This window comes from Mesoplodon bidens (assembly GCF_964165515.1).
Source record: "Mesoplodon bidens genome assembly, chromosome: X".
Taxonomy (NCBI): domain Eukaryota; kingdom Metazoa; phylum Chordata; class Mammalia; order Artiodactyla; family Ziphiidae; genus Mesoplodon; species Mesoplodon bidens.
The window spans coordinates 44,760,661-44,904,839 of NC_138163.1; the positions used below are offsets into that span (position 1 = coordinate 44,760,661).

The 144,179-nt window shown below is 41.7% G+C and overlaps 1 protein-coding gene across 8 annotated transcripts; it reads left to right on the forward strand.

The window, feature by feature from the left end:
- Nucleotides 1-1,013: 1,013 nt before the first annotated feature.
- On the forward strand, nt 1,014-117,266 carry CHRDL1 (chordin like 1; the record flags this gene model as incomplete). Of its 8 annotated transcripts, none has more annotated exons than XM_081221296.1 (13): nt 1,014-1,387; nt 4,563-4,711; nt 26,881-26,993; nt 29,609-29,702; nt 67,568-67,713; nt 69,153-69,246; nt 92,420-92,487; nt 96,864-96,953; nt 98,789-98,957; nt 102,352-102,546; nt 109,133-109,300; nt 111,831-111,920; nt 114,986-117,266. In XM_081221296.1, exons 1-13 carry the CDS (start codon nt 1,236-1,238, stop codon nt 115,114-115,116), a joined length of 1,659 nt encoding a protein of 552 aa, XP_081077422.1. In that variant the 5' UTR covers nt 1,014-1,235. The 8 variants fall into 8 exon arrangements, with proteins under 8 accessions (XP_081077422.1, XP_081077420.1, XP_081077421.1 ...); XM_081221294.1 differs by having other exon boundaries at nt 1,015-1,387; nt 102,352-102,561; XM_081221295.1 differs by having other exon boundaries at nt 1,016-1,387; nt 67,571-67,713; nt 102,352-102,561.
- Between the last annotated feature and the right edge of the window lie 26,913 nt (nt 117,267-144,179).

The following is a 144,179-nucleotide window of genomic DNA, read 5'->3' on the forward strand; positions in this document are numbered from 1 at the left end:
TCAATTTCTTCTTCTGTGACAGGAAGCGGTTGAGCTGAATGGTCCAGAAGGTCCCCACCAACTCTAACACTTGAGGCCACATAGAGATCATTCAGTTTGTTGTGAGAGTTTAAAAAGTAATGAAGATGTATATGAAAGCACTCTGTAAGCCATAACGTGGCATGTAGATGTTAGGAGTATCCATATTATGCAGTTCCATGTCGAAAAAAGCCCTGCAGCTCTCTCTAAATTTAGGGGCTTAAATATAAATGGGTACTGTCTCTCAAGGCAACGCTTTCAGGCCCTTAGAGGATTCTGGTAATTCTTTGTAACTATACTTCATCTAATAAACACAAATTTGGACTAGTCTGTCCCAGGCTCACCAAGGTATCAGCAGCACTATTGTGATTTCAAGGATGGGTTCTTGACCCAACTCAAAATCCTAAGGACTCTTAGAACAGTGATGGCTGTGGTGAGCCACTCTAAGTTTTCTTCAAGACACCTAACAGTTAGTGGAGGCCCTTTCTGTGGGGCTTAGGAGCCCTCTGTGGGCGAAAGCAGATTTCTAAGTCGTCCCCTGTCCCTCCACACACACACCCATCTCCATCCTGCCTTTAAGGGCACCAACGCTTGGTCACTTCATTAAACGCGACGTGGATTTGGGAGATGCCCGGAAATGATAAGCAGCCTGCTAGGGCACAATTTTCGAGGCCAACTCATCCTGCGTCCCGCGCACCGGCTCAGGACCAGGCCAGGTGCACGCAGAGAGGCTGTCGTGCGGGAGGGGAGGGGGTTGCGGGCTTCCAGCGGGGAAGTCAGAGGGTAGCCGGGGTCTTCAGGCCGCGCGCGAGCGGCGGGGAGCTCCTAGGTGCATCCAGCGCAGAGGGGGTGGAGGGGTGGGAGGAGATGTGCGGTCCCTTTAAGACCCCAACGCACGCTTAGCCAGAGGAGGGGGGTGCCGTGTGGGCGCTGCGTGATGGGAAAGTCGCCGGCTGAGCCTCACACTTTCTCCCGATTCCTTAACTTTCGGGTCGGGGGAGCGGGGAGAGAGCGGCGGTGCCGGGGCGGAGAAGGGGTGCGGGCTTGCAGCGGCTGCTTGCTCGCGGAATTCCCGCCCGCGCCGAGCGGCCGGCCTCTCGGGCCAAGTGGGGAGCGGGCGGCGGGCGGGCAGGTGGCCCCGGGCCGCTGCGCCCGCGCCTTGGCTCTGCCCCCGGGAGCCGAGCGAGCCGCTGTTCCCTCGTGGTGTGAGGGCGGTGATGTTTTTCCTCCCACCCACTTTTGAGTCCCCCCTCCCCCCTCGCGCGCACTCCAGCTCTCGCCACAACCTGCGAGTCCCCGTCCTCGGAGGAGCGCCCCGGGGAACTCGGAGCGCTTGCACGCGTGGAAGACGGAGGAGGCCGGTGGCCAGGTCAGTGAGCGGTGTCCGGCGCCCGTTTCCCCTCCCTTCCTTTCCAGCCTTTGCACAGGTGGGCCGTCTTCCCCCAGGGCGCCCAGAACTTCCCCGACCGGCCACCCTAACCCGCTCTCCGCCACAGCTGCCCGAGGCCCGGCTGGAGGTGGAGCCCAGGGCGCCAGACCAAGGCAGGTCGGAGGGCCTCGGATTCGAACTCACCACTCGCCACTCTCGCTCGGCCTGCATAGTTCCAGGCTCTGGAGCTGCGGGGAGGCCACTTGGGTAGCTACCTAACGGGTTTCTACGGTCCCCTTAGTGATCGCATGTGTCCCGAGACTTTTGCTGGCTTGCTGAGGTGCCCTGGACCCGTAGGTAGTTCATACGTGCTTAAGTTAACCAAACAGGGCAGACTGGGTGAGAGGCTCCTCTATGCTCCCTCTGGATATCTGCCTCCATTTTCCGGCCCGGCCCACTGGCGTCTAGGTTGGGGACGCTAGGCTCGGGGAGCAACGCAGTGTTGCCAGAACTTAGGGCCTGGAAAGCCTGCCTTCTGGTCCCTGCTGGCCCTGCCACTAACTTTATGAGAATGGGCAATTGAGTTCTCTGGGCTCCAGGATGCCCATTTTGAAGGTGGAGTTGTTGTGGGGAATAAAATGAAATGATAGATAGCAAGGTAAGTTTTGCAAGCCAAATGGCGGGGCATTGTTCTTCAGTCATAGGAGCGATGAAGGCATCTCGACTCAGACCAGAGACACCCTGGCCTGAAGCTGCCATTTTTCAGTGACAACCTACCACCAGTGAACAGAGCTTTTCTTGTTGGGTGGTAGACCGGGGAGAGGATTTTAGCTGATGGACATGGGCCTGAGAATCCAGTGTCTTCTTATTGTTTGTTGGAAAGAGAATTGCTACCCTGGAGGCTGCCCCACAGATGATAGTGAATGTGAGATTGCAAGGGCATTGAAGCCTCTCGGCAGGATTAAAGAAACACTGTGGGTCCTGAAGAGCTGGCCCGTGTGCTCATCCCTTAGCCTTCCTTTGGGAATGTCTCTGATTCTGTTCTACCCAGGAGACCTCTTCTGTGAACCGACAGACCCCTGACACTTGATGGCCCAGATTGCCTTGCAGTCCCAGCCTGGCAAGGAGCCCTTGGTCCCTTTGCTTGTTGCAAATGAACTTTGTGAATGCTTGTTTCACGAAGGCACCTTAATGGATACATTCCTTTAGGTTCTGACCTGTTTCTTGTTCTCTAGTAAAGCGCACTCACCCTCTCCCACTCTGCAGTGTTAGTCCCAGAATTTTGTTTTCTTTGTTGTTTTCTTCTTGGGGCCTGGATGCCCCCAAAATATGCCAATGGCTACATTTCTAAGTAACCTGTAAAAGAGCCAGTGCAAGTTCAACGGCACAACGGCCTGTGTGAAGCAGACAGAGAGTTAATACCGAAATAACTCCAGTTAACTGGGTCAAAGTGTAATTTGAAAAATTAAGGACAGTTTGGCTCTTTGCAAGTGTAAGAGTCGGCATGCTTGCTGAGCAATGCTTGCTGGTGTTTATTGCTGCAGCCCTAACAAATGTCTTGAACTGCCCCCCTCCCCCAAAAGAAAAAGTTAAAGCGATAAAGAGAAATTGAACGGAGACCTGGGGAGGGAACTCTTCCAGGTTTATAGCTCTGCACAGAATACAAAGGCAGGACTTCAGGATCTTGTAAATCAAAAGTGATTATTTATAAAGAGATTCGTTTTCTGATGTTCTACATCCCAGCCGGGGAGGCCAAACAGATGACAGGAACGCCAAAAGAGATTAATTGCTCTCTAGTCACCAACTTTTCTCTTTACTCATACCATTAGTTGAGACCCAAGAAAAGCAAAAAAATTCTAAGAGCCATTTTCTTGCCAGCTTGAATTATGAGGCAATGCTACTGTTCACCGAATCACCCAACCATTGTACAAGAAAAACAAGCTGGTTGGTTCTTGCATGGGGAGACCCGAAAACCGTGGTTTCAAAAATCCCCCCTGAGACCCATATGTGATTGTGATAAATTGGATTTCAGTGGTTAAAAAAAAGTCTTTCTCATTTGGAGGCTTGGGGGATAAGCTTATTAAAGTAGGCTCAGGAAGAACCTCACTGGGATGAGTAGCTGTGTTAAAGCGTTCGTGGAAATGATTTGCTTCAGTGGAACCTGGTAACTCTCAGAGGACAGAGGTAGACATTCCAATGATTGAAGCTGGGCCAAAAGCTCACAGAGGGGACCAAGACATGAGAACCCAGGTCTTTGGAAGGCTAGGAACATGTCCCAGGAGAATTTATCCTTGTTTAAGGAGCAGGGAGGACGTAGAGAGGCAGATCAGTTCTGCAAATCCTGGCTGATAGCATAACTCATTCTCTATGGACAGTTTTTCTTTGGTTACATACTCGTAATTTGAAACAATGCATTTTAAATTACCTGGCCAACTTCATAGCGTTTAAAGTAAGAGCTGTGGCATCCACATCATGGCCCAAAGACAATTCAGCTCTCCAGAATGATCATCTTGCATTCCATCCAGCTCCCTATACTCAATATTTAGGTTGGACCCTCTGAAAAGATCGTTGAGCTCAGTTCCCATCCAATGTTAACCCCAGATTGAAATGTGGTGTTTCTCGAATTATTTAAATATTTTCCAATCACCCATTGGAAGAGTTTTTCCTTATAGATCTCATAGGAGACACAGGAGAAGCATTGATCAATCGTGCCTCATCCCTGAAGGATTAATAATAACGGTAGTCTTGAAGCTAAGATCAGCTAACTTTCATTTCAGAAATTGTTTGGGTCACTGCCTATTATTTTTGTTTGCCAAAATGGCCATTTTGCAAACCCCAGTTTCCCTTTTCTCCCAAAGAAAATCTCTTGAGAAATCAACTTTAATTCCCTTAGAAATGAGGATTTCAAAATTTATTTTTACTTTCCTATGACTTGCCTGCAAGGATTTAGCCTCAGCGTTGGATAGGAATGTAGGTTCATCCACTTTAATTTCTCCCCACAGTCTTTGCAAGACAGGAGAGGCAAGTTCTCTTTTCTTAGCAGAAAAACAATGCTTGCACTTTTGTAAATTCTCCAGCACTTTTTCCCCAGCAAGTTAGGAGCCTAAGCATCAGAGAGCTCCATCAGTTCCAGAGGATCTGTTCTAAGTCTTTTTCTCTGCTTTCTTCCCAACAGCTTGAGTACCCAGGGCCCTGAAAGTTTCAAGTTGCCTTTTGCAGTGGCCAGAATGAGAAAAATGTGGAAGATGGGAGGCATGAGATACATCTTCTCCTTGTTGCTGTTCTTTCTTTTCCTAGAAGGAAGCAAAACAGAGCAAGTAAAACGTAAGTGTCTTGAGTTTTAAAAACAAGATACTTTCTTGTAATTTCTTTGAAAATGTGATTATAATCTGAAGTGATTGTGATTTAGCCCAAATGTGGCCATGCCATTATTCTAAGAGAAGAAAGTGAATGTTACTGGTTTATGCCTGAGTTGGTAAAAGAATGAGAGCTTTGAATCGGGCTAACTAAATTTGGGGCTGTTTTTCTGATTATCATATAGTTTTCATCTCATAGGACACATGACACATTAGCCTATTTTCCTTTTCCTGTTCTAAACTGTACAAATCTCATTCCATTTTACGTAATTCATGAAATATCTGACAGATGAGCTGGATTTTTTCCCAAATTTCAGACTCTTCAGCAAAGGTTTTCAGTTTATGAAAAAGAATAACGCCGAAAAGAAAAAGAAAAAAAAAGAAAAAAGTAAAGCAGGCTCTGCCTCTTCCCTTCTGCTGAAAAACGAAGAAGGAAAAAACCTTCACATGAATTGGGTTGAGATGAAAAATCCTTTGAGGAAATTGAGATTCCAGGGACCGTGAGCAAATTGGATGCCATTTATTGAAAGGAACGTCCCCGCAAAGCCAGGGAATATTTCTAGAAAGTCAGCGATCCGTGTGATGGGCTGACACATTGGAGAAAGCAGAGTGGCAGGAAAGGGGGGTAATTAACCCTCCTCGCAGCCACATTTGGGAGATTTATGAGTAACCGTTGACACCTCTGCTCTTGTTAGGAGCTTTCTGCTTGCCTTTGCCCACTGTGAGCCTCACCTTCTTTGGGCCACTTGCAGCCACCTCTGAGGTGGACCCTGGCCCTAAATTTGAAGGAAAAGCCATCGCTCTAGTTCCCCTTTTTGGCTGCATCAAAAGAAGCACAAAGTGGAACTGGTCCAAGAGGGGCATTCTCTGCTCCACTGAACTTATTCATGAGAAGGAACTGTGCAAATATGCTTGGTAGGAGCTGAAACAGCATCTGAAGCCCATCACTTAAACATTTATCTCCTTTATCAGCATAAGTTAAATATATCAGGCATGAGGCTTGCTGACAGGGAGAACAGTGCCAAACCTGCTCCATTGTTACCTGTGTTTCTGCCCCACTACGATTTTCATAGTAAAGTGAGTCTCCTTCCTGGGAGAAATAGTGCTTTTGATTAGGCTTTTAAACATGAGTAATCCGTGGTGATACCTAGTATGATCGAGGCACAGAAGGAAGTTTAGCAGGACACGGTATCAGTAAGGAAGCTTGGATCAGCCTCTTCTCTTGCAGTCCTCAACTAACCTCCTTCTCCTTCTACTTGAATATGTAATCGACCTCAGAACCCTCCTCTTCCAGAAGTCCTCCTTGATTTAAGTGGATATGATAGAAAAGCTGTCCATCCATTCTCAGCTAAACTCACAAGCAGCTGGGCTTAAAAATCCTTCCTCTCTTAGGAAGAAACTTCCCTTATGGACTTACTGGCAGCATGGGGAAGCTTGCAACTGTTAGAAGACCGTCTCTTCTGGGAAGCCTTCCATATTTGTGAAGAATTGAGGAATATTGTCCATGCAACTTAGAGCTTAACTGACAAACCAAAGAAGAATATGATTGAAAAACAATTGACAGACCCCCCAAACTATCACTCTCTGACATTTCCTACTGCTTATGAGTCTGTCCCAAGCCCCTTTGATATTCAGTTGGTGTCAAAATGATTATGTAACAGATTGCCTAGGGGACCAGTTCTGGTCTAGTGTTTCAGGCTTATAGTCAGATAATGAGGCTAAGGTCATGGTCATTCCCTGAATGAGCCACTCAGCATCATTCTTTGTGGCCACACCCAAGTTAACTGTCTCGAAGACACGTGCAAAGTTACCTCCACTAAAAGGAAACTCTCAAAGCATATGCCCTAGGTATGTTGCCTTGATACACACACACACACACACACACACACACTACATGCACAGAGATTTATATTACAGCTCTAAGAGAAGTTAGAAGCAGTGAGGAATGGTTACATAAATGATCCATGTAATGTACTATTATGCTACCATTCAAACACTGCTTATTGAAAATTTGATAGCTTGGGAAAATGCTTATGTTAACTTATTTTAAAATTTCTTAAATTACAAAATTAATAATACTCATTGTACAAAATGATATGAAAGTATCTGAACTTCATAAAGAACCTGTATCTCTCAACACCCATCCCACTCCCCAGGGATGACCATTACTAATAGTTTGCTGTGTGTTCTTCCAAACTCTTTTCTCTGTGTGTTATAAAAACATATATACATGTCTGTAGGGTTTTTTCTTTTACAAAAATTGGGTATTATATATATTTTTCTGTAACCTGCTTTTATTCAGCAGTGTGTCCAGGACATCCTTCCATGTCAGAACACTGCAGTGTAACAGTACCATATTCTTTCTAATGTCTACATAGTTCCCAATTATATGAGTGTGTCATGGTTTGTTTAACCAGTCTCTATTTGTAGATATTTAGGTTGTATCCAGTTTTTGCTATTACTATAAGTAAGGCATTAATGGATGCCTTAAGGCACTTAGGCAAGTATTTGTGAGTAACTGTTAGGTCAAAGTGTATGTTCAGTTTTAATCTTGGTAAGATCTGTCAAATTTCCTTCAAAAAAAGTTGTATCAATTTATGCTTCCACCATCTTTGTATGCATGTCCATTTCTAATTCCTTCACTGAAAGTATTATTAATCTTTGTATTTTAGGGGCCAGTTTAATAGGGGAAATAATATTTCAGTTTTGTTGTGATATTTTCCTATTACTGGAGTATCTTTTCAATTATTTTTAATTCAATTGTATTTCTTCACTGAATTGGCTTTCATTTGGGTGCGTGTCTTATTGATTTGCAAAAGCTTATTTATTAACATAACATCAAATGTTTTTATTAACTTTTGTATTTCACATATTATTTTCCCAGTCTGCCATTTGATTTAAACTTTGTATAAGTTGTATTTTCCCATACAGAAGTTTTAAATTTTCTTGTAGTCAGATCTGTCATTCATTTCCTTTATGGCTGCCCTGTGTGGCATGCGGGATCTTAGTTCCCTGACCAGGGATTGAGCCCGTGCCCCCTGCGGTGGAAGCGAGGAGCCCTAACCACTGGACCATGAGGGAATTCCCTCCTACTCCATATTCTTGTATTTTCTTCTACTGCTTCCATAATTTGGGGTTTTACCCATAATTCTCTGTTCTATCTGAAATTTATATTCATGCATGGTGTGCAATAGGGAACTAATTTTTTATCTCTGGGTGGTAGGTGCACGACTGTTACTTTTGTTCATTTTTGTACTTCTCTTTATTACAAAGTTTCCACAATTGGAAAATACTACTTTTACAACAGGTAAAAGTCCTTTAAAGTAAAAAGACATCTTGTTTCCCATATTTCTACCGTCGAGTTCTAGAGAAGGGTATAGGTATGGGGGTGGAAGGAGTAGAAAGAAGTTTTTTTTTAATTAAAAAAAAAACTAGAAAAACTTCAGGAAACATGTAAGTGTAATGTTAATAAAGCTTCCCATCTCTCTTTGTTCCCTGATACCATTTTACCCAAGGAAGCCAAGGTTTTTGATTTTTCACGGGCTGGTTCAAGTGTAAGTTTCTAGGTCAAGGCAGATGCTCTGTAGCCTGTTTGCTCTCCTGTTTTAGGCATCAGGGTGGAATGAGGGGCGATGCTGTTATGGTCAAAGATTGGTGTAGAATCTGAGGAGGTCTGGAGAAAATGCTTTAATTGCAGAAAGCTGTTTGCACAAGGAAAAGTAGAAATGGGTGCTACCACTTGCTAGTAGCTAATTAGCCAGAATTCCGGTGCTCTCACAGGAGGAAAGACAGGTTCAGGAACCCAGGAAATACTGACTGTGCATCACAGTGGATGAATGAGCCATTTATGGCTTATATAAAAGTTTGTTACTGTCCAGAAGCAGCAAGGTTTGAAGTCTTTAGCCGGGATAAGGTCTTTGTGTAACTCCATTATGCTCTGTTGTTAAAGTTGTAGTCAAAAGAGGCCAGGAAGCTCTTTTGAAGTTCAAAGAAGCATAACATTGAGTGCTTAATATTCATGCAAATATAGGACAAACAGGCTGAAGGGTTTGCCTCTTTTGGCAATTCTGACTTAGGTAATGAACTATTGGTCAAAGTGAGGTAGAAGAATTGAGTTGTTAAGAATATTCAATTATGTATTTCAAATGGACCAGCCTGTGCCAAGGCTGGCAGTCGTCCTGGGGAGAGAAATTGTTCGTGTATTTCATGGCGTCCATTCCTGCTTTATAAGGTGAGTTAGCTGGATCTTCCAAGGGACTAGATTCCCATTCATTTTTCTCCTCAGGAGAAAAGCTTCCAACATTTGTATTTGCTTGAAAATGGGCCTCTGAACTTCCCAGGAAGGACGAGTCCTCAGAAGAGTGAAGGGAAGGAAGAGGATACTTAGAATATTTGAGACATGGGGATCATGGCCTTATGGAGCCTACGCAGCCTCTTTATTGTGAAAACCAACCAGAAAGGCTTGAGTTTTCCACCTCTAGATTCTCACTTGGACGTTCGAGGTGATTTTTTGACAAGAGAAAGAAGCTAGCAGAAGAGTATTCCTGTTGACATCTTAGGGGTTTAAATAGATGGAAGTAGAATAAATAAAGAATACCTTAAAATTAGATAGCTTAATGCTTTTCAAAGTATGTTCATAATTATTTTTTATACTGGGGGGTGGGACCAGTGGGGTTGAGAATGGAAGCTCTGGAGTCCAAGTAGATACAAACCCCAGCTCCATGACTTTCTTACTTACCTTGGGAACGTTGCTTAATCTTTCCAGCTTTAGTGGTCTTATCAGTACAGTTGGGGAAATAATAGCGTATTGACCATCAACATGATCATTTGAAGAACTGATGAGACTGTTCACGTGGAGTGCTTTGTGACAGTGGCTGGCACACAGTCTTTAATAAGTGGTAGCGATTCAAGTAACTCTCTTGCAAGCCAAATGATATTATCCCCTTAATTTTCAGATGAGAAACTTGAAACCCAATGAGGTCAAGTGACTTTGTACAAGGCCAGACAGCAAGTCCAAGGCAGTGCCAGAATGAAAACCCAGGTTTCCAAATTCAGTGTTCTGTTCACCACACCAGTTTGTGTCTAGCAGTTCTCTGAGGAAGCCAGTGCATTCTCTTGAATAGAAGCCCAGTCCTTTGCACATGGCAGCCACTTAACACATGAGATGATCCGATTAAGTGAATAAAGAACTTTGTAACCAGAATTCCTAAGAGAGGCAGTATACTATTTGAGAGTTAAAAGACAGAGACTAGGACTAAAGTTATTCTGGAACCTAAATAAGCTAAGCCAAAGGAAATTTGTGAGGAAGGTTAAAAATATGTGCCTTTATGTCCACGCTTCTTAGATTTCCCTGACTTCTCAGTAGGATTGGAATGTCCTCATAGTCTAATGGCGAGTGGAGTGTGCTTTAAGTCGGGGGACCTGGTTTCTGGTCAGTTCTGTTGCTTGCTGTGTGGTATTGGTTGAGTCATTCATGCTCTCTCTGAACTAAAGATCCTCTACTCTGTAACTGAGAGGAATTCTTGCTTTCTGGACAGCAAACTAAAGGATGCCAGAATAGGGGTTGGGGAGGTGGGACAAGGGAAACCAAGGCTCTGGTTTTAGATACTTGGAGCACACCCAGACTTTTATTATTGACACAAGATTGTTGCAAAGAGTATTTTATTCATTTAAAATTTATAGCCTGCCCACTTCTAAAAAGATTAGATACAGGTTATATATGAAAGAATAGTTGCAAGATGACTTTTTAAAAGATGAAAAAAAATGGAGGCAATCTGAGGAAAGTAGAAAGGGTAGATGTTCTTAACACCTGCTTTGGTACATTATTCACATTCTAAATTGGCTTATGATTCCTGAAAAGATAAAAAGAGAAACTTCCCATTGGTGGGCAAGAGAAAATTATAGTTTCATCTATAGAGATTTATTTCCCACCTCCCAGTTACTCAAACAGTATTAATGATGGGATGTTTGCATGAAGCACATTCTGGGTGGTACAAAGACACCAACTGTAACCTTAATTTCATAGAAGAGAGAAGAATTGTGTTCGACATTTCTTTATTAACCCTCTGTAAAGGAAGAGGGCAAGTATTAAATTTTAACTCAGTAAAAGTCTTTCTGTAAGTGCTAAGGAAAAGTGGCCCAGATATTTTAACTTTGGATGATATAAGTTAATTGATGGCTAGAACATGTAAATTTTATACAAATGGTTGTTTAAATATGTCTACTAGACTGGATTGTCAATTATCAGATGCCCTAAGCAAAGTTTATATTAACATTATTTTTTCTATTTAAAAACAGATGCTCAGTTTTTAAAAAAAATATACCTGTGGCAACTCTTTATTTATTTATTTTTGGCTGTTGGGTCTTTGTTGCTGCACGTGGGCTTTCTCTGGTTGTGGAGAGCAGGGGCTGCTCCTCCTTGCGGGGCATGGCCTTCTCACTGCAGTGGCTTCTCTTGTTGCAGAGCACGGGCTCTAGGCGCGCAGGCTTCAGTAGCTGTGGTGCCTGGCCTTCAGTAGTTTTGGCTCGCGGGCTCTAGAGCTCAGGCTCAGTAGTTGTGGCGCACGGGCTTAGCTGCTCCGCGGCATGTGCGATCTTCCCGGACCAGGGCTCGAACCCGTGTTCCCTGCATTGGCAGGCAGATTCTTAACCATTGCGCCACCAGGGAAAGCCCATATGCTCATTTTTTAACATTCAGAAGTACATAAAAGTATTAGGAAAACAAAAGTCATTGGTAATCTCAACATTTACGTTAATCATGGTTAATTGGCATATAGGCTTCTGGTCTTGTTTTCTACGCTCAGCTGTTCATACATATTATTTTATAAAAATGAAGCACTATCTTGTAGTGAATTTGGTTTATTATGCCAATTAATGACTGATTCTCTAAAATTCACCTGTAGTGGAGATATAACTCATGTTGTCTAAAGCGAAAGCTGAATATTTTAAATGCCAGTTGCAGAACATGCAAAGTTGATCCTGTTGTGAAAAGTTCAAGAGCACAACTTGAATTCTTGACCAAGCAGAAAGTAAACCCCTTTTAGCAGAGACTTGTGCAGCTGAGGTGCTGATAGAAAAAACAATTTGTCTTTTTTTGAAGAAGAGCTTTGATTTTTGCCCAAAGTCCTATGCCAGATGACAAGTAAGAGATGATTTTAGCCAGAAGAATTATTCAGATCAGGTTTCACCAGCTGAACAGCCTTTCTGTAAAAGGATCTCCCATGGCCTCATAGTAAAGACTAATGAGAATACCATCAAGTCCCAGTTATCCATGTTAATGGGAGATAGAAGGGCATAATGAATTGAAATTTCATGGAAAATCTCCATTTTTCAACTTAGCCAATAATGTCGCCTTGTTCAACTGTCAGACCTCTTTGAAATATGGACCCTTTTCTTCTCATTGAGTCTGCCCACCTGCTAATAGAAAAGCTAGTAGAAAAGGCAGGTAGTGGGAAGGCCATGGTGTGCATAGGCCACTCAATATATATTAAGTTGAATTGATTTTGGACGAATGATCCAACAAATAGGAATAAGGTAATTAACCCCCAGATAAAGAGGAATAAGCTGTATACTCAAAGTGAAGAACTTGGCTTTTTCCTGGCGTTCCTTTTTCATTGGCTTCCACAGCCTGGAAATGAAGTCTTAAAGCCCTGAGGAAATCTGACTGAGACTTCAATTCTAGAAACCCAATTTCCAGAGAAATAGGACCCTTTTTTTCCTGTAGTAACTACTACATCCTGCCCTTCCTCCATTCTGCTTCAAGTTTGATGAATGACAGAAGGAAAGTACTTGGGCCTTTAATTTTTCCTTCACTATTATAGTAGTCTTTTTTAAAAAAAATAAATTCTTAAGGAATTTGTTTACTTGATTTGTTCTCTCATATAATGAACAGCCAAGATTCATCTCTCCCTTTCTACTGACTGTATGCGTTATAATGAAATAAATATTATTGTAATACTTACATGATGATGTGTCTACGGTAATAGCTCTTGTCAAAAACAGCTCATGGGAATATTTTCTTGCCTTTAGACTGGTGATGAAGTTATTGACCTTTTGACCTGGGTCCTGGGTGCTAGACAGTAATGGTTGGGCAAAACATTGATGGCAGAGTGGCACATCTCTGTTGTTTACTTTTTGTCGTCACCGTTTCTGTTAACAGGGGCCCCTAAAGTAGCAGGGATTGCCACTTTTAATTAGGGCCAGCTGAACCATTTGAAAAATAGCTATGATGATGCAGGTTGAAGGTCCATCTCAAATGTTAGTTGGAATTCCTTTGGGATCAAGTTCTACTCAACAGATACCATGAGTTAGTGGTAAGTCATGAATTCTCCAGCTGGTATCTCTCAGGTACTGGCAAGTGATAAGCTTACTTTTCTTGCCTATGTCTCCTTGAAGTTGGCGAGGCATCATTGTTTCCATAAAATCAGCTCACTTGTGCTTCTTGTCCAAGATGATATACTGGAACTTTAGGTGTGGTCAGTGATGCTGTGTAACTCATGAAATTCACTCCTGGGTGACGGCAAAAAGTTTTTAGAAGTTCAGACTTATAAGCATGTGCTGAAATGGACTTTATCGTAGTTTCTGAAAATTGATCATTGTTCGGTGTACTCATGGAGAGATCAGCTATAACTGTGCTAACCGCTCAATCGTGGACAGCCATGGTAAAAAATGTCTTAAAGATTATAGTGTTTACTTTTGCTATGTAATAGAAAAAAAATCAGTGTCAGTAATTACAGAAGCATTGTTTAATAGCACCAGTGACGTTACTGTTTAGCTCCTTGTCTCTGCCTTCAGTTCCTGAATTTGCTCCTTCCAGGAATAAGTGGATTTCTGTCTGGGGCATAATTGGCAAAACCCCATGTTTCTGAGGTAACAGGACCAAGGTACTTGATGAAGACCATTATATTTGCATTTATGGTCGGGTTTCTCTCTGAAGTTAGTGTTTGAGTAAGATATTTTCATCCTCAAGAGGCATAGTTTGTAAGACACTAGTATTGTAATATGAGATAAATGCCATGTGAGTATTATGAGGAAAGTGCTGATAGGTATAAAGAGAATGAAAAAGAACCTTTAGCTAGGGTACTCTTGTCTTCCCACCTAGATTTCATAGCCTTTGAGAGCATGGGCACTATTTCATACTTTATGATTTATCATTGAGATGGATACCAAAAAAAATGCAGAATGAAGTCTGCCAGCTGTACCATCTCATATAATCTATTTGAGCATGACTTGACTTCACTACAGACAACACCTTATTCTTTAAAACGTGAGCAAAGCTGTGTCTCAAAGGTATGGTGGAAGGGTATTTTGAGAAAAAGTTAGGCAAGAATGTGTGGAAGCCCATTATTTTTCAAGTTCTAAAAGTGGGTGACATGCACCTTACAACCGTGTAGCAGGACAGGCAAAATGCTATAGTGGTTCCAGTCCTTGGCTCTGAGGCCAGACTACTTAGGTTTGAATTCCAGCTCCATACATTGACTAGTCATGTCAACTTAGGCAAGTTACCAAACGTCCCTGTGCCTCAGATTCCGCATCTGTAAAATGGGGCTAATAATGCAATCTACCTTGTAGGGTTGTGGGGAGAATTTAGTGAATTTATGGATGTAAAACCCTTAGAACAGAGCCTGGCTCATAGGAAGTGTTCAACAAATTTTGTTGTTGTTTTTGTTATTACTATTATCATCATTCTCATCTGGCTCTATGTTTTTCAGGACCTGGTTCCTTGGCTCCTTTTTACATTTATCATCTACTTCCTTAGCCTTTGAGCCAAATTTGGAGCAGGAAAATTTAGATCACTCAGTTTCACACATTGTCTATCAATACTCTTTAGAGGCTGAATTTGGGACAAACAGAATCTATTGGCTGAAGCAAGTTATTTGAATTATTTGCGGTTCTCATGAATAGTGGTGAGCTCAGGTATACTGAAAGGATTCATTTAATAGTGTCCATGAAATAACCTGTCTTAAAGATATTTCAGAGAAATGATAGCAAATTGCTTAAAAGGTATATATAAAGAATACCCTCCTTGTGGCATCGCTGTATACTGTTCCTTTGGAAACAGACTTTCCTGCAAGTTAGAATCTTTAACAATTTGGATGTGAGTATTAAAAGTATGTGAATGCACTTGAAACCCATATTTTAATAGCATGTCTTATTTTAGTGCTTGCTTAATCTTTCAGGGGTCCTTATCTTTTATTATCCCATTTCTTTTTCGTCAAGAAAGGAATAAATCACACAGCCATGTAGATCACATCGCTGATAATGAAAGCTCATCCAACTTCATATTTTTAGTAGGTAGATCTGATGTCAGCTTCTGAGTGAGCTAATTATTTCTGACAGAATAATCCAGAATCAAATACATAATACACAAGCTTCCATCTTACTTTGCGACGCGGATTTAAATCGACAAAGTAATTTCTAGCTTACCTCCATCCAAGGTAAGTGGCTGAAGAACCATTCAAGTAAGACAATTTATGCTAGCCTAATAATGCCACTTAAGTAGGCTCCTTCATGGATTTGCTTCTAAGCATATACTTAGATTCTTTCTGAAATGTCTAGATAAGTTGTACATATGAAATACAAATAACTTAGGTGTTTGTCATTTAGATTATAAATTTATTATAGAGAAACAGTCATTCTCCTCTCACCAACATGTGGAAGTTTGCAAAAGGTGCCTCATTTAGATGTTTGCTTTGGGAAATTCTTGATTGTCTCTCCTCAGTTAAAGATGCAGGGATTGTTAAAATTTTTTCCTACTCTATTCTAGAACACCATGGAGCAGAAGTCTAATTTGTGTGTGTACCAAGAAAATTGTATCCCTAAGACTTGGCTGAAAAATATACAAGTTATGTCTGCAAAGTAATTTTGATTTTTCTGAGTTCTTTTAATTAATAAATGGTTTTGAGCACTTGCATTTAGTCCAGGAATATAGCTTAATGTAACAATATTAATAATAATAATGGTAATATCATAAAAGGGGAAATAAAAGTACTTACTAGAAATGAATATATATTCAACCTTCCTGGTAAAGAAAAAAAGAAATATTGTTTCCACTTCCCTCACCAAATTTGCAAAGTTTTAAGCAATTAAAATATCCTGTGTTGGACATTTTCACACAGTGCAATCAGAAAGTAAATTAGTGTACTTTCTCTGGAAGGCAGCTTGACAATGTAGATCAGGAGTTTAAAAGCACTGAAAACCTTTGACCCAATAAATCTACTTCTAAGGATTTATATTAAGAAAATAACCAGTATTGCATACACTGGTTTATATCCAAGAATATATATATTTTAAATTTATTTATATTTTGGCCACACTGCATGGCATGTGGGGTCTTAGTTCCCTGACCAGGGATCGAACCCAGGCCCCCTGCAGTGGAAGTGCAGAGCCTTAACCACTGGACTGCCAGGGAAGTCCTTATATACGAGGATATTTTTCATGGAATTTTTTTAAAAAGAAAGAGAAGGAAACAATTTGATACCCCCAAATAGGGGATGGGTTAAGAAATTATGGTTCAGCTGTGTTAGTGGAGAATCATGTTACTAGGCATGTGGTATGGGGGAAATATTTAATGGCACAAAAACGTTCATAACGTGTTAATTTTAGAATGTAGTTTACAAAATGTATTGGGTTGGCCAAATAGTTCGTTCGGGGTTTCCCATAATGGGAAAACTTTAATGCAAAAATGGAATGAACTTTTTGGCCAACCCAATATATTGTATATGCTGTTAATTTTATAATAAAAAACTTCATACACCTTTATGCACAGGAAAGAGACTAGAGACTAGAAAGAACTTCCAGTTTTTGGTCTGACATGTAAAGAGCTTCGAAGGTGTCACTCCTATAAGCGAAAAGCTTAAGGAAGTGAAAATCAACAACTCCTCTTAAATGAATCAGAAAATTGAGGTCACAGGGCAAACTGTCTTGTGTTTTTTACTCTGAAAACTGGAAAGACAGGCTAATACTGTTACCGCTGCTGGGTCCTGGTAGGAGCACTTAGCAGGTAATTGACTAATTGCTGGCAAAGGAGCATATTCTAGCTTGGTAGAGAAAAACACTTTCTTCATGAGTTTTACCTCCAGAATCCCCACCAGGTTCTCAGGATTGGTGAAAAATTCCTAACTGTTTCAGGGAGAGGAGGGAAAAGGTAACCATTTTGAAATAAGCCCAGAGCACTTTGTTCTCCATAACTAAGGCCTGGCCTCAAGGGAAGTGATTTTACCAGAGCCTAACGGATTTTTTTTTCTTTAATAAATTTATTTATTTATTTATTTTTATTTTTTTATACTGCATTGTGTCTTTGTTGCTGCACGGGGGCTTTCTCTAGTTGTGGCAAGCGGGGGCTACTCTTCGTTCCGGTGCATGGGCTTCTCCTTGCAGTGGCTTCTCTTGTTGCAGAGCACGGGCTCTAGGCACACGGGCTTCAGTAGTTGTGGCATGTGGGCTCAGTAGTTGTGTCTCGCGGGCTCTAGAGCACAGGCTCAGTAGTTGTGGTGCACAGGCTTAGTTGCTCCGTGGCATGTGGGATCTTCCCAGCCCAGGGCTCGAACCCGTGTCCCATGCATTGGCAGGTGGATTCTTAATCACTGTGCCACCAGCGAAGTCCCTGATTTGGGTTTTATCAGAACCTAACCAACCTGGAAGAAGGAATATATACCCATCTCCACTAACCGTCCTGCTCACCTACATTGATGGGGAGGAGCAAAGTTAATTAGCACTTTTGAAGGTCACAGCTCAGGGACATGGATCACTGAAAGACTGAGAGCTAATTAAATGATTATAGAACACTTCTCCTTCCCTCACAATTTACTACCACATCAATTGGAGTCCTGTATAATAACAGGAGATGGAAAGGACTGCAATACTTAGACACTATTTAAGAAGGAGAACTAGGGAAACCCAAAAACATTGGGGAGGGGATAAACAAAGACACTAGGCAAATTTTAGCCTCTGACATCATGGCTACAAAAAAACAGTAAAATTAGCCTAACTCCTAGCTAGGTTAACATAGAATCTCCCGCTAATGCTCTACTTACCTCAGTTACTTTTCCCCAGTACATCGTGTCCGACTTTCAACAAAAAATTATGAGGCATGCTAAAAGACAAAAAAAAAAATCAGTCTGAAGAGAAAAATCAAGCGTCAGAACCAGGCTCAGATATGGCAGATATTTTGAAATTATCAGACTTGGAATTTAAAATAAATAAGATTAAGGTACTAAGAACTCTAATGAAAGGAGTAGGCAAAAATGTAAGAGTACATGGGCAATGTAAAGAGAGAGATGAAAACTCTAAGAAACAATCAAAAAGAAATGTGAGAAATCAAAAACACTGTAACAGAAATGAAGAATACTTTTGATGAGTTCATCAGTACACTGGGCATGATTGAAGAAAGAATCAGTGAACTAAAGATATGCCAAGAGAAACTTCCCAAGCTGAAAAATAATCTAAAGTTTTCAACAGAATATTCAAGAACTGTGGGAAAATTACAAAAGGTGTAACGTGTATGTAACAGGAATACCAGAAGGAGAGGAGAAAGGAACAAAAGAAATATTTGAAGTAATAATGGCTGAGAATTTTCCAAAAGCAATGACAAACAGCAAAGCACAGATCCAGGGAGCTCAGAGAATATAAAGCAAGATAAATATGAGAAAACCTACACCTAAGCATATCATATTTAAACTACAGAAAATCAAAGACAAAGAGAACATCTTGAAAGATGCCAGAGAATTTATGTCATAGAGTGTTCTGCCTTTGTTTCCTTCTAAGAGTTTTATAGTGTTTGGCCTTACATTTACATCTTTCATCCATTTTGAGTTTATTTTTGTGTATGGTGTTAGGGAGTGTTCTAATTTCATTCTTTTACATGTAGTCGTCCAGTTTTCCCAGCACCACTTATTGAAGAGGCTGTCTTTTCTCCATTGTATATTCTTGCCTCCTTTATCAAAAGTAAGGGGACCATATGTGCGTGGGTTTATCTCTGGGCTTTCTATCCTGTTCCATTGGTCTATATATCTGTTTTTGTGCCAGTACCATACTGTCTTGATGACTGTAGCTTTGTAGTATAGTCTGAGGTCTGGGAGGCTGATTCCCCCAGCTCCATTTTTCTTTCTCAAGATTGCTTTGGCTATTCGGGGTCTTTTGTGTTTCCATACAAATTGTGAGACTTTTTGTTGTAGTTCTGTGAAAAATGCCATTGGTAGTTTGATAGGGATTGCATTGAATCTGTAGGTTGCTTTGGGTAGTAGAGTCATTTTCACAGTGTTGATTCTTCCAATCCAAGAACATGGTATATCTCTCCATCTGTTTGTATCATCTTTAATTTCTTTCATCAGTGTCTTATAGTTTTCCGCATACAGGTCTTTTGTCTCCTTAGGTAGGTTTATTTCTAGGTATTTTATTCTTTTTGTTGCAGTGGTAAATGGGAGTGTTTCCTTAATTTCTCTTTCAGATGTTTCTTCATTAGTGTATAGGAATGCAAGAGATTTCTGTACATTAATTTTGTATCCTGCTACTTTACCAAATTCATTGATTAGCTCTAGTAGTTTTCTGGTTGCATCTTTAGGATTCTCTACGTATAGTATCATGTCATTTGCAAACAGTGACAGCTTTACTTCTTCTTTTCCGATTTGGATTCCTTTTATTTCTTTTTCTTCCCTGATTGCTGTGGCTAAAACTTCTAAAACTGTAGAAAACTATAGACCCAACGCAGCCATAAATAAATAAATAGATAGATAGATAGATAAATAAATAAATAAAAATTGTTGAAAGAAAAAATCCACCAACCTAGAAATTGAAGGAAATTTTCACCAATCAACTTGCCTTGCAAGAAATGTTAAAAGAAATTCTTCAGGAAAAAAGAAAATAATATACGTTAGAAACTCAGATCTATATAAAGAAAGGAAGAGTGTTATAGAAGGAATAATTGAAGGTAAGAAAAAATCTTGTATTTTTCTTATTCTTAATTGATCTAACAATAAAGTTTGTTCAAAATAATAATAGCAACAGTGTACTGAGTGATTATAGTTGATGGAAAAGTGAAATGAATGACAAAGATTTTATAAAGGATGGGAGAGAGGAATTGGGAATACTCTACTATAAAGTACCTGCAGTAACGGTGAAGCAGTATAGTGTTATTTGAAAGTGGATTTAGATTAGTGTAAATGTGTACTGTAAACTCTAGGACTACTACTAAATTTAAAAAATAAGTATTATTGATATGCTAAGAGAAGAGAGAAAGTAGAATAATAGAAAATGCTCAAATAAAGCCAGAGAAAGCAGAAAAAGAGTGGAATACACACACACACACAAAGAAAAAGAATCAAGGGAAATGAATAAAAAATAATTACAAATATGGTCAGTTTTAATCCAACTGTATCAATAATCACTTTAAATGTGAATGGTCTATATACACCGATTAAAAGACAGACTATCAAAGTGGCTTATAAAAAAACAAGACCCAACTATATGTTGTCTACAAGAAACACACTTTAAATGTAAAGATATATATAGATTAAAAGTAAAGGGATGGAAAAAGATATAGCATGCTAACACATACTAATCAAAAGAAAGTGGGAGTAACTATATTACTTTCAGACAAAGTAGACTTCAGAGCAAGGAAAGTTATGTGTATACCTAACAGAGCATTAAAATATGTGAAGCAAAAACTGACAGAACTGCAAGAAGATACAGACAAATCCACTATTATAATTAGAGACGTTTACACCCCTCTATTAGTAATTAACAGGATCCAGCAGGCAGAAAATCAGTAATAGTATAGTTAAACTGAACCACACCATCAATCAACTGGATCTAATTGTCATCTACAGAGTATTTCATCCAACAACAGTAGAATACACATTCTTCTCAAGCTCACATGAAAGATTCACCAAAATAGACCACATTCATTGGTCATAAAACACACCTTAACAAATTTATAAGAATATAAGTTATACAAAGTATGCTCTCAGCACACACTGGAATTAAACTAAAAATCAATAACATGAAGATACCTGTAAAATATCAAAATATTTAGAGGTTAAACAATATACTTCCAAATAGCACATAGGTCAAAGAAGTCTCAAGTGAAGTTTCAACATATTTTGTATTATATGAAAATAAAAATATAATTCATAAAAATTCATGAGATATAGTGAAAGCAGTGCTTAGAGGGAAATTTATAGCATAGAATTAATATATTAGGGGAAAAAAAAGGACCTAGTGTCAATAATCTAAGCTTCCACCTTAGAAAACTAGAAAAAGAAGAGCAAATCAAACCCAAAGTAAGCAGAAGAAAAGAAATTTTAAAAAAATTAAAGCAGAAATCAATGAAAGTGAACCAGGAAAACAATAGAGAAAAATCAATGAAACCAAAAACTGGTTCTTTGAAAAGATCAAGAAAATAGATAAACCTCTAGTCAGGTTAACTAAGAAAAAGAGAGAGAAAGCACAAATTACTAATATCAGAAATGAAAGAAAGGCCATCACTACTACCAAAAGCATAATAAAAAATATTATGAACAACTCCATGCCATCATAGTGATAACTTAGGAAGAAACTTACCAATACCTGGGAAGATACAACCAACCAAAACTCACACAAGAAGAAATAGACAATCTGAATAGGCTTATATCTGTTAAAGAAATTAACAGTCTTCCAAAACAGAAAGCACCACGCCATGATGTACTGGTGAATTTTACCAAACATTTAAGGAAGAAATAATACCAGTACTACTCTACTATCAGTTTCAGAAGATAGAAGCAGAGAGAACATTTTCTGACTCATTCTATGAGACCAGTATTACCCTAATACCAAAACCAGACAAAGACATGATAAGAAAGGAAAACTGCAGAGTAATATCTCCCATGCCCAAATCCTCAACAAAATTTTAGCAAATTGAATCAAACAATGTAGGACAAATCCAGTCAAGTGGGATTTATTCCAGGTATGCAAGGCTGTTTCATCATTCAAAGATCAATTAATGTAATCCATCACATCAATAGGCTAATAAAGAAAAACTACAGGATGATATCAGAAGATGCAGAAAAGCCATTTGACAAAAGCCAACACTATACAGCAAACGAGAAATAGAGGGGGACTTCTTCAACTTCATAAAGACCATCTATACAAAAATCTACAGCTAATACCACACTTAATGGAGTGAAGCTGTATGTTTTGCCCCTAAGATCAAGAACAAGGCAATGGTGTCCTCTCTCACCATTCCTATTCATTGTTGTACTGGAAGTCCTAACTAATGCAATAAGGTGGGAAATGGAAATAAAGTGTATACATATTTGGAAGGAAGAAGTAAAACTACCTTTGCTAGCAGATGACATGATTATTTTAAAAATCCCAAAGAATCAGCCAAAACACCCTCCTAAAATTGACAAGCAATTATAGGAAGGTTTAAGGATATGAGGTTAATATATGAAAGTCAATTGTTTTCCTATATACTATCAATGAACAATTGGAATTCGTAATTGAAAACAATCATTTACATTAGCACCAAAAATGAAGTACTTAGATATAAATTTAGCAAAATGTGTATAAGATCTATATGAGGAAAACTACAAAACTCTCAGGAAAGAAATCAAATAACTGGAAAGAGATTCCATGTTCATGGGTAGAAAGACTCAGTATTGTTAAGATACCAGTACTTCATGACTTGATCTATAGATTCAATAAAATACCAATCAAAATCCTAGAAATTTACTTTGTGGAAATCAACAAAGTATCTCTGAAGTTTATATGGAAAGGCAAAAGACCCAAAATTGCCAACACAATATTGAAGAACATCAACAAAGTTAGAGAACTGAAACTACCCAACTTCAAGACTTGCTATGAAGCTTGAGTAATTAAGACAATGTGATGCCATAGAAAGAATAGACAAATGGATCAGTGGAGCATAGCCCAGAAATAGACCCACACAAATATAGTCAACTGATCTTCAACAAAAAGATCAAGGACAATTCATTGGAAAAAAGGATACTCTTTTCAACAAATGGTACTGGAACAACTAGACATCTGCATGCAAAAAATGACCATAAAAATAACTTACAAAGTGGATCAAAGAACTAAAATGCAAAACTATAAAACTTCCAGAAAGTAACATAGGAGAAAATCTAGGTGACCTTGGGTTTGTTAATGAGTTTTCAGATACAACAAAAGTATGCTCCATGAAAGAAAAAGTTGATAAACTGGACTTTATTACAAGTGAAAAATTCTGCTGTGCCAAAGACACTGTTAAGAGAGTGAAAAGACAAGCCACAGACTGAGGGAAAATACTTGCAAAATGCATATCTGATAGAGGGCTTGTACTGAAAATATACAAGTAACTCTTAAGACTCAACAATAAGAAAATGAACAATGCAATTAATAAATGGGCAAAAGAGCTAAACAGATACCTCACCAAAGAAGATACATACATGGCAAGCAAGTATATGAAAAGATGCTCAATTTCAAATGTCATTAGGGAATTGAAAATTCAAACAACAAATGAGATACCACTGCATACCTATTAGAATGTGGAGACAGCAGGAACTCTCATTCATTGCTTGTGGGAGTGCAAGATGGTACAGTCACTTTGGAAGACAGTTTGGCAGTTTCTTAAAAAGCTAGATGTAGCCTTACTCTAAAATCCAGCAACCACACTCCCAGGTATTATGCAAATGAGTTGAAAAGTTATGCCACACAGAAACCTGCACACAAGTGTTTTTAGCAGCTTTATTCACAATTTCCAAAAATTGGAAGCAACCGAGATGTCCTTCAACAGGTGAATTGAGAAACAAGCTGTACATCCATACAATGGAATATTATTCAATGATAAATGAGCTGTCAAGCCATGAAAAGACATAGAGGAATCTTAAATGCATATTGCTAAGTGAAAGAAGCCAGTCTAAAAAGACTGCATACCCTATGATTCCAACTATATGACATCTTGGAAAAGACAAAACTATAGAGACAGTAAAAAGTCAGTGGTTTTCGGGAGTTGTGGGAGTGGAGTGGGGGAAAGATGAATAGGCAGAGTAGGGGATATTTAGGGCAGTGAAACTATTCTGTATGATACTATAATGGTGGATATATGTCATTATACATTTGTCGTAACACATAGAACTATGCAAAGAGTGAGTTCTCATGTAAACTGTGTACTTTATTTAATATTGATATATCAGTATCGGTTCATTAATTGTAACAAATGTACCACACTAATGCAAGAGCTTAATGCCAGGAAAAAGTGGGGGTGAGGTGAAGTGGGGATATGTGGGAACTTTGTGTACTTTCTACTCAGTTTTTTGGTAAGCCTCTGTTGAAAATCAATAGACCCATAAGTGTGGGTCCTTGTCTGTTTTTTGACTCTCCATCCTATTCCATTGGCATATTTGTCTAACCTTTTTCCAACACCACACTATCTTGAAAACTTTAGTTTTATATTGCCTTGAAATCACATAGTGTGTGTCTTCCAACATCTTTCTTTTTCAAAATTGTTTTGGCTATGCTGCTTCTTTGCCTTTCTTTAGAAGATGTAGGACTATTCAGATTATCTGTCTTTCCTTGAGTAAGCTTTGGTAATTGTGTCTTTCAAATAATTCATCCATTTCATCTAAGATGTTAACTGGTGTAAAATTATTCATAATATTGCCCTTTTAATATCTATAGCATCTATATAAAGACCTCTCTTTTGTCCCTGTATTAGTAATTTGCATCTTCTCTCTTTTTATCTTTGTTAGTCTTACTAGAAGTTTATCAATTTTACTGATTGTCTTAGAGAACCAGGTTCTGGTTTCATTCATTTTTTTCTATTGATTTTGTTTTCAATTTCATTGACTTCTGTTTTTTTATTATTCATTCCTTCTATTTACTTTTGGTTTATTTTGTTCTGCGTTTTTCTAGTTTCTTAAGGCATTGATTTGAGATTGTTCCCCTTTTCTAATATAGGTACTTAGCGATATAAATTTCCCTCTAAGTACTTCTTTAGTTGAATCCCACTAATTTTGATATGCTGTGGTTTTATTTTCTTTTAAATTACTAGATACTTTAAATTATTATAATTATTAATAAATTATTAGATATGTTCTAATTTCCCTTTTGATTTTTTCCTTCAATCCACAGGCAATTTATGAATTACCGACATATTAAACGTGGTTTCTTCTTGTGCTGGAATTGTGTGAACGGAATGTTTCTTTTTTTTCTATATACTTTTACATTTTTATTTTTTCTTTTTCTGTGTTTTCCAATTTTCTACACTGAGCAGGCATTACCTTTCTAATTAGAAAATAATCAATTATTATAAAATAACACTCTACGTTTTGTAGCACTTTATAATTTACAAGGAGCTTTATCTAATTCTCCAACATTTGCTTGAGAAACATATAGTCCATATTTCATAGATGCTGAAAATTGAGATTGACAGAGTTAAGTGACTTGCTCGATGCCACAGAACTAGAGCTAGTTAGGATTCAGACCCAGATTTTCTGGCTCCCAGTTCATCGTCCTGAAGAAGTTGGAAATAAAGATTTGAAAAGTAAATTTGAACTTACCTTGTGGGAAGCTGGAAAGAATCACAGAGGGTCTTTGAAGCAATAAGTGACACTTGAGGCATTTATCTCAGTGTAGTTTTAATTTGAATCTCTGATTACTAATGAGGTTGAACATATTTTCCTGTTTATTGCCTGCTCTCATTTCTTCTCTAAATTGCTCTTCATGTGCTTAGATCATTTTTCTATTGGATTGGTTGGTCCTTTACTTATTGATTTGAATAATTGGAAAATATTCCAGATGCTAACACTGTATTTATATTAATAATTTATTTGTTGGAAATATCTTCTTCTTGTTTCTTGCTTATCTGTCTTTATTCTTTCAATTTTGATCAACAAGGCAGTATCTACTGGGGAGTGTGTGGGGAAATTAATGTGCTTGCAACAAGAGGTGTCTCAGTTTATTTTGACCTTGTATGATGGGAAGGAGGATGGGAAGCAGGAGACAGAAGAGGATGGGATTGGAAGACAAACCACATGATTTGGAAATTCATTTACTAGTCATTTGTTAGTTGCTTACAGTTATTGGCCACAGTGTGCTGGGCCACGTGATAGATGGAGAGTGAAGAATAAATGTTTTCTACATTCGAGGACCTTTTACCTTAATGGAGAAATGAGAGATGTAAAATAAGACAAGTAACACAATATGTGCTCAAGTAAATATGATACAAGATAAGCTGTGGCTATGAAAGATTATATTCCAGCAAAGGGGAAGGAAACATTACTTTTAGTTAATTGAGAATTGTTGAAGCAAGAAGTCTATACGTTGAATGAGAACAAGGACTGTGTGTGTTTCTGCTCAGCATTTTATCCCCAGCACTTAGCATAGTGCCTAACAAAGATCAAGTGCCCAAATATTTGCTTAATGATGGAATGATGTTAGCAGGTGTGAGCAAAGCCTTTTATAGGGACCTAACACAATGTGTTTAATTCATCACTCTACACCACCACCAGGCAGCTCTGAGAATGTTCTGATAGATCAGCATTTCAGACATTAGCTTCCATTTCCAAAGCAAGGGAGCACAACCTTTTCCAAAAAGACACAGGGCATGCTCCCTTATCTTACTATTATAATAGCAGTAGTCAAGATTTTGGCTTCACTGTCAGGCAAACCTGAGTTTGAGTCGCATGTCAGTTACTAACTAGTTATATGACTCTTGATTTCCTTCACCTATAAAATGAGACTAATAGGGCTTCCTTGGTGGCGCAAGTGGTTGAGAGTCTGCCGGCCGATGCAGGGGACACGGGTTCGTGCCCCAGTCCGGGAAGATCCCACATGCCACGGAGCAGCTAGGCCCGTGAGCCATAGCCGCTGCGCCTGCGCATCCAGAGCCTGTGCTCCGCAACGGGAGAGGCCAGAACGGTGAGAGGCCTGCGTACCACAAAAAAAAAAAAAAAAAAAAGAGACTAATAGTGCCTACCTTACTGGGTCATTGTAGAATCAAATAAGGAAAGCATGTAAAATACTGAGCCATCATAGGGGTTCTATAAATATTCCCTGTGCCTCTTCTCTTGATGTACACTAAAATGGATGGAACCTGTGATTGCCTTTGGATTTTGTGATTGGTCCATGTTTTCTAACCGGCATATTCTATCTCCCCCCTCACAGATTCAGAGACATATTGTGTGTTTCAAGACAAGAAGTACAGAGTGGGTGAGAGATGGCATCCTTACCTGGAACCTTATGGGTTGGTTTACTGCGTGAACTGCATCTGCTCTGAGGTACAATCTCCAATGGAATTTGATTTCCTACTTTGCTCCTCAGCATGCAGAGATGCTTTCAAGTGCCTAGATGGCCAGGGAGCATGAGTGATAAAAACGTAAAAGAAGTTAGGAAGCAGATTGTAAGGAAAAATACACATCTCCTATCTTTTTCTTCTGTTGCCTTTTGGCTTGATTTTCATGGGATCTCAATGAGTTATTTGCTATAGATGGATACTTAATGGTCTCTTAGCCAAATGATGTAGGACTTGGAAAAAGTGGAGTGGAGGAGAAAGCTCAATATAATGCCTGGATTGTGAGACAGTATCATTTTTGAATACCACTTTCAAGCCTGGCCTTTAGAGAAGAGATTAGGACAGATTATAAACTGGTTCATATGGAGAGTGTATTTTATGTTATTTCAGCCAATGACTGTAATTAGGATTGAGGTTGTGAAACCCTGGCCTGAACCTTGTGAGGATTAGAGTTCTCTTGGCTTGGCCTTGGCTCCAGTCCAGTCACTCAAAGAGTCATTTGGACAGCTTAAATGCCATGTTTGCAATAGCCAAAGCAGGTAGTCCCATCTTTCCATGGCCCTGACCCAGGACCACAGCTATGGTGCATCTTTCCAAACAAGCCTCTACCATCATATACTAGGCCAGGGTTTCTCAGCTTCAGCCCTGTTGACTCTTGGGGACAGATAATTTCTTGTTGTAGGGAGCTGTCCTGTGCATTGTAGGATATTTAGCAGCACCCCTGGCCTCTATCCACTATAAACCAGTAGCATCAACCCCAGTTGTGACAACCAAAAATGTCTCCAGACACAGCCAAAGTTACTTGTGGAGCAAAATGGCCCCTGGTAGAGAACCAATGCATTCAGCCAATTGGGAAAGGAGGCCTTGTAGTAGGCCTTGAGGATTGAGAATTCTGAACATATAGAAAGAATTTTCAAGACTAGCCTCTCACTTGAGACCTCATGGATGAAGTGCATCTCCTCGCTAGCGCCCAGGTAGAACAGGAGCACTCACTTGCAAGCCTGATTCTTTTGCCATTTGAATAGAAACTTGGGCTTTCAGAATTTTGAGCCTGTGGGAACCTAACCTTCAGGCAACATTAGGTGGTCTTAACAGGCCACAGGGCTCTAGAATCAAGAGAGACCAAGCTTCCAAGCCTGGCTCTGCCACTTCTGAGCTGTGTTATGTTCAGCAAGTTATCTAACCTCTCTGAGATTCCTTCAACTTCATCTCCTTTAAAATAGTATAATGGTATTACCTATTTCATAGGGTTATGGTATGGATTAAATTCACTAATCCATCTCAGTCACCTAAAACAGTGCTTGGTCACAGTCAATATTCGAGAAATGCTAACTGCATAACATCACTATCATTATGGTTATTATTTTTGTTAATCTATTAACTCTAGAACAGAAATCAGTATTAGGCATTAAGGCGGAATCAGCTGAGACCTCAGCCAGGTGCAGTGATTTCTGATATGCTTTGGTGATCTCGCTTCAAGAGGACACCACCTGGCTCTGAGGAGTGTGACATGTAAGGAGGCTGCGTGGTGTTTCCAAACGCAATGCTCCAAAAATTTATTCTAGAAAATACATGAGAAAAGACAAAGATTTGTGGTAAGGTGATTCAAATTTGGGTAAAAGAAGCCTGCCTCTTTAAATAGCTAGGGCAGTTATTAAATAGAGCATCTGGAGACTGCTTAACTGCCTGGTATGGCATGGTTGTGTCAGATTCTTGACCCAACGCATTGGAAATGGACAGCTAACCCTTGGGGGCTGAGGCTTTGCTATCTGCAGGGCAGTGAAAATGTTACTGTGATCCCAATGCCAATGGCTCAAGTGCTAGGCATCTTCTGTCTACATCCCCTTCATTACCCTCTTCCCCCACAAGAGCCTGATGGATACAAGTAACCCGTACTTCAAATGAATTATAGATGGAAAATGTTAATGCAAAATTGATTTCCAAAGCCTTCCTTTGTTCTAGCAATGGCTGAAAGCTGTCAGAGCTAGGGATCTTGTCACTGTAAATCAGGCAGGGACCCAGTCGCCCCCTCCCCCAGTCATACTAGCTAATCAGTTCAATTCCAAACTCTAGCTTGTTCTCAGCAAAATTCTGACTTGAAAAGGAAATGAGAAGAGGGAGCACTCAGTCTTCGGGACCAAGGCAGAGTTATGTGGAATCCAGGGTCCATGTGCTAGGGCTATCTCCTTGCCCAGGGGTGGGTAGCAGCTCAAGGGACCCATTGCTCATTAATCCCTTCCTTCCATGACATTGGGCAGGTGATTATGAAATCACACTAGGCTCTTGGAAAAGACGTGAAGAACTGGGGAATGGTAGAAACGTCACAGAGCCAAGTCAGAAGAAGCCTCCCAGTAATTGTGGGAGGCTTTGAAAACTGGGGCAGTCGTGATCCTTAGAAAAATATGCCAGTAAGCTATCAACCAACCCAGCGGAGGTGCTAGTGATGAGAAAAGGAAAGAAAATGCTGATTTCATTCAGTTTCTCGGGAATGTGTTATTCACTGTCTGGGTGAGTCCCTGCATGACTGTTTCCCAAACTGGCATGATCCCAGTGACCTTGAAAAACATTTATTTTGTTATTGTTGTTGCCTCTCTCTTTCAGAACGGGAATGTGCTTTGCAGCCGAGTCAGATGTCCAAGCCTTCATTGCCTCTCTCCCGTGCATATTCCTCATCTTTGCTGCCCTCGCTGCCCAGGTAAACCAGTTCGCCTCTTTCTTTCCTGGCTCTCCCTCTTCCACCAACCCACCCCTTTTCCCTAATTCCTCAGAAGGGGAAACTTCCAGACAGGAATAACAATAGGACACTTTCAGGTAGCGCGTGCACTGGCCTCTAAATACTGTTTATAGCCCAAGTGGGCTATTCAAGGCTGTAATAAGTTATTGGGTACCCAGTAACAGATTTTCATTAGGCTTTTAATCATTTGAAGGTGGATGTCAACTGGGGGAAGGGAATTGTGGCCCGGAGATTTTTCTTCCATAAGCAGCCTCTTCCTGCTGTGGGCAGCAGACACCAGGGGAGGTGTAGCATGGAGGCACGTGTCCTACACAATTAGTGCTGGAATTGCATTTGAGCATAGCTTCTAAATGATGAGGGGCTATTCAAAAAATCAAAGGAGCTGAACCAGTGGGGTTTATGACAGTATAAAGCTGCCTGCCTGCTCCAGACTGTACAGTTATTATGTATACATTGTTCAGAGCAAGGCTAAGGGGAAGGCAGGCAGAGACTTTTTCCCAAGGCTATTAGGACGTCTACCTTCATGGTTTGTGGCTAGGGTGTTTGAGGCAGGGGCTGTCTCAGTGACACTCTGTTCACGTCTGGGGCCTGGCTCCCACACCAGAGGCATGCAAGCACGGAATGATTCAGAGAATGCCCATGGGCCTGACAGCAGCCCTAGGTAAGTGATCATCTTGCCATATAGGTATTAGAAGCTTTGTAGTCCTGTGAGTTGATTCTGTTTCCCTTGAGGACAGAGTTGGGGTCCATGGGTGGACTTTGAGTGGGTTAGCAAACCTTTTAAAATTGTTTGCAGTTTTTGGTGTAACAATGTATGTGTGTAAATTCCTTTAGAGAAGATCCATAGCTTTATTGGTATTCCTAAAGGGGTGTTCATGACCCTAAAAACATGAAGAACCACTAGCCTCTGGCATAAATGGTGCTTTTTAAAAGTAGTGAGGAACTTCCCGAACTTACAAGAAAGAAACCAAAAGTGTCAGGGCAAAAATGCTAGAAATGAGGCTAGGAATGAGGTTCAGTGACAACTCGGTTAACTGAAATGTTACAGGAATGGAGATTTTGTTGAATAGAGAAGAAACCCCCAAGCCCTTTTTGTCAACACCTTTATAACTTATACTTTCTTACATTGGTAAATGCACTCTGATTCTTTGGGATTCTTTCCCAGATGGCAAAAGATCATGCCATGTCACAGGTTTATCATTCTGAGTATTGGTGACCATAGTATCTGCTTCAAGATATGAGAGACTGACTTGGCATATCATCAACCTACAAGTTGTTCTTTGAAATAAAATAAATCCCTCAGTGAAGTTTACCATTCTTGTGTGTGTTTATTTGCTTCTTCTATTTAAACTGGATTACAAGGGTGTAGTATGGGAGGATTCTTTCTTTTTTTTCATCTGGCAGGTTGCCTGTCAAATAGCCTTATAAAAGCTGCTTATCCCAGAAGTCTCTAGAAGTGGTCTAATGTCATAGGAATTGATCTAAATGGCTGTGCAGAAATTGTTCTTTCCTGGGAAGGAGGTTGGGGCAGGGCCCAGACACAGAGCATAGGGTGGAAGCGCACAGAGTGGAAGATGGCTGTCATCTACCCCAGCTGTGTAACAGGAAGCAATTACTGAGAAAAACGGAAAGTATAAGCTAGCAGTTCTTTTGAGAGAAAAAGAAAGTATTAAAAGAATTGAGGTCATACGTCCTAGAAAAGATAAAATGGAAAGAAATAAACACCATTATCTTTAAGACTTTAAAAGCCCATTTTATGGAGTATAGAAACCAGCTGTTCATTTCCTTTGCCTTCTTGTTCTTGCAGGTCACTTCCTTGTGAGTTCATTTTTCTTGTTAACTGTAACCTTTAACAGTTCTTTCTGTGGGTAGTGATACTGAAGTTCCCTAATCCTTATATGCAAAAATGTCTTTATTTTGCCCTCATGTTTTTAAAATATTTATTTATTTATTTAGGCTGTGCTGGGTCTTAGTTGCAGCACACGGGATCTTTAGTTGCAGCAGGCAGGATCTTTTTTTTTAGTTGTGGCATGCAGACTTCTTAGTTGTGGCATGTGAACTCGTAGTTATGGCATGCATATGGGATGTAGTTCCCCGATCAGGGATTGAACCTGGGCCCCCTGAATTGGGAGTGCAGAGTCTTAACCACTGGACCGCCAGGGAAGTCCCTTGCCCTCATTTTTGAATGATAATTTGGCTGGGTATAAAATTATAGGTGCATGTTTATTTTCCCTCAGCACTTTGAAGATATTAATAAATGGTTTCTTGACTTCCTTTGTTTGTGGATAAGAAGTCTGCTCTTTGATTATAGTTCTTTCATAGGTAATCTGTCTTCTTCTTCTTCTAGCTTTTAAGATATTCTGTTTTCTTTGATGCACACAATGAGGTGTTTTGATGTATGATTTGTTTTTATTTAGCCTGCTCAGCACATGATTTTTTTTTCAGCCAAAGGACTCAAATTTCTCTTCAATTTTAAGTCATTATTTTTGTGAAAATTACCTCTCCTTCTCTCTTTTTGTTCATTCTTAATCTTGTCTTTGGTATATGTCATTGCAGCTCATTTAATTTGCACTCTGAGTCTCTTAATGTCTCCTTTATTTTTCCCCCTAATGATATATTGGAATACTCCCTAGAATGATATATTACTTCAACTCTGTCCTCCAATTCATGAATTCTTTCTCCAGCTTTTTCATGCCTACTATATAGACTATCTGTTGGGTTTTATTTGTTGTTTTATTTTTAATAACTGTATTTTCCCCAATAACTGTGTTTTGAATTATTGCTATATAAAAATCTACAAATTGCCATTTTATAAAACCCCTGTTATTGTTTCTTAGGGTCTTATTCTCTTATTTATTTCTTTAAGGTATTTAAATATTTATTTAAAGTCCATTTCTGATTGTTCAAATATCCATTTTTTTTCAGCTGTGAATTCTCACTTTCATTGGGTTTCTTGTTAGCTTTTCTTAGTTCCAGATTTCCCCTTGTTTTCTAAAATTTTTGTTTAAAAACTCATCATCTGTGGGGTTTTTCTCTTGCATAAGTCCTTCCTTTCTTGTGGTAGCAGTTTCAGGCCTTATAGTTCACTTAGCACTAAACCAGGTCATAAGTTGGTGTCCCAACTTGGGCTTCCTCATATCTAGATGGTCTATTTCTATCTCTGTTTTCTTATGCAGGGCTAGTCCCTGATAATGATCTTGGATTGGGACCTCAGCTGCAGCTGCCCATCTTGGACAATCTGTCCATGTGAGGGAGCCATCTTGGGTGGGCAGAGCTATGTCAGCCCCTGTTTACATGTGAGGAGTGTGACTCTAGTCCCCAGCTTTACATAGGAAGCCATTTATAGGCCATAGTTCTTACTCAGCTGTCTGAATATAACTGTCTATATCTGGTCCCAGCTGCCAGTGGACCATATCACTTTGGCCCCCATTTATTGCTGTACTTTTGCCTGTGTTTTATTTCATAGAGAGTTTACTTTTGTTTCTGAGGATGATTTTGCAGTTTTGCAGTTTTATCTATTTATTTATTTATTTATGTTTACTTTTATATTTTGTCTCTCACTCTTCTTTGTTCAGAAAATAGCAGGGCGTTTTCTCATGTGCTCTCTATGCCATATGGAACTGGAATGCAAACCAGCTATTTTTTTTTTCTGTTGAAGATAAAACAAGAATAAACAGGTTTAAACCATAGCAGAGAAGAATGGAGTTTGATAAAAGAAAGAACTTTGGGACACAGTGGTTGTTCAATCCTAGAATAAATGACTAAGGAGAACTTTAGTCTCTTTACTGCATATTTCTGGAAATAAAAAGCTACCCACGCATTTGAGAGAGTTGGCACAGTTTTGCTTTGAGACAGGGCGATGGATGTGATGAATCCTCTGTATTCCTTCCACCCCAATGATTATTAGACGTGAGGAAACTCATGCCTTCGGGGTCACAGGAATGTTTGGTCAAAGGAAGGGGCTCTAGTTTTCTGTCTTAAGCCAATGGAAGGCACTGTGATGAAAACGTCTTCACTGAAAAATAGAATATTTAAAGCCAAGATGATGAACAAGTTCTATATCAAAAAGGGAAAACAAACAAGGAAGGCATATATGCAAGGTTTTACATACTATCCTACAGCAGTAGCAACTTCAGGGAGTGTTTACTGGGTAGTGATGGACTTTGTGGGAACGGTCTACCTGCCATGCCTAGAGCCCATCTTCCATTGGCGGGAACAGAGGAGACTTCACCCCCTATCTGTTTCTGTGTGTCCCAGGACTCTTGCTTTCTAAACTTCTTACCCCCTGAAATTTCCAAGGTTCTCACCTGCATTTGAGGTTGTCTACTGTAGCTCCTGCTGACCTGTGGAAATCAGAGTATGCAGACTGCTCTTCCAGAATTACGAGAGAAATTGATACCGATTCCCATGAAGAGCAAGTGAAAACTTTTTCTCCAGCACTTCCCCAGGCCTCCATGGCAGAGATCAAGTCTTGGTCACATACCACAGGGCTCTACTGGGTCCAGAGGCTGGTGCTACGTGGAAGGTAGAACATTCATAATGAAAAGGTCAAGACTGCACAGGAGTGATAAAGGTCATTAAATTCATCCCAGTCTCTAAGCAGGAGTCTCTGTTGTCCCTGATGAAATATTTGTAGGAATGGAATTCCATATCTTCTTTTTTGGGGGAGTTGAGTGGTAAAGGGGGAAGGGGGAGAGAAAGAATATGACTTGCTTCCTTCTGTTCTTTATGTATAATTTTTATCACCAAAAGACGACTTTTATAGTGACCAGGAGCCTAAATCACGATATTATCTAACAGTTTTCTTTCTTTTTTAAAAATTTATTTTCTTATTTTATTTATTTTTGGCTGTGTTGGGTCTTCGTTGCTGCACGCGGGCTTTCTCTAGCTGCGGTGAGCGGGGGGCTACTCTTCGTTGCAGTGCGTGGGCTTTTCATTGCAGTGGCTTCTCTTGTTGCGGAGCATGGGCTGTAGGCCATGGGCTTCAGTAGTTGTGCCTCGCGGGCTCAGTAGTTGTGGCACGTGGGCTTTAGAGCACAGGCTCAGTAGTTGTGGCACACGGGCTTAGTTGCTCCGTGGCACGTGGGATCTCCCTGGACCAGGGCTTGAACCTGTGTACCCTGCATCGGCAGGCAGATTCTTATCCACTGTGCCACCAGGGAAGCCCCACTAACAGTTTTCTGAAATGGCCATTCCATTAAGAATTTGCTATTCAGAATGAATAAACTTGGGTTCCATTAGAGGTATTCCAACATTCCCAGGTCATGAAAGAGCTGTTATAAATTTGCCAAAATATCTGATTTGATCTCTTACCAGAGACCTAATCCAGTGTTTCCTTTTCAGCTAGGTATGAAGAGGTTTAGTTCTATGATATGGTTTTAAGAGAGAGAGTGACAGTGTGGTTTTGCCAAGAGAGGCACTCCTCACCCCAGTCTTTCACATTCCAGGTTATTTCCAGGTAAGGAAATAACCTTTCCACAGATGCACTACAGTCTGTGTGCTCCCGTAAGGAGATGCTGGAAGCTCTATGCCATTTCTCTCTCAACAGGAGTTGGGTAGTGAGCTAGCTAGTGAATACAGTCATTTCTGCTATAATGCGATATGTGCTTTTCTGAAAATCCTCCCATTCTGCAAAACTGTACACTGAAAAATAACAAGCTTAAGGAAAAAAACAGGATTGGAGCAAACAACTCTAAACTTATGCAACTTTGTAACTAGAGTACTAATAAAACAACTGTACTAATAAAATACTAGCATGGTTTAAAAAGTCACCTTAGATTTCTAATAAAGAATGTTACAGTCAGTAGAGACTTCATCCTTTAAAATGGTGACTTTAGCTTGAAGGAAAGGGGTATAAGGAAAGGTTGAGGCCGCTGAGTTATAGAGACAAGAGAAAAATGCACAAGATCAGAAAGAATCACGTGATAAGCATTTAGAAGACCGAGCATATGGCCAAACTGAGCCAAGAGGGAGAATGTGAGGTGAACAGGAATAGGATAGAGTACTGTGTTCCTTCATGGTTCGCTGATTTCAGTTGTGTTAGTGTACTTCGCATTCAGTTGCTGTCACTTGATGGTACAAAATATGAATTTGCTAAGGAAAATTATGTATGAACCAATGCAATTTCTGTTTTATACCAACATCTTTCTCTTATCTACCACTCACATATGAACAAATTTGGATTACACAAATCTATACTATAGCAGAAACAGACTACATAAGATAGGAGGTAGCTATATGCCATTTGGCCTTGGACAGTTTAGAGTGAGGGCTGCATGGCACTCAGACACTCTGAATCTGTTTTTTGGTCTGTAATCGCTGGCCTGTCTGCACATTGTGTTCCAGTACATTTATATAAAAAGGGAGTCTAGTTTTAGGATTATGTCTGTCTCCATGTCTGTGACTTCCAGTGTTTTAGGAATCAGGTAGACAGGCCTTTTTTTCTCCCTCCAGTTGTTTGTTTTTCTAAGGGCAAAGTTAAAGGGGGAGATTTATCTATTTTTAGTTGTTGTAAAGTACACATAAAATTTATGATTTTAAAGTGTACAATTCAGTGGCATTAAGAACATTCATGGGCTTCCCTGATGGCGCAGTGGTTGAGAGTCCGCCTGCCGATGCAGGGGACATGGGTTCATGCCCCGGTCCGGGAAGATCCCACATGCCGCGGAGTGGCTGGGCCCGTGAGCCATGGCCGCTGAGCCTGCGTGTCTGGAGCCTGTGCTCTGCAACGGGAGAGGCCACAGCAGTGAGAGGCCCGCTACCGCAAAAAAAAAAAAAAAAAAAAAAAAAAGGACATTCACAATATTACTGCAATCATCACCACTAGCCTAGTTCCTGAAATTTTTTGACCACCCCAAAACAAAACCCTGTGCCCGTTAAATAGTCATTCCCCATTACCTGTCCTGCTCCAGCCCCCTGGCGACCACTAATTTGCTTTCTGTTTCTATGGATTTTACTATTCTGGACATTTCATATAAATGAAACCATAAAATATGTAGTCTTTTGCATCTGGCTTCTTTCACTTAGCATAATGTTTTTAAGATTTATCCATGTTGTAGCACGCATTAGTAATTTATTCCTTTTTATGATTGAATAATATTTCATTGTAGGGATATACCACATTTTGTTTATCCATCAGTTGATGGGCATTTGAGTTGTTTCCACCTTCTGGCTACTGTGAATAGTGCTATGAACATTCATGTACAAGTTTTTGTGGGACATATGTTTTAGGTTATTTTGGGTATATACCTAGGAGTGGAACTTCTGAGTCATATGGAAATTCTATGTTTAACTTACTGAGGAACCTCTCCCAAATTTTAAAGCTATCCCATCTTCTTTTGATTCATCTCTTTGAGTATCTGCTGCCATCCTCATGGTTGCTGCTGATTGCTGCTGTTGCCATCATCCATGTCTAATCGCCATTGTGCTCTGCTCGTTCCTTTTGCTCTTTTCTGAATTCTGTATTCACTTGCCTCCTGGGTTTGATTAAAAAAGATCAATTCCTTTTACATAATAACAGCTAATTAGCATATTATTTTCCCTTTTTTGTAAGGGAACTACAAAAGCCGTAGTATACAAGATGATTGATCAAGGGTCATTTCTTTGCCTGCAAAAGATTGGTATTTATTTATTTATTTATTTTTTTGGCTGTGCCACATGGTTTGAATGATCTTAGTTCCCTGACCAGGGATTGAACCCAGGCCCTTGGCAGTGAGAGCGCAGAGTCCTAACCACTGGACTGCCAGGGAATTCCCAAAAGATTGGTATATTTATAAAAACTCTTTCTGGGTCTAGAGCTATCCAAAAGCCTGAGGGTTCTGGAATGTTGGTCTCTGGATAGCAGAGGTTTTACTTTATTATTATTATTATCACCGTTAGCATTCTTGTACTGATTACTGAGAGGTGGCCACACAGATGTTCACTGTTGATGGGTAGATCCTCCATGTCTATACTGACTGCCGTCTTACCTCTTAGACCTCTTTCACTGTCTTCCATGGTTTATTTCCATTGTTTTCCTCATGCACTTGGTCTTTGAACGCTGCAGAGTATAAAGGGTTAAAACTTCTCCAGGAAAGTGGCATCCCACTTGCCTTCTGCCAGGTGAGGTGATTTTTAGCTCTGGTACACCCTGGGGATTTAGTTCCTTTTTGAAAAAGAATGTGATTTCCTGTTAGCATTCTAGAAGCCCTTATGCCATACAAGAACAAGACATTTAGGAAAACTATGGCTTTCTGTCATGGTAGAGCAGAACTCTTCTATTTCTTTCAATGGACGTTAATCAAAGCTGGCCCCATGTAAAGGTGAAGAAGGTGGCACATCACTGAGGGATACTGAAAAGCCCTATTTGTCCAAATAAATCTCCCACGTGCTTGCTATATTTAAGAAACCTCCACCACTACAATCATTCTTCTGGGTTAAGACATTGTTTCCCAAAGTTTGCTGCAAGGAACACAATTTTATGGGACAATTAATAGGGTTAACTAGAGAAAACATTTATATGGTCAAATAAACGAGGGTTTCTGGATTAGAGAAAGTTAGACAGGTTTATTTTAATGCAGGACTTCTCAAAGCCTTTAGTATGTTAATATGCACTCTGAATATATAAGTGAGTGTATGGGATGAAGTATTTTTCAAACTTATTCAGCCATGGGACCTGGTTTTTGTAGAGTACTTATTAGCAGGATTAGTGTTCTTTAGTATATGTTTTAGGAAGTCTTGGATTATGCCATTCAATTTCTAAAAGTTGTTTGTATTACAGCAATAAGCTATTGGTAAATACAGTATCTTAGTTTGGAGAAGTTCATTAGAGTAGCAAGCCGTTTTAGAACAAGACCCTAAATTAATATTGCTTAAACTTTAGTGTGCTTAAAGGGATTTAATAAAATGCAGACTCCCGGGCCCTACACTAAAAATTCTGATTCAGTTGGGCTATAGTGGGTATTCTGCATTTTAAACAAGCGCCTCAAGTAATTCTGTTGCACTTGGATGGGGGACGGGTCACTATGGTAACAGGGCCCAGGGGAGATCTTGAGGTGAGAGCATTGCCTGCATAGAGCAGTCCTGGGCAAGATCCTGGGCAAGGCCCTGTGCATCTGCAGAGAGCTGGGGGCAACTTGACAACATTGTTTCTCTGATAATGGGGAGCACAGCACCCCCAGAAACATACTTTGCCTATGTGACACTCCTCCAGGACCAACCCCGCGGTAACATGTACTCACTGTTCCCTCTGGCTGGTCTCCCTGCTTTCCCAGAGCTCCCACCCAGAGCCTTTCTCGTCTGCCATCGTCCACATTCAGAGCCCCTGGCTGTCAGGTCCAGAAAGAAGGACCCTCCGTGGGGAGCTCACCCCTCTACCCAACCCACTGTCCGTGACTTGTTGTTGGCGAGAAATGAATGGCATTTCTCGGAATTAGCCCAGGAATTTCTGTTGATAAACAAATGAAACTCTCAAAGGGAAAAGCAATCAACATAGTTTGAAATAAAATCAGTGTTTTCAGCTTAGTCTGTTTTCAACTTAGTTTGAAATAAGAGTCACATCTAGGGTATTTTAAGGAAAGGATTAGTAAAATGTCCTTTAGTGAGCTTTCTTCCTGGTTGTAGGGGTGACCCAGAAACCAGGGCCTGCTTTCTGAGTAAGCAGAGCAGGAGATGATTACCTTAGTTTCCCGTGACCTGTCCAGCCAGCATAGTGTCAGGCTCCCCTTCTCCCACCCCACCCTACTTCCCTGCCAGGTTGCCTGATACCTGAAATGCTATTAAAATCTTACAGCTTCATCTTTTGAATTCAGACTTTGATTATTGATGAATTCATCTATCTTTGGAGGTGATAACTCTTATTAATCATTTTTAATGTAACTAGCACACAGGATCTAGAAAGCAGAATCTGATGGTAGTGAATGGGGGGTGAGTGGGGGAAGATCCTGAGGCCACTAACCTGGGTACCTGGAAGAGTTATGCAGGGGCAGGGGCGGGGTGGGGGGTAGGGGTGAAGGAGGAGCCTCTCTGTAATATCAAGGATAAGTTCTGTATTCGTGGCAGAAGACACAGTGGTTTCTAGGATGAGTTGCTAACTCTCTCAAGTTTTTCACTTTGGGGTTCTTAACTTAAAACCAATATGTTTCAGAAGTAACCAAATATCCTTGCTATCTGTTGTCTAGAGCCAAAGGGTTTCACTTCAGGGTTTTGGATGCAAAATAACTATAGCCCAGAAGATTTACCAGATTATTTGCAGCCACTAAGATAAATAGCAGTCTTTATTAGACTGATTTTCCTCTGATTTTTGTATCTAGATTTTTTACACTGTCAGCTATTCCCTAAAAGTGATTTTAGAAACTGGCAGATTGGGGATGACAGTTATTAAAATCTGTTCCAAAACCTACCTCCTCACAGGACTCCATTTTTTTGGCCATAAATTAGTCTGTTTTAGAGATATCTTGATGTGTTGTCTTTTGTCTTTGCCACATACACGTTAAGACCCAGAGAGTGGGAAGTGGTCCAGCAATAGATATGTGACTGCTGAGACAGGGTTTTTTTTTTCTGTTTTTTTTTTAGGGCTGTACTCCCTGAATTGGAGAGAGTCTATGAAGTATATGTACTGTATCTTTAAAGAAAGGGATAAATCAAAGTTGTCTGCAGGAGGGGGAGGAAGAAGGTTGGCTGGATTTTTTTTTTAATTGGGGAGAAAAGGAAAGACCTCAAACTTGGGAGTAGAGGTTACTTTTAAAACAGAGAGATAAGGTGAGTGTCCCTGCAAGCTCCATTTTCTTTCCTTTAGCAAATTCATGCAGCTTTGAATTCTTCACATTCACAAGATCCTGCCTTCAGGGATCTAAGGCCAAACCAGAGTCCACGCTCACCACCCTACCTTTTATAGGCGGTATTCCTTTAGTATTTCAATAGGAGGGAAATGGGGGTTAGGGTTAGGGAACAAGACGGGCAGGGAAATGGGGCTTGCTTTTTTCCTCGCTTTCTCTCTCTATTTCCCTTCCTCCCTCTTCCCTCCCTCTCCCTTCCTTCTTTTTAAAAAATCTTTTTTTATTTTTAAAAAATTTTACGGTAACAAAGTATGTATAACAAAATTTCCCATTTTAATCACTTTCAACTGTACAGTTCTGTGGCATTAAATACACATACATTGTTGGACAGCCATCACCACCATCCATCTCAGGAATTTTTTCATCTTCCCAAACTGAAACTCCGTTCTTATAAGCCACTCCCCATTTCCCCCTCCCCTAGCTCCTGGCCACCACCATTCTACTTTGTGTCTCTGTGAATCTGACTCCTCTAGGAACCTCATATAAATGGAATCATACAGTATATTTCCTTTTGTGCCTGGCTCATTTCACTTAGCAGAATGTCTTCCAGGTTCATCCATGTTGTAGCATGTCTCTTTTTTAAATGGGGACAAGAATGGAAAAGAAATTTGAGAAGAGGCTGGTGGTAGAGATGAGAAAGCAAAGTCAGGAGATAACCAAGGGGTCTTAGAAGAATCTAGCAAATGTTGGTTTTCTGAGCATAGTTTTCATAGGATGAGGAAGACTGCAGAGACCGCATTGTCTTTGACAATGACAGGTCTGACAAGCAGTAACTGCCAGTAATGACTGTGAAATGCTGGGTTTTGAAAGACAGACATATTCATTATTAATGTTTCCCAGGGAACTTCAGAGAGCATCATGTATTAGGAGCTGATTACTGGCAGGTTTTGTTATCTTTTGGAGAAATCCATAGGGGTAGAACTGTATCCCTGTTTCCCTTTACCTGGAGAAGTACATCGCCGAAAGGGCCTCCTCTGAGATTGCTTTCTGAGGGCAGTCACGTCTGGAGCTATTCAGTATGGTTTTATTAGAAAGATTATTAAAGGACTAGAGTATCAAACCTATGAGGCAATGTTGAAAGAAAAGTGTGATTACTGAGCCTGGTGAAAGAAAGACTAAAGGGACTTCAACAAACTTCAGAAAGATAAATGGGTCTTAGAGGATGCTGATTAGCTTTCTCCTTCCATCTCCAAATGGGGAGTGTGGGCAAAAATGAGCTTCAGCATAAAAAGTTAGGTACAAGGAAGGATTTCCAGGCTTAAATAAGGGGAGCAGAAGTCTTTTGAAAGTCAGTAGATTATATCTCAAGCTTAACGCTGAGTAAGAGCAAGATGCACCGACATGCACAAATGCATGTAATGAGATTCAATTAACATGAGGTTCAAAACAGGCAAAACTAAACTATATTGTTGAGGGAGGTGCATAAATGTAATAAAACTATAATGAAAAGCAAGGAAGTGATTGTCCCAGAAGTCAGGATTGTGGTTACCTCCAGTGGGGAGCGATGGAGCCTTCTTGACCTGTGTGGTAGTTACAAGGGTGTTGGCTTTATAATCCTCAATTCAACTGTACATTTATGTTTTAGGTCTGTCAGTTGTATTTCCCAGCATAACATATTTTTAAATGGCACTACATTTTCATTTGTTTTGGTGATTATGATTGGAGGCAAAAGGTGACCAGAAGACCTTTAAATGTTACAATTGAGCAGAAGATTGTGTATGTGCATATGGCTGTTTGGGGACTACTATTTGTGTTTACTTGTCTATATTATTTTGGTCTTCTTGTTGTGTGGTTTGGTTTGGTCTGGGTTTTGTCTGCTTGTTTTTGCACAAAGCAAAGCAATACCAAAGTCTGGAGAAGGGTGTGCTCTCTGTCCTTCAGGTATGCCCTTGGAACTAGGAAGAAGGCATTTGGGGGCATTTGGGGCTTTGACTTCCAAGCTGCAGAGTGCACCAGTGTGTTGGCATCTGGATGAAGCCATCTGGCTTTAGGTCTATATCACTGACTAGAGGGCCCATTTAGCTTCCAGAATCAGGACCACATTTGGGATGGAGAGAGAGCTCCGGTTGTATGGGTATGACATTCCCTCCCCCCAGGTGAGGCTGTACTGTGCTATCAAGGTGGGGGAGGCAGGAAGGCACACAGCCAGTGAAGAGATGGGGTCTAACCCTGCTCTCCCCCTAATTCAGTGTGGGACTTTCACAGAGCCAGCTAGCGTCTTTGTGCCTGTTTTCTCAACTTGCAAAATAAGAGTGATAATTCCTACCTTCTCTGAAGGTTTTTATTGACAGTGAAAGCCAAGTGGATGTGTGAAATTGCTTTGAAAAGTATAAAGAGGTATATATATATATATATATATATATATATATATATATATATATATATATGCAAGGCAGTGTACCGCAGGGGAGAGAAAGAACTTAAATCCTGAGTCCCCAGATTACATCTCTAAGAGAGAATGCGGGCAAAGCCTGAAACTCGGTACTTGTTCCCGTAGAGCCCAATGACAGCAGCCACGTGCCCAGGCACTGACCATATGTCTCCAGCCTCAGGGAAAAGAATCTGAAAAAGAATATATATATATATATAAACTGAATCACTTTGCTGTACACCTGAAACTAGCACAACATTGTGAATTAACTATACTTCAATTTTTTAAAATAGTTATAAAATAAAGCTAAAAAAAATAAGCAAAAAAAAAAAAGAAAGCTGTGGGGTGTCTAAAGGAAAGAGGTGACAGGTTTAATGAGTGTCAGGCAGAAGGATAAAATAAATGGCATCACCTCTGCCTTTCTTTTCTATTTCTTTCTAATTAGATTTTCAGAGGTGCCCTGAGTGAGGGTGATGCCCAGTAATGCTGATGTTTTCAAAGTAGAGTGAGCCTTGCCAGAAACATGGGGGCAATGCTGAGAATGCACTCAGAGACAAGGTAACAATCTCTGGGCTGCCTTGAAAGCTTTACGGGTTTTTAATTTTTTTGGCTAGGTCTGACCCCTCCCCCTGCCCCCAGTCGTAAAAACATTGAGCAGGATTCTTTGTACTGCTGTGTGCTGATTAGGCTGCCATAATTCCTGTTAGCAGGCCAGGGCTGCTTCACTCCCCACTTTCTTACTAATTCACATCCTGGCTGGAGTCCATCATCCAGCACCTTGTGCAGGAGCACAGCATGACCGTACTGCAGGGGGCCTCTTAGACCACCGGGATCAGGGGTAGAAACCATTGCTGTAGTGCTGCTTCCCAACCAGGCAGGATCACCCTACCACCCTCGTGGCTTTGGAAATATTGAGGAACTGTTTTGGTCATCACAGTGGTTGTGGAATGTCCTTAGCATTTCGTGGGCAGGAACCAGGGATGCTAAATGTTTCACAGTGAGTAGGAACACAATGCAGTGAAGAAGTGAGTAGGAACAAGAAAATTCCAGTGGTGACCCTATTGAGAAACACTGGATAGCAGCCTCACCCAGAGAAGCCCAGGAAAGGGAGTCTCCTCCCAACCAGAGTTGATGGTGCACGTCTACTCATTCATTCATTCACTCATTCATTCATTCATTTCACTGAGTACAAGCTTGGGGCTGGGTCCCACGTATGGTGCTGAGGTTTCAGAGTCCCTGCCTCAAGGAGCTCATAGTCTAGTGGAGGAGACAGGCATAACGAAATCATTACAACATAACATGATGAGTACCCCAGTAGAGGTATGGATGAAGGCCCATCAGACAGAGACAGGAGAGAGAGACCCTGTACAAGAGCCGGGAGCCAGGCTCCTAAGAGAGGAGTCCACATTTGACATCCAAGCTGGGTTCTGAGAGATGAATGGGACTTTGCCAGTTGGAGAAGGAGGAAGGGGAGGGCATGCACAAAGGCATGTGTGGGGGGGCATGACTGGAGTGAGTATGGACTTTGCAGGAAGGAAGAGGCTGGAAAGGTCAGGTTGATGGAGGCCTAGTCTCAAAGGACCTCATATGTCCTAGAGTTTTTTTTTTTTAGAAGATGTTGGGGGTAGGAGTTTATTAATTAATTAATTAATTTTTGCTATGTTGGGTCTTCGTTTCTGTGCGAGGGCTTTCTCTAGTTGTGGCAAGCGGGGACCACTCTTCATCACGGTGCGCGGGCCTCTCACTATCGCGGTCTCTCTTGTTGCGGAGCATAGGCTCCAGACGCGCAGGCTCAGTAGTTGTGGCTCACGGGCCTAGTTGCTCCGCGGCATGTGGGATCCTCCCAGACCAGGGCTCAAACCCATGTCCCCTGCATTAGCAGGCAGATTCTCAACCACTGCGCCACCAGGGAAGCCCTGTCCTAGAGTTTGACATTACTCTGTACACCCAGCTCACTGCAGACATTGGGAGGAGGAGACATTTGTGTTTAGTACTCCCAGACATCTTTTTGCACCCCCATTCCTCTCTCTCAGTCCTCCACATGCTCCCCTCTCTCCCATCCACTCAGCTCTCCCATTGTCACTGTCACCTGGTGGGAAGGAGGCTGGGTTACCCCTTCCGGGGGGGCTTCGCTCTTTATCAACAGATAAGGTGAATGCTTAACTAAAAGAAATCACAACCGATAGAATTCTAGATGTCAGTGGAGAGACTTTGGGGTGGGGACTTTTAAGAACCGAGCACTGAGGAGACGGCAGAGAGGCTTCCTTCAGTGGACACGCACTCAGTACCAGTGTGCGCGTGTGTGAGGTGCGTGTCTGAGTGGGTGAGATCGTGTGTGTGCGCGCGCGCGCGCGCGCGCACGTGTAGGTAAGTAGTTCCTGCCTCAAGGGACTGTTGTGAGGATTAGATGAATTAGTACACGTAAGGCGCTTAGCACGGGGCCCAGCCCATAGTAAGCCCTCCATAAATGCAAGCTCTCATCATTATCTTAGAATACAGGGCCAGGGTTCAGTCTGGGGAAGTAGGAACACACTGGCCAGGATGGAGATGAGGCTTTTATGCTAAGACTTAGTGGCCGTGTTTGGCTAGTTTCAAATAGGTGCCTGCCTAGACCACATCCTAAGCCTAGAACAATAGATTTTTTCAGCATGTGGCTTATCAAAATGTAAATTTTGGCAAATGGAGCCATAATTTGGTGTCCATTTGGGTTTGTTTTCTCGGTCTCCAGTTGGGGCACAGGGCAGGTGGGAAGCTGTTGTTGTGCAGACGGGGCAGCCCTGCCTGGAGGCCTAGGTCAGCAGGTCTGTCCTCATGTGTGGGAACACAAAATAGAAGCAGCATAGCACTGAGGGCCAGAGCCAGGGAGATGCATTAGAAAGAAATCAGCTTGGGAGGGGCTGGATGAGGGAACAAAAGTCTTAGCTGAAGAAGGAATGAGCAAAAGGGGGGAAAAAAACTGGGAAGGACAGGATACATAAGATCATCCAGCTGCCCCCAAACTGAACTTGCAATGTTTTCTGTGTTCTTTTTGGAAGAGGGGGTGGCTTGTCCAGCATTCAGTGGAAACTTGTTGATTGACACCGAGTTGGGCACTAGTTCAGTGTGAGTGTGCCTTCAGCTATTTATTTGATTTTTTAAAATTGCACCCTTTGCAGTTAAGACTGTTTAGTTTCTCCTGGCACCCTGGGGCAGTGAGTTTAGATTGTTAGAATAGCAGCCATTAACACTCTCTGTGTTAGACACTGTCCTCCCTGCCCCCCTTCAGAGGAATTGGGCATGAGGTTGTTTGACACAAGTGAAATTCTCCTCTCCCCGCTGAGAGAAGCAAGCAGAGGGAGAGTCCTCCTCTGAGTCAGAGCACATTCGCCTAGCCCTCACCCCCAAAGCCTCCAAGCCTGCCTACCCTCCCCACCATCCCCCCCTCACACCGCCGTGACCCTCATGTACACACTGCACCACACTCACTCCCTCACACCCACACCCATCGCACAAGCTAGAGGAACCCTGGGGAGTCCTTGTGCCTCTCTCACTGTTCCTTTTGTTTTGCTTTGCTTTATTTGCTTTGTTTTGATTTGAAATCAGTCTTTGGGATTAAACTGGATAATTTTTTTCATGGTATTAGTGCTGTGGAGGGAGCATGTAAGGACTTTCTCTTCAGTGCTGGCCTTGCTCGCGTCTTCCAACTAATAAACACAATACTGACTTTCACTGATCAATCACACTGGCTCTGTCAGACTCTGCATACCATACCTCTTGGGCAAATAGCCCAGGGAGCTCTAAAAGATGCATGAATTGCTGGATTATCTAGATTCTTCATAGGTCTGTTTAATAGGGAAGTTTTCATGAGAGGACTGGGAGGCTCTGGCTTTCCCAAAGGCCCTGGAGAAAGATCAAAGGAGCAGTCAGTGGAGGAAGTGTGGAGTGGCTGAGCACCCTGACTGGGGCAATCATGGTGGCCAGAGCAGAGTCCCACTGTCTGGGATGGTCAGCGTTTCTCATAGCTAAACAGACGCAATGAGCCCAGGCCTAGGAGTCATGGTGGGGGGGAAGTTCTGTGTTCTCTGGACATCTTTGGGGCATGTTGTCTATACCAGTGCTGTTCAGTAAAACTTTTTGCAAGGATGGAAATATTCTACATCTGCACTGTCCAATATGGCAGCCACTGGCACATTTGGTTGTTGGACACTTGAAATGTGACTGGTATGACTCAGGAACTGCATTTTAAATTTTATTTAACGTTAGTGAGTTTAAATGTAAGTAGACACATGTGACCAGTGGCTTCTTCAGTAGATGGCATGACTCTAGACCATTTATTGCATACTTTTCTGCTGCATTAAATTTAAGGATGTACCTTCCATGTGTCTGTTCAGTGTCTTGCAACTAAACCTCTTGAGGGCAGGAATTATATTCTATGACCACAGAAAATTATGTCTTGAAGGGTTTTTTCGTCCAGCCCCCTCCCCTCACATTGGACAAATGGGGAGACTGAGAAAGACTCTATAACTTATCTGAAGCCACAGTGCTCATTATAATTAGGGGAGACTGGAACCCAGGTCTCCTTGCCTCCTGGACTGTGCTTCTGCGCCATCTCCCTTGCAGAGAAGTTTCAAAAGAACAAATAACCTCCTCCTTTCCACTCTCTTCACTGCTTGTAACTGAGATGAAAACTGAAACTGATAACTGAAAATAATCTGGAACCCAAGTATCTTTATCTCCTCATGTGCCAAGGCACACTGTAGGCTCTGGACAAATGTTTGGGGAATGAATTAATTCTCTAAGCCTTTCCTGATATGTATTATCTTTTATGTTATATTTTCCAAGAAAATCTGTTGTCTCAGTCAGTGTGTTTGAGCTAGCCAGAGCTCACGTTATCTCAGCCGAGGGAGGCGGGGCCTCTGCTCTGCGGATGGATGTGGCCATGGCTTATGCAGGTGTTCGGGTATAGACCAGAGAACCTTGCAAAGCTGCCTAGCAGGCTGATGAAAATGATGTAGCTCTTGCACTCCAGGCCCCATCTGCATTCTGAATTCTGTAGACTTCATGGTAACCAGGAACATCAGGCATGACTCCGTCCCTTCTCCACTTTTCCTCTGGCCAAACGCAATCACCTAAGAACTAAAGGTACCACAAGTAGGACTTGGGCCCCATATCTTACTGGTCACCTTAGAAATGGCGAGAAAACACCCCTCCAAGCTAACTTCAGAATCAACTGCTGAAAAGGAAGACAATTTAACTCATAGGTCCAAGCAAAGTATCTGCTCATCTCCCTTCTCCTCTCCCTGTTTCCCAGCCCAGGCCTTTACCCCCAACCCAGAGCCACCAACAGTAACTCAGCAATAGCTGAACTGAAGCAAAACCTGTTCACAGCCACCTAAAGCTGAGTTTCAGCTAAGCAGCTGGCTCCTCCAGGCAGCCCTGCCCAGAGCCAGGCCAAGGAAGGGAGCAAATGGCCTGCGTCCCATCTGCAGTGGAATGGCCAGCTCGTTTGCTGGTACCACCTAAAGAAGGAGTGATCCAGTGCTGAGACAGAAGGCTTCCAGGGACCCGCCCATCCCTAAAAATCTTAAGCCCAAGTATAGTCATTGGATGCCAAGGACACTGGAGAAAGTCTTTGGAGCATGTAGAACACCAAGCCAGTTGGAGTGCCTGCTAAGCCAGCCCAGAATTCCTAGCATTCCAGCCACACCATATACACCCCCACCCCCAGAGGGCAGCCAGTGGCCACAGCAGACGCTGCGTCCAGTGGGCTGAGACCCTCATCAACCCCTCCAAGAGCCTGCTCCCTCACTTAGGGCCGGCCTGCTTGCCCTGTGCTGAGTTCAGGGAGGTGGACAAACCGTACCGCCCAGTTTAGCCTAAGCATCTCACTTGCCATGGAATCTCTAGGCAGTGAATCATTTTGAGCCAGCACTTAAGCAACTTTCCACTGAGTCATCCTGAGGACTGTCAGGTTCACTAATCCTGACATATACTGTGTATATCCTTTGTTCTGATCCTGTCCCCACCCCAATGCTAGGGGAGAGGGGTTACTAAACAACAGAACTATAAAGATGTGCTTATTGGAAGTCATTTGTATCGGGGCTCCCTTTGCTTCTCTATCTCCAAAAAGGCCTGAAGCACTCATTAAAATCCTGCCAGTACCAACTCTTGATCTGTGTATGCTCACGGCTACATAGCTACCAAGAGTATGTACTCTTTACTCCGAGTGGCAATGCATGTTGGATTTCTTTTCCAGACACTCCATGGATCCGTTTTCATTTGACTTCTTCTAGACCAGGGGTCGGGAATTTTTTTTCTGCAAAGGGCCAGATAATAAATACTTTAGGCTTTGCAGACCATGCAGTCTCTGTTACAGCAACTCTTCCACTGTAGTGCGAAAGCAGCCACAAACAATATATAAGTGAATGGGTATGGTCCACTAAAACTTTATTTACAAGACAAATTGCAGGTCAGATTTGGCCCATGATCCCTGTTCTAGACACAATGGGCTAAGTCCAGTTAGTAGGGGAGACCTGGTTTTAGCTGCTTGAGGGCCTATGAGTATCACTTTGGGGAAGTGACTTCTGTTTTGTCCTCAGTTCTTTGGGGGAAGAGATATAAAAATCAGAGTATTTTTCATCTTTCCCAGTTTGAATATGAAAGTCCATTCTTGATCAAATGTTGGATACCCTATAACAATCAGAATAGGCTGAATTCTGATGCAGTCACAACCTACACATCTCAGTGGCTTGAACCAACAAAGGTTTATTCCTACTCACACTGCATGTCTGTCTCAGCTTAGCACATGTCATTCTCATCCGAAGACCCTGGCTGACAGAGCCTTGCCATCTGGAGATTAATTCCAGTGGCCTGGGGAGGGAACAGAGCAAGTTGTGCCCTGGATCTTAAGGGCTTCTGCTCAAAAGTGACACAGATTGCTTCTGCTCATGGATCATTGGCTGGAGCAAGCCACGTGGCCACACTTTGACTTCTAGGGCACAGGGAAGTACAGTGCTGCCGTGTGCCTGGCAGGAGGAGAGCTGGAATATTGATGACTAGCCCTAATGTCTACCACACACTCCAGGAACTCCTTCCCAGGTTTCTTCTTCATATCCTTCCTTGCCTAGCCCTTAGGTGATCTGGCCTAAGGTCTCTTTTGCCCAACCCTGCCTGGCTTCCCTCCACCCTGCTGGTCATTGGCACTGACACATGGGGAGATAGCTTAGGAACTAAAGCATTGGGACAGTAATCATTCCTTAAAAGGCTGTGGAGACCAGCCATGAGCATAAAGTCAGGACAGGTTCTTCAGGCCTTTGGATCCAAGGATTGATTGCCCTTGGGCAGCGGGTCTGAGAACAGTTGGGCCTCTCAGGCCTCTGGGTGTGATTTTACTTTGGTTTGCTTTTAGTGGGGATTTGAATCTGAGAGGAAGTTCTCGGCATATTGATTCTGGGCAGTTCCTGCCCTTCGTGCTATGGAGAGCGGTTGTCAAGATGGAAGAGGGAGGTGGAAAGTGAATTGTACGTAGTGATAGTAGGTGATATTAATGCAACATTCTGGGCTAACATGAAACTTATGGCTCCTGATTTTAGAGGAGGGAGTAAAGACAAAAGAATTAGGATAAGCTAATTGCCCTAACAATCCCCACATCTTAGTGGCTAAACACAATGCGGCAGTTGCTGTGGGGAGGGGGGCTCTGCTCCATGCAGTAGCACCTCCCCAACTCATGACAGTGAAAAATGTCCCCTGGGGGAAAATCACCCTCAGTTGAGAACCACTGCTGTAGTCCCAAAGTATTTGTGATTTTGCATAGATACCTTCACTTCCTTAGGATCCTGGTCTTTAATTATATGTATTTTGCCATTTCTTGTAGACATGGGTTTTGGAGACAAAGGTTATGGTTGGCAGGGAACACAGTTCTAAGATCGCTTGCATTTGTACCCCCATGGGCCATAGATTGAGGCAGCGTGGAACAAGCACCGTCCGCAAACATTCAGAAGTGGGAGTGAAAAGCCTTCTCAATACTCATTAACCTTTGAGAAGGCAACTCATTTCTAGGGCGTTATTGAAGGTTCTGAAGAAAATGAGCTCTAGGACCAGAAGCCCTAAAGCAGTGCCTCTCAAACTCTAATGTACACATGATCCCTGGGAATTTGCAGATGCTGATTAAGGCAGTCTGGGTGGGCGGGGGGGGGCGGTGTCTGAGATTCTGCATTTCTAACTAGCTCTCAGGTGACACTAATGCTGCTGGTCCCCATACCTCATCTCAGTAGAGGGTTGGTGGTCTGTGAGAAGAGGAGCTGGCCATCCAATGCCATTTTCAGGTTCTGTAGAGGGAATTGTTCTGTTCCAAGATGATTTCATTGGCCCAGTAACTAATAAGGTCACCTGCAGTTTGTTTTTTTTTTAAACTAGATCCTTACTCTATCTACAATTTCCCCTTTCTTCTTTGCCTTTAATATTTATTTATTTATTTTTGGCTGTGTTGGGTCTTTGTTTCTGTGCGAGGGCTCTCTCTAGTTGCGGCAAGCAGGGGCCACTCCTCATTGCGGTGCGCGGGCCTCTCACCGTCGCGGCCTCTCCCGTTGTGGAGCACAGGCTCCAGACGCACAGGCTCAGCAGTTGTGGCTCACGGGCCCAGCTGCTCCGCGGCGTGCGGGATCCTCCCAGACCAGGGCTCGAACCCGTGTCCCCTGCACTGGCAGGCAGACTCTCAACCCCTGCGCCACCAGGGAAGCCCCCTCACCTGCAGTTTTTAAACATCCCCTTTCTCTACCATTCTCAAGAAGACGCGACCCAAGGTTACAGTGCCACCCACCCACCCGCCAAAGCCAAAGTCCCTGCTGGGCAAAGAGGAACTTAGGTAAGGGTACACAATACAGAGAACAGAAAGGACATGCTAGGGAATCTAGATTCAAAAGGACTCCACTGCTGATTGCCATAAGGTGGTGACTGTCCCTCAGGAAACGGAGGCATGAATAGTAAAGCAATGTCAAGGATTCATGCAAATTTCCAGTTTGAAATTGGGATTCTTCTTCTGGCAGCCAGGTGCTCATACGATGGCCCCTCTCCTCACTGTAAAGTTATTAGTGGGGAAGGTGATCGTAGGGGTCAGGGATTAAAAAGTAAATAAGGTTTGTTACCATCTTTGCATTTACCAAGGCTAGAGAAGCAGTATGAGGCTGAATCATTGCTTTGGATCAATAATTCTCAAAAAGGGACCACCCGTTTGAGGCTAACATGAGGTGAGGTGGCTGCGTACTTCCTTTTGATCAGCCACCTTCTATTTGTTTTAGCCCTTCTATGTGCCTGAATGTGTGATCGAGAGAGAGTGGTTTCCTTTTCAGAGGCAACAGTGAGAAGAACTTAGGAAAAGCAATTAGAGTGACAAAAAAGATTTTGTGTGGGGGGCCATTTTATCCCAGCTGTAGTTTCAGACAGTGCAACCTAGATTTTGAGAGCAATGCCATGTAGCTCCAGGTCTTGGGCCCAAGACCTTGGCTCCACTTCTGGTTTGACCACTTCCTAACAGTCTCCTCATCTGTAAAGGGAGATAATAACAATCCCTACCTCATAGGGTGGCCGTAGAGAGAAAAGAGCTAATGAACGTGAACATACAGTATTAAGCACGAGTTGTTAATGATCAGTTGCTAATGTTATTGGTGCTATTACTGCAGCTATTGGAACTGTGGCTGTCAATTCTTTTCTGCCTCTAAATTGTCCACATATGCCTCACTCCCATCAATGACATTTCTCACTCTGTTCAGTGATTCCCAATCTAGGCTGGGCCAATGGGTGGAGCTTGAAATTACTCCCACCAGAGACCGTGGTCTGCTTGAGAATTGAGGTCCCTTTTTGAGAATTATTGATCCAAAGCAATGATTCAGCCTCATACTGCTTCTCTAGCCTTGGTAAATGCAAAGATGGTAACAAACCTTATTTACTTTTTAATCCCTGACCCCTACGATCACCTTCCCCACTAATAACTTTACAGTGAGGAGAGGGGCCATCGTATGAGCACCTGGCTGCCAGAAGAAGAATCCCAATTTCAAACTGGAAATTTGCATGAATCCTTGACATTGCTTTACTGTTCATGCCTCCGTTTCCTGAGGGACAGTCACCACCCTATGGCAATCAGCAGTGGAGTCCTTTTGAGTCTAGATTCCCTAACATGTCCTTTCTGTTCTCTGTATTGTGTACGCTTACCTAAGTTCCTCTTTGCCCAGCAGGGACTTTGGCTTTGGCTCTTAAAAGATTTCCTGGGAGGAGAAACATGCTCTTTTCTGTTTTCCTCTAGTAGTTCGGTGACATGGCAGATGTTCCAGCAGCCCTGAGGCTTCATCTGCCACCGCCTTCCCTGCAGCTTCTGCCAATGGCCTCCAGGGACCACTTTCTGAAGCCTGCTGCTAACACTTTTCCAAACACAACGAAAAGCGTGTTTGGGGATAAGTTTTCTCAATTAATCCTCAAGCACTGAATGCCTCTTTTCTTCCTTTAGTCTGTAATGTGATGGCAATAGGCTCTTTCACTAGCCTCCTGACAGGACCTGCCTCCAAGCTCACGGCCTCTCCTCCAGTCATCCCAGAACAGTCTTACAGAAATGTAAATCTCATCGAATAACTGCACTGCTCAGATCACTTCACCGGCTTCTGGCTTCTCGTCATATACAGGAACAACCCAAACTCCTAGGGCCAGACTGTATGTTTCAAGTTAATAGCACTCGACAGTATTTCACACGGGGCGTTTTCTCTTGGTTTGCAGTGCTCGCACATGAAAGAAAGAAAGAAAACAAAAGATGCAGGAGATGCTATGCAGCCCGGTAGGAGAAACATTCAGCTGGGTCTCAGCTGAAGGTTGAGTGACCGGAAGTGGGAGAGGGGTCCTGAATTCAGTACTTTATAGTGTCCACGAGATAGCAAATATCCAGATTCTCAAAATATCTAGTTATTGGATGTGGTATAGGACAGTGCTTCCCAAAGGGTGTTTCTGGGATGTTCATAGCTGTTAAACAGATGAGAAAAAAGAGGTCTGGTGGCTCAGGAAAGTCAGTTGGAGAAAATGCTGGGTTGTAGTTAAATGGGTTTCTTTACTGTGGGATTTCTGAGATCCTTTAACATGCCGAAAGGTATATTGTGAACAGAGACTATGGATCTTTTCCCAGCTTTATCTGAAGCACAGAATTTTGTTTTCACAGAGCGTCTTGTGGACGAGTTGTGCTCTGCAGAGTGGACTTGGGAAATGCTGGTGTAGGCAATACAAAGGAATGCTTGACCGCACTCCCCACTGTCTCGGCCAGATGCCTCACATTGTTTCTGTAAATGCTGCTTGAGGGTAGTGACTAACTTGTCCATTTCAAAGGGTCATTGACCTTCAAAAAAAAAAAAAAAGCCTGGTTTCCAAAGGATTAGAACTAACCAAGTAATAGTAGAACTCATTCTTTATTTAGGGAGAAGAGGAAGGCAGTGAGTGACACACATGCTACCACAAAACCTGTCATTAACAATTAGGCATCATACAGAAGAATTGATTTAACATTTTCATGTCAACTGCAAGTCCATTTATTACACCGATGGATAATTACAAATTAAAAAAATCAGGTAGTAGCAAAAGAATAAGAGAAACCTATCAGATCCACTGCAGAAGGGGTTCTTTTTGTTTGGCTACACACCCAAGTTCAGATGAACATACGAGATTTGGGAATTAGCCCCTGAAAACAAAGGGATTTGTGTTTTATCTTCTTCCTCAGTTGTTGGACTTGATTTTAGCAGGCTTCTCTTGCCCTCAGGTTTTGTGGCTCTGTGTAAAATTAGGAAACCTAAGTTTGAATCCTGGCTTTGACACTAAATAACGGTGTCCCTTTGGAAGCTCTAGGCCTCATTTCCATCTCTCAAGAGAGAAGGACATTTCTAGTTTCCTCTTGGAGATATACATGGGAAACCCTAGATGGCTTATGTAATGAGATTGGAATGGTCCATGAGCTGAATAGTGGAGCTGATGATAAAGCTGTTCAGTAAAGTGGAAGAAGACATTTTTTTTGCTTTATAACAAATTTAATCAGTTATACATATACATATGTTCCCATATCCCCTCCCTTTTGCGTCTCCCTCCCACCCTCCCTATCCCACCCCTCCAGGCGGTCACAAAGCACCGAGCTGATCTCCCTGTGCTATGCGGCTGCTTCCCACTAGCTATCTACCTTACGTTTGGTAGTGGATATATGTCCATGCCGCTCTTTCACTTTGTCACAGCTTACCCTTCCCCCTCCCCATATCCTCAAGTCCCTTCTCTAGTAGGTCTGTGTCTGTATTCCCGTCTTACCCCTATGTTCTTCATGACATTTTTTTTTCTTAAATTCCATACATATGTGTCAGCATAGAGTATTTGTCTTTCTCTTTCTGACTTACTTCACTCTGTATGACAGACTCTAGGTCCATCCACCTCATTACAAATAGCTCAATTTCATTTCTTTTTATGGCTGAGTAATATTCCATTGTATATATGTGCCACATCTAAGAAGACATTTTGACAGGAAAGAACATAGAGGTTCCCTATGAAGATTGGATTGTGGGAAGCTTTCCCCAGTAACAGCTCTGAGCCCACAGAAAGCTGAAAATAAGCGTGCCTAGCCCTAGAGCCCTAGAAACTGGACTGAGTTGCCTGCAGATATCCGGCACTGCTGAGGTGAAACCCACAGGCTCCTCGCTTTGTATTAAAGTAGTGGGGGCACCTCTTCTGGGTCATGAATGCTTTGAGAATCTAATGGAACCCACGGACCCTCCTCCCAGAAGAATGCATGTACCCTCATACACTCAAAATACACTTCGGAATCACTTTCGAGAATCCTATTTATTTCTCTCCAGCTCTCTAGGACTTAAATGAAAAAGGACCTCACTCCTGGAGGTGCACACTTATCGCTTAACAAAATTAATATTAGACCCTCAGTATTCGAGTACATGTCACTATTTGGGTGTTTGTCCCTTTGTTCCAGTGCTAGAGCCAGGAGGAGATAGGTCAAGACAGAAGCCCCACCTGCTATGTAGTTGGTGATCACTCGGCAAGCAGTCTACCTGTTAGCAGGTGCTAGGCTGTAGGGTACAGACAGGCAGACCATTGGAGTTGCTGCAAGGAATCAGAGTGTGTTTGACAGATAGTGAGGGCTGGGTAGGATGTGAATAAGCAGAGGGTAGTCTGTGGGAGTGGTTGGGTCTAGCATGAGTCAGGGCACAGCTGGCAAGGGACACAGTGGGGATGGGGACCGGCTGGTCTGAAGTAGAGTGTTCTTTAGCCGAGGGGATGCGTCTCTGAGATGTGCTTCATCACCCTGGCTGGGCCGTGCTGTGATGCTACTTCGTACCCAGAGCTTCAGCTCCGGGTGCTTGCCCACAGGCAGGTGACTGACACAGCCAGGCTAGAACTCCTACCTGAAAGGCTGAGGGGTCTTTTCTGAGTTGGCAGAACCCTCATGGGATGTTTAGGCTCTGGATGCCGGACCGCTGGAGCAGACTCAGTTATACATCTCTCTTTGCCTTCAGACGGACTGCACTTGGTAAGCTGGAGATAATCAGAATCAATTGTCCACGTTGCACGTAGCTTCTTTTCTCCCCAGGCCTTTCCAAGAAATAGAATCTGGTTTGTTCCTTCCACGTCCCTGTAAAGTAGAAGCAAGTGAAACGATTACCCCCTACATACACACACGCACTCACCATACTCACGAATGCAGAAAGTTCCTTAGGAACCGAGGCCCAGAGATGCAAAGGGACAGCGGTCCCATCACACAGCAAGTCAACGGCCCAACCCAGCCAAGAATACACGTGCTCCCTTTCTCCCCCAGATCGAGTGCCCGGCCTGCTGTCACCCCTTGCCTCACGGAGGGATGCTCACCTCTTGCACAAAGCCTCTCCTCAAGCCATCCTTCTCCTCATCTGCCTGACAAGGTGGCGTTTTCAGGCAGGGTCAGCTACTGACTGACAGCAGCTGAAATGTGAAAGGAAGTGGGATGAAAAACAGCCTGCAGAGGGGTTCCAGATGAGGAGGGGATGAGCTGGGATCACACCGGGGGTGTGAGCTTTCAGTGCCCTCTTCCCCTCTCTTCTGTCCAGCTGGACCGGCAGATGACTGTTTCCTCTCACTCGGCACCTTCTTGGTTGGGGAAGAGTGTTGTGTCTGTCTGTTGAGCTGCAGAGTGATCTGCTGAATCTGCTGCAGGAAGTTCCTGGCCTGGGACCCCACCAGGGGTTGGGCCGGGGGTCGGAGTAGGGAGGCCACTAGTCATGCTGAAGAGTCTCCTTGAAGATTCAAAACGGGAAGGTCCTCCCCTCATCGCCCCTCCTTTAGCTCAGCTGTCTGACAGACCTACCCCATCTCCCAGAGTGGGTACCCCATGGACAAGATGATGAATTGGGATCGACCCCCTCCACCCCTCTGTGGTTCTCCCTTTGTCATTTACCTTTCTATTCGTCACCTGCCTCCCTGTCACCAGGGTACACAACACCTTCAGTTTGTCCAGGCCTGCCCCACACTGATACTCAGCCTTTGTGCCTGCATGGTAGGATGTTTAGTCGTTCAGGATTTTCGGCAACAGCTTTATTTGAGATATAATTCGCATCCTATTTATCCTTTTAAATAGTACAGTTAAATTGGTTTTAGTGCATTTGCAAGATATTGCCATTACCACCACTATCTAATTCCAGAATATTTTCATTATCCCAAAAAGAAATCCCATACCTGCTAGGAGTCAACTCCCCATTTTCCCCTCCTCTCAGCTCCTGGCATGCGCTGAGTTACTTTCTGTCTCTATGGGATTTGCCTATTGCCTATATTTCATAAATATGGAATCATACAGTATGTGACCTTTTGTGACCTGGCTTATTTCACTAAGCATAATGTTTTCAAGTTTCATCCATTCTAACTGAATTATATTGCATTGTTTGATACACCACATTTTGTTTATCAATTCTTCCACTAATGGACACTGGGCGCTTTCTGCCTTTTGACTCTTGTGAATAATGCTGCTCTGAAGATTCGTGTACAAGGATCTGTTTGAGTCTCTGCTTTCAGATCTCTTGAGTATATACTAGAAGTGGGATTACTGCTCCATATGGTAACTCTAGGTTTAACTTCGGAGGAACTGCCAAGCCTTTTTGCACAGCAGCTGTACCATTTGACATTTTTACATTCCTACCAGCAGTGTACAAAGGTTCCATTTTCTCCACATCCTTGCCAACACTTATTATTATTTTCTTTTTTATTGTAACTGTCCTAGTGGGTGCAAAGTGGTGTCTCACTGTGATTTTTGTTCTCCTCCCTGCCCCCAAGATTTTGCTCTTTATTGGGGAACTGCTCCAACCTTCAGTATTCATTACTATGAACTTATTAAGCCTCTTGGAAAGGCAGGGCCCTACTCTAACTAATGCTTGAAGTTGGGGCCACGTCAGGCACTCTGGCAGAGCAGAGAAGAAGAGAGTTAGGGACAGAGTGAACTTGCCACCTTTGGAAGCTCTAGCATGGCACGAGCAGTCTGCTCTACCAATCATTTTCCCTTCCCCCAAAGCAACCTTTGAGTGCAGAAGTAGTTAGACAAGCCTTCCCTGAAGAGGTGAGACTGCAGCTGGGCCATGAAGGGTGGACAGAAGGAAAATGGATGAAGGGGAGAAAGGGAGAGGCATTCTAAACTGAAAACTATGAACCGCTTTCCAAAGAACAGCTCAGATACTGAACCCAAACAGAGATGAAACTCAAACCAATCAACAGTGACTTTTGTTTAGCAGCTCTGGAAAGCATGCAGCAGGAGAGGAGGCTGGAAATGATGGCCAAAATGCAGTGGGAAAGTTGGTTTCTTTGCCCTTCAAGACCACTCAATCACAAATACACTCGTGACCCTTCTGACTCATAAATTCACCTCTCTGGGACCCTCAGGAAATCCAAAGCAGCAGCTATAGGTTTGATAGATGGCTCTGGCCAGAACTCAGCTGCTTGGCTAAAGAAATCACTCCTGGTGGGCTCCCCCCTGAGACAGGGGGATAGGGCAAATGGAGTCAGCTGGAAGTTGAGCCATATAAGGATTCTTAGTGAACGTGATGGGCTCAGAAGTGACTCTCTAGTCACCACTCAGAATCTGGCAATATTTGAGAAGTTCTACAGGATAGTGAAAGACAGTTGTCTTAGTCAGTTTGGGCTGCTATAACAAAAATATCATAGACTAATGGCTTAAACAACAAACATTTATTTCTCACAGTCCTAGGGGCTGGAAAGTCAAAGATCAAGGTGCCAGCAGATCTGGTGTCTGGTGAGAGACCACTTCCTGGCTTGTGGATAGTCATCTTCATCCTGTGTCCTCATATGGCTGAGAGCAGAGATCATCTCCCCGTTGTCTCTTCTTATAAGGGCATTAATCCCATTCATGACAGCCCCAACTCCCAAAGACCCCCACCTCAAAGTACAATCACACTGGGGATTAGGGTTTCAACATATGAATTTGGTGAAGGGGACACAAACATTCAGCCTATAACAGGTACTGTAAGGACTAGGCAGCCCCAGCCTGCTTTCTGCCTTCCGCCTTCCAGAAACCCTATCATTTACAGCTAATAGTAACGTAACAATGACAGCATTCACTGAGCACTAATATGCGTCTGGTACTAGGCTGAGCACTTACGGGTCTCACCTCATTTGATCCTCACAACAACCTGTGAGGTAGGTACTATTATCAGCCCCATTTTATCGATGTGTGAACCGAGGCTCAAGAATGTTGAATGACTTGCTCCGCTAATAAGTGGGATCTAATGAATAGTGGAGGTGGAATTTGAACACAATTTGGACACCCTGAAATAAGGCCTTTCCTCCCACTGGGACAGCTCTCAGAGGCTGTATTTTTAGTCCGCGCCCCTGCATTGAGCCTTAAGTTCTGGAATGTTTCACACTCCTTGCCCTGTGCTCTGCAATCTCATTATAGATAAAGCATCAAAGGCCTAAGTTACAATTTAATTATCTAGAAATATAACCTATTTTCAAACATTGTCTTCCATTCTCACCGTGATATGAATTAGTCAATAAGATGAGTGCTAAGCCCCCCTAGCAAGGCCTCAATGTGATGGGACACAGAAGAGTTAAGGTTTTATGGAGGAGGAGAGTTTGGAGAAGATACGAAAATCATAGGTCTCTGCCTAAGGACAGCAGGTCTAGATAAGTCATCATTCTGAGCAACCCAGGGCAAAAAGGAGTGATAGTGCTTGGAGCGCTGACAGGGAGAAATCGAAATGGTAGGCATCATTGCTTTAGCTCATGGACCCATTTGAAGCAATACCTTTGATTTCAGTGAGCATCCCAAAGAAGAACTCACCTGGACCCACATGACCTCAGAGGGTGAGCAAGGTTCTTGGAGGGAAACTATAGATACACACTGTTTGGGATGCATTGATTCTGCAAGATGTGTCACACCCTTGATGTATGCTCTGACCTATCTTGACCAGGATGCAGTGCCCAGCTGTTCTTCCCTCCTTGGAGGAGCACAGGAGGTTTCCCATTAGCACCCTTCTTTGCCTGCTTTCTTCCTAGCTGGGCCAAGGCCCAGATGTCAGCTCAAATTTACAGACTTTATTTAAAACAGTTTGTTTCAGAGAGCAGTGTAATAGCCCCCCACTCTCCCCAAAGGGGCTAAATAGTGTCTGTAGGAGAGAACCATCTCATTGTAGTCACACTGGGAACACAAGAGTCCTAGCTAGGGTCTGTCCCACTAGTAGGAATAGAGCTGGCTACTATGACCAGCTCTGTAGGATTGATTTTCCATGGTTGGAAAGGACCCAAAATGGTCATCAAATTTAGCCCCTCACCTTGAGTTAGAGTTTTTTTTAAAACATACACTCTTCAAATTTAATTTTTCAGTGGAAAATACATTTGTATCATTCAAGAATATGAATGCATATGCGTGTATGTGTATATGATTATATATGTTTATGTTCATAAAGGTGTATGTAAAAGTATGCAGTAAGATGTCTAATTCACCCCTGTCCCACATCCATTCAATTCTTACCTTTCTCCTCAAAATGTGGTCCCCCCTTATAACTTTTAGTATTTTCCTATGTATCCTTCCAGATTTTCTTTATGAAAATATAAGCAAATATGAATACATACTCTTAAAAAATTATATTCTCTTTACATAAAAGGCAGTATATTATCCAAATCATTTTGCACTTTGTGATTTTTTTTCATTTAATAATCTATTTTTCTGTATTAGTGCCTAGAGAGCTTACGCATTCTTTTATACGACTACACACTATTTCATTGTATTAATGAGCCACCACATATTTAACCAGATGTCTATTGATGGACACAGAAGTTGTTTCCAATCTTTTGTCATCACGAACAATGGTGCAGTGAATAACTTTTAGATTTTTCACACACACGCAAGTATATCTGTAGCGTGAATTCTTAAAAGTAGGATTGCTGGGTCAAAAATACACATATATATATTTTTTATTTGCCACATCAACAACTTTATTTTCTCCCATAGAATTCAGGTATAAGCATGAAAAGTAGATTAGTTTTCAAAACCTTAGTTCTTCTTAAGGTTCATGTTAAATATCTTCTTTCCACCTAGCTTTGTGCTGGGTACTGTGGTATGAACAAAGGAACAGAGCCCATAAACTACAACCTCAAATAGTTTATAAGTGGTTTGGAGAAATAAAATATATCTACATATAACGAGCAGAGAGAATATTAAAGCCATGTTTATGACAGAATCCATGTCAAAAGAGTAACTATTTTACTTCCACTTTAGATGAAATGATAAGCTTTGGAAACATTTATTTAAAAGACGAGTGTATCCCTCACACTCTTCCTTGGACCTCCTTTTAATTTTTGTTATATACATGTACATTCAGAAAATACATATATTTTAAAATTGAATGATATTGCTAAATTGCCTCCGTAGTGTTTGTATCAGTTCTCCACAGCCTTGCTGAGAGAGTTTATTAATCAAACTTCTGGATTTTTGCAAATCTGATAAGAAAAATGGTTATCTTGGTGTAGTTTTTTTTTAATTGAGGTATAATTGGTATATTATATTCGTTTCAGGTGTACAACATAATGGTTCAATATCTGTTTATATTGCAAAATGATCAACTCAATAAGTCTAGTTAACATCTGTCCCCATATATAGTTACAATTTTTTTTCTTGTGATGAGGACTTTTAAGATTTATTCTCTTAGCAACTTTAAAATATGCAGTACAATATTATTAAGTATACTCACCATGATGTACGTTCCATTCCCAACACCCCCCCTACCCCCCTGCGTCTGGCAACAACCAATCTGTTCTCTATATCTACAAGCTTGTTTTTTTTTAAGATTCCGTGTATAAATGAGATCATATAGTATTTGTCTGTCTCTGTCTGACTTATTTCACTTAGCATGATGCCCTCAAGGTCCATCCATGTTGTCGCAAATGGCAAAATTTCATTCTTTTTTTATGGCTGAATAGTATTCGTGTGTGTGTGTGTGTATGTGTCTCTCTCTCTCTCTCTCTCTCTCTCTCTCTCTCTCTGTCTGTCTCAAGGGAATTAAAGGGAACATAACCTCTTCTTCCAAGCCCTTTACCTTCATCTCCATATTACCCTCTCCACCACCACCTCCAGAATGGACTGTGGCTGTGCTGGGACTACACCACTAGAATGAGAGAGAACCAGGCTGGAAACACTGGCATCAGGCTCAGCCATCAAGAATAAAATAGGAACCTGAGTAACAATAGCAATGGCAAAAGAAGGGAGGGCTCGGAGTCAAGGAGATTAGCAACCCTACTTGGGAGCTCTGGACAGGTTTGCATTTATCTCATAAACACTGGAAGCTGACTTACAAGTGGCCTTTCTGACTAGCCAAGAACTGGCCCACTAAGGAATTAGAAATTTGAGGGTAGGGAGAGTGGAGAAGAGAGCCACCAGCATGAGGATGTTGGATTCCAGAGGGTGGGAGGAGGGGTAGTACTAGGAGGGAGAGAATGGTGTATCAAAGGAAGTGGGAAAGGACCACAGACTTTTTGGTAAAGCTTGCCAGTTGCTCTGAAGGGGGAGAAAAAGCCTGTCACAAGGTTATTCACACTGAGATGTTACTGATCATGTGTATCCTCTCAGAGAAGTTTGGGGATTATAAAATCTGATTGCCAAAAGGCAATCCCTAATCCAAAAGAATGAACTTCTAACGATGGCATTTTAGGCATCCATGAGAGAAAAGGTGGTAAGAGACATTTAGGATAAGGGAGTGTTTTCTGAGCACCCCAGAAATTATAGTTCTGCTTACATATAAGATCATCCCTCATGGGGGAGAAGGAACAGTTCCTCTTGGCAACACAATTGTAGTCAGATGGCTGAGTGCTGGTCTGCTTACCCGACAGCGTCCTTCCTTCACTCCTCCTCGGAGTGCTGTGTGGGATTTGATGCGAAACGGGAAATGGCAGAGGCTAGAAGCCATGCAACCTGGTCACTTCTGTTGTAGCATTCTCCTGAGGGCTCCTGAAGCCAGCCTTGCTTCAGACTGAATTTCTGCCAGTTTTCGGCCAGGAACACAGAATGTGTTCCAAGGATTGTTGGTTAGAAGCCCAGCCACCTTGGAAAATCTGGGAAGGGAGCGCGTAGAGTCCGAGGTGGCTTTTCTTGCCTCTGGAGTTCCTTGCATGCTGTGTTAGCCCTCTAAAGATGCAAGGGGAGATTTGAGTTCCATATCCTATCCTTAGATAGAAAAGTCAAGGCCCAAAGAGGTAAAGTGACTTGTTCAAGGTTATGGGAGGTGGATACCCAAGCTGGGATTATGACTCAGTGATCCTGCCCCCCTCAGTTTTTAACAACTTTCTTTTCTTTAGTAAAATTTGTATATATTTAAGGTATACAACATGCTGATTTGATATACATACACAGATTGAAATGATTACTACAGTTAAGCTAATTAACATCATCTCCTTCTCGCCTGGTTACCATCTATTTTTGTGATGAGAGCACCTGAAATCTACTGTCTTAGCAAATTTCCAGTATACAATGCAGTATTATTAACTATAGCCATCATGCTATACTTTAGATCTCTAGACTTACTCATCCTACGTAACTGCAACCTTGTACCCTTTGACCAATATCTCCCCATTTCTCACACCTCCCTGCCCCTGGTAACCACCATTCTAATCTCTGCTTCTATATATTCAAATTTTTTAGATTTCACATTTAAGTGAGATTATGCAGGGTTTTTTTTCTTTCTGTAACTGGCTTACTTCACTTAGCATAATGTCCTTCAGGTTCAACCATGTTGTTGCAAATGGCAGGATCTCCTTTTTTTTTTTTTTTTTTTTTTTTTTTTTTTTGCGGTAGGCGGGCCTCTCACTGTTGTGGCCTCTCCCCTTGCAGAGCACAGGCTCCGGACGCACAGGCTCAGCGGCCATGGCTCACGGGCCCAGCCGCTCTGCGGCATGTGGGATCTTCCCAGACCGGGGCACGAACCCGTGTCCCCTGCATCGGCAGGCGGACTCTCAACCACTGCGCCACCAGGGAAGCCCAGGATCTCCTTTTAAGGGCTGAATTATATATATATATATATATATGTATATATATATATATATATATATATATATATATATACATATATATATATGTATATATGTGTGTGTGTATATATATATACATCTATCTCACAATTTTTTAATCCATTCGTCCATGAATATGGGGTACAGGATGGACACTTATGTTGTCTCCATGTCTTGGCTACTGTGAATAATGCTGCAATAAACATAGGATACAATAAACATGAGAATGCAGATATCTCTTCCAGGGACCGATTTCATTTCCTTTCTGCCCTCCAGTTTTGACACCCACTGTGTGAAAAGAACAGGAAACTTCAAGGCAGGAAAACTATATTTCTTAGTTGGCTCTTCTATTAATAGCTGTGTGACATGGACCAAACCTTTTGAGGTATCAGTAGCCTCATTTTCATAATTCTCCCCTCACCCCATTAGGGATCTTAGAAGAATGCAATAATAATAAATAGGAAGAAGTTAAGATAAATTTCTTGTGTAAAATTAGCATTAAGCATAACCATAATTGGTTTCCTTTTCTTTGATTCTGTTTTGTCTTCTTCTTTTTTGCTTTCTCTCCATCTCTTGTTGAGTACAATAATGCACTCCAATGAGATCCTGAGAACAATTTCATTGTTTTTTTTCAAACAGTTGTATTGAGGTACAATTTACCCACCATATAATGGACTCATTAGTTTTGAGTGATGGGAAGAAAGAATGGTCTCTTTTTTAAAAAAAATTTTATTGACGTGTAGTTGATTTACAATATTGTGTCATTTTCAGATATACAGCAAATTGATTCAGTTATATGTGTGTGTGTATATATATATATATATATATATGTTTATATTTCAGGTTATTTTCCATTATAGGTTATTACAAGATATTGAACATAGTTCCTTGTGTTATACCATAAATCCTTGTTGCTTATCTACTTTATGTATAATAGTTTGTATCTGTTAATCCCATATTCCTAATTTATCCCTGCCCCCCACCTTTCCCCTTTGATAACCATAAATTTGTTTTCTATGTCTGTTAGTCTGTTCCTGTTTTGTATATAGATTCATTTGTACAGTAATTTTTTTTTTAGATTCCACATATAAGTAATACTATATAATATTTGTCTTTCTCTGCCTGACTTATTTCACTTAGTATGTTAATCTCTAGGTCCATCCATCTTGCTGCAAATGGCAATATTTCATTCTTTTTATGGCTGAGTAATATTCCATTGTAAATATATACCACATATTTTTTAATTAATTAATTATTAATTAATTAATTTTTGGCTGTGTTGGGTCTTCGTTGCTGCACACCGGCTTTCTCTAAGTGCGGCGAGCGGGGGCTACTCTTCATTGTGGTTAGCGGACTTCTCATTGCAGTGGCTTCTCTTGTTGTGGAGCACGGGCACTAGGTGCATGGGCTTCAGTAGTTGTGGCACGTGGGCTCAGTAGTTGTGGCTCGTGGGCTCTAGAGTCCAGGCTCAGTAGTTGTGGCACATGGGCTTAGTAGCTCTGCGGCATGTGGGATCTTCACAGGCTAGGGCTCGAACCCATCAGGCGGATTCTTAACCACTGTGCCACCAGGGAAGTCCCTATACTACATCTTCTTGAACCAATTGTCTGTTGATGGGCACTTGGGTTGTTTCCATGTCTTGGCTATTGTAAATAGTGCTGCTATGAACATTGGGGTGCATGTGTCTTTTCAAATTAGAGTTTTCTCCAGATATCTGCCCAGGAGTGGGATTGCAGGATCATATGGTAACTCTATTTTTAATTTTTTAAGGAACCTCCATACTGTTTTCCCTAGTGGCTGCACCAATTTACATTCCCACCAACAATGTAGAAGAGTTACCAGGATGGTCTAACTTTTTAAGCCTCACTCTAATGAAACACACAACTCCGCTAATTTCTGTTCTTCCACTATCCCACAGCATGTACTTTCGAAGCTCTGCTTGTATCTATTGTTAATTTGTACACTGATGGTTAATTTAACCTGGGCACTTGTTCATTGATATTTAGTGTGTGTGTATGTGTGTGCACAGCATGTACTTTAAGGAAGCCCAATGAAAAGACTTCTCAAAACCATTCACTTAGAGTCAGCTCACCAAGTGCATTGACCTTTTTGCTATATGGCAAACCTGTGCCAGACTCCATGGAGAAAGACACGTGTAAGGTGGAGTCCCAAGTCTTCAAAAAGCAATATATACAAGTGTATATATGGGTTGGTAGGAAAAAATGGAATGTAGAGACAGAGGACCAGATATCAATTCCCTTTTTCATCACTCACTACCTTTGTGACTTCAGATAAGTCATTCAACATCAGAGACTTGTCACCCTCAAATGAAAAATGAAGATAAGAATCTGCCTTACTTGCTTCACAGTGTTCTTAGGAGGCTCCATTGTAATAACGTATGTGAAAGCTCTTTGTAAATTGTCGGCTAAGAGACTATAATTCACAAATAGGAGTTACAGTAATATTCAAGTGCCAAATGGTGTGTTTCAGACATCAGATGCTTTGAGAGGTGCAGATCGTGGGCTGGAGCTGTTAGGGACTGCTTCATGGAGGAAAGTGGACTTTTGCTGAGCCTTCAGAATCAGACAGGACTTCAATAGATGGAAAAGAGTGGCAAGGAGGGGGCAATGTTGGTGGAGAGACTAAAAAGAAGCAAAGACTCCAGAGGCTAGAACAAGCATACAAGCATATACCAAGTGTTATAAAACATGGGAGGGGGTAAAGTTACCAGGGTAGTTATAATAGGTGGTTCCTCATCAGAAAAGACTCCCTCCTTCCAGGCAAGTTAATACCTTATTCATCTAACACTGTTAGCTCCATCAAGGCAGCGGCCTTGTCCTTCTTCACTGATCTCTCTCTCGTGCCTGTCACAGTGCCTGGTACGTAGTAGGTGCTCAATAAATGCCCCAAAATTGAAGGAATGGATGGATAGTCACATGTCATTTGTTATTCCTGTCTGGCTGCTTTAATATTATCTAAGTCATCAGCCACTGAATTAGGGACTATTTTTAACTCCCTCTGTGTGGTACAGCCCCATCTGCTGTTGGGATTTGTGAAATTCTTTGCAATGATGCCAATACTTGGTGTGGTTTTTCTCCACCCTGTCCCAGAAGACTCCTTACCCCCAGTGAACAATAAGGTGACCAGCAAGTCGTGTGAGTACAACGGGACCACTTACCAACACGGTGAGCTGTTCATGGCTGAAGGGCTCTTTCAGAACCGGCAACCCAACCAATGCACACAGTGCAGCTGTTCGGTAAGACCCTGTATCTTAATGTCCCTGCTATCCCCTACCCAAATAAGAGCACTTCCATACTTGTACTTTTAGTTTAAGCCTACACTGTAGGGTGCTTGATTGGAAGATGAATTGTATCTAAATCATGAGCCTTCCTGACCTTAATCAACCCTGATCAACTCTGTTGAAGAGGTCAGACCCAGTCATATCCCGGTCTTAAAACTTTAGGACTACTTAAAAGGACAAAAATGAGCTGATAATCTTGATCTGTACTTCTTTTCACAATAATTACACCACCAGAGCCTTCATCTGAAGAACTCAGTTATTTGATAAGCCTTGGAAATGCCATGGGTGGAAAAGCCACTGGCACCACCTGGGGCCACTCAGTCCAATTCACAAGAAAATGGGGTGTCTCTTGGTTCCCATCTCTGAAATATTCCACTAACCAGTCAGTTCCTGGTGCCCTGCAATGAGAAAAGTCTCTCGACAAATGCTTGATCATGATGATTCCTGTGACATTATTTGTCAAAAGAATTGTATACTTCATGAATAAGGTATACTGATTACATCATCATCTACTTGTGCAGCCCAGAGAATGTAATAAATAGAACCAGAAAAATGGAGTAAAATAGGTGTTTGAGCTGAAGTATGAGGGGATGAAGTTAGATGTAGAAACAACTTTTCTGCCTATAAAGGGTATGAAACACTGGATTGACAAGGGAAGCTAAAGAATCTCTTTGCTTAGGGATTTTTAGTAAAAATCTAGCATCTCAGTAGTTCGAGAGAATTTGGTCGTAGCCATGCTTCCCTAATGACCTTTCAGGAACCCTCCTAGCTCCAGAACCGTATGCTTCTAAGAACTAAGATCAAGGTTCAAGGAATGATGTTTGGAACATAGAATTTTAGGGAATCAACATTATGCAAGGACAAACGTAACCAGCAAGTGCATTTGATCCTCTCCCTTGCCTTGTGCTGGACTGAGCTGTCCATTTAGATGATCTTTTATAGTTTTGTATCACCCCAAAGAGCTTGTCTACTTGTTTTGGAAGGGAGACTCTAGTGAGTGTTACAGAAGGCAGCTATTGTGCAAATCTGCATTCCCCCAAAGCCCCAACATCCAGCTGAAGCACGATATGGACCAGAATGGACAGAGGAGAGAGGGGGAAGACTGTATTTGGTGGTTTGGAGTCTCACGGCAGCCCTCACACTGACTACTTTGTTTCATCTTAGACCAGCATGCCTGATGAGAATCTCCATCTCTTCTGTGACTTAGTCTCTGGCATGGAGAAATAGTAAATAGAAAAAATATAACGCATCATAAAAGTTAGGAAGCGCATATAACTGACTATGGAAGAGCATGGGAGAAGGACGTTTGAGCCCCTACTCATCCCAGGTACTGAGCTAAAGCCTTTACATGTACTCCAGCTCCTTCTGACCTTAATTCTGTTTCTCTTTGGCAGGAGGGCAATGTGTACTGTGGTCTCAAGACTTGCCCCAAGTTAACCTGTGCATTCCCAGTCTCTGTTCCTGATTCCTGCTGCCGGGTGTGCAGAGGTAGGTATCCTGTTTCCCAAGACCCCAGGTGCCGCCATCCTGAGTAGCGAGATTTGGAAGAGGAAAATACCTGTCCAGTGTCCTAGGGAAAGGGAATTTTCTATGGTAGCCTTAGATTCTAAGGGTGCTTTTAATCACAAAAGGAAAAAATAAAAGCACTGCTTTTAAGGGTCACTCCCTGAAAGAAACTGCACTGGGCTGGAGTGCAGCCAGGGGAGAGGGGTGAGAGTCATCTAATGTGAAAGTGAGTATCTTTGTCTCTCCTTCCTTAATCCCTTCTAGTTTGGCCCCTACATTATTGTATTGTAAAACACATGGCATTTCCATACACAGCCTTAGAAGGAAGAATGGGCCTCCCAAAGCACTGATGTGACCATTTTGAAGATTAGGCAGGGCAGATGTAGGTGTATTTTTTAGATCCCACGGTAAAGTGGTGACAAACTTAATAAAAGCAAAATGGAAGGCATCATCTTCTCAAATTATATCCAAAATGGAATCACCATCTTCTCAAGCCAGTTTTTTCTTCTTTGGGTTTCATTTCTTTGATGACAGTACCAATTTTTTTTCTTTAGGTTTCCAAAATCAAACATAATCACCTTTAATTTCTCTTTTATTGCCTCTTCTCAAATTACCAAATCTATCAGCGGTCCTCTATATCCCCCCCTTTTCCTCCTAATTTTGTCTTCTTTCCTTCCATCCAATGTGCTTATTGAATGTCTACTATACGCTTGGCCCTGTGCTAGAAGCTGGATACATAATGGTAAATATAGTAGACATACAGGGCACTGCTAGACTATATGGCATCTTTATGTGAATTACAAAAAAGGATGCCCTTACTTAAGATACTTGACTGCCATTTGCCAGAAAATCCTTGTGAATGTACCTCCTTAGCTGAGGCACCCTTGTGCAGGACACAACCTGTACAACCGTATGTGGCATACATAGCAGCCAGGATATGTTCTTTGCTCTTATGGAACTCACATTTTACCTGAGAAGACAAATAATAAACAAACAAGCAAACAAATACCTAAATATAAACAGTGTGAGTACTGTGAAGGAAATAAAGGACCAAGATAGAAAATAAGAGGTGAAGGTTGAATTGTGGGAAAGGCCTCTCTGAGATGACATTTAAGCTCAGACTTGAAAGATGAAAAGGAGTCATCCATGCAAAGGTCCTGGGAGGAGAGCATTCCAGGCAGAAAGAAAAGAAAGTTCAAAGGACCAGGCAGGGAAGAGCTTATAGCATTCAAGGAGCCTAGGGACCAGTGTGGTAGGAGTATAGTGATTGTGGTCATAACTGGCATGTGATGAGACTGGAGGGGTGAACAGGAAGGAGTCAGACCATGCAGGACCTTCAAGGCCATGGGAAGGAGTTTGGATTTCCATTTTTAAGTGCATTGGGAACCCACTGGAAGGTTGTGCACAGGGCATGACATGATCTAGTTGATGTGTTAAAAGATCTCACTTGTTTTTGTGTCCAGACTAGATTGGAGGGAGGAAATAAGACAAGTGGAGAGACCAGGAGGATGGGTTTAGCAGTCTCTCTGGTATGAGAGAGTGGGATTCTGGTCTGGGGACACAGTGTAGAGTAGTGGTTCAGACTGGGGGCCTCTGGAACCAGGCTGCCTTGATTATAATCCCAGCCCTGCTACTTTCTAGCTGGGTGATCATGAGCCAGGATGTACTCACCTTTCTAACAATCTTTACAGTGACAATAATGTTAGCACCTACCTCCAAGTGGTTGGGAGGTTTAAATGAGATAATGCAGGAAAAGGACCTAGGACACTGTCTCGCATATAGTGAGAACTAATAAAGAAAATTGGAGAAATTTGAAATACAGTAGGCCCTCCATATCTGCAGGTGCTGCGTCCGCAGATTCAATCAACCATGGTTCCAACATATCAGAGAAAAAAATAAATCCAGAGAGTTCCAAAAAGCAGAACTTGAATTTGCCGTGTGCTGGCAACTATTTACATGGTGTTTATATTGTATTCCCAACTATGCATATAGCATTAACATTCTATTAGGTATTATAAGTAATCTAGAGATGATTTAAGTATGTGGGAGGATGCATGTAAGCTATATGAAAATACTATGCAACTTTATATAAGAGACTGAACATCCTCAAATTTTGGTATCCATGAAGGTCCTGGAATCAACTCCTTGCAGATACTGAGAGACGACTGTATATTTAGAGCATTGGCTCTCAGCTATGGGTGAATATTGGAATTATTTTGGTAAATTTATGTCCAGACTGGGCATGGGGGTGGTGGTGAGGGAGGTGATTCCAATGTGCAGCCAAGGTTGACAGCCACTGAGTTAGAGGGAAAAGATGATAGGATTTGCTGGTAGCAAATAGGTAATTGACTCCCATACATTGCTGCCAGCTTAATCTTTCAAAGAGATAGCCTTAAGCATGCTACACCCCTACTCAGAAGGCTTTATGCTGACACATATTGTGCTTACTCTATGCCAGTCACAATTCTGTGCACTTTACAGATATGAACTCATTTAATCCTGTGACAACCCTGTGTGGGGAGTATGATTGTTATCCGCATTTTTTATAGATGATGAAACTGAAGCAGAAAGAGGTTAAGATCCTTGTTCAAGGTCATATAGCCGGTGAGGCAAAGAGCTAAGATTTGAACCCTGGAAGTCTGGCTCCGGACTCCAAGCTCTTAACCACTCCACTCTGCCACTAAAATGAATGGTTCCCTGTTGCCAGCAGCATACTTGTCGACCCCCGACTCTGACAGTGAAGGCCTTTCATGCTCTAGCCTCAAGTTACCTTTATAGGCCCACATTCTTCCATTCTTGCACCTCAGGTTCTACCCACATTGTTCTTGTGTTCTCTTACCTTTGTGCCTTTACTCTCTCCTCTGCCCCTCAATATCTCTCAAACTTTAGTGTGCTTCAGAATCACCTGGAGAACTTGTTGAAATTCAGATCCCTGGAGCACAACTGCAGAGATTGTTTTGGTGGCCTTGGGAAGGGGCCCTGGGATGTGCATTTAAACAGGGCCCATTGTCCATTCTGATGCAGGTGGTCAATAGGTTTTCACTTTGAGAAACCATTCCTAAGACCACATAGATGACTGGGAGTGGCCTGAAATGATGGCTTTACATCTGAATTTAGTACACTTAAATTGAGCCTGTTAAAAGTCTGAAACCTGAGTAAGCCAGTAGAAGAGTAACCAATGTCAATCTCTGATTGGTCAGAGCATCTAATTCCAACCATATGGCAAGCCAGTTTGGGGTGAATGAACAGCAGCCATTTCATGATAAGGCTGGGAGGAAAAGGAGACAAAACGGCTTCCTAGGTTGTATCTAACATGTACAGTAGTAACCCTGAGAGGAGGGAATGTTGCCTTTCTCTGGAAAATCTTTTTCCTGCATCTCTGCCTGTGGAAATCCTGCCAGTTCTTGAAGACCTAGCTCAAATGCAGCCTCCTTGGATTCTAACACAGGTAGACCTCAGGTTACATTTGAATAAATACTAGCGGGAAGGCCTTTGTCTCTTCTCTGCATTCCCACCTTCATTCCAGTTTCTCCACCCCTAAATCCTGCTTCTCCTTCAGAGGCCAGTTCGAATGCCACCTCCTCCAGGAAGCTTTTTTTTTTTTAAATCCTGTCATTTAGGAGTCAACTCCCTCATCTCTCGGACTCTTCAGGGCCTCACCTGTGCTTCTCCAGTAGAGTTTATCACCCCGGCACATTTTGTCTTTTATTATGTGTGCCCATGTCTTATCATCGCTACTAATGTGTAAGCTCTGTAAGGCAGAAACTATTTTGGGCTCATCTTTTTCCCCCCACTGCACCGGGCACAGAGTAGGTGTTATTTGAATGAATGCACACTAGCTTGGAAATATTGCCAGAAAGTTAGTCATGGTTTGAATTAGATGCTACTCAAATAGGATATTATTTGTGTTTTTTCTTCCTCTGAATTACTGATTGACTATGGTATATGGTACTGGCTATACATTGGTTCATGGTCAGTAGGAAATTACCTGTTGTCATTCCCGATCCTCCACATTGTTTTTTCTTCCCTACCTCACTTTAGCACACTCTAATTAATATTTCTTTTAGAAAGAAATTACCTTATTCGTAGTACCCGTACATGCTCATCCTTTTTACTGTGCTGTTTGTACCAGCCCTCACAAGTCACTATGGAATTAGTTGCAGCCTGATTTGATTTATGCTTCACTAAGGCCCTGGATCTTTCCATACCTGTTTCTCACGGTGTGTGTACTGTCTCTCAGTACAGCTGTGACATTTCTGCCAGTAAAGCTGGGTATTTTGTTCCTCGCCTCCTTTCTCATCTTTGCCCCAACTTAATTTGAGTCTGCTCCAAAAGGAAGAGAGTCCATTTTTTAAATTGAAGTATAGTTGATTTACAATATTGTGTTAGTTTCGGGTGTACAGCAAAGTGATTCAGTTATATATTATATATATATATATATACTTTTCAGATGATTTTCCCTTATAGGTTATTATTAAAGATATTGAATATAGTTTCCTGTACTATATAGTAAATCCTTGTTGCTTATCTATTTTATGTTAGTAGTTTGTATCTGTTAATCTCATACTCCTAATTTATTCCTCCCCACCCCCTTTCCCCTCTGGTAACTGTAAGTTTGTTTTCTATGTCTGTGAGTCTGTTTCTGTTTTGTATATAGATTCATTTGTATTATTTTTTTAGATTCTGCAAGTAAGTGATACCATATAATATTTGTCTTTCTCTGTCTGACTTACTTCACTTATTATGATAATCTCTAGGTCCATCCATGTTGCTGCAAATGGCAATATTTCATTCTTTTTTATGGCTGGGTAATATTCCATTATATATACGTAATGGAATTGTATATATGTGAGTGTGTATATATATATATATGCCACATATTCTTAAACTAATCCTCTGTTGATGGGCACTTGGGTTGTTTCCATGTCTTGGCTGTTGGAGTGCACGTATCTTTTCGAATTAGAGTTTTTGTCTTTTCCAGATATATACCAAGGAGTGGGATTGCTAAATCATATGGTAGCTCTAATTTTAGATTTTTAAGGAACCTCCATACTCTTCTCCATAGTGGCTGCACCAATTTACATTCCCATCCACAGTACACGAGGGTTCCCTTTTCTTCACACCCAGGAGAGTTCATTCTTAGCAGAGGTGTACACGTAGTTACTAATATAACCAGCTAATCGCTACAATCCATTTGTTGGGCTAAGGTGATTTTGCTTGGGGAAAAATAATGTGAAATCTAAACTGAAGAACAATTCATAAAAGAAAGGAAACTGCAAAAAGACATATTATTGCATCCAATCGGCAATATAATGCAAAGGAGGTAGGCTCTGAAGCCAGAAGGACATAGATTTGACCTGGCAGAGCTACTGTCCACTAGTGATGTGACCTTGGGCAAGACACTGAACCATTCAGGACCTCGGTTCTCTCAAGTGTGAAGATGATATCTACAACCTATGGAAAGGTGGTAAAAATTAACTGAGATGACATAGAAGCTAAGAGAAAGTCCAATACAGAGTTATTGCTTAACAAGTGATCATATAAAATATAATAATGACTCTATTTATTACCCTGGGGTTAAGTAGAATTGTACCTTCTCTATCTCTGATAGTCTTGCCTTTTTATTTACTTAATCTCCATATACAGAACTATATTTCTAGTCCTTCTCATGGCAACACATCCTGGGACTAACCATCTTCTCAATGGTTCTCTTGTCACAATTTAAATTTCTTTTATTTTTGTTATGTCCTCAGAAGCAACGGGTAAAACTAGTTATTATTGATCATGTATTGCCCCTTCACATACTTGACAATTCATTAAGTTCTCTCTTTGCCTTTTCTTCTCCAGCCTAAATAAACCATTCTCTTTCATCTTTCCCTCTAAAGACTAAATCCTACACTTTCATAAAACTGATTCTTTTTTCTCTGTCTTTAATTTCTTTATATATTTCAGTTGTATATAATGTGATTGAATCTCCCTTGAAGTCCTTATTTCTGAAGCACCTAGTTATTTTTTTTCTGTTGAAATGATGTTTTTAACAAAGGTATACCTTGTGTAAGCATATTACTCATACAGCAGGCAACCCAGACACACTTCTCCCCTATGCGGGCTGCCCTAATTGCAGGCAAAATACTGCAGAAGAAATAACTTTTTTGAGTGCTGAACTTGCAAACCTTCATATAAAGGGCCCCATTGAAGCGGGCTCTCTGCACTGTCACCAAACACTAATGTGTGCCTTTCTTCCTGGGTCAGGCAGCAATCTTAGCCATGGATTGAATCTAAACCCTAGCCTCAGTTGTTTAGACATGTCTTTGAGGCTAGGACAGTCAGGAGAGTGTTGGCAGGGTGTGTGTCATTGCTGGCATTTCAGCAAACCTCATCTGGACTGGAAGCATAGTGCAAACAGCCACTGGAACCTTAAGGGAAACTTTATCAGAAGAAGAAAATCTCTTCAGAGACTGTACCATGGCCACATTCTGGGCAGGCAGGCCTCACTCCCAGCTTCCCTCCACCGTTGATCATTTCTGCTTCTTGTCTTCTTCCTGTCTTGCCAAAGCAAAGGGGAAGGCTGTGTTCTTGGACTCTAGGCAAGGGAGACATATTTTGGGTAAGCTATCTGCTGTATTGAGAGCCAAGCCTGTATTTGGTAGACAGTGTACATATGTGGCACTTACTCTGTGCCAAGCAGTGGTCTAAGCACTCATGTGTGTAACAGCTCATTTGCTCCTCACAACAAAGTAGGGACTATTATTTTCCTCATTTTACAGGTGAGGAAACTGAGGCAGAGAAGTTAATTGATTTGCCCAAGAATACATGGTAATAAGTGGCAGAGCTAGAATTTTAACATTGTTGGCCTGGCTCTGGAGTCCCAGGTTCTTATGCTGTTTGGTGGGAACCATCCAGAGGAGTGTGACAAGAGCCCCTCCTCCCGCAGGGGGATAAAGGGAAAGAGAGGACATGCGTGGCACACTGGTATAGGCAGATAATCCCAAGAGCGTAACCGCACTGCCCATCTTTCCCCATCAAGGCCTCAACCTCCCTATTCCCAACCACAGGGGAACACTCTCTCTAGGCTCAGAGAGGCCCGAGTGTAAATGTCTACCTTCTTTCATTCAGCAAACATTTGTCGAGCAACCATTGAGTACCTGGCACTGTGCTGGTACTGGAGATACAGTGGTAAACAAAACAGACTGGGACTGGAACCAGTCCTTGCAGAGTTTAGTGGGAAAGACAGACATTTATCAAATGTCAAGACAAGTAAATATAAAATCGCAACTGTGCCACATGCTGCAAAGGAAAGGTGTTACAAAAGCCAGTAATGGACAGGGATCGATCTACTCAGAGAGGTGAAGGAAGACTCTAAAGACCATCTCTCCGGCCTCAACTCACACCATATTCCTCTTTGCTCTCTGCATCGCAGGGTGTGGGAGGATTGACTCAAAAGTTGGGGGGATAACTGGTGGCAGTCCTATCCTCCCAGGATCCTTGACTTCTGATCCCACCATGAAACCAGCCACTCTATGTTGTAGGAGTATCTATACTGTCCTTCCTGCACTGCACCCGCTGCATATACTCAAGTTCATACTTCGCTTCTTAAGGAACTACTTGATCATGTTGGCCAGTGTCTACCATTTCTTACCATATTATCCAATCTCAGTTCTGCAGCTTGTTTTTAAAGGCCCTCTGTCAAACAATTGGACCCTTAACCCACTACCCATCCTCATTTCTCTGACACCAACACACACACCTTCTCCACTAGGCTGACACTTCTCTTTTTATAATATGCCATGTTCCTCCCCACCTTCAGCCCTGTTATGTGCCTCTCTTTTTTTCACATGCAATATTATATGTTTCAAGTGTACAACATAGCGATTCAACATTTATGTACCTTATGATCACCACAATAAGTTCAGTAACCATCTATCACCATACAAAGTTATTACAATATTATTGATTATATCCCCTATGTTGTATATTATATCTCCGTGACTTATTTATTTTATAACTGGAAGTTTGTACCCCTTCATCCCTTTCATCCATTTCACCCACACCCCACCCCCCCTCCACTCTGGTGACCACTAGTTTGTTCCCTGTATCTATGGGTCAGCTTCTGTTTTGTTTTGTTTTGTTTGTTTGTTTTGTGTTTTAGATTCCACATAGAAGAGATCATACGGCATTTGTCTTTCTCTGTCTAGCTTGTTTCACTTGGCATAATGCCCTCAAGGTCCATCTGTGTTGTCACAAATGGCAAGATTTAATTCTTTTTATGGCTGAATAATATTCCAGTGTGTGTGTGTGTGTGTATCATGTTTTCATTATCTCTTCACCTGTCGATGGACATTTGAGTTGTTTCCATATCTTAGCTATTGTAAATAATGCTGCAATGAACATAAGGGGGCATGCATCTTTTCTAATTAGTGTTTTCGTTTTCTTCTGATAAATACCCACAAGTGGAATTGCAGGATTGTATGGTAGTACTATTTTTAATTTTTTGAGGAACCTCTGTATGTTTTCCATAGTGGCTGCACCAATTTACGTTCCCACCAACAGTGCACAAGGGTTTCCTTTTCTCCACATCCTCACCGACACATACTGTTTCTTGTCTTCTTGATAATAGTCATTCTGACAGGTGTCAGGTAATATCTCGTTGTGGTTTGATTTGCATCTCCCTGATGATTAGTGATATTGAGCATCTTTTCCTGTGTCTGTTGGCCTTCTGTATGTCTTCCTTGGAAAAATGCCTGTTCAGGTCCCTTGCTCATTTCTTAATCAGATTATTTTTTTGATATTGAGATATGTGAGTTCTTTATATATTTTGGATATTAAGCCCATATCAGATATATCATTTGCAAATATCTTCTCCCATTCAGTAGGCTGCCTTTTCTTTTTGTTTATGGTTCTCTTCTCTATGCAAAAGCTTTTTAGTTTGGTGTAGTCCCATTTGTTTATTTTTGCTTTTGTTGCCCTTGCCTGATGAGACTGATCCAAAAAGTATTGCTAAGACTGATGTCAAAGAGCATACTGCCTATGGTTTCTTCTAAGAGTTTTATGGTATCAGGTCTTACATTTAAGTCTTTAATATATTTTGAGTTTACTTTTGTATATGGTGTAAGAAAGTGGTCCAGTTTCATTCTCATGCATGTAGCTGTCCAGTTTTCCCAACATCATTTATTGAAGAGACTGTCTTTCCCCACTGTATATTCTTGGCTCCTTTGTCATAAACTAATTGCCCATATAAGTGTGGGTTTATTTCTGCACTCTTTATTTTTTCCATTGATCTATGTGTCTGTTTTTGTGCCAGTACCATACTATTTTGATTACTTATAGCTTTGTAGTATAGTCTCAAGTCTGGGAGTGTGATGCCTCCAGCTTTGTTCTTTCTCAAGATTGCTTTGGTTATACTGGATCTTTCGTGGTTCCATACAAGTTTTAGGATTATTTTTTCTAGTTCTGTGAAAAATGCCATAGTTCTAAGAGTTTCTGGGTGGAGTCTTTAAGGTTTTCTATTTATAGTATCATGTCATCTGGAAATAGTGATGGTTTTACTTCTTCCCTTCCAATTTGGATGTTTTTAGTCTCCCTTCCTTGTCTTATTGCTGTGGTTAGGACTTCCATTACTATGTTGAATTAAAGTGGCAAGAGTGGGCATTTTGTATGTTGTTGAGGATTTTTGTATCTATGCTCTTCAGGGATATTGACCTGTAATTTTCTTTTTTTTTTGTAGTGTCTTTGTCTGGTTTTGGTGTCAGGTTAATGCTAGCCTCATAGAATGAATTTGGGAGTGTTCCTTCCTCTTCTGTTTTTTGGAATAGTTTGAGGAAGATAGGTATTAAGTCTTCTTTACATGTTTGGTAGAATTCATCTGTGAAACTGTCTGGTCCTGGACTTTTGTTTGTTGGGAGTTTTTTGATTACTGATTCAGTTTCACTGCTAGTGATTGGTCTGTTCAGATTTTCCGTTTCTTCCGGATTCAGTCTTGGGAGATTTGTGTCTCTAGGAATTTATCCATTTTTTCCAGGTTGTCCAATTTGCTGGACAAATTGGATCGTAGTAATCTCTTACAATCTTTTGTATTTCTGTGGTGTCAATTGTAACTTTGCCTCTTTCTTTCTTATTTTGTTTATTTGGGCCCTCTCTTTTTTTTCCTTGATGAGTCTGGCTGAAGATTTATTAATTTTGTTTATCTTTTCAAGGACCCAGCTCTTAGTTTCATTGGTCTTTTCTATTATTTTTTGAGTCTCTATTTCATTTATTTCCACTCTGATCTTTATTCATTCCTTCTACTAATTTTGGGCTTTGTTCCTCTTTTTCTGGTTCCTTTAGGTGTAAGGTTAGATTGTTTATTTGACATTTTTTCTTGTTTCTTGAGGTAGGCCTGTATCACTATAAAGTTCCCTATTAGAATTTCTTTTGAAGTGTCCCATAGATTTTGGAAAGTTGTGTTGTCAATTTCATTTGTCTCAAGGTATTTTTAAATTTCCTCTTTGATTTTCTTTGTTTAGTAGCATGTTGTCTAGACTCGACATGTTCGTGTTTTTTTCCACTTTTTTTTTGTCTAATTGATTTCTAGTTTCATACCACTTAGTCAGAAAAGATGCTTGGTATGATTTCAGTCTTCTTAAATTTATTGAGACTTGTTTTGTGACCTAGCATGTGATCACTCTTGGAGAATGTTCCATGTGCATTTGAAAATAACGTGTATTCTGCTGGTGTGGGATAAAATGTTCTGTATATGTCTATTAGGTGCATCTGGACTAAAGTGTTATTTAAGACTAGTGTTTCATTATTGATCTTCTGTCTGGATGATCTATCCACTGATGTAAGTTGGGTGTTAAAATCCTCTACTATTATTGTATTACTGTCAATTTCTCCCTTTTTTGTCTGTTAATATTTGTTTTACATGTTCAGATGCTCCTGTGTTGGGAGCATAAATATTGGTGGGTGTTATATCCTCTTGTTGGATTGACCCCTTTATCAATATGTAATGCCTTTTCTGTCTTTTCTTACAGTCTTGATTTTAAAGGCTATTTTATCTTACATGAGTATTGCTACCCCAGCTTTCTTTTTGTTTCCATTTGGATGGAATATCTTTTTTCCATTCTTTCATTTTCAACCTATGTGTTTTTAGGTTTGAAGTGAGTCGCTTATACGAAGCATATAGATGAGTTCTATTTTCTCATCCATTCAGCCACCCTATGTATTTTGATTGGAACATTTAAACCATTTACATTTAAAAGAATTATTGATAGGTATGTACTTAATTGCCATTTTGTTAATTGTTTTTTGGTTGTTTTTGTAGTTATCTCTGTTCCTTTCTTCTTTTAATCTCTTCCCTTTTGCTTTGATGATTTTCTTTAGCGTGGTGTTTGGGTTCCTTTTTCTTTATTTTTTGTGTATCTCTTGTAGGTTTTTGGTTTGTCATTACTTTGAGGTCTATATGTTGATCTAGATATATAGCAGATTGTTTTAAGCTGATAGGCACTTAAGTTTCAATGCATTCTAAAAGCAATACATTTTTACTATCCCCCCACCCCATGTTTTATGTTCTTGATGTCATATTTTACATCTTTTTACTTTGTGTATCCATTAACTACTTTTTTTAGTTATAGTTGACTTTTGTCTTTTAACCTTAATACTAGTTTTCTAAGTGGCTGATCCACTGTCTTTACTATATATTTGCTTTTACCAGTGAGATTTTTTTTCTTTTATGTATTTTCTTATTTCTAGTTGTGGCCTTTTCTTTTCCACTTAAAGAAGACTCTTTAACATTTCTTGTAAATCCAGTTTAGTGATGATGAACTCTTAGTTTTTGCTTGTCTGGGAAATGCTTTATCTCTCAATTCTGAATGATAACCTTGCCAGGAAGAGTATTCTTGGTGGTAAAGTTTTTCCTTTCAGCACTTTAAATATATCTTGCCACCCACTTCTGGGTTGCAAATTTTGCTAAAAATTCAGCTGATAACTTTCCCTTGTATGTGACTAGTTGTTTTTCTTTTGCTACCTTTAAAATTTTCTCTTTAACTTTTTCCATTTTAATTATGATATGTCTTGGTGTAGATCTCTTTGGATTCATCTTTTTTTGGGATTCTCTGTGATTCCTGGACCGGGATATCTGTTTCCTTCCCCATGTTAGGGAAGTTTTCAGCCATTATGTCTTCAAATAAGTTTTCTGCCCCTTTCTCACTCTCTTCTCCTTCTGGGACCCCTCTAATGTGAATTTTAGTACACTTAAAGCTGTAATAAAGGCCCCTTAAACTATCCTCATTTTTAAAAATTGTTTTTTCTTTTTCTGTCTTGCTAGGTTGATTACCACTGCTCTTTCTTCCAGGTCACTGATCCTTTTGTATCATCTAATTTACCCTTGATTTCCTCTAGCATATTTTTCATTTCAGTTATTGTATTTTTGAGCTCTGATTGTTTTTTTTTAATATTTTATAACTCTTTGTTGAAGTTCTCACTGTGTTCTTCCATTCTTTTCCCAAGTTCAGTGCACATCTTTATGATTATTACCTTGAACTCTTTATCAGGTAGATTGTTTATCTCTATTTTATTTAACTCTTTTTCTGAGTTTTTGTCTTGTTCTTTTGTTTGAAGCATATTCCTTTGTCTCCTTATTTTGCCTAATTATCTGTGTTTATTTCTATGTATTAGGTAGGGACTTTATGTCTCCTGATCTTGGAGAAATGGCCTTATGTAAAAGATGTCTTATGAGACCCAACAACATGGTTCTCTCTGGTCTCCAGAGCCAGATGATCCACGGGTGTCCCCTGTATGGGCTACATGCAGTTGTGGCAAGGCTAACTGCTACTGGTGCGCTGGTAGGCATGGTTGGCCCCTGACCTGGCTGGCTGTGCAATCTGGTGTTTAATGCTGAAGGTACACTGGTGGGTAGGGCAGGCCTCAGGCATGGCTGGTTGTGCAACCTGGCGGCTCATGACTGCTATGGGTGCACTGGTGGGTTGGGTGGTCCCCAGCACTAAGAGGCTAAAGGGAGGGTTCCAAAATGGTATCTGCCAGTGCCAGTATCAGCACGGTAGAATGAGCTTACAGTAAGGGCTGCCACCAGCATCTCTGTCTCCAGGGGAGTCCCAGTTGCCTCTTGCTTCTCTGGGAGGCTCTCCAAGATCAGCAAGTTGGTCTGACCCAGGTGCCTTTCAAATTGCTGCCTCTGTTCTGGTACTTGGAGTGAATGAATTTTTGCACACACCCTTTAAGAGCAGAGTCTCAGTTTCCTTCAGCCCTCCAGCTCTCCTAAATGTAAGCCCCACTGGTTTTCAAAACCAGATGTTTTGAGTGCTTGTCTTCCTGGTGTGGGAACCCTGGGCTGGGGAGTCCAATGTGGAGCCCTCACTCCTTGGGTAGGACATTTGTGTTTATATCCCTCCCACTTATGGGTCACCTTGCCAGGAGCATGGGTCCCAACTGGACAGCATCTCCACCCCCTTACCTGTCTCGTTGTGGTTCCTTCTTGATATCTTTAGTTGTGGAAAATCTTTTCTGCTAGTCTTCAGGTCACTCTCAGAGATGGTTGCTCTGTAAGTAGCTGTAATTTTGGTATGTCCATGGGAGGTGAGTTCAGGATCTTCTTATGCTGCCATCTTGATCCTATGTCCTATTATGTGCCTCTCTTGACTCTTAATCCCCACAAGCTTGGAATAGTTTCCCACCTCTCTTCTACCAATTAGGATCCTACCCATCTTTCAAGACCCCAGCTGACATTGCACCTCTTCTAAATAGCCTTACCTGATCACTCTAGTCCTCATTGGTCTCCTTGTTTGACCACTTTCAGGGCTTGGTCTGATTGTAGAATACAGCATTTAAAAATATTTCTTGTATTGTTCACTGTTTTATGGATCTTGGCTCCTCAACTGGGAAACTCTATAAGGAAAGGACCATCTTCTTCCTCTGTTTCCCCTAGCATAGTATTAAGTATATAGTTTGTGATGGATTTGTTAAAAGGAAAGAGAGCCACAGTTATGAAAAGCTTTTGACAAGCACTCCAAGTGCAGTCCTGGCTAGGGATAGAGGCAGGAGAAATAACTGACCTCACAATTTACTCATCCCAAGCCCATTTATCCAAAACATCTCCAGTGAGCCCAGCATGAAAATTGAATCTCTTTTTATGAAATTGAGATATTTTTGCTAACTCCTTCAAGGTGACTGAAACTGGAAGCAACTGTTTAAAAGCAATTTGTCAGTGTTCAAGACAACTGCCATTTTACGTAAGACTCTTGATGTCTCTTTCCAAAAAGCAGCAAAATTACACCTCAGACGCCATCTTGGCTGGAACCCAGAGATCTCAAGGGAAGTGGTATGTGAGATATTTTATTTTTTTAACATCACAAAAATCTACCAAATTTTTCAAAGTTTTCAAAATCACAGGAAACTAGAGAAAATAACACTCCAAATATAGATCCTCACATATCAGTCTAGAGCTCTTTTTGTTTTTGCCCACATTTTCTACAGAAACACTACCATCTCCTGGTCATAATGATAGGAAGGAAACATTGCTAATGAGAAACACTACTTTGTATGTGTCACCTAAACTTCAAAATGTATTGAAACACTCCAATCTTTTTATAGCTATAGAAAAGTCTGACTACCACTAGTAATTCCTTTTCAAAAGTGAATCATTCATGTTCATCTTAGGGACCATCTTAGGGATTTTCTATCCTTGTCTACCTCTCCTCTTCTTCTAAACCCCAACTGGAAGCTTTCTCCTTCTATAGAAACTTTCAGGTGGTTTTTGTTCTCTTTCCATCCCGTGTACTCAGAATTCACCTCCACGTGCTTGCTGACTATCACAGGACTCCCACCCCTCTGAGGTCATCATGTTCCTTCTTGGCATGTCTTTTATGTCTAGAATGTTTCTTCTTGGACAGAAAACCCCTCAGACGGTGGATGGGACAGCATTGACTTTCATACTGTGTTTAACAAATTAAGAGTGATGATTCTTAACTGGCCATCTGGGATATCCTGTCAAGGTCAATAATGCCCCATCCTGTTGCTGGGTTGGAGGGTTTTTCATGTGTATATGAGTCTGGCTCTACAATAAAAATAAGAAATTCCCAGTGAAGCATTTCAGAGCAATTATTTCTTCACGGGTGGTTAAAGCCACTCTTCTTTCAGCCTTGTCCTTCTAACTACTTCAAGGGATGCCATGACTGCCCAGAAACACACCGTTGGGTATGCCCATTACTCTTATTAGAATAGTTTTCATGAAATTAGACTTCAACATTTATGGAAATTAATCTGATTTCTTGACTGACAGTATAAACAGAGGAAAAAGAAACATGAGAAAGAAGAGTGATGTCAGGCAGAGGAATCATATTTGAATATTATCTACATTATAACTGTAAGAACTTACAAAGTCCAGGTCTCCATGGCGCAGACAAAGTGGAAAATTGATATAACTATCCAGTTGGTTTAAGCAAATTGCTGGAATAGCTACATCCACTTTTCCCTTAGCTTTGGCTATTAAAACCAGACCCATGTCTCCTTCTCCCACCAAGTAGTCCAGTCCTCTTTGGATGGGGCCAGGAAGCCAAAATGGAAAGAAGAAGGACCTTAAACTGACGGCTTTTCATTTCCAGGTTGACAAGACAGTAAACATTGGTGGATCACTGAGTTTCCCTTTTCCATCCTGCTTGCTATTTTCCATTTATGAATGTGGTAGCACAGGACTGTACTTTATTTGGGTACTTGGAGTTTTACCACTCCACTTTATGAGTATGTAAATTGCACTGCCTCCCAAAGAAGCAGATATCTGTCCTCTCAAGCATTACTTTAAGCCAAGAGAGAAAAAGAGGTTTAATTAAAACGCAAACTCCTTTTCTAAATAAAGATAAAAAGAAGGAGAGGACTAGCATAATGATGAGAATTCTAATCATTAATTTAGAAGGAATGAGCTGAAGGAATCTCTGCAGCCATTTTAATTTTGGGGGTATCTCCAGGACCCTGACTTTAGAAATGATATTATTCCTTTTCTAGGTGTGGGCATAAATTTTCTCTTTCTGCTAGGCTTCACTTGCTTGTTTAATACAGACGCTTTCCTTTGTTAAACGCATAGTACCCTTGTGAGGGTCCCTTAAGTTGGGTTTTCCCCTATGTAAGCTACTCTTGAGAAGAATGAAGAAGTGGAGGGAAAAGATGGGAAGAAGAGGGAGGGGGAATAATAGCTAACACTGACATAACAGTGTACCAGGAACTGTTCTAAGCTCTTTGCATATACTAATTCATTTTATCTTCACAACCCTATGGGATAGGTATTATTGTCTCCATTTTATCAACTGAGGCACAGAGAGGTTCATTCACTTGCCCAGAGTCACACAGGTGAGAAGGGGCAGAGCCAGGATTTGGACCCACGCAGTCTGGCTCCAGGCTGTTTTCTTTGCTGTTATTACTATGATGCCTCTCAGCTTGGGGATGTGAAGCAACCTCCGGCACTCTTAACGCTGAGGCTACCGGGAGGAGCAGACTTTGTGATGACTGTGCTCGCAGGGGCCAGATATGCTAACACTTCCAGCAGATTCATTGGGACCACTCTGGGACACAAAGACCCCATTTCTAACCATGAACTTGGATCTGTTTAACCACATCTCCATTGAAAGAGCAGAATGTAGGTCGTGGGCACTGTCTAAGTTTCTTTATTCCCTCTCCCATGATGCCTTCCTTCAAACATATGCACTCTCACAATGCACTTTTACAGAAACACATTTCTGATTTTTCTAGATACTTTAGTACTCTTCTTTGGATTTGGCTTGCCACTGTGGGCAGGAGTCCCCCCACCTCCCTTGTCTGTGTCTTAGTATTTCTCAAGCAGATATTTTGTTTAAAATGCTAAGAGCTTGTATTGGCAGCCTAGGCAATAAAGTGCTTTATTTGACAACAAGGTTTTTTCTAAAAAAAAATGACTGTCCACTTTATGAGACACTGGAGGGCATCTTCAATACTATATATCATTATTGGGAGCTCACATATCTACCAATGGCGAATCCTTATACCAGTGTTCTTTAAAGTTTCCCTCAAATTTCAGCATGCTTGCTCCCTCTCCACAGAATTTCTAGAAGTAGATATTTGATGAAAGCCTCCCCAGAGCCATCTGCTTCCATTCCCTCTTTCGCCTCCAGCTTGGGTATTGAGTACTGGCTGTAAAGTGGCCCACCAAGGAACCTGGCACGTAGTAGGTGGAGACTTCACCATCAGTTTCTTCCTCTCTGCCCTCTCCCACTTTTCCTCAAAAAACCTTAACCATTTGCCTTGATTCTGCTGATATCAACTTGTTCCTCTGAAAATACAGAGATCAGTTTCCCTTGTCACGGAGATCACTTCCCCCTGTCTTGGGGATTCATTTAAAATTTCTATCTGCCTTATGATTAGAGTAACCATATAATTTATCATCCAAACCGAGACACTTTTGAAAGTGAGAGAGGCAATCTTAATAATTATGCCTGTCAGAGAAACAGGCATAAAACTGGGCTGTCCCAGATAAATCAGGACCTATGGACACCCTATTTATGATGTTGTGTATGGTTCAGAACTGGCCACATGCTGGCGTAGTTTTGCTGTCTGAGGTTTATCTTCATGGTATCTCATAATCTCTGTACACTTAGTCCTTTTGAGAGTACAGGGTTTACTTCTGTGACCTGCTCCAGCCAACCAGAGATTAATGGGAGCAATGGGAGTTATAAACAGTCTGAATTTTAGCCTAGCTCTTGACCATTTTTCAAATACTTGTTCTCCATTTCTCCCATTACCAGAAAGCCAAGCCATTCCATCTCCATAGGGTACCACTCAGAGTATAATTGAGGTTTGAATAAACAACACATGTGGCTTTTAAGGTTAAATGAATATTGTTTGACATACAGTACACTAGAGTTGTTTTTCATTTTGGTTTTAAAAATTGGTTAAAATTACATCTTGTTGCTTCTCGGAATTCGCTAGAATCCATCTGTCTCCATTAGAATCATTGTTTTTCTTTTTTTTTCTTTTAATGACTTGGCTGAAAAAAGAGGCTTCCTCTCACTCAAGATAATTTGTCCAGTGAATCAGGAAAAAAAGCACAGAAACAGGTTTTTTTCTAGGGCTTTGGTGCCTACTTTTTTCTTTTATGTACTTTATGTATGTATATCTAAGTTATAATATCTAAGGTATAAGGTATAAGATTGTAAATGGACAAACCTATTTTCAGCTCTCCAGATAGACGCTGCCCCAGTCTAAAGAACCACTAATGTGAACATCTAAGAAGATAATTCAAGTTTAACTATGGTTCATGTATAAAATAACTAAAATGTTGAAACCTTTAGTGGCTACTTATAGAACGTGCAAGCTTAGAGAATGCCATTTTGAAGACTTTGAAAGCTCAAAGGCAATGCTACTTGAGAATACACACACACATACACACACGGAAGTAATGGCTCCAGTAGTTTCTGATGAAGTGAAATAGTTCAAATTTAGGTACACATAACTGTCTGCAAATGTTTAGGTGGTTATGACACATTCATCTGAACTTGTATTACAGGGTATTTAATAGTCTGTGCGGTAACTGACTTGCCTCGTTGCTTTGCTATCTTGCCTCTCTGCTTATTTAACAGGGACTGTATGATTCTATATTGCTTTAAGATTCTGTCTGGACTATTAAGTATTTAAAGATACTCTTTAAAAGCCATTTTAAGACTCTAGGGTCTAAATGCAATAAATTGAGCTTCTTAGAAGGTCATGCTGAATAAACATTTCATGTCAATACCAATCATTAAATCTACATTTAAAAAGGGCATTTGATGAGGAGAGCTATTCTCTCATTTTTCTTTTGTTATTTGTTCTCTTTCGACTACTTCGATTAGGCTTGAAACCACACACTATAGTGTTTACATTTTGTTTTGCCATTTTGCTGGCAAATCTTTTCTGGTTTCAAATCTTCTCTCTGGTCCCATATTTTCATTTGGGTCAGGACATAGCTTAGACCCACCACTGCCAGCTAAAACGGAGCAAGTAAATCCAAGTCCATACCCATTCAGTCACTGTCGAGGGCAGCGCCATTCCCCAGCTCTCCAGATTGCAAACCTAGAGTCATTTTATACTTTCTCCTTTGCCTTCCTCCTCCTTTATCAAATATTCCATCAGGGTCTTATCATTTTCTTGTTATCTGCAGTAGTGTGATTCACCCCCTTCTTCTCCATCTAGATTCTCATGGCCTATCACATGTTACTACAATAGCTTCCTGATTGGCCTCCCTGATTCCAATTACTCCCCAACCAGTCAGCACTCCCTTCCCGGGATAAGCTTCCACAAATATCATTTATACCATAGGCACCTCTACCTAAAAATTGGTAACGGGATCAAATATGAATTCTTCAGTCTCTTTTCGAAGTCCATACAGGAATTATTTACCACCCTGTTATCTCAACAACCCATCCCCCTCCCTTCCTCCCTCCCACCCTCCTTCCTTTCCTTTCTATCTCTCCACCAGCCCCCCCTTTCTCTTGTTTCACTTCTGAAGTTTCCACTCAAGCCACACCTTGCTTGCTGTGTCCACTATGTGACTTGCTATTTCCAAAGCTCTGGTCCTTTGCAAATGCCGTTCCCTCCAGTTGGCGATACCTTCTGCCCATATGACTGTTTATACCCTGCAGTATCTACTTCTAAAAACATGACTTAACAATTCTTTGGGGATGCTTTCCACGATTACATCTGACTGCTCACTCCACACATTCAATATCTCCTAAGCATGTATACTCCATTTGTGTTTCCAGTTGCTACTCTGTGTGTTTTTAGGCTCTTTTCTATATTGATTTCCTGTCACCTCCAGACAGGTTGTAAATGTCTTGAGGGCAAGGGTCCAGCCCTGATTTCTCTTCTCCTTCTGCCTTAGTATCAGGTTTTCCACCCAAGAAGTGTTCAATGTATGTTAACTGACGTTTGGGTGTTATTATTTTCTTTTAAAAAAATTTTATTGAAATATAGTTCATTTACAATGTTGTGTTAATTTCTGCTGTGCAGCAAAGCAATTCAGTTATATATATATGTGTGTATATATATATATACACATATATATTCTTTTTCATATTCCTTTCCATTATGGTTTATCACAGGATATTGAATATGGTTCCCTGTGCTATACAGTAGGACCTTGTTGTTTATCCATCCTGTGTATACTGTTTTGCATCTGCTAATCCCAAACTCCCAATCTTTCCCTCCCCCACCTCACCTCCCTCTTGGCAACCACAAGTCTGTTCTCTATGTCTGTGAGTCTGTTTCTATTTCGTGTTGTATTTTAGGTTCCACATATAAGTGATATCATATGGTATTTGTCTAGACTTCTCTTTCTGACTTACTTCACTTAGTATGATAATCTCTAGGTCCATCCATGTTGCTGCAAATTTCCTTCTTTTTTATGGCTGAGTAATATTCCATTGTATATATGTACCACATCTTCTTTATCCATTCATCTGTTGATGGACATTTAGTTTGTTTCCATATCTTGGCTATTGTAAATAGTCCTGCTGTGAACATTGGGGTGCATGTGTCTTTTTGAATTATAGTGATGTCTGGGTATATACCCAGAAGTGGGATTGCTGGATCATATGGCAACTCTATTTTTAGCTTTTTGAGGAACCTCCATACTGTTCTCCATAGTGGCTACACCAATTTACATTCCCCATCAACAGTGTAAAAGGGTTCCCTTTTCTCCACACCCTCTCCAACATTTAGGATTTGTGGACTTTTTAATGATGGCCATTATGACTTGGGCATTATTTTTTGACATAAACAAAGGTGAAACCATCTTCACTCTTACAAAGTTAGTCAGGGTTTCCAGATAGTCTGAGTGTAATCTTTGTCTACCATCTTTACTCAGACATGGAATAACCAGGAAGAGGCAAGTATGCTATTGGCTAAGTACTTAATTCTGTATTGTTTTACTGAAGTTCAACTCAGTACATATACTGAGCACCTGATGTGTACCCAGATCACTGACCCCCCACCCCAGAGTTTCTGACTTACTAGGTATGGGGTGGGGTCCAAAATTTTGAATTTCTAACAAGTCCCCAATTTATGCTGATGTTGCTGGTCTGGAGACCACACTTTGAGAACCAGTGATGTAGGTGACACAGAGGGAGGTCTAAGACATGGTCTTTGGTTTCAAGGGATTTACAGTCTCTTTAGGGAGACAAGGCAGGATCCTTGTATCATCAACATCTCATAGGAGAATTCTAGTGGGATAAAGCAGACAACAAATAAAATATATAAACTGTAAGATACTGTTGAGTCCTAAGATCAAAAAGCAAAGAGGGGGGATAAGAAGTATCAGAGGGGATTTGAAATTTTAGATAGGTGATAAGAGAAGGCCTCCCAATTCTATCACTTGATGAGTATTTATTGAGTGACTATTATGTGTCAGGCACCGTTATAGATCATGGTGATACAGCCATTAATAACACAAATTAATAAACCCTGCTCTTATAGAATAGACATACTTATTTGGGAGCCAGGAAATCTGAGATTTGGGTTGTAAGCTCTCATCAACTCGCTATGTGAGTAAATAGCTCCTTGCTCTCTCTGAGCCTTGGTTTCTCCACCTGTTACATGGAACAGTTGGACAAAATTATGCCTGAAGTCCTGTACATCTCTAAGGCTACAGAATGCTAAGTCCTTTAGGCAATCAGAAATATGTGAGAGAACTTGAGGAAGACTTTGTAGAGGAGGAAAACCTTCATGGTTTTTATAGTCATACAGGAGCTACGGAGTGTGGGAGCTGGGAAAGTAATTTCAGAAGAAAAATAACATGAGCAAAAACATGGAACCAAGAATGGGGGCCACAGTTTCAGTGAAGAGTAAAGAGGTCAAAGGGTTCCCATTGTAGAGTAGCTAAGATAGTTGGGTCAGAGGTAGGTGCTCAGTAAAGATGAGGTGGAGGCTGATAATAGAGAGTCTTAGATGGGGACCCACTGAGGTTTTTTTAAATCAGGAAATGATATGATTATATAATCAAAGTGATGTTTTAGGAAGATGAATGTAGCAATCATAGTTAAATCTTCAAAATTCATAATTTTTTCCATAAGATGATCTTTGAATCATGGAGGTTTAAGCCATGCTATGTTTTATGTCACTACCCAATGATAATATTGGTATCAAATTAATCTTGAGGTCTTTTTCCAGCCCTAAACCAGTAACAGTACTTGACCAGTAACACATTACTAGTTAGAGTTAGGTTTTGAAAGCTTGGGAGATGAATTAGAATAGAAAATTCTTAATGTTTATACATTTTTGTATTCCGAGTTATCCCATGAAATATATGGTTGAATAGATATTGGATTATCCTCAACCAGGTACACACACACACACACACACACACACAAACACACACATAAATAGTACTCATTTAGAGTGGTACAAATATCTCTAAGACCGAGCTCTTCCCATCTGCTTGTTTGGTCATAGATAATATAAGACAGTATTTTTGGAGATTATCCTCTTATTTTTTATCTTTAATCAGCTGAGGAATATCCATATCTGTTGTGAGTTTGCTTTTCTCAAGGCTGAAAGTAAAATCTTCCCCCTAAAAGCAGTTAGTCTGGAAGACAGCAATGATAGGGATTCGCTGTTCAAAAAGTAGGTTGTGGAGACCCAGAGAAAGGTGTCTCAGGCAAAAATAGAAGATATGGGTTATGTAAACACTCTAACCACAGCAAGTTTTACCTTAACTTTCAGATCAAGTCATAACTCCTCAGAGGCATAATGGTGAATTTAACAAACTATGACAGACCAAATCCTCAAAACTCTCACTTTTGAAGGGTAGTTTAAACACAAGTTGAATATGACCTGTAAAAGACTTAACTATCTTCAGAATAAAATAAGCAAATGTGACAATGATGGCTATATTACAGTGGAAAGTGATTATTTTCCCTTTTATTTTCCAAATTCTGTGTAAGATTGCTGGATGGTCTGTTTTAGAAAGTGGCAACTTTCTTCAGAGTTGTCTTGAAAAATGAGGCACACCCAGGGAGAAATCTTTCAACATTGCTGTTTGAAGGACAGCCACAACAGCTTAAATGTGTAAAGAACCTTGGGATCATAGAACCCAAAATATTACTGGGTCACAGGTTAATATTTTCCCCTTCTATGTATGTATAATTCTTTATTTCTTTTTAATAAACAGGGGATGGAGAATTGTCGTGGGAACATTCTGATGGTGATATCTTCAGGCAGCCTGCCAACAGAGAAGCAGTAAGTGTGAATAGCTCAAATAATTCAATACTTCACAGCATCAGGCCAGACTTCCCTCCCTCCATGGGTACTGTCCCAGCAATGCCATAAAAGGGCCCATCTCTAACACCGTTTTTCTTCCCTTTCCTCAGAAGTGTGAATGCCATCATCACCAACCTGGAACCATTTAAGTGCATTGTATAATTGGTAACTGGGGCCATGACATGAACATGAAGAAATCATAGCCCAGCCCTTAGGCACCCTTCATCTAGATTAGAAGTTGGTACCCTTTCGGGATGACTTGCCAAATCTTTGTCTTCTGTAAGGAAGGCAAGTCACCACCCCCAGCCTCAACAGTGAGGACCTTCTGTGGGATCGTAAGGTAGGTCAGCCCATCCTTTGGGCACAGGTACCTTGGACATGTCCATAGAAACCTCCCCTAGGCCTTAGGCTCTCAGTCATACAGCTGGAAGAAAGGAAAGGTAGCAGCCAGATTCCCCTTCTCAACCTGCAACATCTTCTCATTTCTATTCTTGGTGCTAATCTCAGAATAAGCCTTAGGAGTGGGCATCTCTTTGTGCATAGTAGTAGCGTCTCTTATTCCTTTTTATTTTGAAATAATTAACAAAAGAGAATCCCTCCAAGAAATACATGTCTAAGTAGAGCAACACTTCAAACCGCTAAAAATCAGAAAAGATGTTGCGGTTCAAAGGATCTATCACATTAAAGGACTTTATATGAGTCCATATGGGATTGTATGAAATCATGAGTGTGAAACTTTTGAAAATGGTAAAACGCTATAGAATTTAAAGAATCTTTCATCCAATAAAAAAGTGTACAAAAAGTACAAAATGTACCAAGGCATTCGTTGCAAAAAATGGGTATTCATCATACCCTCATACAAAAGAAGTATACAGAGCATTCAACGTAGAATTATTTCCATAAAAGCAAGACAAATGGAGACAACCTAAATGCTATCTATAGGGGTTTGGTTAAACACACCCAATCTATAGGACACCATACATTTGTTAAAAAGAATGTGGTACGTCAAAATGTAGTAAAGTGGAGGAATCGCCAAGATATAGTATGTAAACAAAACAAGGTGCAGGATACAATTTATACTATCATTTCCTTATGTAAAAATTGTGTATGCATGTGAGTAAATGCATATGAAAAGATCTAGAAGGTCACATACCAATATATTAATTGTGGTACTCTCAGAGGGGTGCAAGTGGGCAGGAGGAAAGGTAACGTTTGATTTTTTAATTTTGTATCTTATGTATTATTTGATATTTTTCAATGAGCATGTATTAGTTTTGTAATAAATCAAATTTAAATGATTTTTAAAACCTTGGAAATTAGTTCTCAACAAACATTGGATATTAGGGCAAGAGTCTATGGAATTATAGGTCAGGCCCAAGAATCATGAGGGTATGGAAGAAGGTGTTGATCCAGGACCTAATAAAATGATCAGTACCTACATCACAGTGTGGCTAAGGCCATCACATGTGCCACTTCTGACCTGCAAGCCCCCAGATCGCTAACACCCTCAGCAAGGAGATGAAAGGATCTGTATTTGTTTTATTGTCTAGTCATATTCTTTTCTAGACATTCTTGTTTCCAAATGAATGGAGAAGGATTTGTGAATGGAGTGGAGAATAATACTCTGGATATCTCAAAAAAGCAGCACTCCTGCAAGAGAGCGTGGGCTTCCCAGTTTGTGGGTTAACATAGACCCCAAGGAAAGACTTTCTCCATCCAGCAGTGTATCTGCCTTATACTAAGTGAGATTCCTTCCAGATCCTGATGGGAGATGATGTCAGTCTCCCTGTTCTGTGTTGTGAATTTCCTCTTTTCCTCAGCCCCCATTTTTTTTTTTAATCATGGTAGGAAGTCGAGAGTGGCTAAATTAGTAGCTGTCAACCAGATGCCATTCTAAGCCAAAGTTAGGTCTCAGTCACCTTAAGCTGGGCGCCTTAGCCCCCAACACTAAGCACTATGGCCCCCTCAGTGGTCTTGCTGGTAATGCCATTAATTAGTCTTCTTGACTTTGTCTCATGCTGCCCCCACCTCCATCATTGTCTTTCAGCCTCATTGTTCTTCCTAAACTGCTGGTCATAGGGCTGGACTTAATCTGATACTTCCCGTAGCAAAAGAGGTCAGATATAGAAGGCAGGGCCTTGAAAGAGTTATAGATTTTCAAAGGAGTTCAAGACTTATCTTTAGAAATGAACATTTGTGCCTGGTAGGCCAAAATGTCCAGATGGTTCCACTTTATTATAAATAAATATTTTCCTTTGTTCTACAAGGGATAGATATTGCGGGATATGATTTAAATAATAAATAGCATCTGTAGTAACAGAAAAGTATGTACCTGGCACATAGTTGGCACCCAATAAATATGTGGTGAATGAATGGGCGTGGAAGGTAGAGCGAAATGTGTGTGTATGTGTGTGTGTTGCAAAGGCTGGGGGCGGGGGGGCTTTTCCTTAATGTTAATGTGTAGGACTTTGTCCCAAACGAGAGAGAAATTCTTCAAACTTATTAGAAGGTAGGAGAATCCCTTCTGAATAGCATTTGCAGGCCCAACTTTCCACATGGGAGAAAAAAAACACATTTCTGATTCAGTAGAGTGTCCCTTTTAGTAGACTGTTCCTATTCCTAGGGAACCATCACAACCTCGGGTCAACAGAAACAAAGCTGATTGGTTTATTTTGCCAAGTGGACTCAAAACCATCATTTTAACCAAGTTTTACGAAGTGCACAGAAAGGAGAACCAGTGGTTTAATGATGACTACTTTGTAAAAACCTGAAATGGTTTCTGTTTGATTTCCAGATCATAACTTCATATGAACTGGTCCGTGTACCATCAGGGGAAGTGTGTGTGTGTCGGGGGGAGGGAGGAATGTGAGGAGAGAGAAATAGGCACAGGGTGGAAAGCCAAAACATGAAAGCAAGCATAATTTTGTTTTGGACAACGACCAAACTCCGATTTTGCCCCCAATAGATTACTCGGAGATTTACCATTAGAAAAGTGAAAGAATTTGGCATAGAAACAATATGAAACACATAAAAATCCATGTCTCATTCACATTTTCAGAACAATGCTCTGGATAGGAAACTGGCCTAAGTGTCTCCCAGACAGGGATAGTCCTAGGTTACTCATGACTCAGGTGTAATGTGCTCATGGCTGTGTGGATTATAATGAATTCTGAAGACATTTTTTAAATTAAACTTTTAATTTTGTGAGTAAATGTAGATTCACTTGCAATTGTAAGAGAGAACACAGAGATGGCGTGTACCCTTTACCCAGTTTCCCCCAATGGTAACATCTTGCAAAACTGTAGCACAGGATCAGAACTAGGAAGGCACTTCTGAGGCCATTTCTAAACTTTCATGTTTTCCTGTTTCTGCCGATAAAACCCTTATATCTTAGACCTTAGAACAAGTAAAGAAGAAACTCCTGGGTAACTTCTTCAATGGCGGAGATTTTCCAACACCAGGAAAGAACTGTGTAACAGCCATCTCAGAAGCCCAAGATATTTGACAGTCCTTCAAGTCAGTAAATCAAATAATACCAAAATATTGAGCAGAAGAAAACAAAGCCTAGACGTGTGATCGCTTCTACCTAACTGGTTTTGACCTGCTCTCTCAAACAGCTTATTCACAGCTGGTTTTAAAGATAACCTCCAATTTCACTACAACTCCAAGGCGTTAATGCCTTTTTCTCCTTCGCTATAAGTTCCAAGGTCAGAGCGGCCCCTGGTAAGCCTCTTTCATTCGTTCAGGGGAGCGACTCTGAAAGAGCCATTACTCCTAAATCAAAATCACACATCACCACCCCAACCCCGGGGCCGAAACAGAAGATCCTTTATGTCAGTTATTCTCAACCTTGGCTTCAAATTAGGGTCCCCTGAGGAGTATATAAAATCCTGATGCCCAGGCCTTACCCCAGACCAATTCCATTGGAATCCCTGTGGGTGGGATTAGTGTTTTTACGACTCCCCAGGTGATTCTGTGTGCAGCCGAGATGGCGACCAGTGGCATGTGTGATTGTGAACACTGTAGCAGACTTCTATATGGGAGAGAATTTTCTTTGGAGCAGCTTTTAAGCAAATGTTTGGGGATCCCTGAGCTTAAGCAGATGTGATCTCTCCCACATCCTCCTCCTCTTCCTCTCTCCTTTCCCGCTCTCCCACTCTCTTGCCATCTCCAAAAGCTCAACTATCACTCTCACCCCAAATAAAACCCCTCTTCTTCTTGGCCTCAGTTTCTCTGTCTGTAAAATAAAAGACTTAGATGAGGTTTGGGGAGGGCTGGGTTGGCCTCTGATCAAAAGCCCTGTGTTCCTTTTTTGTGTGTCTTGAATCATTTTTCTCCCCTTATCATATGTCCAGAATCAGAGTCCCCGGTACCGAAGAACAGTTTTTCAATTCGTGTTCACCCTCATGAATCAGAGAACTCCTTGTACTCGCAGCTTATCCTGGGTCAGCGACCTTCCCTTTCAAATTCTAGCCCCGTCGAACCCCCTCCTTTCAGCATCAGTAGGACACCCACCAGCCAAACTGTCCTCTCTGTGTTCCTTTGGGAAAACTTTGCCAAACTCCAGAAAGGGCAGAACAATCTGTAATGGCCTTTGTGGAATGTGAGTGATTGTGGCAGAAAGAGACATATGAGCCATTGTGGGAATGAAAAATATTTGCACTGAGAATCCTGTCTGTGCACATGATAATAAATTGGTGCAAACTCTTATTTGTGTGAGTTTTTATAGCAACGCACCAGCATGGGCTCTTCTTAGATATAGGATAATGTTCTCTTTCTCTTACTCCAGCTCCTGTTTGCTCTCGCCTTCTCTCACCCATGCCTCCCCACCCCCTAACCAGGAGAGCAATAATAATTCCGAAAGCTAAGTTTGCAACATGTGTGTCTATGGAACATAACTAAAATAAATGTTTTGGGGGATGGTGGGGTTAGGGGATCCCATAACTACCTTCTCAATGTTCCTTGCTATTTCTACCACTGAGTGTAAGGATATTCCTTTGTAATTGCCTGCAAAAGCTTCTTTCGTGGGACCCACCCCCTTCCCTTACCCCTGACAATTACCCCTAAAACCCAGTGTTATTGGGCTTCAAGCCTTAAGGTTCTATTCATCATCCATTCCATCCTCCTATAACCCCATTCTACTTCATCTCCTGGGCGAGGGGTGGGTAGCAGAATAGTTGGCTCATCCTGTGTCTTGAACCCTTGCTGAAAGAGCAATGATGGGGTTGTCTGTACTACAAGACTCTAAACTTTCATGAGGGACCGCAGCTTTCCTTCGTCCATTCAACAAGGCTTTGATGAGCACCTTCTAGATGCTGGACACTGTTCTAGGCACTGCAGATACAGCAGTGAACACAACAAAAGTCCTCACCTCTGTGGAGCTGACATTCTAGTGCCATCCTGCACAGTCCATTCTTCTGTCTATAAAACGTCTGGGGTATCTGTGCCCTGCTCTGTGCCCTCATGCCGCTGCCTGCGTTTGGAGTCTCTGTATCTGTTATCCAGACCAGACTCGCCTCCCACCTCTTCCTCCTATCCAGTTCACCGTACACATTGTCAGGGCTCAATGCTTTTGAAACACAGTTCTGATTTTTTTACGTACTTAAAAAAAATAAATCCCTGAAAGGCTTCTACACCCTCACCTCTATTGCCTACCAAATAAAGTCCTTGCCCCTTAGCCTGTCATTGCAAGTCCTCCATGATCTGGCTCTAACCCACTTTTGGAATGTTATCCTTCGGCTGTTCCCTTTTATGGACTCTATGTTCTCTGCTACACCTTCTCAACTTGGAAATCTCTGCCTGGAATATTCCTCACCAAGTCTGCCTGTAAAAAGTCTACTCATGCTTCATGGCCCAGGTCACAAACCCTCCGCAACTAGAAGCTCTCTGTCTCGTCCTAATTTGCACAGCATTTTATCCTTCTTCTGTGGCCTCTGTCACACTCTGCCTTGCCTTGCAGGTGACTATGTAAATTCTTAAACCTGAAGGTGAGATTCTTGGGAGCAGGAAAGATACTTTACCCTTTTGGGCTATTTTTCTCCCTCAGGAGCTTGTCTGTGAATCTAGTCCAGTCTCCTGCCAGAAGAGAGAGAAATCTCAGCATGCTGCCAGTGCTGTTCTTCCGCCACATCCCAATTTCTCTGTTGGTTTCGGTGGACATGCAGTTAAGATCAGAGCTCATCACTAAAAACGATCAAACAGCTTCTAAGGTAGCTAAGTCCATCTCAGTCTTCTCATTGGTAGATTCGGGGGGCTGACTTTGTCCTTTGTCATTTCACAGAGACATTCTTACCACCGCTCGCACTATGATCCCCCACCAAGCCGACAGGCTGGAGGTCTGCCCCGCTTTCCCGGGGCCAGAAGTCACCGGGGAGCACTCATGGATTCGCAGCAAGCGTCAGGAACCATCGTGCAGATCGTCATCAATAACAAACACAAGCATGGCCAGGGTAAGGGACGTGCTTCTTTGGTACTGCACCCTGTCGGGGCTTCAGCAGCCCTGGTCTTTGCAGAGCTGGGAAAGGACCCTTTCTCCCATACATATCAGACATTCTCATGTGGATCACTCACCATCCGGTCTACCAAGCGAGTGTGGACAAGTGACTCCAGAGGACTGTTAGGACTTTCCTAAATACAGTCCAAAGACCATAGTTTATATTTCAGGAGTATCTGTCCTTATTAAGGACCAAAGGTGAGAAAGCAGTGAACCTGATGCACCCTCCAGCATTTTCTCCGTTGCCTCTGTGGGTTGACGGTCATTTGGGAAAGTTTGCTGGGGCTTTAACAGAATGAAAGGCGGTTTGTTTTCCAGCAGGACACCCAATATTCAGAGGTAGTCGGCTCTAAACGCCTCTAAAGCTCTCACCTGAACCATAGAGATAGCAATTCTCACCCCTCATTGCCCCGGCTTCTCCTGGCGCTCTTGTTAAAGACACTTATTCCTGGCTCCCCACTCAGAGATTCTAATTCATAGGAGGAGATTATGCTTAGAAGTGAGTAACCCAGTGAGAAATCCAGAAACCTCCTGGCTGAGCACCCACTCGGCCAAGCACACACATCCACGGACCGTTCCTTCCCGCACAGAGTTCTCCAGCCACCGCGTGCACCCCACCCCCGCCGCCTCCCGGCCAGTAGCGGGGGTCTGGGGGCGGGGGAGGAGAAATTCGATCAAACAATTGACTGCTTCTTACTCCTTTAGGCATCCTGTCAACCAGCTCGTCAGAGCAAAAGCTCAGCTGGTTCCTTTTTATGAAACCACAAACATGTTTTGTTTCCTTTAAAGGAAAAACAAATCAAAGGCAGCTCTCTGAATGGGTTAAAAGTAATAAATTATTAAGCCAAATGATTGAATAACATGGGTGAAAAACAATCCGTTACAAAGAACTCCTACTATAAATCTCAACAAAGCTGGTCAGGCCAAAGCCAGTTGATCACATCTGTTACTAGTTAGATGTAAATTTCAGATTACAGATAAAAAAATTAAATTGCTTTTGAAACTTAAAAAAAGAACATTCAAAATAAAACTCTTAATAAAAAATGGTGAGGTATTAGAAGAATTGGAAATATTTACTATTGATCTGGGTTTGATTTGAAATTTATTATTTTTAAATTCCAAGGCATTCTGATATGAATTTATGAAATGAGGAGGAGGAGTTAGGTAAAGATGCAGTTTGATTTTCAATCCTAAATTGCCTTCAATAGATTCCATTTGCTCTGAAAGTATTTTAAAGCCTTAAAAAACGTGTGGGGAAATGGTCTTTGAAAATCCTAAATCCCATAATTTCCACAGGCCTCTTCATTTTCAGGGCAGAGGCTCATCCCTTGATTTCTCCATGTCCTACAAAGGCCCCAGCTGGTTTACATTTATTCATTGACCCCATTGATTTGGATGCAGCTGTTCTCTCCTGACCTTTCTCTATTATAGTTCATTGGAGAGTCACTTGTCCCTATCTCCAACTCCCAGCGCCCCAGCTGGATGATCGAAATCATCTTGAGAATTTGTTCGTGGGGAGAAGGCTGTGTTTCCCCCCAGAGAGTTGATGTGTAGGCTCTTACCCAGTCTGGATTATTCCCTTAGTCCAGATGTTCAGGGGAGAGGGGACCTGGCTATATAACCTTGGGGGTCCTGCCTGCCCTGCTCCTTAGCCCTCCTGCTAACAATGTGTTCCTCTGAGACACATCTATTTTGTCCCTTGCTAGAGTTCAAGAGGAGAAGCAGTAGGACCCCACCATTCTTAACTAGAGTCCAGCCTAAACTTTCTCAAAGCGGAGTCTGCACCCACATGATCTTGTTGTCTAGAAGGGTGTGTCACTGTCTGGGGAGGAGAGAGAAGAGGGGTTGGCGGGAGAGAGAACAACACATCTGGTCCATCTTGTCCTGTGATTCCATCAACAGTTTAGATTTCAAGCCCCTATTCTATCTCACTGTACGATTAGGAGTTTCTCTGGCTTAGGTTCTTGGAAATCTTTACATGGATTGACCTGTTAGAGCGCCTAGTACTCTAGCAGCTCTTGCAGAGGACAGGAAAAGGCAGCCGACATCGTCCATATTTCCTAATGTGACCCAGTGGATTTGATGAGAGAAATAGCCCAATGATTCATCCTTCTGAGGCCATTGTCTTGCAGCCAAATCAGTCAGTTCCTAAGAAACGCCCCAAGTGGAGCTACTTTTCCCACCCTCGCCCCACCTTAAGTGATACAACCCACCCTAGAGATGTTGTTGATTGGGATACCGACAGGTCTCCCTGGGCATGATGAGGTGATGGGAATAATGAGAAACACACCCAGTCCCCGTCATGGCTGGAAATCTCCAGAATGTCTCAGCACTTTCAAAAAAGAGAGAACTCATTCTCAGACCTCCCTATTTGCGGCTCTGTGCAGGTCTTATACTGGAGCTTAGCTCCGTGCCTTACAGTCAAAGCCGGATATGTTTTGGTTGGTTTGCACTGAAGGATGTTCCTGTGACTCCTTCCCTTCATAGGCCCCTCAGCCTGCAGCCCAGATGCTTGCTCTTGCAAACTGTCCCCCCCCCCGAAAACATGGAGCTGGTGACTTCTCTTCCATTCAGCAAATGTGAGACCACCAAAGGGTATCTCTAGAGAAGTCAGTGATTCGCTGTAGCCAAATCTCTGCAGCTACTATGAGGATACAGGACACTGCCAGAAGATTAGAGGCGTAAAAGGCTACCTTTCACCACTTACCCGGGAGGGGTGGGTCCTTTCCTTCTCAGTCTTGTCTCAGCACCTTCCTTCCCACTCCAGAGAGTAAGTCAGCACCACTGAGCTCCGTACCCATCTGTGTTAGTAGATCAGATTCTCATAGCATTTGACATTCTGAATGGATTTGCTTCAGGATCTGGAAAGACTTGGCCCTTTGAGAAGACCAGTAGTTTTTGCATCTAGTCTCCCTGGACAGCAAACCTTCCTGGGAGATTTTCATGCCTAGAAGCACATCCACTTGGGCCATCCCAATCCTCTATGGAACTACGGGTCTGAACACTACATTCTAGCAGAGGTTCCTTATCAGACACCCTGGACAGCTAGAACTCTGCTTTCATGCATCCATTCATTCCTCCATTTAAAACATACTATTTGATGGCCTACTATGTGTCAGGCCCTTGTGGGCATCCAGAGGCCTCTGTTGAAGATCCTGAATAGTTGCTGACAGGAGAGCAAGACACAAGCTGTATTTTGGTTACAGAGGCTGCTCTGTAAACACATCTCCACGGGCACAACAAGAACAAAGGATGCTTGATGTCTTAAGGGGTTCAGGTCCTGGGCTCTGAGCACCAGGGCCCATTTCAGCTCCCTAGCCTTTAATTTCCAGTCCTGTGTTCTCTTCCAGTGTGTGTTTCCAATGGAAAGACCTATTCCCACGGCGAGTCCTGGCACCCAAACCTCCGGGCATTTGGCATTGTGGAGTGTGTGCTGTGCACCTGTAATATCACCAAGCAAGAGTGCAAGAAAATCCACTGCCCCAGTCGATACCCCTGCAAGTATCCTCAAAAAATAGATGGAAAGTGCTGCAAGGTGTGTCCAGGTAAAAAGGCAAAAGGTGCGTTGGTTGGAAGCCCTGCCTTTGGTTGACTGAGATCCCCACATAGTCATTCTCAATGTTCTTTGAGTATCAGAAACATAACCACAACCTGCCATATAATTGTAATGGTAATAGTTCTACTAATAACTGACAACAAGCTACGTTCTCTCCTCTCTTGAAGGGCTGATAAGATGGTTGCTTGGAAGAAAGTGACTTCTCAGAAACAGGCTGGGGATTTGCTTGTGTCTACCACACCTTTGGTCCCACGTAGCCCTAAGGGCCGAACTTAAGCCTTGCTTTTCTAAATAGTAGAGAAATTAGGTTATCGTGGTTATTAGGAAGGACAATAGCACCCTTTGTTTATATCACCGTTTAACTCATCAAAGCACAATCACCTTCATTTTCCCTTTCAGAGAAAGGCATAGTGGAAGGAGAGTGGGTTCTGGTCCTAATAACTAACTTGCTGGGTGACCTTGGAAATGTGCCAGATCTTCTCTAGGCTGCATCATCCTCATCTATACAATGAAAAGTTTGGAATAGTTGATATCTAAGCTTCCTTCCAATTCTAAAATGCTATAATGATATTATCCTTTCTCTATTAAAGACAAGAAAACGGAGGTGTATAAAGTGAAGTGGCTTGCCCAGAGTCACAGAAATAGATAATAAAACCAAGGTTTGGAACCCAGGTCACTTCCAGCCCATTGTTTTTTCCAGGCCAGCAGAAAATGTTGACTGATAAAAAAAAAAGACAAATCAGTTACTTAAATGTTGGTTTTGACACACGAGCTAGAGAAAAATACAGTCCGTAGTATTGTGGTGACAGAGTACTGGATTGATGATCAAGCATTCTAGCCCTGGCTCTGCCACTGGTTTCCTGTGTGACCTAGAACAAGTCACTTCACCTCTCTGAGCCTCAGTTTCCTCCTCTGCAAAACGAGAGGGTTAGAGTAGATTTCTTAGGGTCTTTCCAGCTCTAACATTCTAGGACTGAATGAATTAATCACTTCCAGGCACATGAGTTTATCATTTCTTATATCTACCTGCAAAGCACTGTTGTAAACACAGATGAAAAACCTAATGTTTTTAGGGACTGCCCTGGTGGTCCAGTGGTTAAGACTCCACGCTCCCAAGGCAGGGGCCCCGGGTTCAATCCCTGGTCAGGGAACTAGATCCCACGTGCCACATCTAAGACCCGGCACAGCCAAATAAATAAATAAATATTTTTTTAAAAAGCAAATGTTTTTAAGTGTAGGCAGAGAGCTAAATCATTTATTCAGTTTAGGCAATTCCTCATGAGTAGCAGACAGACATGAACTTTGTCAGTGTATTCAGTATATATGTATTTTGAGCATCTTCATGTAGGCCAATGGTTCCCAAACTTCTCTGCACATTGGAATCCCCCAGAGAGCTTCTAAAAATACCTGTGTCTCTTGGACCAACAACTGGGGACTAGACAGGCCCGGGGATGAGTAGGCCGTCAGTGTGGCTGGACCACCAAGGACCAGAGGGCAGTGTGGAAGGATGCCAGGATGGACAGAGGACGGAAACTAGGACCAGGTGGTCTCTTCTGCTAAAAACAAGACAACAGGCCCAACATGGAGTCAATTTTGCTAAGCCCCATGTCACCAAATCGAGACAATCAATTTTCACTCTCCCAGAAATGAAATCCTACACCAATCAATCAGGAGTCACCTGATCAACACTAGTGAGGTCGCCTGCCTGATAGACCCATGCCATCCCTTAAAGGAAAGTGCCCTGGCAATAACCAATCCGCTTTTTTTCCCAAATATAACTTCCTTGTTCCTGTTCCCTTCTGCCTGTAAAAGTCTTTCATTTTGTACAGCTCCTTGGAGCTGCTTTCTATCTGTTAGACTAGATGCTACCCAATTTGAACCAATTTTTGCTCAAATAAACTCTTAAAACTAAAAAAAAAACAAAAAATACCTGTCTCATCCCCAGAGATTATGATTTAATTGATTTGAGTTGTGGCCTGGGGTTTGGAATTTTAGAAGATCCCCACACAATATTAATTTGCAGACAAGTTTGGGAACCACTGCTGTAGGCCCAGGGTAGTTTATGGTTTTGCTAATCAAAGTGTGGTTTATGGACCAGCAGCACCTGGGAGCTAGTGAGAAAACCACTCTCAGGTCCCACCCCAGACCTGCTGCATCAGAATCTGCATTTTAACAAGGTCCCCCAGGTGATTGCAATGCACATTAAAGTTTGAGAAGCACTGATTTATGGCACAAACAAAATCTTTCTTAATGTCACAAGCTTCATCTTCCAGAGTAGGGGCAGAGTGTGGCTAGGAAGGACAGGAGCTATCTGATACGGAGTGGAGAATTGGGGCATTAAAATTGTTGAGGAAGTGTACTCACTAGGGGCACGGAGAGAGCACATTCTGAGGATATGAACATGGCAGCCACCCAGCCATGATAACCTATTGTAACTTCCAAGTCTGCCACCTCACTGGATCCCCAGGCCTTTTAGTGTCACTTGGAAGTAGTTCTACCAGCACAGTTTTCTCTCCTGTCAAGGGTCTAATGCCTATCATCATAAAAGTAATACAACAAGATAATTTCATACACAAACTAATAGTTACCTAAACTACCCAGGTAAGATAAACCCTCCCACTATATAATATTCCAACTTGAATCTCACACCTTCAGACCGCATCCCATTTCTTTGTGTGGTTAGGATTGTATTGCTGTACGTGATTCAAATAAGAGTGAAGGAATCAAAAAGGTGTGAGCACAGTACACAGGACAGGCATTGCCTTTCAGGTGGTGGCATTTATTAAAACCTTTATGTTCATACTCTTTGGCTAAGCAGTTCTACTCCTAGAAATCCAAAGAAAGTGATCAGAGATGTACAGAGATATACAAACAAGGATTTTTGCTGCAGTGCTGTTTATAATAGCGAATTATTGGAAACAAACTGAAAGTCCACCAGTATGGAAATGGTTAAATAAATTATGGTATATCTGTACTGTGGCATATTATATAGCCATTAAAAATCACTATAGAACAAGATTTAATGGCACAGAAACATATTTGCAATATATCTGTTAAGTACAAAATCTGCAAGCTAGAAAACAATATGTATTATGATCTAGGTCACACAGAAAACCAGTGGTGGAGCCAGGGCTAGAATGCTTGATCATCAATCCAGTACTCTGTCACCCCAATACTACGGACTGTATTTTTCTCAAGCTCGTGTGTCAAAACCAACACTTAAGTAACTGATTTGCCTTTTTTTTTTTATCAGTCAACATTTTCTGCTGGCCTGGAAAAAAACAATGGGCTGGAAGTGACCTGGGTTCCAAACCTTGATTTTATTATCTATTTCTGTGACTCTGGGCAAGTCACTTCACTTTATACACCTCCGTTTTCTTCTCTTTAATAGAGAAAGCATTGATAATATGCTTAGCCAAAAAAAAAGACTGGAAGGGCATATGGCAAAATGTAACAGTGGCCATCTTTGGGTGACTGAATGATGGGTAGTTCTTATTTTCTTCTTTTTGTTTATCTGTATTTTCTAAATTTTCAACAATAAACGTGTATGACTTTTGTAATTAGAAAAAGTAATAGAGGCTATTATTTAAAACACTGCTCTCAGAAACCCAATTGGCAGTATATTGAAGAGCCTCATTGACAATGTGTTTCTCTGGAAGAGTGGCTTTTCCCACTTTCCCGTGCTGCTCAGACGTGTAGAGATAGAGGACTTACTGGGCAACATGGAAGGAGAGAGTGTCTGTCCCATTCTGTCACCTGCCCTCAGCAAGCCACACATGGATGTCTGCAAATTGAAAGTCTCCCAATAGTCACGTTGCCCTGCACGAGTCACTATCCACAGAGGCCCGGGTACTCAGCAACTTCAGATCCTCAAGGGGCATGCACTTGTTCACGCAGCATGCAATCTGGAAACACATATTATGTGCCTTCTGTGTGCAAGACACTGTTGTAGGTGTTGAGAATAGGGAGATAAAGCAGACAGACTCAGGCTACTTGCCAGTAATGCTCTTTACATTCTAGTGGGAGAAGAAAGGCAATGAACACAAACTGATAAGGTAATGTTCAGTGGTGATGAGTACTGGGAAGAAAAAAACAGACAGGATCAGGTGATAGTGAATGGCACAGGCAGGGTGAAGTGCTTTCAAAAGGCTGGTCAGGGTTGGCTTCTCTGAAGAACGATGTTTGAGTAGTTCTGAGTGATGTGAAGGGGTGAGAAAGGGAAGATCATGACATCCTCAGCCTCTTAGAAAATGACACAGGACACAGAGGAAAAGGAATAAAGGAGTGAGAGGAGAAGATCGACAGCAAAAAGAAAGGTAAATTCAGTCATTCACATTGAGAAGGGAAAAGAGACAAATAAAATTCACTGATGATCCAGCCAAAAGTTTCATTAGAACAAATGATTGCGGGCCCCTCCAGTAACAAACTAAGGCCAAAATAAAGGACGTGAGTTTCACCTCTCTCTCTTGTCTTTGCTCTGGTAGAGGCTGGCCTTGCTTCATGTGTCAGTGGCCATCTGCAGGGTTGTGTAGGACTTCTACTCCCTGAAGGTTCCCCAACTCACCTCTCCACCCCACCATACCACCCCAATATACCTGGAATTCCCGTAATGACACACTCCTTTTGGGTTACAGCATAAAAAGCCCCTGGTAAGACTTCAAGTTTGTTTCCTGGGCTGGGATATTACATCTCCTGCATCAGTCATCCCCACTTCCATACGGAGTGGTTTCTCAATTTCTTAGTTCTGGAGGGCTCAGGACAGGAGCATTCTCGTGGGAAGTGGGAATGCCCAGAAATTACTTCAGGCATGGCATACTTCCCCAGAAGGAAATGAAAGTAGGTTCACGTGCAGTGATCAGGAAGCACCTTGAAGTGGACGATGTGGAATGAAGAGGTTGCCGAGTAGGTAGTTTGAAAGACACGCTCTGTTTACTCTTAATATTTTCATGTGCCAGCCAGGGTTGAGTCACTAATGGATTTTGTTGTTTATAGATTCCTTCTGGTGAGTAAATTAAGTTCTTGGAGGGGGGGTGGTGGGGCAGGATAACTCTTCAGGACACTGGGAGAACTTGTAGTGTATGATAGGTACTTCCAGTGCCATCATGGATTTCATATGGCTGTGATAGCTATAGCTAGTATTAAGCTGGTGAGCAAGATTTAACACAGGAACCCGGCTCTCATTCTAAAGGTGGTAATTAAATACATAGAGGTTCCTGTATACTCCATGACCTCCTCCCCCCTCCACCTACTGGAAAACGCTAGTGCACGTCCCTTCATCACCTAATGCATCGCCAACAAAGACCAGCCCACCGAGTAATTAAATAACTAAAAAGAAAGCCAAAAGGAGAAAGAGAGCTTGACTCTAGGATAATCTACGAATTGAGTAATCCAAACTGGAATCATCCAGAGAAGACTAGGATTTTGTCCTTACAGTGCCAAAATGGTGGTGGGGATGGGAGAGCTAATCAGGTCAGCAAGAGACATGCAATAGCAATTTGATTACAACCTCTAGTCCGAGTGCCTCTGATTGGCTAACAATGAGTCCCCCTAATTAGAGTCATGGGCCCAAAGCACTCAACACCCAACGCTTTCATCAGATGTGCTTACAGATGGCTTCTGCACATATTCAGAATTTTTCAGGGTGTCCTCAGCTTGTCTTCGTTGTTCCCGATTTGAGCATTACACTTTAAGTACACAGCTGAAGAGGGTGCTGATTACAAGGCCAGCAAAGCAAGTTAAGTCACGGATAACCAACCAAGGGAAACTTCTTTCAGTAGCGGGCTGAGGAAAGAGGAGGGTGGAGCAGAGTGGGGAGTAAGAGGGGGCTGCTACCTTTATGCCTGGAAGCTGAAATCCAACAAGTTAGTTTATACTTTAAATGATCCATAGTTGAGGGATTTGACCAATTTTTTTTGTGTCTTCCAACTGTTTATTTGGCATAGCATACATATGACTAATCTGACATCTAGGTTTTGGCACTGGTGTTGATCCGGTATTAGCATTCCGCTTACAAACAAATCAAAAGAGCGTTCAGAAATGTCAAGCCAATTTGGATAGATCCTTTGGGCAAGTATATGCACATAAATGAGTGTCATAAATGTTTTCTAAGTATACCTAATTGACGTCAGGGAAGCTAACCGAGGCCTTCTGTCAGCCCATTCCTTGGGTCTCTGTTGGCAACACTGAGCTAGCCCAACCATGATCCTGACCCAGCATCGAAAATCCTGTGTTCCCTTAAGCGCCCAGCAGGTTTGTACCTCGTCACATTCTTCCTCTTTGCGAAGATCCACTTCTCATGTGGTGGTGGTGGATCCAGTGTAGCTTTGGGGCCAGTGTTCTGTCATCACGCGGACCTGAAAGTCACGTGCTTCTTTGTGATTTCGTGGCTATTACAGGGGCAGCCACAGCTGAGCCAGTGAAATATGGGTGGGATTTCTATCTCTGTAGGAATGTTCTTGTAGATTGTCCACTTTTGATGCTTGTGTGGTGCTATGAACAAAGAGATGCATAAATACAGAGGTTTGCTCCTAGTTTTGGAAAACCATGACAAATCTCTACTTGCCTCCTGATTCCAGAAGAACTTCCTGGCCAAAGCTTTGACAGCAAAGGCTACTTTTGTGGAGAAGAAACCATGCCCGTGTATGAGTCTGTGTTCATGGAAGATGGGGAGACCACCAGAAAAATTGCACTGGAGACAGAGAGACCGCCTCAGGTAGAGGTCCACGTTTGGACCATTCGAAAGGGTGAGCCAGACGACATTAATTTCTTGGCACTATTTTTGTAAAGGGGACACAGGGAAGGAATGGAAGACTCACCTTCATTTTGCTTCAACCTGTTCCTCTGGGTCAGAAGATTTCCTGATTGTTTAGAAACTAACATATGACTCCCACCGTTGCTGTTGTGGCCTTTAGCTTTAACCAGGACCTGGGCTAAAAAGTAAGTATTGACTCTTGGGTTTTGTTGTCTTTCTCACACAACCAAGGCTGGAGGAGTGCTGCTTAACCCTGGCTGCACATCAGAATCATCTGCAAAGGTTTTTAAATACCAAATCCCTGAGCCTACCTGCAGAGAGTCTGACTAATTGGCCAAGTGGGGTTAAGGGTTAAGGATTGGCTTAAGGGTTTGTTCTGCAAGCTCCGCAGGTGATTCTGATGTACAGCCAGGGTTTTAAACTCCCAAACTGTAGTCTACCATTGTTTCCCAGAGGAAGCTCAACAAGCATGAAAATGCAGTCATTCAGTGCACAGCTGAGTCTCTCGAACCATGCTGGGGACTCTGCAGTAAGACAAATTTAAAACATCATCCCTGCAGCTATTCAAACCATCCCATAGCTATGAGACTAGGGCTGATCTAGTCTGGTCAAGTTTTCTAGGAATCCGAGTGTAGAGGTGAGATTTCAATTGGGAAATAACGCACATCCTTTTTCAGTTGGCTCCCGCATAAGGCTCCAGAGTGCTCGAACTTGAATAAGTTTCAGCATCACACAAGGAGCTGGTTTAAAACACAGTTACCGGGACTTCCCTGGTGGCACAGTGGTTAAGAATCCGCCTGCCAGTGCAGGGGACGTGGGTTCGATCCCTGGTCCGGGAGGAACCCACATGCCATGGAGCAACTAAGCCCATGTGCCACAACTACTGAACCTGTGCTCTAGAGCCCGCTGTGCCACAACTACTGAAGCCCACATGCCTGGAGCCCATGCTCCGCAACAAGAGAAGCCACCACAATGAGGAGCCCGCACACTGCAACAAAGAGTAGCCCCCGCTCACCGCAGCTAGAGAAAGCCCACGCACAGCAGTGAAGATCCAACACAACCAAGATAAATAAATAAATTTATTTAAAAAAAAAACAGTTACCTGGCCCTGTCCAAGAAGTGCGAATTCAGTCAGCCCCCGGTAGGGACAAATAGCCAGGTGATGCTGATACAAGTGGCACTTGGACCCATCCTTTGAGAAACAACTGCTCTAGCTTTTGTGGGCCTTTTTTCTCTCCCTTCTTTCTTTTTCAAAAGAACAAGTTCCTCTCTACCCCTTTAAAAATATGCTACAACACACATATAAGGCTCATCCCTGTTTGTTTATTTATTTATTTATTTATTTATTTATTTATTTTTGAGGTACGCGGGCCTCTCACTGTTGTGGCCTCTCCCGTTGCGGAGCACAGGCTCTGGACACACAGGCGCAGTGGCCACGGCTCACGGGCCTAGCCGCTCCGCGGCATGTGGGATCTTCCCGGACTGGGGCACAAACCCATGTCCCCTGCATCGGCAGGCAGACTCTCAACCACTGCGCCACCAGGGAAGCCCATCCCTGTTTATTTTTGCTCTAGACCCAGGAATGTTGATTTGCCATCTCTAACTCCCTAACTCCTCTGTAACTGGTCACCAGGACTAAGCACTGTTCTGTTGGCTTCCCTAGCAATGACCTCACTATGCATCCATCGCCCCACATCTCTCGCCTCACAGAAATGCATGGATGCTTTTCAACTTGCTAGTGTCGCCTCTAAATAAGCTCTTGTTCTCAGCACTGGGTAATCAAGATCTGTGCATAGTGGACAGAGGAAAACCCAGGCTCCATGTCCGTTGCTCCCTGTAGACCTCTTGAGGATTATTTAAGTGGGCTGGTAACATTGCTCCTTAACTGCAAGGCAGTTTTCAGTTGTTCACGTGTTGTTCTGATAAAAGCTATTCAGGCAAGGTTGAGACTGTGGGAGCCCCCTTATTCTCGCTCTGCCCGTTTTTATAAGGGAAAGGGAAAGGAGCTGTGACTGTTCCCCAAAGGAATATATGCTTTCTAGTGAGTTCAGGAATAAGGATGGCTTCTGCATTTACACAAACAACCTGTCTGCAAGACCCACTGCTGGTTCTTGCTGCCAAGCCAGGAGGGTAGCCCGGTGGCTTGGCAGGGACATAGTCTACCCAGACCAGGGGCAAGGGCAGAATGTCTAATACTGCCTTTGGCTGCAGAAACTCCATCCAGCATCCATGCTTGATTCTCTGTGGCTTTCCCCAGGAGTGGGTCCCACGGTCAGCAGCTCTGTCTCCCTTATCTCTGTCCTCTGGAGAACCAGGGGAGGGGTCAGTGAGCCAATGAAACCAATGGAGTCAATTATAACCCTCAAGCCGTCCAAGTTCCTGGTTAAGCAGACCACACAGCCCCGCTCGAGACTCCTAAGCCCCAGTAGTGAGATGATATGCTCAGCCCAAGCAGAAAAAGAGGTTGGTGGTTCCAGATAGAGAGCGCCTGACCACCTGCCCCACTTTGTGCTTGGCCCCAGGCATCCTCCAGCACTTCCATATTGAGAAGATCTCCAAGAGGATGTTTGAGGAGCTCCATCACTTCAAGCTGGTGACCAGGACAACCCTGAGTAAGTTGTGACTCTCTTTACTCCTCCCTGGAAAACACATCTAGTTTTCAGTGCTCTCACTGAACAGGAGCCATGGTCCATGTCAGCATCAGAGGATATTGTCTCCCTCTCCTGTGGGTGACTAAACCCAGAGTCTCAGGAGGGTGGGAGGTCTGGTCTTATCTGTGGAGACTTCACATCTGGAAGGCTATGTCCTCAGTGGTGGGGACAAGAGAGAAAGAGAGAAGATGCCTGCATATCGATTCTTGTGTTGTATCAAAGCTCTGTTTGACTGTTTGGAACTGCCCCAGTTGGTCGTGTTTCTTTCAAAGCACTCAGACACTCAAGCATACTTGCAGCTCTCCCACTTTCTACGCTAGATGGAGCCTGGGACTAGATCCTGCTAGGCACTGCGTGGGGAGGGGCCGGGGGGGGTAAGCACTTCTGAAGGAATAAAAGCCACAGAATTTCTATCCACAGGGAATTCTAATGGGCGAGACAGAACATGAAAATGCCTTCATTATGAATTAGTATACTTCTAAAGAGTTAAATACCTAAGTGCTCAGGGGAATCTGCAAAGAACAATGAGATGAGAGCCAGGTGGGCTTAGTTGGGAAGGCTTCAGGGAGGAGGTGGGTTTTGAAAGAGAAGGGTGTGACTGGACAACAGGTCAGGAAATCAGTCTAGGGAGAAGGTGCAATCTAAGAGAAGACTCTGACAGGAGCAAACAAGAAATGTGGAGGTGGGTGGGTGGGTGTGGGTGAGGAAGAATTACAAAGGCCACATAGGGTGCACAGAAAGCTGAGAAGAGTTGGAGGTAGGAAGTAGTTAGAGAGCCTGGAAGGAGTGTGGGTGCTTGCTGCAAACTTACACACAGTGTAGTGGTGTTAAAATAGGGCTTTGGAAAGATGTCTCTCGGCTGTCAGATGCATTTATTAAGTACCTACTTTGAGAAGCCATACTCTAAAGAGCCCAGTATGCCATGCTGAGAAGTTGAACTCGGTCTCCAGACCAGAGAGCCCCAGTGGGGGGTTTTAAGCAAGCGAACGATGCATTCAGATCTGTTTTTTAGAAAGTGGTACTTGCTGAATGGAGTGGCAGATGGGCTTTTAGTGAGAGAGCTGGTGATAGTCTGTAGGAAGCTATTAGACTGTATTAAGTCGGTTAGACAGGGGAGGAGGGGTCCCTGTGAGGGGCTGAGGTTAAACCATCAAGATCAGGATCAAAGAGAGAAATGAGTTTAGAATGACTCCAATATTAACAACTTTATGGACTGGGTGAATAGTTATACCATTCACCAGTGGGAAACTCTGGAGAATGAGCAGGCATTGGTGACAAAAATGAGTTTTACTTGAAGCACGTTTAGATTAAGATGCTTGAAGTCCATATGAGCAGCATTATCCAATAGGCAGCTGGACATAGGGTCGATGAGGTCAATTGTTCATTCTGCAGGAGACAGGTAGACAACTGGACAGTAGGAGAATTCAAATGGAGGAGCTGGGAGTTCTTGTAAGGAATAAAGAGGCAGAGTCTATAGGATCAATAATGTGACTTTTGAAATTACCAATTAATTTCAAAGAACATATTTTTGTTCATACTGTGGGCCAGGCACTGTGCTAGGCATTGGGGCACTTGAAAGATGATTTAAACAAAGTCTTCCCGTCACAGTTAGGATTTAGGGTGCATAATGGAGGTAGATGATGTGTGCCTCTGAAGGACGTAGGTAATGAGATGATCCCGCAGGGTCACCTGGGGACAGAGCAGAGCAAGCCTGACTCCTGTATATAGTGTGCCTGTCAGATCCTGGCACACCGTAGGGCTTTGGTAGAAGCTGCTTCCTTGCCTGACCCATCTCTCCTTTCCCATCGAATCCGAGAGAATAGGGAAAAGTGAAGAATCCCAGGGAGAAAGGAGCAGAGAAAGGGAGGCCGTAAGGAAGTGGGGCATGGTCTCCTGTGGCGAGAGAAAGAAAAGAGTTTCAACAACAGTTCTGGATTAAGAGGTGCTTGCCGACCTTGGACTCGCGGAATTCTCCAGGTTGCAACACCATGAGCACAGGATTGAAAAGGCTGAAGAGGGCATCCGGGGTAGACATTTTGTTAGGAACGCTATTCGACAGAGCAAGATGATAGCAGGGGAAGGAAGATCTCACCACTGAGGGACCAGGAAAGTTAGAAAGGGATGGTCCAGAGGCATCGGGTGGTTTCCAGTGCTCAGCACGGGTGTGCAGTCAAAAGCGCTTGCTCAGTTAGCATGGCAGAAGGGGGAATAGAGAAGTTGGTGAGGACACGCTGGAAGTATGGACAGTTCCAGGGGGTGGGGGAAGAGACAACAGGGAGTGGAGGGGGACAGGAGCAGGGATGGCAAGGAACGGAAGGGATGCGGCCGTGTTCACCCAGAGCAGAGAGGGATCACGTGGCGGATGTGAGGCTGGAACTCTCTGCGGAGCCATAGGAGGCTGGAAGGGCTGCTGAAGGTGGTGTGAGGCCAGCGTGTGGGCATAAGACAAAGCAGAGGGGAGCAGTTTTTAACAGAGGGCGGCAGGAATGGAGAAAAGAGCAGTAAATAATCAAGCAACCCAAACTAGTATTCGGGCCTCAAAGAGTAAGCAAAGCCCCAGTAATGCACCAAGTACTGGTCTCCAAAGTGCCTTATCTGACCTGCTGCCAAGTGAGCCACCTAATAACTAGCGACGTGATAGCGGAGCAATTCGCAAATGCTAAGTAAACTGTAAAAATCCCAAGAACCATACTGGGTCATCGAAAAAGTTTGTTTGGGTTTTTCCGTAACATCTTATGAAAACCCGAACAAACTTTTTGGCCAACCCAATGCTCAGGTTTTACTCCTGAGGAGGCAGTTCTGTATTATTCTTGGGATTCTTACAAATGCTGTGTGTTGAAATGAAGACTCCCTGGCCCATTTTCCGTATCTGTCACCAGAAAAGTGTTTCAGGGGCTGTTTTGCTGAAATCACGTGATGCTCATCTTCCAGCTCCCCTGGCAGGTCTGTGAGTGCGTATCGGTTCTACACCTCATTGGCTCTGCCCTCCTCTCACGTCTCTGGGCCACTCTGTGTTTGCCTTTTAGGCCAGTGGAAGATCTTCACTGAAGGAGAAGCCCAGATCAGCCAGATGTGTTCAAGTCGTGTGTGCCGAACGGAGCTTGAAGATTTGGTCAAGGTTTTGTACCTGGAAAGGTCTGAAAAGGGCCACTGTTAGATGAGACAGACAGTATTGGATAGAGTATAGCAAGAAAACTCAAGCTGCGGCTGGACTGCAGGCTTACTTTGCTTAAGTCAACAGTGCCCTAAAACCCCAAACTCAAATGCAGTCGGTTATTCACGCCATGCACAGCATAACTTGCTCCTCTATTGGAGTGGTGTGTCAGCCCTTAAACGTCTCCTCCAAAGAGACTAGAAGAGTCTTGAATTCTCTGTGGTAGGAAGAGGGCTAGAACGCCACAACCCTGCTCTAGTTTCTGGGAGAATCGCATTTCTTTACGGGTTAAAGAGTAAACAAAACCCCCGGGTTTCTATCTAGAAAGTTATTCCAGTGAAAGAAAGAGAAGGGAATTGCTTAGTAGGAGTTTTTTAGTACAGAGAAAATATTTGTATGAAATTCTGCTCTTCAAATTTTAGAATGTCTTGTGTTTTAAAAAAATTAACTCCCCATCTTCACACACACGTGTACACACACATGCACACACACACGCATGCACAGTGAACTACAGCCTTCATTCTGAGGCAAGGCCAGTGTAGACTCTCCCCTTCTTTCCCTTGCCTGGCTCTCAAGTAGCTTGGAGGCGGTTGGTACCCAGGAGGATGAATAAGGAATTGTGAACAGAAGCCTGTGCCCTTGGGTCTGTGGTATGGTTGTTGATGGCACCAACCCTGGGAAGGAACAGGAACACCATTTCCTGGCTGCCTTCACTTTGAGGTGGGAAAGAACTTTTCCATAATGACACACTTCTCTTTTCTCCCCGAACCTCCATAAAGGAGTTAGAATTGGGTAAAATTTTCAGAAACTGAATCCATATAAGACAAAAGAGTTATTGAGCAAAGGAGTTGATAGAAGTCAGCAAGGCCAGCCGTATGTTTTCAAGTCAACAAAACTCACCAATTAACAGCTCAATCCTCGCTTATTCTCTTGAAGTCATAGTTCTCTAGTCCACAAATTTCGGTTAGATGATAAAATTCTAGAAGCTTCTTAAGAGGGCGGTTTCCCTTCTTCTCCAGTTATGGGAGTTGGTTTTTACTTGGCAAAGGGTTTCTGTCCTCATGAGCTTCAGTTAGGAGAATTATTGCTCATTTGGGGAATGGGGATTCTGATAATGATCTAAACCTTCCTACCATTCTCCTCTCATGCACCAAGCATGGATCTGAATCATGGATCCCAGAGAAGGCTGCTCCGAAAATGTCTCTTTGCAGCCTAGTACCAGAGCCCAGATGATCCATTCTGAGGCCTGGCTTTAGAAATCATCTTTGTGGGAAAACTATAAATTCTCCACAGCAGGGATCTCAAGCCTGCCTTCTAGATTTATCTCCTCTGAAGGGCCATGGATGAACTCTAGTGATTACTTAAATATTAAGGACTGAGAAATCCCATGTTTCCTACCTTGTGACCATAGGTAAGAGGAACATTTTTTTCCTTATTTGACACCAATAGGGAAAAGTGTAAAAGGTCCAGTCTTTATGGCAAGCTGGCATAAAGGAGTCTATTCTCATAAAAGAGACACAGGGACCTGGTGGTCAGGCCTTCAGGGGACTAGCCTCTTAGACACATTCTTCTGGGGCTGGGGAGGGGAGGGAAGGAAGGAGGACATCCAGGGCTGAAAGGCCACAGCATTATTGGTGGGAGAGGGGGTTGGGGGCGTGATTAAGTAGCTGCTGCCTCCCTCCCAGAGGTGGCAATATCCCCGTAGTGTGGAAACGAGTCACCGGATCCTGAAGCAAAGCAGTGATTTCCCCTTGTGGATGACTCACCGCAAAGCCTCCCCACCCAGGTGTTCTCTGAAAGCTCAACCTTAAGGGAACACCCAGGGAGCTTCCCTAGATAGACTCCTTCCCCCAGGCACTGGGACACACCTTTGCCAAGCTCCAGTGTTCAGTGTTGCGTACAGAGTAGGACCGAGAGAGAAGAGAGCAAGCCGCCTGCAGTTAGTAGAGAGGAATGGATGTGGTTCTTCTTGTGTATTTATTTATACCATAAACACTTGGAACAACAAAGCCCATAAGCACCATTTAGCAGTTGTAGCCATTTTCTAGTTAACAAGTAACATGTAAACAAGAGTAACATACCAGTATTACCCTTTCACTCTTCTCACAGGACATGTACCTAAATATGGTACTTATTTATGTAGTCACTGTATTTCTGGATTTTTAAATTAATAAAAAACTTAATTTGGAAAAATCCTGTGCAGGAGTGTTGTGTGAGTGATTGAGTCTGGGCAGTACTGACCTTGGACTGGGTAACAGGTGAGGGGCAGGCCCGGCTTTTGCACGCTCAGCTTGACGCCCCTCTCACACTACCGCCTTGTGGTTAGGAGTGAGAACTTTGCAGTCAGCCGACCTTGGTTTTTAATCCCAGCTCTGCACTTAGCAGCTGTGTCAGTCTCCCCAACTATAAAATGGGGATAATAGTAGCACTGTCACCCTTTGCCTTCAATCTTGCAGTGAAATTTAATTTGGTCAGTTCATGTGAAGTGATTAGACCAGTGTCTTGTGCGTAGTGAGCATTCATTCATGACCGTGGGTGTTCAAAAATGGCATGGCACTGAAAACAGCCATTGATTTATGGCTTCTATTTAGGTTAAGACTTTAAGAGCTTGGGGACAGAAGGCCATTGACTTGGGCTTCAGGAGGGCCTCATTATGGGTCTGCTGCTCAGTGGCAAATTTGCATAGGGAGCAGGGTAAAAGTGTTGTCGCATATGTTGATCCAAACTAAAGTCCCTCAAACCCCTAACACCAGCTAAATCTCTGCTATCACAGAAGCCAAGATATAAGAGAGCTGCAGTGTCAAGCAATGTAAGGACAGAAAAGGACGCATTGGTGTTAGCAACACAGAAGTCATTGGTGGTGAAATATTGGAGAAGTGAGAGGAGCAGAGGCCAGAAGTGAGTGGGGAGATGAGGAATTGGAAACAGCAGCTCAAGGTCACAATTTAGAGATGCTCAATTACAGAGAGTGGAGAGAAAAGGTGAAGGAAGTAGCTGGAGAAGGATATGAGGTCAAAGGAAAGCTTTGTCTTAAATATGGGAGATATTTGGCCATGTGTGAATGCTGCAGGGAGGGGTCCTATAGAGAGGAAAAGGTGGAAGGTGATGGGAAAGGAGGGTGAGCCTGCTGTGTGGGTTACATGAGAAGCCACGCCCCCATGAGGAGCCACGCCCCCATGAGGAGCCCTCGAAACTCAATTCCTGACCCACAGCCTGGACAGCTTTTTAGCCTTTGGTTGCCATCCCCTTACTGTGAATTAGCTACACCTCGTTCCTGTCATCTCTGTTGGCTTGGTCTCTCTTTATACCTGACATACTTTCTTCTGGAATGATGGGCTGTAAGTCCCAATACTGCTCCGCCTCCGTTGGGGGAACCCCATGCAAACCAGACACCTTGGCTCCATCTGGCAGGCTTCCCGTTTCCTGATCGCCCACATCCAAATTTCAGCAAGTCCTATCAATTTGGTCTCCTAAATGTAGCCCATGTTTCTTGCTTTTTGCTCTTATCTTCCTCTCGCAGGGTTTTTCCTCCTTATATAGTCTTTACCCACCCCCGCAAGGAATTCCCAGAAAGCCCTCAAGATCATCTCATAAGGGCACAAGGACAAGTCCTGCCTGCGACCACATTACCCACCCTTTTGGTTCATTCTTGCTTTGGTCATCCTCTGTGAGAGGTACTGCTGGAAAAAATGGCCATCCGCTGCCTCCATCAGAACACGTCTCGTGATGGTCACCACAGCCGCCAACTGTGATATTGCCCGAGGGTGCTCCTTCTGCTGGCCTAGAAGTGCCACCACATTGGTCCTGCTCTGGAGTCCTCAGTGTTCCACAGTGGCACCGTATCCCGTGCACAAGTGGAGAGAAGGCCCTCCTCCCTCCCCCTGCGATGTTAAACTTTGCCACCTTACATTAAACAGCTAACATGTAGTTGATGAGTACATATTATATGGACCAAAGCACAGTCTTCTTGTGCTTCAGAGTCTCCTGGAGTTTCTCAAGGAAACAAGCCTTTAACAAGCCCTTTAGGTTCCCCTTTCAGCTCTTCTCAGTTGCCAATATGGAGAGGTTCTGCTGAACACAGCCACCCTCATTTTATTTATTTTGCAGCTATTGCGTATTTTATAAATTAAAGGTTTGTGGCCACCCTGCCTCAAGCATGTCTCTCAGTGCCACTTTTCCAACAGCGTTTGCTCATGCCTTGTCTCTGTGTCACATTTTGGTAATTCTCGCAATATTTCAAGCTTTTTCATTATTATTCTATTTGTGATGGTGATCTGTGATCAGTGATCTTTGATGTTACTATTGTAAAAAGATTACAACTCACCAAAGGCTCAGAGGGTCGTTAGCATTTTTAGCAATAAAGTCTTTTTAAATTAATGTATGCACATTGTTTTATTAGACATAATGGTGTTGCACACTTAATAGAGTACAGTATAGTGTAAACATAACTTTCATATGCACTAGGGAAGCAAAAAATTTGTGTAATATGCTTTATTGCCATATTTGCTTTATTGCAGCGGTCTGGAACTGAACCTGCAATATCTCTGAGGTCTGCACGTATAAGCCTGTAAGACAGATGTGAGTCTGTTCCCCTCATCCCTCTTTCCTTTGGTGCACATGTACTGCTTTTATTCCCCAATGAATCCCTCGTGCAAATTGACTTCAGGGGGCCCAACCCCACCAGTCTGCCAAACAAGTTCAGATACCTCTGAAACCTCCAAGCGGAAGAGAGAAGTCCTTGAATGCAGAGCCCCAGCTACAGCATGAAGTCTCCCAAATATTTCATACACATTTACAAGTTTGTGCCTTTGTGTATGTTTTCCCACCGCTAGTATGTTCTTCCCTCGTCTTTGCCTGGCAAACTCCTACTCATCCTTCAAGACCCGGTCCAAATGTCACCTCCTCTCTGGAGCCTTGCCTGCTCCTCCCCAGAGTTTGCCACCATTTTCCATTTCTCCCTATGTACTCTATCCTCCAACATGCCAAATCCATTCTCCAGGTACCTACTGTGTCCTTAGTACTTCTGTGCCTCGGCACACAGCTCCATTTGCCTGGAACATTCATCCTCTGATGTCTCTCCTTCACGAACACATACTCAATTTTTAAGACTCACGTTGCTCATCTCAGACTGTCCACCTCTTTCAGGCACAGTTCGTTCTTCTCCTAGGAAATAACAACCAAAACACTTACCCTGTGCCAGCCACTGTAGTCATCGATTGACATGTATGTTTTCCCAGTTAATCCTCACCACAGCCCAATGTGATAGGTCCCATTATTGACCTATTTTAGAGATGAGGACATTGAGTGCATTCACCTTTCACATGCCTTCATGTGTTAAAATTTAAAGCATTTGCCCAGCCACAGTCTCCCTGATAAGTCTGGAAAGCTCTGAGAGGGCAGGGACTCAGTGCCCAGCACTTCCAGACATTCAATAAATATTTGCCAAGTGAATAGTCAATGTGATGAGATTCTTTCTCCAGCTGGGAAGGAAAGCAGTCCAGGGATTACTTAAATATCCAAGGGTGAGGCCAGCCTTCAGGACATTTTCTCTGTACCTAAGGAAAACGAATAAAATCTGGGTTAACAAATACAAATGAAAAAGTGTTTGTTTGCCTTGAAAAATGATTTTCCATAAGGTGTCTTTTATTTATTTCATCTGTATATATATTTTCTATTGAAGTATAGTGGATTTACAATGTTGTGTTAATTTCTGCTGTACAGCAAAGTGATTCATGTATATATATATATATTTTTTTATATTATTTTCCATTATGGCATAAGGTGTCTTTTAAAATCACTGATAAATATTGGATTTACACATAGAGGTTTTCTTTTGGTGCTTAAAGCAAGATGTCCCTGCATTTCTGGTATCAGCCTCACAGCTGTGAAGGATTCTTGCTTAGACTTCAATATTGTGGATAAGTATAGCGTCTATATTTCTATATATACTATCTATATCGTAGTGCAAGATTTAGAATAGCTACAGTACATATTACAAAACTTTCATGTCTATATGTGTATGAGTGAATAATTAGACTCCCACATGGTGTATCTAGAGCCTTCACAAAATGGACAGTACAGAAGACCCAAGGCCTGGCTTCAAGTTAATGTAGACAAGAGGCGTTCTGAGTTGCCTCCAAGTATAAGCAGTCCCCAATCTAGGAATGAAATATTGGCCCAAAATTTGGAATCCAGCATGCATTTTCTTATAGAAACATTCTATCTGATGCTCAGATCTCCAGGCCAGTCCACACAAGCCTCTTGAACTTTGAACGTAGCCAAATTATATAGAGCACTAATTAGTACCTGCTTACGCTCCGTCCTGGGGGCACAGGCAGAGGGGTGGAGAGATGAGCAAGCAGGGAGTTTCCTTTCACTTTTCTGGGTGGGGCGGGTGAGAGGGGGGTGAAGAGCAGGCTCCAGGCAAAAATCTCAAAGAAGGCAAAGCTTGTACTTGCCAACCTCGTCTCTCCATTTCATCACACATGCTCTCCGGGTCCCCCGTGCTGTCATCCCCTCTTCACATCCCGCCGTCCTAGACCCAGGCTTGCCTCGCTCCTCAGAGAACCTTGGACTCCACCATTAGCTACCTCACTCAACAATCAGAACCTGATTTCCTTCAGGGCAGCTGTCTGGGCCTTCATGAAGGAAGCAGGCTCAGTGACGTGAAGGAGAGTTGCTTAACCCTCAGATACCTTTTCACTTCTAAAGACTACTACTCTTTATTACCCTGAAATGAATTCCCCAATTACAAGATGACAGGCAGAGGGCTGGGGTGAGCGAAAACCTTCTGACAATGGAGACAGTAGGAGGGAGGGGTGTGTGTGTTGGGAGGGTTGATATTTGGGGGGGGGGGGGCTGGAGGAAGTAGGCGGCACCGAGTAAGCAAGGCATTCCTACTGTTCCTGTCCGAATAGCTGCCCGAGGAAACACTGCAGAAGGGCTTTAGCCATTTTCAGTCCTGTGATCAAGATGTTCACTTCTGTTTAAAGGCTCAGCAAAATGAAAGATAAAATAAGAATTTTGGAGTCAAACCTTGCAGGGAGTCCACTCCTATCAGGAAACCAGGAGGAGACAGGGAGCTAATACATGCAAACGCTTCACATTTCTTTCCCTTTCTCCTTGCTTCCTACACCTCTTACTCTCAGTTTCCTTATCTGTACAATGGGGAGAAGAATAATCCTCACCTCATAGGGTTGTGGTGACATTTGAATGAGATCATGTCAAGTGCTCATGATGGTGACCGGCATGTAACAAGTGCACAGTAAATTCCAGGGTTTTTTAAAGTTAGATGAACCATTTGTTCTTGAACTCTAGTAGTTCAGAGAAAGGGGAAAACAGTCTAGGCTTGGGTTGTTTCAGGCAGAAAGTGGAATCGGAGCCTGGTTTTAAAGGAAATGCCAACCTGGGATTGCTAAAAGGTCCTGGTATAGAAAAGGAGAGGGCATGTCCCCACAGGACTTCAGCCAGGACTCAGTAAGAGCAAGAACCTGATTTTAATGCCAAGGAGGGGAGGAATAAATTTACCCACTAGAAACTGAGAGCTGAGGCTGCTGCATTTAGTTTTAAAATGTCATCACATGACTACAAGTTAGGAAAACGTGGTTGACCACTTTTTCGGTTCTGAAAAATGATCTGGAGGTTGTTGTTGACCATGATGTCAATAAAAGCCACAGTGTGACATGCGACTTGGCCATCCAGTGTTCATTTACTTATAGGCTATAGTAATAGGTAGGCTTCCTTCTTTCATCAGCTCTTTATGGAACACCTGCAGAGGGCCAGGTGCTATGCTTGGTTCTGGGGTTTCAACAGTGAACAAGAGAAACCTGGCATTTGCACACACTGAGGTTAAGGTCTACCTGAGAACACGTGATTCCAGGTGGGATGGGTGGGATGAAAGAATCAGTCCAAGGTGCTACAAGAATGTAGATCATGGGGGCTTGACCTTATCATGGAGGAGCAAAGAAAATTTCCCTGAGGAAATGACATTAAAGGACAGGCTTAAAGAAGACTTAGGAGTTGGAGTTCCACACAGTATTTTGTTTGCAAACAAGGTTTCACTGCCTTAAAAGAATTTGAATAAGCATTGAACTAAAGCACTGATTCTTCAGGTGACTCCTGTTTTCATATAGGCGCTCCTGGTAGGGAGAGCGGGGTAGCCACTGGAAGTCCTCCCCTAAAAAGCAATTCCACCAAGGAAAGTAGATAGCAGAGCCCTAAAGGGATGGAACACAAGAGACGGGAATTTTTTTTTAAATTTTTATTCATTTATTTTTATTGAAGTATAGTTGATTTACAATGTTGTGTTAGTTTTACGTGTAATGCTGACTTTTCAGGTAATCCTTCAGATTCACATCTATTCCCTTCATCAAGACAGGGAAATTTTGATGAAGGGAATAGATGTGAATCTGAAGGATTACCTGAAAAGTCAGCATTAAGTACGGCTCTCCAGCGGGGAGAAGGGGACTGCTTAGGTTCTGGAGTGGGGGAAGTGACATACCGAAGTGAGAAGTATTTTATCACTGACATTGTTTAGAATTGCTGGAGCATGGTGATAATAAGTCTAATTTTTAGTCGATTCTATTATTGTTTTCAAATTCTCCAGAGACAAAACACCCACTTATTGACTGCACCCTGTGGACCACTCCCACTTCTACCCCCTCACTCCCCCCCCCCACCCTCATATGCCACTAGGTGGCAGTCAGACAGAGGTTGGAGAGAGGCAGACACAAAGTTTTCAACCCAGTTCTCAGGAACCTTTTACTCTGCAATTCTAAGAAAATAAGTTCTCAGGAGTACCTCTTGGGATACAGCCTCTTCTCAAGCAACTAAAGTCGTTGTACACTTGCCTTGTTAGCACCAAGGAAAGTAGCCATTTATGGCCCTGAGGTCATGTGAGGCAGAAAGGAGAACTGAGGCAATCAGTTGGTTGTCAGGCAACCCAAAACCCCCTTCTGCAGGAACTGGCCAACTGTTTCCTCAAATGTCTCTTTTGCTTTGGCTAGTGGAGACCCAGTCTGAGTATGATTACTCTCCTGGATCTGAAACAAAGACACACTCACATGGGGTGGGATTGGAAAGGACCAGATATTAACCCCAAGCCGCAGGCAGGGGGATGCCTGGAGCAAGACATCAGGCTTGAGGAGGCTTTAATGCAATGCAACAGGGAAGGAGAAGGATGTTTGGTTGAAAGGAAAAGGTCAGTGTGCATTTGAAGTCAGAGCTGTGGCCTGTGGGATGCCCTGAAGTTTTGGAAACTGAGGACAAGCTCCAAGAATATTGAGACATTCTGGCAATGTTGAAGAGGGAACCCCTCCAGAAAAACACGAGACAATTCGAGCTCATTAAACAGCTTTGGAGAGAAAGTGGGACTCTGCGTTGGATGGGATGGGAAAGGTTTGTAAGCAAGTATAGGGGAAGGAGATCCTGGGAAAGAAAAGGGAAAGGAGAAGTTCAAAAGAAGCCTCAAGTTGTCTGCTAAGGTTTTGGGATAGACACTACTATCTCCTGGCACTCCCAACAAACTTAAGTGAGCAGATTTGGTCTTGGTCACGTATTTGGCAGCTCCCTCCTCCCTTTTAGCTTCCACCCTTGGTGCTCAGCATCCTTTTGTTTCCCCTTGAGTGTCTTCCAACACTGGAAGAAGCTGGAGTACATTTGGGGTTTGGCTTTTTAGAGCGGTACCAGCCAAACAGTAATCCATCAAAGTTTGAGTGCTGTCATAAATACAAAAAGAATCAATTTCCCCAAGCACACATGGCACCCCGAAGGCTGACCTTTTTAGCCCACTAGACTTGCTTGGGGTGTTTTTTGATCCCCACTCTGATTTTAGGGTGGAGTTGTTCAGTTGCCTACCCTGAAGAAATCCAATGAATTCAGACTACCATACTAATGACTGCAGATAAGTTGATGTCCTACTAAGTGAAAACCTTATATCCTATGAAGTAGGTTCATTATTTAACTCAGTAATTCCTCAACTCTTTTGAGTCTACATGACTTCTTCTGTGGCTCAAAACTCTCTGATTATCTCATGATGGTGGTTGTACTTTCATATCTGCTGATTGAGAAACTATACAATGAAAAGTTACTAGGAATTCAGCTACATGTTTAGAAGGTTCTGCGCTTTATTAATCACAACAGCAGCCATTTATATTTTATAAATAAGTAGTAAATATACGTGTAAGACATATTTTTCCAAAATAAAGACAATGCCTCATCCACAGGTAGATTTTCAGGTCCCTCATGGTAACTCTCTGGTTCACTTAAGGATTGTGGCCTCAGATTAAGAACCACTGTCTGAACCAGAAGAAATGATTGAAACAGGAAGTTTAATCTCTTTAAAAGTTTCATACCAAAGATATTTTGGGGCCAGTAAGGTAGGGTGGAGCTTCTCCCATCTACCTCACAGGTGTATTTTCCGTAGGAGGTCTGGGTAGGGCTAGTTAATAGCTGACAAAAGAAAAAAAAAATTAAATGTGCATGTTTCAGGGAGTCACCCTAAATGCTCATTTGGATGACTTCCACAAAGATCCATGCTTGAGGAAGCTGGTGGAACACCCAGGGTTTGACTTTGGGGAGCGAAGATGGCCAAACAATAGGCTGTGGATCAAAGTTTGACTACTGTCACAAACACAAAAGAACCAAATTCCCCAAACAGAGCTAACAGAAAAGAGACACACAACTCAGAATACACTAGAAACTACTTAATTGTACACTTTAAAAGGTGAATTTTATGGTATGCGAATTATGTCTCAATAAAGGTGTTATTTGAAAAAAAAACAACCACAAATGTCATCAGGAGTATTGAGGTCAATACAGTTGCCATATTAAGCTCCCCATATCTGAGCCCCTTATACCTCTAATACCCAGAGCCTATGAATTTAAGCTGTCCTCAGCTCCACAGAAAGCTGATTCCTATTGATATCATTTATCTGACTTGGTATATTCTTACAAGATGATGATAAAAAACAGCAGGTAGTGAAGTGGAATGAAGTGGTTCAAACACCAGCACTGAAATCAGACAGCCTGGGTCCCTGGCCTTGCTGTATGACCTTGGGTAAATCATTTCATCTCTCTGCATCTCATCTTACTGTTTTATCATATTATTTGCTCCCGTCTCCTAACATTGCTTTGAGAAATAAATGAGTTAATGAACACAAAATGGTTAGAATACTACCTAGCTGATGCAAACTGACCTATGTCGCTTGGTAATGCACAACTATTATTTGGTAAATAGTGATAGCTGGCAAAGAAGTTTGAGGCAGAGAAGTCGAACTATTCCTCTACGCTCTCCATGCCAGATTTTAATAAAACAAGGGCTTAGATAAAATTCTGCCTCATACAGACCTTATTTATTAGCACAGTAGGCACAACACATCATGAAACCTGTTCCATAAACTTGATGAAGCCCCAGGTATCTGTCCTTTTAAGTGCTCTGAGCACATCCTTATGAAAGACACAGCACATATCCTCTAGTTGACACCATGCAGTCAGAAATCCTCCTCACCTAATGGCTGAGCGCAGGACGCATTTGAGATTAAGTCATTCATGTCAGCCTATGGAGGTTTTAATAGGGTAAAAGCCTTGGTGGATTCTTATACTCTGTTCGTGCAAAGATAGGGAGTGTCTTCAATTTATTATACCTAATCCACATATATTGAATACATTTCACTTTACAAAGAAGAGCCCATTTCTAACATTCATCATACTAGAACATTAGTTTCACCAATAGAAAAGGTTTGACATGCAATCTGCTAGTTAGCAAAATGTCAGTTCTTGAGTGAGATATCAATAGAAGGACTAATGGCTTTTAGTTGTTACCTCTGTAGTGTAATCCTTTTGAATAAATTATCTCTGGCCACTCTGGTCTGTGCACTCTTAACTGTATACTCAATTGTTTAACACATATAGAACCCTTCAAGGTCCATTCTCTCTACATTGCAGAATTATGAGCAGAAAGTTCTTTGTGGTATTCCTTTATTTTCTTTTTCATGCCTGTGGGTTCTGTAGTGATATCCCCTCTTTCATTACTGATATTGGTAATTTATGTCTTTTTTTGTATTGGTCAACCTGTCCAGAGTTTTGTCAATTCTATTGGTCTTTTAAAAGAACCAGAATTTGGTTTCACTGATTTTCCTCTTGCTTTTCTGTTTTTAGTTTCATTGATTTCTGCTCTTGTTTTTTTTTTGAAGGTGAGTGTAAGTTATTTATTATATATGGACAGAAGTGCAAATAAAAATAGTGTTCATAAATTCCATTAATTACTTTTCCTATACTTGTTAACAACTTTTCACCTCCTGTCTACTTTCTTTTTTTTTAACATCTTTATTGGAGGATAATTGCTTTACAATGGTGTGTTAGTTTCTGCTTTTTAACAAAGTGAATCAGTTATACATATACATATATCCCCATATCTCTTCCCTCTTGCTGCTCTTGTTTTTATTATTTCCTTCTTCTGATTGCTTTGGTTTAATTTGCTCTTTTTTTCTAGTTTCACAAAGAAGTTCAGATTACTGATTTTAGATCTTATCTATTTCTAATATAAACATTAATTGCTATAAATTTACCTCCAAGATTGCTTTAATTGCATCCCACAGCTATGCCATGTTGTATTTTTATTTTTGTTCATTCAGTTCAGAATATTTTTAAAAATTTCCCTTGAAACTTCCTCTTTGACCCGTGGGTTATGTACAAGTATGTTCTCTCATTTCCAAGTATTTGGAGATTTTCTAGATATCTTTGCTATTGAATTTTATATTGGTTCTGTTAGAATCATCATTGCATTATTTCTTTTCTTTTAAATTTCTTAAGGTTTGTGTTGTGGCCCAGAATATGCTCTCTTTTGGTATATGTTCTTTATGCAATCAAAAATAATTTTTATTTTCCTGTTGTTGGGTGAAGTGTTTTATAAATGGAAATTGGGTCAAGTTGTTGATAATGTTATTCTGGTCTTCTGTGTCCTTAATGATTTTCTGTATACTTGTTCTATGAGAGAAGTGTTGAAGGCTCCAACGATAATTGTTAGTTTGTCTATTTCTCATTACTTCTATCAATTTTTCCTCAAATTTTTGAAGCTCTGTTCTTAGACACATACATATTTTTAAATGTTATATGTTCATGGAGAATTGACTCCTTTATAATTATAGAATGTCTTTCAGTATCTCTGGTAATATTCCTTGTTCTGAAGTCTACTTTATCTGATATTAATATAGCTATTCCAGCTTTCTTTCATTTAGTGTTTTCATGGTATATCATTTTCCATCCTTTAACTCTTTAACCTATGTGTGCCTTTATACTTAAAGTGGGTTTCATATAGCCAGCATATAGTTGATATATTAGTCAGGCTTCTCCAGGGAAATAAAACCAATAGGATATAGAGATAGATAGACAGATATAGATAGATAGAGAGATGATAGATAGATAGATAGGTGATAGGCAGGCATTATATTTAATATATATTTAATACACATATTAAGTATTATATAATTTATATTATATATAAAATAATATGTATCTATTATGAGGAATTGGCTCATGAAATTATGGAGGCGGAGGAATCCCAGAATCCGTATCTGCAAACTGGAGACCCAGGAAAGCTGGTGGTATAATTCAGTCTGAGCTTGAAGGCCTGAGAACCAGGAGAGCTGATTATGTATAACCCAGTCCAAGGGCCAGAGAAGATGAGATGAAATGACCCAGCTCAAACAGTGAGGCAAGACAAAAGGGGCAAATTTCTCCTCCTTCCCTCACCTTTTGTTTCATTCAGGCCTTCTCCACATGGGATGATGCACATTTACATTGGGAAGGGCAGTTTACTGAGTCCACTGATTCAAACACTAACCACATGTGGAAACACCCTCACAGACACACCCAGAAATAATGTTTAATCTGAGCACCAATGACGAGTCAAGCTAATGCATAAAATTAACCTTTAATCGCAAGTCTACCTTTTGTCAACTTGGTATCCATATGCATCTCCTTTAACCATACTTAATCTCCAAATAAAGACAATAACAAAGTCATAATTCTGCCTAACATGAAACAACCATCCTGCACACAACTGAAGATACACTAATTCCTTCCCCAGAAGAGGAGGTAAAGTCCTTGAGTGATGTTAGCTCTTCTCCTTGATATAAGGAGGAAATACTCATGACAGTTACAGCCCTCGTTTCTGTAATTAGCCATGTGGTCCTAGCTTGTACTTATAACTACCTCCTCCCACTACCCATTCTGTACCTTTGCCTTCAGCAAGCACCTCAGTTGGTCGTGGTTCTTTACATCATGAGGTGACCCAAACCTTCATTCCTGAAGTGTTCAGACCGTTAGTACTGTAGTCCTGCCTGGACTGAGTTGTAGTTTTCCATTGACCTTAATCACAAGGCATGGTTATACTAAGAGACACCCTAAGGGATCTCCTATATTCCAGACATCCTCTTCCTTACCTCCATTGTGGAGTAGTAGTCCAATTTTGCCCTGGTAGTCAGGATCAGTCACCTCAGCCAACACCATAACTCTTTTCTTTGCCTGTTGACCCAGAGGCATGAGGAACCCAAAGTGGTAGGGCAGCAGTCTTCACTTTCTGTTCAATGGATTCATTGTTGTGTCTCCTGGTGGAAGCATTTACCTCTGGAACTAAGTCCTCTAGGCTAGCAGAGCATAAAATTTTGGGAACAGGAAGCAAAAATTTTGCTAGTGGATCACTAGGGGTAATAGTAAACAGTGCCACTCCCATTTCTACCCCCTGATTCCTGAACCTGTGAATCCTAGCTATCAGAAAAATTGCACCATATATTGGATGCTGATTCAGAGCATATACAGCCTTCTGGAGAACCTTGTCACAGCCCTGCAAGATATTGCCACCTAGCTGGCACTGTATCTGCGTGGACAAAAGGCCATTCCACTGTTCTATCAAGCCAGCTGCTTCAGGATGGGGGAGGAGGGACATGCTAAGACCAGTGAATTTCATAAGCATGGGCCCATTGCTGTACTTCTTTTGCTGTGAAGTGAGTTCCTGGATCAGAAGCAATGCTGTGTGGCATACCATCATGGTGCATAAGGCATTTCATAAGTCCACGGATGGTAGTCTTGGTGGAAGCATTGCATGCAGGGGAAGCAAATCTGTATCCAGAGTAAGTGTCTATTCCAGTAAAAACAAAATGCTCCCCTTTCCATGATGGAAGTGGTCCAATGTCATCAACTTGCTGCCAGGTAGCTGGCTGATCACCCCAGAGAATGATGCCATACTGGGGGCTTAGGGTTGATCTCTACTGCTAGCGGATGGGGCACTCAGCTGTGGTCATAAACAGATTGACCTTGGTGTGTAGAAGTCCATGTTGTGGACCCTGGGCATAACCTCCATCCCTGCTACTATAGCCACTTTGCTCATGAGCCCAAATGGCCATGGAAAAAGTAACTGGGGAAAGAGGCTGACTGGTGTCCACAGAACAGGTCATTCTATTTACTTGATTATTAAAATCCTTCACTGTTGAGGTCACTGGTGAGCATTCACATGGGACACAAATATCTTAATGATTTTTGCCCATTCAGAGTGATCTATCTATACACCTCTTCCCCAAATTTCTTTCTTATTAAGTTTCTGATCATGTTCCTTCCAAGTCCCTGACTATCCAGCTAAACCATTGACCACAGCCCATTAATTGGTATATAATCGCTTGTCTGGCCATTTCTCTTTCCAGGCAAAGTGAACAACCAGATGCACTGCTTGACGTTCTGCCCACTGGGTGGATTCCTCTTCACCACTGTCCTTCAGGGATGTCCCAGAGAGGGACTGTAGTGCTACAGCTGTCCACTTTTGGGTGGTGCTTGCACATCATACAGAACCATCTGTAAACCAAGCCCAAGTCTTCTTTTCCCCATGAGATCATAGGTGCAGGCTGGGAAGAAAAGGCAGAGTAGCAGCAGTAGGACCATTGGCATTTGGGCTACTTCTTTGTGTAATTTACTTGTGCCTTCAGGGCCTGCTTGGACCTGATCATGCATGTATCACTTCTGGGTAAAGTGCTGCTGTGCATGCCCAGCTTTATGGCTTGGTGGGTCAGACAACACCCAACTCATTATTGGCATCTCAGTTCGCATGGGGACTTGGTGGCTCATGGTTAATCATTCAGTCTCTACTAAGGCCCAGTAGCAGGCCACGAGCTGTTTCTCAAAAGAGGAGCAGTTATCTGCAGGATGGAAAGGCTTTGCTTCAAAATCCTAAGGACCTGCACTGCCATTCACATATAGGGACCTGTCAAAGGCTCCAAACAGCATCCCTACTTACCACTGCCCCTTCAAGCACCACTGGATTTGCTGGAGCATATGGTCCAAGTGGTAGAGCAGTGTGCCTAGCACTCTGGACCTGTTGCAGAGCCTTCTCTTGTTCTGGGCCCCTCATTCAAAACTACCAGCTTTGGGGGGCACTCGGCAAGTGGGACAGAGTAATCTACAAATGAGAAATACGTTTCTTCAAAAATCTGAAGAGGACTAGGCATCATATCTCTTTCTTGATTGTAGGAGGAGCCAGACGCCACAACTTATCCTTCACCTTGGAAGGAATATCTCAAAATGCTCCCTATCACTGGACCCTTAGGAATTTCACTGAGGTAGAAGGCACTGCATTTTAATCAATTTATTTCCCACCCTCTGACATGCAAATGTCTTACCAATAAGGCTAAAGTAGTTGCCACTTCTTGCTCATCAGGTACAATCAGCATAATATCAATGTAACGGACCAATGTGATATCTCATGAAAATTGATCAAGATCCCTATGCAGTAAATTATTAAATAAGGCTGAAGAGTTGATATACCCCTGAGGTAGGACAATGAGGGTGTACTGCTGGCCTTGCCAGCTGAGAGCAAACTACTTCTGGTGGGCCTTATTGACAGGGATGGAGAAAACGGCATTTGTCAGTCAATAGCTGCATACCAGGCACCAGGAGATGTGTTGATTTACTCAAGCAAAGAAACCATATCTGGTACAGCAGATGTAATTGGAGTCACCACCTGGTTAAGCCTATGATAATCCACTGCCATTCTCAAAGATCTATCTGTCATCTGCATAAGCCAACTAGGAGAGTTGAATGGAGATGTGGTGGGAATCATCACCCCTGCATCTTTCAAGTCCTTGATGGTGGCACTAATCTCTTCAGTTCCTCCAGGAATGTGATATTGATTTTGATTTACTATTTTCCCAAAACTATCTATAGGCAGTTCTAGTGGCTTCTACTTGGCCTTTCCCACCATAATAGCCCTCAAGGAAACAATGGGAGAGATTCTGCCAGCTGCTTAAAATGACTATTCCAATTATTCATTCTGGAATGAGAGAACTAACCACAGGATGGATTCAGGGACCCACTGGACTCACTGCGAGATGGACTGGAGCTAAAACTCCATTGACCACCAGACTTCTATAAGCCTCTACTCTGACTGGTGAACCACAGTGATGTTTTGGGTCTCCCGGAATTAGTGTCAGTTCAGAACTAGTATCTAGTAGTCTCTGAAAAGTCTGATTGTTTCCTTTCTTCAAGGTATAGTTACCCTGGTAAAGAGTCATAGGTCCCTTTGCACAAGGTTGGGAGAAAAATTAGCAGTATACATTTTCGGTAGTATACTGGGGTTCTTCCTCAAGGAGTTCTGGGTCTGTAAACACAGGTACAATGTGTGACCCATGTGGAGATATACTACACTCCAAAAGAACTACTTGAGTTTCTTCTAATGAGTACAGACAAATATCTGAGGATCATGTATGGAAATGGATACTAAAAATGTAGGACACTCCATTCTCTTCTCTCTTCCTAGGACTCCAATTTCATTTGTGTTAGACCTTTCAGGTATTGCTCTATAGTTCTCTAAAACTCTGTAGAGTTTCTTCAATCTTATTTCTCTCCTCTCTTCAGATTAAATAATTCTTATTATTCTATCTTCAAGTTTACAGATTCTTTCCCCGTCATCTCCATTCTGCTGTTAAGCCCCTCCAGTGAGTTTTTATTTCATATATTGTATTTTTCAATTCTAGAATTTCCTTTTTGTTCTTTAAAAAATGATAATATCAATTTTCTGCCGATATTTTGTAACATTTCACTGATTGCAAGCATATTTTTCTTCACTTCATTAAGCATAGTTATAATAGTTGTTTTATAATCCTTGTCCACTAGTTCCAATATTGTGGTTATCTCTTGGCTGGTTTCCACTGTTGTCTTTTTTTTTTTTGAGATTGGATCACATTTTCCTGTTTCTTCATATGTATGTCAAGCAGTTTTGTATTATAACCTCAAGATTCTGAATGCTAAGTTATGGAGGCTCTGAGATTCTGATATATTTCCCTGAAGAGTATGGATACTTTTGTGTTGGCAGTAAATTAACTCAAACTGCCAACTCAGGTTATTTAGCTGGGCTGTTTTGCATCTGTCCTACACATGCATGCTTCAGAGGTAAGTCAGAGACTTGGGCGTAATTTGGTGCTCCTCATCTCTGGCTCTGTCCTTTCTGGAATTTCCCCCTCACTTTCCAATGGTTATGGTTGCCCAGCACTCTGCCCTTCAATTCTTCATACCAGAAAGGCTGCTGGCCTTCTATTAGAGTGTTAACTTACTCACAATCCCACCTTTAGTCCACCCTCAGGTTAAAAGGAGTAAAAAAATGGGAAATATGCTCCCTACCTTCCCTCTTTCCAAGTGTCAAAACATTTTGCTTACTCTTCAGTGCCTTCCTGTCATTATTTGTTGTATCTTTTCCAGAGCAGGTGATGACAAACTTTTTCTATAAAGGGCCAGATAATAAATATTTTAAGCTTTGTGGGCCATATAGTCTATCACAACTAATCAGTTCTGCCATTACAGCATGAAAGCAGAGACAGAATATATATAAACCAATGGGTGTGGTTGTGTTCCAATAAAACTACATCTACAAAGACAAGTGGTAGACTGTATTTGATCTATGGGCCATAGTTTGCCAAACCCTAGTCTGTAATTTGCAAGAGGGCCAAGTCTAATAGGAGCTTACTTGACCATACCAGTAGTTGAAACTTCTTTATGTAATATTTTCTGTTTTAGTTAATTAATTTTCAGATACTCCATGTTAATTGGCTAAATAGAAAGAAATTCAAATTAATAAAATTTAAAGAAGAAAAAAAAAACCCAAACTAATGCCGAAAAATCACAAAGGGGGCTGTATCATGTTGTCATACTGAAATGTAAGTTTGACGTATATGAGTTATAGATCAATGTGTGATTATTAGGCTAATTTTGGGGGTTGCCTGACTTAGGGTTACAAAGGACAAGATCCATTGATTCATCCAACAAATGTTTATTGAGCATATATGAGTCAGGCATTGCACTAGGTACTGGAGATACAATGATGAGCAAAATGGCTAGAGCATAATGGTTAAGAGCCGGGGTCTCCAACCACCGGGCCAAGGACCAGTACCCGTCTGCAGCCTGTTAGGAACCAGGCTACAGCAGGAGGTGAGCGGTGGGTGAGCGAGCGAAGCTTCATCTGCCGCTCCCCGTCGCTCCCCATTGCTCGCGTTACCGCCTGAAGCACCCCACCCCCACCCCATCCGTGGAAAAATTGTCTTCCATGAAACCGGTCCCTGGTGCCAAAAAGGTTGGGGACTGCTGGTTAAGAGCATTGACTCTGGAACCAGCCTCCCTGGGTTTGAATCCTGGCTCTGTTATTTCTTAGTTTTGTGAGCTTGGGCAAGCTACCCTGCCTCTCTGGGTCTCAGTTTCCTCCGTATGTATAACAATAATAATGCCTGATGGACTTACTACGAGAATTAAATAAATTAATATTTGTAAACTATTGAGAAAATTGCCTGACACATAGTAAAAGTTGTATATGTGCTTGTTAAACAACAAAGACTTAGACCATCTCTGCCCTTAAGAAACTTAGAGTCTAGTGAGAGAGACTGCCTTTAATCTTAAAAAAAAACAAAAGCAACTGTAAAAACAAGTAAATGTAAAATGTAAGTGTGATCAGTGCTACAAAGGAGATTTACATGGAGCTATGAGAGTTTTTATTACAGGGATTTGACCAGAGAAAGCATCTCTGAGGAAGTGATATTTGAGCTGAGGATAAGTAGGAGTAAATTAGGCAAAAAATAATCTATGTTTTTGGAAGAAGCATGATGAGTGACTCTGTATTTCCTGTCTTGCTAACTAAGCACACTGTTGAATGAGGGCATAACCCATGTCTCAAACTTCTGTATTCTCCATCATGCCCTGTAAGCATGATCGGTGTCCTGGACAAGTCTGATGTTATGTGTGACAAGCAAGAGCTGCCATTCTGGAGACTTATTCTTCCCTTTTCCTGCCTGGCTACCCCAAATCTGGGAAACCAACTGTACGAAGAATGCTTGGGGGTGTCAAAGTCCTCTGTCCAGAAGGCAAGGCCACCGAAGGGAAGCAGCAGTTTGGATGATGAATGTAACACTCTTTGTTAGCATTTTGGCTGCTGTATCATTTCCAAAGCATTTGCTCCATAGACTCAGCCTTGAGAATCTTAAGAAGCTGTGCTGAGCAGAGGACACTCCAGACTGAGGCTCCTCATGTGCTCCCTTGCGGCATTCAGTTCGGAAGCCCACGACCCTCTGGAGGGGCATTCTTTACAAACCAAGGTCTCTATTTCATCACATGTGGCAGAAGGATTAGAATCATCAGGTACCTGCAACAATTTTATTTCCAGGATTCTTTCTCTTGTCAACTACAGATCAGGAAACAAATGTATGAAAGCGGATATCTTTTTTCCTCATTCCAAGTAGGAGCAGCTGACATCATTTGCAGTGTGGAACTGCTGAAAACCTTGAACAATCCATTTCAGGGCACTTTCTGGGGAGCATTTCCATCTGGTGTAGAGATATGTACCAACCCAACCTCAGGACACATCCAGTTTTCTTTGTGCTTTGCAGTATTTTAAGAAGTTTCGTGTCCAAGCTGCTACTTCCAGAGCCCCATACTACCCCATTCATGCCAAACAAGGAAGACGCCCAGTATTCCCAGCCAAAGTCTTGAGATTCAGTGGGATTTCAATAGCTTGGGTCAAGTGCCCACCCCAAATCAATCACTGTGGCCAGGGGATGAAATGAGTGACTGGCTTATCCTAAGCCATGTGTTCCACCTGGGAATAGTCAGCTGCCTCAAAACTACATGTATTCCCCAAATAGGAATCAGGATTGGTGGGAAGGGACAAAGTAGAAATGCATGATAGGAAGGCAAACAACAAATGCTCATTCCGTGCAACAATAATGATTGTTTGTGTGAGATAAGTGTGCTCACTTTAAACTTGTCTAAGTCCCTTCCTACATCAACAAACTAGTCTTACAACAACCCCAGAAAGTAGCTTAGACTGGAAATACTGTTCCCGTATAGCTGAGGAAATGAAAGCTCACATGAGGCAAGTGAATTAGACACTTGACTCTCAGGTTGTAGAAATATGGGTTCTCTAAACACCAAATCAACATATTGAGTTGTGTTCATTTTATCTTATTTTTAGACCCCATAACCCATTTCCATTCCCCTTTTCTCCTCATCCCCATAGCCATTCTAATATGTTTAACATGTCGTTTTTTTGTTTGAATCTATTCTTTCAAACTGTGTATTGTATTGTGTGCATGGATTCTTAATCTACATAAGCGATCCTATGTTATATACCTCATTCTGTTTCTTACTTTTTTCATTCAGCATCATGCTCTCGATCAATCTATGTTGCCATGCATATATTATCCTGTTACTTAAACTGTTGCCTAATATTTCATGGCATGCATCCACCATATTTTACCTATCCACTCTCTCAGTCAAGGGCTCCCACTACGATTCTGCTAACCTTCCACCACCACAAATAACACTTCCACAAACATCTTCATATATATCCCCCTATGGGCTTGTGTGGGGATTTTCCTAGATATATATACTCAGGAGCAGAATTGTTGGGTCATAGTAAATGTGTATATCTAATATGACTAAGTTAGCTATATGACCCCCCCCAAGCCAGTGAGGCCTCTCTTGGCCACCTTTTCTTCAATTTCAATCCCCATGTAGCATTTCATATCCCTCTTTCCTGCCTTAACTTCTCAGCTTATCACTTATAACTATCTAATAAATAAAATAATTTATGCATTATTTTATTATCTTATAATAAATAGTGATTATCATAAGATTTTAACCGATTTTTGTCTGTTTTGTTCACTGCTTATATCCTAAGCACCTGGAACAGCACTTGATACATGGATGGTGCTCAGTAAATATTCATTGAGTGAGAGGTGTTTTGCCAGAATAGCCGAACCAACCTACATTACGCAGAACGTAAGGGCTCTTATAACCCCATATCTTCATCAACACATTATCAGCTTTTTAATGTTTGCCAGTCTGAGAGCTGCTTAGTTAAACTTGTATTTCTCTAATTATTAATGAGTTTGAGCATGTCTTCAAAGACTTTATTTTATCTAAGTACTGCCCTTGGAGGTGAGCTCTTTGTTACTAAAGAGGCCAGTCGAGTTCTAGTAAAGATTTTCAGACAAATGACCTGAGCTACACATCCATATCCCTAGGTAAGAGCAAGCACAGTCAAGATGTCTAACGTCTAATTTGCAAACAAAACTCTAAAACCCAAAACAACAAGAGTTCAGAACATCAGCTTCAACTCTACCTCCCAAATCATGTATCTTTTGGCTGCTAGAAACTCCTTGACAGAGTCTGTTGTGGAAGAAGTCTAAATTCCATGACACTCTTCACTTAGTGAACATAAAATTGTCTGAATAGCCAATTTTTCCTCATTAACCCCAGTTACACCCAAGGAAGTGTGTGTCCCAGGATTAGCTCATAAATGAAGCTCAAGTTCCAAATGCCATACCCTTACTTTCTACGCCAGTTCCAGATCTGCTCAACTCACAGTGGAAAGCAGTTTTCAGCTTCAACTCCTCCTCTGATCCAGGCAGCTTGGTGTGCCAAATGGGCAAAGGCTTAGGACCAAGGAGATAAAGCTCTAAACATTCATTCATTCCACCTTTATTGAGAAACTACAATGTGCCAGAAAGCACTCTAGGCACTGGGAATACAGTTCTTGACATCAGGCAATATACAATTTTGTGGGTAAAAAAACACATTATATAAACAGTCACATTCAGAGAATGTGATAAGATTTATGCTGGAAGGAAACAAGGAGCTTTGGAGAGCACAACCAAAGGGCACTTGCCCTGGACTGGGAAGGGAGAAACAGAAGCAGATAAGACAGAAAGAAGGCTCCTCAGAGGCATATTGTGTGAACTGAAACTACAAGATCAAGTAGATTCTTCCCAGAAGGACTGGGGGGAGGAGGTCAAAAAGAACAGCATGTATACATTCTAAAAACTTTTAGATATCCCACTCTGACTTAGAGTAAGGGTATGAAGGTGGGGTAGACATTGGTGCTTTTTGCCAAATAATACAATTATCTCCTGCCCTATTCTCATGAGTACATGGTAAGATAGCACTTCCTAGCCCCCCTTGTGTCCAGGGATGACCAATGAATTGTGAGCAGAAGTGATGCCTGTCATTTCCAGGTTGAGCATTTAATTGCCAGAGTAAGAGCCACAGGCTATCTTCCCTTTACCATGGTGACAGGCAATGCTCCAGGTGGTGGAGGCTCCATCAGCGTTTCTCCCAGAATAAAGATGAGGTGGAGCAGAGTCCATGATGACCTGCATCAGACAAGTAGGATGAGTGAGATATATCTTTTGTTATTTTATATACCACTAAGATTTGGGGTTTGTTTGTTATGTGGCATAACCTAGCCTATCCTAATTAAAACAGAAGAGAAGAGTAGCAGAAATGAGGAATGAAACTAGGTAAACAACAGCTTCATCTGATGAGCTTCTTTAACCTGTAGAATTAGTGGTTTAGTGGTTGTTAACTCCTGCTCTGCAGAATCCTTGGTGCCTCAGGGAAGGTAGGAGACATAAAATATTCAGGGATTCAGGCCTCTGACCTTCACTTCAACAAGATACTTCTGCTTTTATCTATCTATCTATCATCTATCTATCAATATCTATCTATCATCTATCTATCTATCTATTATCTATCTATCAATCTATCTGGGTTTATTTAAATATTTCTTTTTTTAAAAAGCTCCACTGCCAACAATAGCAAAAATGAACAAAACGCCCAGATGAATCATGATCAGACTTGACTTGAGAAAGATTGCTCTGGATACTCTTTGGAAAATGAATTGTGAAGAGGCAAGACTGAAGGCAAGGAGCTCATTTAGGATGCTATTGCAGGAGTCCAGATGAGAGAAGATGGTGAATTGGACTAGGGAGATGGCAGTGGGGTGGAGAGAGTGAATATATATTTAAAGATTATTTAATATATATATATATATATATATATATATATATATATATATATATTTAAAGAGGCAGAGGAAGATATCAATGATGACTCCAAGGTTTCTGCCTTGGACAAAATGGTGGTACCATTCACTAAGATGGGAAGCACAGGAGGAGAAGCAGGTTGGAGGAGGAGCTGATGAGCTCAGTTTCGAACATGTTGCCACATAACTGTGAGACAGTCAAGGAGGGAGGAGTCTCATGAGAGAGGTCTGGGTTCAGGAAGTCCCAGTTCTACCACTTAGTAGCTATGAGAATTTGGGCAAGTCAAGATGGTTTTATCAAAAGTAAGAGTTTACGTGAGAAGGTATGATGTAAATTTTAAAATGCCAAATAAATGGTAATAATAAATATTTTCGTGGGGAACAAAATGGATGTAGGGAGGAGGGGAGATTTGTCCGGGGACATTCAGGACTTATTTGGCCTGCAGAGCAACTGCAGAGCTCTGTCTGTTTCACAGTGGCATCACCAGGGACATTCCAATCTCTGGGAAACTTATCCCAACAAAGAAATTATTTCCAGTGGGTTGGTGTCATGGCGATTTAGCTGATTTGGGCCAGGGGTGGGGGATTTGGAGGAAGACTGCTTAATCCTGGGCAGTGGGAAATTGGGATGAGGCCAGTGTAAATGTGGCAGGCTGGGAAACATTTCTGTAGACAGAAAGCATTTTTAAATTTGTTTTTTATTGTGGTAAAATATATATAATATAAAATTTACCATTTTAAAAACTTTAAAATGTACAGTTCAGTGGTATTAAGTACATTCACATTGCTAAGCAACCATCACTAATAGCCATCTCCAGAATTACTTCATTATCCTAAACTGAAACTCTGTATTCGTTAAACAACAACTCCTCATTACCCCTCCCGCTAGACCCTGGCACCCACTATTCTACTTTCTGTCTCTATGAATTTGACTATTCTAGGTATCTTATATAAGTGGAATCATACATTATTTGTTCTTCTGTGTTTGGCTTATTTCACTTAGCATAATGTTTTTAGGGTTCATCCATGTTGTAGCATTATCAGATTTTCATTCCTTTTTCAGACTATGTGAATAATACTCCATTGTATGTATATACTACATTTTGTTTAGCCATTCATCCATTGATGGACATGTAGGTGGCTTCTACCTTTTGGCTATTGTGAATAATGCTACTAAGAACATTAATGTACAAATATCTGTTTGAGTCCTTGCTTTCAATTATTTTAGGTATATGCTTAGAAGTGGAATTGCTGCATCCTATGATAATCCTATATTTAATTTTTTTGAGGAGCCACTATACTATTTTCCACAATTGCTGCACCATTTTACATCCCCACCAGCAAGGCACAACGGTTCCAATCTCTCCACAAACTTGCCAACACCTGTTTTGTGTTTTTTTTCTATTTTTGTTTTTTTTTAAAGAGCCTTTCTAATGGGTGTGAAGTGGAAACTCATGATTTGATTTCCATTACTCTAATAATTAGGGGTGTTGGGCATCTTTTCATGTGTTCATTGGCCATTGTTATAATTTCTTTAGAGAAATATCTATTGACATCTTTTGCCCATTTTTGAATTGGGTTGTTTGTTGTTAAGTTGTTGGAGTTCTTTATATATTCTGAATATTAACCCCTTATGAGATATATGATTTGCAAATATTTTCTCTTATTTCATGGGTTGCCCTTTCACTCTGTTCTTTGTAGTAAAACTTTTTTAATTTTGATGAAGTCAAATTCATTTTTTCTTTTGTTGTCTGTGTTTTTGCTATTATATCCAAGAAAACATTACCAAGTCCAATGTCATGAAGCATTTCTCTTATGTTTTCTTCCAACAGTTTTATATTGTTAGCTCTTATGTTGATTGATTTTAAGTTAATTTTTGTATATTGTGTAAGGTAAGACTCCCTCTTCATTCTTTTGTATGTGACTATCCAGTTTTCCTAGCACCATTAGTTAAAGAGATTGTTCTTTCCCCATTAAATTGTCTCAGCACCCTTGTCAAATATCATCTGACCATAATTACTAGGGTTTATTTCTGGGTTATCTATTTTATGACATTGGTTTGTATGTTTCTTTTTCTGCCAGTATCACACCAATTTGACTACTGTAGGTTTGTAGCTAACTTTGAAATCAGGAAGTATGAGACATCCAACTTTGTTCTTTTTCAAGATTATTTTGGATACTTGGGGGTCTCTTGAGATTCCATGTGAATTTTAGGATTTTTTTCTATTTCTGCAAAAAACGTTTCGGGGATTGCATTGAATCTGTAGATTGCTTTGGGAGAAAACATTTTAAAAAAGTCTTTTTCACAAGTGATTTTATATTGTTAAACCAAGGCTTGTGTTTTATGTGTTTTTTGTAAAAAACAAACTCTTGAGTAAAGAATTTAGAAGAGGCAAAGATAATGTTAAAAATCTGAAGAACAATGCTCAGGTTGGGGGCTCTGCAATATAGTTATGGGTGCAGCCGGTGTCCTTTTGCAGTCATCTGCATGTACTATGACTTGGTTTCCATCTGCTCTGTGACCCAAAAGACCTTTGAGTTACCTAAAAATGGCCTAAAAAATCAGGAATTTTGATATTGGATGTAGATCTATACGGCTATACCAAGAGACTTCATAGAAAAGCTTTATTTATGGTTCATAATTCTTGTTAAATCAATCACCCTATTTAATTGAAACAAAAGGGAATAAAATGACTATATATTTATTGACATGATGAGATGTCAGCATTATCTGATGAAGTCATCTGCAAAGTCTTGAGGACTATCCAGAAGCAATAGTTTAGAAGACTGAGAAAAACTTAGGAACAATGTGCTGCCTTCTAAAACCCAGCACACCAATTCCAAACTTCCAGAGCCTGGACAAGCTATCTCCTCTTGACCATATTACTTCCTAATGGTACTATAAACATTTATAACAACAACCTAAAGTCAAGTGGAGCCAGAAGGCAGATGATACCCACATCCTACTATCAGCCAAATTTTCACCTTCCCTACTGGATAAGAGGTAGTATCTACACTGTCACGTCTAGAGAATTTCTCCTTATTGTTACCTGTAAGTCCTTACCTGTTCAACTCCTGAATTAGTCCATTGCTAAATAACAAATTACCCCAAAACTCTTTGGCTGTAAACAACAAGTTTGTTACCTTATAATTTCTGGGGGTTAGGAATCCAAGAGAGAAGCTTATCTGGGTGGTTCTGATTCAGGGTTTCTCCTGAGGCTGCAATCAAGATGCTAGTAGGAATTGCAGTCATCTCAAGGTTCAACTGAGGGAGGATCTGCTTTCAAGTTCACTTTGTTATATGATTGTCATCCAACAGTGTTCAGAACTCAGGCTTTTAATTAAGATATTTACATGTAGACCAATGGAACAGAATCAAGAACCCAGAAGTAAATCCATGCATATACTGTCAACTAATATTTGACACGGGAGTCAAGAATACTCAATGGAGAAGAGACAATCTCTTCTTAATAAATCTCTTCTTAATAGGTGGAGTTAGGAAAATTGGATATTCACATGCAAAAGAATGAAAGTAGGCCCTTATCTTACACGACTCACAAAAATTAAATTGAAATGTATTGAAGACTTAAATGTAAGACCTGAAACAATAAAACTCCTAGAAGAAAATGTGGAAGAAAGCTCTTTGACATTGGTGTTGGCAATGAGTTTTTGAATATACTGACGAAAACAAAAACAACAAAAGTGAAAATAAACAAGTGGAACTACATCAAACTAAAAAGCTTCTGCACAGTAAAAGAAATGATCAACAAAATGAAAAGGCAACCCATAGAATGGGAAAAAATATTTGCAAATCACATATTTGTTAAGGGGTTAATGTCCAAAATATATAATGACCACATACAGCACAATAGCAAAAAAAAAAAAGGAAAAAAAAACCCCAAAAAATCCAATTAAAAATGGGAAAAGAACTTGAATAGACATTTTTCCAAAGAAGATATTCAAATGGCCAACAGGTCCATGAAAAGGTGCTCAATATCACTAATCATCAGGGAAATGCAAATCAAAACCACAATGAGATATCATCTCACACATGTTAGAATGACTATTATCAAAAAGACAAGAGATAACAAGTGTTGGCAAAGATGTAGAGAAAAAGAAGCCTTGTACACTGTTGGTGGAAAAGTAAATTGGTACAGCCATTATGGAAAAACAGTATGGAGTTTCCTCAAAAATTTAGAAATAGAACTACCGTATGATCCAGCAATTCTACTTCTGGGTATATATCAGAAGGAAATAAAATCACTATCTCAAATTGATATCTGCATCCCCATATTCGTTGCAGCATTATTTATAATAGGCAAGACATGAAAACAACCTATGTGTCCATCAATAGATGAATGGATAAAGAAAATGTTACCTCTCTCTCTCTAACATATATATGTATTATATATAATGTAATATTATTCAGCCAGAAAAGGGGACATTTTGCCATTTATGACAACATGAATGAACCCTGAGGGAATTATGCTAAGTGAAGTAAGTCAGACAGAGAAAGACAAGTACTATATGATCTAACTTCTATGTAGAATTTAAAGAAGCTTAACTCATAGAAGCAGAGAACAGATTGATGGTTGCCAGAGGTGGCAGGTGGAGGGTAGGGGAAATGAGTGAAGGTGGTCAAAAGGTACAAACTTCTAGTTATAAGACAAATAAGTTCTGGGGATGTAATGTACAGCATGGTGACTATAGTTAACAATAA